The 144179-nt window shown below is 43.9% G+C and overlaps 1 protein-coding gene across 1 annotated transcript; it reads right to left on the bottom strand.

Annotated features, from left to right (window-relative positions):
• Positions 1–44423: 44423 nt before the first annotated feature.
• On the bottom strand, positions 44424–126777 carry arid3c (AT rich interactive domain 3C (BRIGHT-like); the record flags this gene model as incomplete). The annotated part of the gene is given in 8 exon segments (XM_080004332.1): positions 44424–44608; positions 44611–44628; positions 45550–45639; positions 48325–48636; positions 50940–51184; positions 52069–52252; positions 79154–79226; positions 126133–126777. Coding segments are annotated over 8 exon segments (1746 nt in total). The 5' UTR covers positions 126772–126777.
• Between the last annotated feature and the right edge of the window lie 17402 nt (positions 126778–144179).

The following is a 144179-nucleotide window of genomic DNA, read 5'->3' as shown; positions in this document are numbered from 1 at the left end:
AGGACCACTAAGAGGACGAGTCCGGCCTCAGCTAGAATTGCTCCCCATATGCTGAGATTCATTTTGGTTAATATCGTAAGGAACAATGAGGTGCCTCGTGGTCCGCAAATCCTCCTGAAGGGGTGCCACAGTCTAGCTGTGCCGTGTGGAGCCGATATCCTAATGCAGAGTGTGGGTGCAAACTACTTAGCTTTGGCTGATGATGGTTCGGGTTCGCTGTCTGGTTCAGTTCCTGGGGTGGTCTCATCAAGGGTGGACACTTGGGCCACATGCTGGTGCCTTGACCTATGGTGGCTCCTGCGTCTTCGATGAGAGAGGGCGGTTAGAAGTCGGTGGGGTTGGCTCATCTTCTGCTTCGGGAACATCGTCGAGCTGAAGGGTGAACTGCATTTTTCCTGACAGCGGGGGTATGTTTACCGGGGCTTGGAATGCAGGCTGAGCCAGACGAGATAGTTTTTCTGCATATGGCGGGGGGAGCCATGGGTGTGGAGGCGCCTTCCTCGTCTATCAATGGGGCCATGGTTCTTCTTGTTTCAGTAGATTCACAAACATTTGGAGCACTGAGCGATGCTGGGTGAAGTACTTCTGCATTTTGGGGTTCTTGGCTTTCTCAGTTTGCTTGGCGTTAATTGCCTAGCTCAGGGCCTTCATCATGGTGGGGTTTGCTGAGCCATGGATCGGCCAGGTCATCTCTGGGGAGCGACGGGCCATTTGGTCCACTTACCGGTGGTGGTTTTGATGTCCTTCGTCAACTTGAAGTGACATCTTAACACTGTCTGCACAGGGGTTTCTTGTGTGTATGTGGAGGAAAGTAAATCAGTCATGGTCGGGTCGTGTGGTCGTCGAGTTCGGGTGTCGTGAGGCAGAGCTAAGCGGTTAACCTCGGCTAGGTTTTACCAATGTGTGTGGGTGGGGTTCGCTATCTCTTACAGCGGCCCTTGTGTATTCAATGTGTTGGGTGATGTGTAAAGACAAAGTGTCTGTATCCAGCTAAATGGGTATTAGTATCAGGTCACAGCTTCCGCATTCCTTCTCACTCTGCTTCAGCTCTCTGAAGGTGATACTCCCTAATTCTCATTCCTTCACAGTGCTCGCGGCGGAGCAGACCAACACAGCGATATTTAAAACTCTTTTATTGCTCTAGTTCACAAACTTCTGTCTACCGTTGCCCTTTCACCACAACTGTACATTTTACTCAAACTATAATTCTCCAATTAGCACGACAATTTTGTGGGGCCCCCACTATCCAATGTCCTTTATATTTCTTAATTCTCTTTAACAACAACAGACACAATCAATCAGAGTTTGGTACCATACACATTCCTTAACGACAGCTGTTTCCACACATTTTACTGATCGGCCTTCTATCACCGACTCCGGGGGGACACAGACTAAGGCCTCCTAGCCTTTGACTTACATGGATGGCAACGTGGCCCCACGGTTCCTTTTGTACATCCATTATACCAATAGCAGTAGCAATTCTATCTTCAACACTATCGTCCTTTATAATTGTTGGCCTCTCATGACCAGAGTTGGATCACAATCCTTTGATGCTAATGTGCCCAATTTCTATTAATTACGCAATTACTCTTTTTTAATTCAATCCACAGTCGTTTTATTGAGAACCCTTTGTCTTGTCATCAATTATGAATTACAAATTTGGCAATCTGACTGAATTCAGAATTTAGGTTCATACAGGAGGCAGGCAATCCCCAAGACACACACAGTCAACAGCTCCTGATAGTCCAACGTTTCTAAAACAGATTTTTATGAAAATGGCTCTGCTTACCGATTTTTCCTAGTTTTGTCGTTGGCTGACTGGGCCGCAGAACAATGCGTGTCCGTGGACGGCGGCACCTCCTGGCTAGCTTACCAGATGACGGCCTGTGTTACTGCCTATACCTCTGAGGAAAGAACAAACAAAGTCATTAAGGTTCGTACAGTACTTACATAGTTTTATTATAACAGGTACAACAATGGTGTACTCTGGTCTGATACCATTGTATGAACAATGAGACAGGGTTCTGTCTCCTCTTATAGCCCCCCCCAGTGGAAAACTACTGGAAGGGCAGCACACAGAGTCAAGTGGAAAAGTACTGGAAGGGCGGCACATAGAATGAGTGAAAATGTACAGAGTTGTACAATATGGAAACCGGAAGTTACTGGGTTATGGAAAGAGAGAGAGAGAGAGAAAGCCACATTTAGACTTTGGTGGCCAATAGACAATAATGATTAAAATCGGAGCACTGCTCGTCGCCAGGGTCCAAGGCTCTGGGGTGGAGCAGGCCTAGGACTTGGGCCATGGCTCCTCTATTACAGCCGGCGGGGCGTCAGATGGACCCGACTCACCCACAGTGAGAATGGATCCGGGCCAAGAGAGAGTGGAGTCAAAGTCTGGTCCGATCACGGACGAGGACATGGAGCAGGAGATGTGCTTTGCCTTAGCACTGGCGATGTAGGTCAGATGCACAAACAGTTCATCCTTTTTCTCCACATCCTCACACGGGCTGTGGATGTCTTTAAAGACCGACTTCTCAAGAGCGCTGAGTCCGTCCGACCAGGCGCAAACAATTCTCACAGTCTGAGAAGGTAGGCATCGATGCCGGCATAGTTAGCAATATGCTAAGCTAAGAGGCTAACTAGCACTCGCTGAGTGCTAGCCAAGACAAAGTCCACATTCCAAAATCCAAAAAACATGTCAGGCGAGGGTCAAAGCCAGAAAATCGTAGGGATATCACAGTGCGAACAATCCGAAATCCTGTAATCCGAAATCAGGTAAGGTTGTCAGGTAAAGTTGGGAGTGATTCAACGAAGTAATGCACTGATGTGAAAATCAGGAGGTGACGTTCTCAGGGGGGCCTTTTCCGCTGCTTGGAGGTGCTACGATATATTACCAACCTTATACACTAGAACCAATTGGAACAAGTCCTGTACACTCACCGCCGGGCACTTCACACGCACACACACATACAGGCGGTCTCATCACAGGCACACACACATCACGAGCACCTGCTTTGAACACACCCCCTACCTTCCTGACTACATCCCTCTCCTTTTCTTCCTCATTGACTGGCCTAACTATGACAGGAAGAGGCCAGGTGCCAAATGGCTGTTCAGTTTTCCTGGACTTAATTAACTCTGTTTTCTCAATAGATGTTTGTGGCGGACCAATGGGCATGGTCAAGCACCGGCTGTGGACGACAGCACGGTTCCCTTTCCTGCGGCCTCCAAGCTGCCTCGAATCGGTCTAATCAGCGCCCGCGCCGTGCTGATTGGTGCAACTTGAGGCAGGGAGCTTTCTTAATGTTTGTCTGTCTTGCAGAGGGGAACGGTGCACTGGCTCGTCAGCCGACCAGGTGCAAGCTCGGAATGCCGTTCCTCAATGCAATTCCCCAAAACATGGTAAGATAATTCTCCAAAGAGGGGGATAGGTGGTGGTTCTGTGTAACAAAAAACTGTGCTCCTGTCATCCTACAGGTCCACAGGACAGAGTTATTGCAGCAGTTCTTGACGATTAAAGCATTAATAAAGAGTTGCATTGCAGGTTGAGAACTTTAAATCCACTTGCAGACTAACTCTGTCCTAGATGCAATGGCATACAAATTCCATGGCACAAAAAAGGAAAGAAAGAAACCGAAGGACCACACACTTCAGATACAAGATTGATTCATTATAATTCAAAGTTTGATTTACTTTAATTAAACACATTAGTGTCTCGCAACTAAACGAGAGTGGTGCCTGAACGAGAAGATACCAAATCGTCTTGGTAACGCTACATTCATATTCGTAATTGCAATTATCCTTATATATGTCTGTCATAATTTATATATTTATATAATATATATATACAGTATATATTTAAAATTCAATCAGCTTGTGCAATTATATGTTTATGCATCCCGTGCAATTCCTGCTTGTATCCTGTGCAATCCAATCTCTGTGCCATTATTGACTTTATGAATTAATTTGTTTAATTGTTGAATTAAACTGTTGAGGTGTCTGGGAATGAGTAGCGTCCCAAGACAGTGCCCATTGTATAAAATAATAATTATTAACAGACGGTGCCAGGGGTCTCAAGAGAGAGAGACAGAGCCCATTGTCAGGGGTCCCGGTGTTAAGGGAGGTGAAAACATGAACGGTGACCTATGTAGGGGAATCAGATGGTCAACATTGTATCTGGCTTAGCATAAAAGCACCTGCCTGAGTCTCATTCTCCCAGACCGGATCGGTCCACCGTGAAAATCTATCCACAACGACTAACATGCAAGTCTGATCTGAGCTTTGCATATCTCTCTACTTCCTGAACACAATCATGTGGTTCCCCATCTTCTGGTGTTGGAAAGTTCTCAGCTGGATTTACCGTGACGCACCTCACTAAGGTGACATCTTCCTGCTCTTAGAGCCTATGATAGTCTCTTAGCCTAGATATGATCAATGTACATTTACCAAAATTCAAAAGATTTGTGAGACTATGATGGGTAAGAACTGTCACTGGGTAACCCCAATTTACTGATGATGCTTCATCATACATTAGATAAACTCCCACCATTGCTCTGTAGCACCATGGTAGCCCCAATTCTACTTCTGAATAGGCAGTAGAATAATACGAAACAGGTTGAGGACTTGTCCCTGTGGGCTGACAAAGAACTGCACATGCATATTTGCCCCCAGTGGACATAGCCACATACAGCAAAAAGTTCTTAGAGTAGTCTGGCAGTGCTAGCGCTGGAGCTTCATGTATTAGCTTCTTGCTTCTTCTTGTCTATTTGATCGTCTCAAATGCCATATGACCTTCCTGCGTCCAGGTGAGGTTACAATTGAGTTGAGCATTCCCAGTCTCTTTTATCATGGCTCTCAAAGGTCCTGTTAGGCAGGCATAATCTTCTACCCAGGCTGAAGAATATCCCGCAATGCCAAGAAATGTCATCATCTCTCTGACTGTTCTAGGCTTTGGTGCCATTCGAATGGCTTCCAAATGACTCTCAGAGATGCTTCTGTGTCCATGGGTTATTGTTTGACCCAACTAAAGTATTTTTTCTTCACAATACTGCAGCTTCTTCCATCATTTCTCCTATATGCTTCTACTCAAATCCTTCAAGATTCAAGATTCAAGATTCAAGATGTTTGTTCGTCACATACATATACATACTTTCATACATATATGCAGTGAAATGTAATGCAACGCACCCAGTGATAACACACAATATGTCCTAAAAAATTTCTTTCTACTAGACCAATTAAGTGATTCCTAAAACGTAATACAGGAAGTTGAATACTTATAGAATAAAATAAAAATATATAGAATAAAATAAAATAAAATAGAATAAAATAAAATGGAATAGATAAAGGGAATATGCTCATGTATATGGGATAGGCAATTATGTATATACAGATACAGTGGGGCAAAAAAGTATTTAGTCAGCCACCAATTGTGCAAGTTCTCCCACTTAAAAAGATGAGAGAGGCCTGTAATTTTCATCAAAGGTACACTTCGACTATGAGAGACAGAATGGGGGGAAAGAATCCAGGATATCACATTGTAGGATTTTTAATGAATTCATTGGTGAATTCCTCGGTTAAATAAGTATTTGGTCACCTACAAACAAGCAAGATTTCTGGCTTTCACAGACCTGTAACTTTTTCTTTAAGAGGCTCCTCTGTCCTCCACTCGTTACCTGTATTAATGGCACCTGTTTGAACTCGTTATCAGTATAAAAGACACCTGTCCACAACCTCAAACAGTCACACTCCAAACTCCACTATGGCCAAGACCAAAGAGCTATTTAAGGACACCAGAAGAAAAATTGTAGACCTGCACCAGGCTGGGAAGACTGAATCTGCAATAGGTAAGCAGCTTGTTGTGAAGAAATCAACTGTGGGAGCAATTATTAGAAAATGGAAGACATACAAGACCACTGATAATCTCCCTCGATCTGGGGCTCCACGCAAGATCTCACCCCGTGGGGTCAAAATGATCACAAGAACGGTGAGCAAACATCCCAGAACCACACGGGGGGACCTAGTGAATGACCTGCAGAGAGCTGAGACCAAAGTAACAAAGGCTACCATCAGTAATACACTACGCCGCCAGGGACTCAAATCCTGCAGTGCCAGACTTGTCCCCCTGCTTAAGCCAGTACATGTCCAGGCCCGTGTGAAGTTTGCTAGAGAGCATTTGGATGATCCAGAAGAGGATTGGAAGAATGTCAGATGAAAACAAAATAGAACTTTTTGGTAAAAACTCAACTTGTCGTGTTTGGAGGAGAAAGATAGCTGAGTTGCATCCAAAGAACACCATACCTACTGTGAAGCATGGGGGTGAAAACATCATGCTTTGGGGCTGTTTTTCTGCAAAGGGACCAGGACGACTGATCCGTGTAAAGGAAAGAATGAATGGAGCCATTTATCGTGAGATTTTGAGTGAAAACCTCCTTCCATCAGCAAGGGCACTGAAGATGAAACGTGGCTGGGTCTTTCAGCATGACAATGATCCCAAACACACCGCCCGGGCAACGAAGGAGTGGCTTCGTAAGAAGCATTTCAAGGTCCTGGAGTGGCCTAGCCAGTCTCCAGATCTCAACCCCATAGAAAATCTTTGGAGGGAGTTGAAAGTCCGTGTTGCCCAGCGACAGCCCCAAAACATCACTGCTCTAGAGGAGATCTGCATGGAGGAATGGGTCAAAATACCAGCAACAGTGTGTGAAAACCTTGTGAAGACTTACAGAAAACGTTTGACCTCTGTCATTGCAAACAAAGGGTGGTGGATGCTCTCCACCGCTCCACAGTAGAAGGACTTGAGGATCCTCACCGAGATCCGGAATTTCTTCAGCTACCTGAGGTGGTAAAAACGCTGCCTCACCTTTCTCACCAGAGTGTCTGTTTGTACAGTGCATTTTAAGTCCTGTGTGATGTGGACTCCCAGGTACTTGAAGCTGCTCACCCTGTCAACAGAAGTCCTATTGATCACCAAGGGCGTGTGCGTCCTCGGTTGTAATCCTCGCCTAAAGTCCACAATCATCTCCTTAGTTTTGCTGACGTTCAGGTGTAAGCTGTTGTCCTGGCACTAGAGTGACAGGTCAGCCGCCTCCTCGCAGTAGGCCTTCTCGTCGCAGTCGGTGATCAGGCCCATGACAACGGTGTCGTCAGCAAACTTGGTGTGGTGTTGGAGCTGGGCCTGGCCACACAGTCATGTGTGTACAGGGAGTACAGTAGGGGGCTGAGGACGCAGCCCTGGGGGGATCCTGTATTCTGGGTTAGGGAGCTGGACATGTGCTTCCCCGCCCTAACCACCTGGGGCCGGGCTGTGAGTCCAGGATCCAAGCACACAGTGGAGTATTCAGTCCGAGCTCCTTCAGCTTGACAGCCAGTCTGGTGGGGACTATGGTGTTGAAAGCTGAACTGTAATCGATGAACAGCATTCTCACATAGGCCCCCTTCCGGCCATCCAGGTGTGTGAGCGTGGTGTGCAGTACCTGGGAGACTGCGTAATCTGTGGATCTGTTCTGCTGGTATGTGAACTGCAACAGGTCCAAGGTGCGGGGGAGGGAGGTGCAGATATAATTCTTAATCAGCCTCTCGAAACACTTCATGACCACCGAGGTGAGGGCCACTGGACTGTAGTCGTTCAACTTCAGCCACCATTAAAGTCATATGTGGCACACTTTTCTCAATGTCATGCTCTTTCTCAAGATACTCATCAGTGTTTATCTTCATAGCTACTCCTTTACTTCCTCATTCCACCACCAAGAATCCTTTTCTTTCGGCTGCTCCCCTTACGGGCACCGCAGTGCATTATCTACCTACAATACCTTCTGTTCTGCGCATCTATAAACCTTCTCTTTGGCCTTCTTCTCCTCATTCTTCTTATCCACCAACTGTATTTGGTTGAGTTTTCTGAGAGTCTCCTGGTCCTGTTCCTTCAGGTCATGTTCCTTTTTCCTCCGCTTTAGCCAGCATCCGTCTGACTGCTGGGTCGTATCCTCCAATAGCTTCGTCCGAGTCACTTACAGTCTCTTCTCCTATTTCCAGACTTCTGACTCGTTGTCTGCTTCCCAAACGGTTCCTTCTCTTGGTACTGTTGGAGCTCGGGTACATCTTTATGGTTGTTTTAGCAATGCCCATCTCTATTATTTGCTCATCCTCATCTTTGAAGAGATAGTTGCCCTCCTGTGTTATCACTGGGAGCTGGGGATAAACATCAGTGAACTTCACCTCCTTCTCATAAGGCGGGGGCTTCTTTACAGATGCTGTATGTGAGAAGGGTGCGGTAATCTTCTCCATCAATTTTTCTGTTTCCTTTTCATTTTTCTTTAGTTCTTGTCTACTTTGTTCTCTTTTTCTTTTGCAGCTTCGAACCATTTCTGTCCCTCCTTTTCAAACAGCTGCAGAATGCCAAGTTCTGATGTCTTTTCTCTGTGCGTGTCTTTCCTTTTTTACCTTTGTTTTGATTTACTTTATATGTGGACACAAGCACCTGCATTGAATCAGCTTTTCCACATATGATCAATCTAATCAATAATACTCCATTAATCAGGCAAATGCCTTTATTAGTCAGTCCGTTGCACGCAATATAAGAAAAATAACTACTGTAAGCATATATGTGAAAACAAGCTACACATGTATCAATTATGTCGGTTATAACTAAATGTATCCACATATAGGTAAATGCAGGTGTCTATTGAAAAGAGTTTGTGGATAAAACGCACTGGCCTGATTCACGGGATTCAGAATTTCTATGCGCTTCGCAAGCTCCCAGTGTCTGTGTCTTGTCATCTAGTAAGTAGGTAAGTAAGTAAAAATGTATTTATATTGCACCTTTCCAACATTAAATGCAACTCAAAGTGCTGTACAACAGCACATTAGAAAGTAAAAGATTTAACCAATAATGAAACTCAAAAACATTAATCAGAGAATAAAAGATTAAAGTTAAAAATAAGCCAAAGCACAGTTTCTAATTTACAGTTTCTAGTCTACTAATTTAGACACCTAAAGATTTGTGGCCTATACATATTTTTTAAAACAACAAACTGTCCCTCAGTCTGTGTCTAGTCTCCTTCATTGGAATGTCAGCTGACCTCGGCCCTGTCTCTCCACAGCTGCGACACAAGCTAGCTTCAGGAAGTTATTGCTCATCCACTTATTTATCGCTAGAAGACAGTTTGTGATGGACTGTATGGCTACAGTGTCATTTGGTTATGCCGAGATGTATAGCTGTGTGTCATCGGCATAGCTATGGAAGTATACATTGTGCTCTCTAATGGTGTGCCCAAGTGGGAGCATGTATAGTGAGAAAAGCAAAGGGCCAAGGCAACTTCCTTGCGCCACTCTGAAGCTGCTGTCATGTTTCTCTGATACATGATCTCCCAGCTTAACGTAGAACTTTCTCCCTATAATGTATGTTCTGAACCAATTGAGCACGTTGCCGGAGAGACCAACCAGCCTTTCAAGGCGATTGATTAAGATGTCATGGTCAATTGTATCAAATGCTTCGCTCAGGTCTAGCAGGACAAGGATTGAGACCTTATTTGCATCAGCGTTCAGCCTGAGATCACTAACTATTTTAGTGAGGGCAGTTTCTGTGCTGTGATTTGTTCTAAAGCCTGACTGTAATTCTTCCATAATGTTATTTTCTTTCAGAAAAAAGTTTATTTGCACTGAAACTACCTTCTCGAGTACCTTACTGATGAAGGGAAGATTGGATATTGGCCTATAGTTTTTCAATTCGTTCACATCTAGATTGGCCTTCTTTAGTAGCGGTTTCACCACAGGTTTTTTGAAGGCGTCTGGAAAGATGCCAGTTTGAAGTGACATGTTTATGATCATCAGGTCGCTGCTCGCGACACTATCAAATACCCGCTTTAAGAATGCCGTTGGTCTATGTTCAAGGCAGGAGGTGGCTGAGCTACATTCGTCAACAGTCTTGCAGAGGTCTGACAGTGTAATGCAGGCGAAATCCTTCATGGTTACTTCTTTTCTGTGAGATTGACTGATCTCGTTTAAGTATACGTCAGGGGTGATGCTCGCTCTGATCATGGTTATTTTATCCTCAAAGAAGAGCGAAAAACTCCTCACATTTCCTGGCTGACTGCTGTGGTGGAAATGGGGGGGGGCGCATTTATCAGCAGATCGATAGTGGAGAAAAGCACTCTGTGGTTACCTGTATTTTCTGAAATTATTTTGGAGAAATAATCTTTTCGTGCAAGTTGTATTGCTGTATTGTAAGTAGTCAAGGAGTCTTTGTAAATGCTACAGTGAACTGTGAGCTTGAATATCCTCCAGTTTCGCTCAGCTGTCCTAAACCTTAATTTTTGGTCTTTGACATCGGTGTTATTCAGCCAGGGGGAAACTCCTTTAGGGGGGCGACTGTGTCTAGCACTGTTGACAGAATGCAATGGAAATTTTGGACTATCTGATTCAGGGGGGGGGGTCATGGCACGGCCTGATTGATTGCACAATATTAGAAAATTTGGTCTCACGCTGTCGTCTAAGACCCTTCTGTGGACTAGGAGTTTGCTTCTGGACGTTTTCATGATTAGTTTTGTCTCATAGAACACGCAATAATGGTCGGAAATGGGCATTTGTTGCACCGACACATTCCCAATATCTAACCCTGCTGTTATTAGTAGGTCTAATGTGTTCCCATATCGGTGGGTGGGTTCGTGTATATGCTGCGTCAGCCCAAAACCGTCGAGTGTGTTCTGAAGCTCACAACCTTTGGGGTCGTTCTCCTTGTTAATATGAATATTCAGGTCTCCATTTAAGATTATTTTATCATATCTAATAAGGCAGATTGAGATCATTTCTGAGAATTCCTGTATAAACACTGATACTGAGTATTTTGGTGAGCGGTACAGTATCACACTGATTAATGGAAAGTGTGTTCTAATTTCTATAGCAAGATACTCGCATGATGGATATGTGCCCAAATCAACGTTATTTGATGTAACCTGCAGTGCCATGATGGCGGCAATTTCTCCTCCTCCCTTTCCCCTCGGTCTGGTTGATTGATAAGATTTAAAATTGGGGGGACACGCTTCATTCAATATCCCAGGACCAATTTGGATGAAAATTAAACCCTCACATGGCCACATTTAGAAATTGTACAGAAATTGGCTGAGAAGGGGTTAGAACTGTCAGGTATTAACTGTAGTGGACTTCTCCTCCTGAAACCCTCAAAATGTTTCGACTAAAAATTTATAAACAGTAATTTGCAATGAACTTACTGGATTTTTCTGTGGTCATTTCCATTTGGGAGCTTAATTTGCTCTGTTATGTACTCACTCACTGGCTCAATCATTCTAAATAAGACGGGACTTTGGAACTCTGTTACTCATTAAAAGAATCGATGCCAAGGGCCATCTTGTTCATTTTTGGCCTTATGGGATATTCAATTCTACCATAGTAACAACCTGATGTTGTTGGTGGCGCAGTGCATTGCACTGCTGCCTCACAGCAAGAAGGTCCTGTGTTCGATTCCCACCTGGGGCGCTGTTGGCACCGTGCTCCGGCGGGTTATCTCCCAAAATAGGAGCTTTTCTGTGTGGAGTTTGCATGTTCTCCCTGTGCTCACATGGGGTTTCCTCCACCTCACGTCAGTAAGGACCCCCACCAAAAACATGCACCCATCATTGTCTGACCAGCAATGGACATTTATCACCTGGTCCCCGGGCGCGTCCACGTATGCTGCCCACTGCTCCTGGCTGTGCCCCCGGAGGAAGGACAACCCAGGATGGGTCAAAAGCAGAGGATCCATTTCACCGGCCACCATCAAAGCATGTGCATGTGTGTGTGTGTGTGTGCAAGCATGTGTTATAGTGTGGTGTGTTGCGTGATGAATAAAGACTGTTTCTTCTTCTTTCTGTCCTTGTCCAGCCAGGTCTCCACTAAAAACATACAGTGTAGATCATTTTCAGTTATTAGCTCATTGATTAAAAAGGTTTTTTGTTTCAAAGGCCAGACATTAAGCAGCGCTAATTTCAGCTGAAATGAGTCTGCGGGGGAACAAGAGTCTGTTGAGGGACAGGGGGCGCTCTGATTTGGTTTAATACAGATCAGGTTTGACTTACATACAGAGCGTGCTGAGTAATGATTGTTCTTTCTAACCGTGATCAAAGTTGAAATGGAATCTGGTGTGTGATCAGTTATTTGGCCTTGAGTGATGGTTCTTCTCTGTCTTTTCTGCACTGTGGGCATGGGGAACGGGGGGGGCAGACGACGGGGCCTTTTCTGGGCGCTGGGTGTGTGGGGGGCTTTCAGGGTAATTGGCGCTTGTTCCCGGGAGCTGGGTGTGTGGGTGAGGCTTTCTGCAGGGTGGATACTCGTTTTCGAGGGCTGGGTGTGGAGATGGGTGCGGGGTTGGGCGCACATTTCTGAAGTGGAGGGCTGGGCGTGGGGGAAGGGGGTCGCTGAGGGCTGGGCGTGGGGAAGGGGGGTCGCTTGGGGCGGGCGGGTTGAGGGGGAATTGCGGAGGGTCGGGCGAGGGGTTTTGGGCTGAGTGAGGGGGAGGGGGGTCGTGAAAGGCGGGCAGGTCAAGGGGGAGTTTCAGATAGCCGGTGGGGGCTGGTCGAGGGGCTGGGTATGTTGCGGGCAGCTCGAGGGGGAGTTTCGGATAGCCGGTGGGGGCTGGCCGAGGGGCTGGGTATCTTGAGTGGTTTCAGGGGGAGGGTAGAAGGTTTGGTCGTTGGGGGGATGATGGACAATGATGGGGGTGGGGGGGTGGGCGGGAAGGGCCTGTCGAGGAAGGCAAGGCCAGCAAATTTCGATAAAAATCCTGATGATGGCGAGGTGGTCTCCGCAAGGGGCGAGGCAGGTCGAGGGGGAGTTTCGAATAGTCGGTGGGGGCTGGCCGAGGGGCTGGGTATGTTCAGGGGTTTCAGGGGGAGGGTAGAAGGTTTGGTCGTGGGGGGGATGATGGACAATGATGGGGGCGGGGGGATGGGCGAGAAGGGCCTGTCCAGGAAGGCGAGGCCAGCAAATTTCGTTTAAAATTCCGATGATGGCGAGGTGGTCTCCGCAAGGGGTGAGGCACCTGGCAGCGCGGTGGTCCCATTTGCTGTGGTGTCTTGTGTGCTGTGGAGGGCAGACAGTGGGCAGGTAGTCTTGTTGCCAGCTGCAGCGTCCTGTGGCGAGATGGTCTGGCCACTATCTGTTTTCTCTGGCCTCGGGGTGGTCTGTCCGCTAGCTGTGACCTTCAGCGGGGTGATCTGGTCACCAGCTGTGGCGTCCGGGTGCGAGGTGATCTGGTCACCAGCCTTGGCGTCCAGCTGCGGGATGGTCTGGTCACCAGCTTTGGCATCCAGCTGCGGGGTGGTCTGGTAATCAGCTGTGATGTCCGGCTGCGGGGTGGTCTGGTCACCAGCTGTGGCGTCCAGCTGCGGGGTGGTCTGGTAACCAGCTGTGGCGTCTGGCTGTGGGGTAATCTGGTCACCAGCTGTGGCGTCCGGCGGCAGGGTGGTCTGGTCACCAGCTGTGGCCTCCAGAGGGGTGGTCTGGTCACCAGCTGTGGCGTCCGGCGGCAGGGTGGTCTGTCCACTAGCTGTGACCTTCAGGGGGGTGATCTGGTCACCAGCTGTGGCGTCCAGCTGCGGGGTGGTCTGGTAACCAGCTGGGGTGTCTGGCTGTGGGGTAATCTGGTCACCAGCTGTGGCGTCCGGCAGCAGGGTGGTCTGGTCACCAGCTGTGGCCTCCAGCGGGGGTGGTCTGGTCACCAGCTGTGGCGTCCGGCGGCAGGGTGGTCTGGTCACCAGCTGTGGCCTCCAGCGGGGTGGTCTGGTCACCAGCTGGGGCGTCCAGCTGCGGGGTGGTCTGGTCACCAGCTGTGGCCTCCAGCGGGGTGGTCTGGTCACCAGCTGTGGCGTCCAGGTGCGGGGTGGTCTGGTCACCAGCTGTGGCGTCTGGCTGCGGGGTGGTCTGGTAACCAGCTGTGGCGTCTGGCTGCGGGGTAATCTGGTCACCAGCTGTGGCGTCCGGCGTCAGGGTGGTCTGGTCACCAGCTGCACCACCCAGCGGCGATGTAGTCTGGGCGCTAGCTGTGGCATCGGGTGGTGAGATGCTCTCCTCCTGTGTCAGGGCCTTGCACTTATTGCTGACTATCCTTGGGCTGTTCCCATGCTTGGCTACTGTCGGCTGGATAATAGCGAAGGCTAGATTGTTTATTAGCAAAGCCTGGCCAGTTTGGTTTTAAGTGCCAGCGCGGTTGTAGACGCCCGATCGTAGCCAGAACAGATTAAAGTTGTCGACAAAGTTCAGCTTGTGTAGGTAGCACACATTTGTTAGCCATGTGTTGATTCCAAGCAGTCTGCTAAATAGTTCAGATCTCTGGGGGGCAGGGGGCCACTAACATAGACATGCTCTCTCTGTGTGTAGCAGGGGTAGCAGTGTGGGGTAGCAGTGTCCATACACCACAATGTCGTTGGTGCTGGTAATAATCCTTTATAAAATAAGTGTCCAGCTGTAAGATAGAGCCACTGTTTCTTCTTTAAGTGTTGCAGTAGGAAAAAAGGTGCTGAGATCGGTGAAAATAGAAGCAAAGCACAGAGCAAAGCAGAGAGCGGAGAGCAGAGTAAAACACATCTGCTCTGCATGAAGGACACAGCAATGTCTGCCCTTAGGATGATCCAATTCAGACACATTCCATCTTCTCTGTGTTTCCCCCAGCTCTCACTTAGCAAAGTAAAAGATAGGAAGAAAGAAAAAACCTTTACAACACAAGAGTTTAGTGTCTTAGGCTCACTCCAAATTCTTATACACACTGTAATAATAACAGTAATAATTCAGTGAGACATACATTATCAGCTTTTTTATTTCTCGTGCAATGTTCACTTTTATTCATACGACGCATTTAAAATCTAAAGAGTATATTAGTCAATCTAATATCACCTCTAATTAATTATTTTTTATTCTATTTTCCTATTTAATTCAATTAAAAAAAAATTTTTTTTTATTTTATTTTATTTTAATATTAATTTATTTATTTATTTTCTTCTATCATACTGAGAAAGAAGAGAGAGAGGAGGGGGCTTCTTCTCAGCCCCTCTTGTCAGGGGGAGTCGACCAAGTTCCACTCTGTATGAAGCACCACCCCTTGCCCACCTCTTAAATTTAGCCAACACTTCCAGTTTGGAGTGTCCGTCAGCGAGTGAACATCCTGTCTTGGCTCCCCGAACAGCCCAGCCCAATGCAGTTAAGCACAGAGTCATAAATCAGAGCTGTTTCCTCTCACTCAGCAGCTGAAACACAAAACCTCCTCTCCTGCATCAAAAACCAGCATTTCCTTCTATTTCAACAAGACTATGTGCTCCTTCAACCAGACAGGACCCACAGCAGGCACCGTCACATCCACACCAAGCATAAAAAGACAAAGAAAAAAAAACCACACACTAATCAAACAATCCACAAATCCTACTTATAATTCAGAGCAGGGGATTTTTCTTTCTTTTTCTGAATGCGTACATGCATGTGTAGGCAGACTGTTTCTGGTTGGCTCTACTCCTTCTCATCAGGCTCATTTTGTTATCAAATATAAAAAGTCCTGTAAAGGCTCATTCTTTTTATCAAATGTACAAACGTCCTTGAAAAAAGGACGTTATACATTTATCAAACGTCCTAAAAGAAAAAGGCTCATATATATTTATCAAACGTCCTTAAAGAAAAAGGCTCATATATATTTATCAAACGTCCTTAAAGAAAAAGACTCATATATTTATCAACTTTACAAAGTCTGTAAACAGGCTCATATTTATTTATCACTAAAGGGGCAAGAAATGTTTCTCTTTATGTATTATTCAACTGCTCACCACATATGTATAGCTATTTAATAACACATATATTCTATATATCACTTACACATACACAAAACATTACACAAAGCTCTTCACACATCTGTAGCCGCGGCACTTACACACTCACACACACAAAAAGGAAAAAAGAAAGAGAGAGACATGTCTGATCAGGAGCATGTCTGATCCTCCAAAAACTTCAACAGCGCTTAACTTTCTATTTTAACGTTGACTCATTTATACTTTTCTAATTTCATCAAAATTTTCACTCTGGCCAAACTTTTAACAAATTATCTTTTTAATCAGATTCTCTCGTCATTCGTCATGCATGTTCACTAGTTCTCCTGGGCAGGTTCAGCCCTGTTTTTCCCACTTTTCTCAAACTTTATTCTTCATCTTATTTCCTCTTTTAGGCCTTTAACTTTTAACTCTTTTTCACTTTACTTTCATCTCATTTCCTCTTTTAAGCTTATTTCCTCTTTCAAGCTTTTAACTTTTAACTATTTTTTAACTTTACTGTCATCTTTTTCAACTTATTTAATTTTATTTCATATATAGCCAATTCCCCTGGCCAGGGTTATTTCCTCTTTGTTTTTCTGACACAGATTTGACTATTACTATATTATCATACAGCCAACTTTCACTTAATCTACACATGTCTTACCGTTAAAGAGATACGGGCCCTGTCTTCATTTAATCTTGCATGGTTATTTAACTGCGTTTGAGTTACTAATTCTGCCTTCTAATATTACTCTTTACTTCAACTTTTATTTCTCTCGTCTCTATTCTCTATTTCAAGTTAATTCTCTTTTTCTTCATTTATTATTCTCTTATTCCCCTTATTTACATCTTTTACAACTTAATAAACCCCAATTTAGACGGAAACTCACTTCACACATCAACACATCACCTCCATCTCTGCAAAATCTGCTCTTGTCAGTGCAGCCTATCTGCACAAAACACTACTGCTTCAAAAACCACACACAGCTCAATTTGTGAGAGAACACTCACCCTGAGGTATTAAAGTGGTAATTCACTGGAGCAGGCAGCATCAGCAGGTGAGGCCCAACAGATCCTATTAGTGACGCCAATTTGAAGTTTCTTGATGATTTTGATGTGTTGATGAAGAAGGAGTGACCGCTGACGCTGACTTGATTAAAATATTAGGTTTATTACAAAAGAACAGCATCAGACCAGACTTGCCATGGTTCGCCCGGGAGAGAACAAAGCCGGAAGTATTCTCTGCCGAATGGAACTTTGGAGTGTCTCTTTATGCTTGTCCAGAGCCAACGTTGCCCATCTGATTCCAATCTATGGGTCACGGTTCACATTCCACCTCCCTTATCACCAGGATCCCTGGCAATGTGCTCTCTCTCGAGATCCCTGGCACCATCTGTTAGTAATTATCTTATACTATGGGTACTTTCTTGGGATGCCAACCATTCCAGACACTTCAAAACAAACAACATTTACACAAAACACACAAGGGGGAGGCCCGCTCCACTGCAGCCGACCAGACGCCCCGCCCGGCATGAGTGCCAAGTGCCCATACACGTAGCAGCGAGTGCCCAGCACGGGGCACCCCCCTCCCCTGGTGATGCTGGCAGGCCGCCAGGTATACAGGCCCTCGGCCACCCCTAGCACCCGGGGCGCCCGCTAGGCCAGGAGGGGGACCAACCCGACCTGCCAGCGACCGGCCACCCCAGAAAAAAAACAAAAAAAACCCCAGTGCTCAATGTGTGCTGTTGGTAATTGCAGTTAAAATTGTGGGGTCGGGGTGCGAGTCCTTCAGGCAAGTCAAACCCAGATCACTCGCACCCCTCCTGTCCCGCAGACCCTGGTCCAATGGAGTGTTGTCTGAACACACTTTTATTGGCCCCTCCTGGCCATTGGTTATGTTTGACCTGGACCTAATGAATGAATGAATGAATGAAAATAATGGACCTACCTTGTATATTAAACTGATCACAGCCCTTTCCAGTTCTGTATCCGAAATATGTTGTTTCCACCCGAGGTTGTGTTGGATACAGAAACGTCTCACACTCATTGCAGAGCATCGCTGGACACCTATCTGCTGCAACATGACTGTATGGGTCTTACCAGCTTTGAACAATTCTTCAATAAAATTGGCGTATTGTTCTAGTGCGGCCATGGTGGCCTATTTATCTGTTGGTAACAGGGCTTCCAAGATCCACGTCGAAAAAGACCTTCCGTGAGTGACCTCCTCAAAGGGTATGCAGGAAAAAAAGTCATTAACTTCATGGTTCAATGAATCGGAAATGTTAAATGACAAAACCCAAGACAACAAATATCCCATTTTCTCGCTCCCATGTTCTATTTTGGATTTGTAAACGAACAATGAAATATGAAATGATCGCAGTGGTGGGCCATCAGGGCCAGCAAGGCCTTCTCTGCCGCCCTAGAGATGATCAGAATCAGAGAATAATATTTTTATAAATTAAATTTGAAAAATATAATTATCTGATTCTGACAAAATAATATATATATATATTTTTTTTTTATATATATATTTTCAATTAATGCTATATGCATTTTACAAAGTTCGTTCCCACACACCCCCATCCATATCAATGGGATGGAGGTCGAGCGTGTCACCAGCTTCAGGTTTCTGAGTGTCCACATCTACCTCGACCACCGTCAAGAAGGCTCACCAGCGGCTTTCCTTCCTGAGGAGACTGAAGAAAATCCACTTGTCTCCACATCAACAGCATCTTCACCAACTGCCTCTCAGTTTGGTACGGCAACTGTACTGCTGTGGACCGGAAAGCACTGCAGAAGATGGTGAAAACTGGTCAACGCATCCCCGGCACTACACTCCCTCCGGGAGGTGCTACAGGAACCTCTGTTCCAGGACCAGCAAGTTCAGGAACAACTTCTTCCCCTCAGCTGTCATCCTGCTGAACTCTACACCACGGTGACAGCACCCACATATCTAGACCTTTACTGCTGCTTTTGCACTTCTGGTTAGATGCGAGACTGCATTTCGTTGTCCCAGTACTTGTATTTTGACCAATGCCAATAAAGTTGAATCTAATCTAATCAAATTCTTTAACCAATCAGATTTCGAGTTTGCCATGTTGGGCATACTCTTAGACATGCCGGAGCCTTCTCGCTGGTCTAGTCGCCTACGTCAGCATTTTTCGTGTGCCGTGATAGGAGGCTGGAAAAGTCCAGTTGGTGGCGGTAATGCACCTCTAAGCAGAATCGTATTTTGTTTATTTTATTATTGATTTAAGTTCACTCCTTAAATCTCTGTTTAATCAACGGAATTTAGAGATAAGTCATATCTTTAGAGATTCCGATTTTTATTCTTATTTTGCCACTATTGTAAATTAAAAAAATAAAACCAGTTTGTTATGTATGTTATTGGTCACCTTTGACACATTCCATTTTATATTGAGTTGTGTATTATGTGCCTTGCCTATTTTCAATACAATCTTTGCAATTTAATAAAATAAAATAAAATACAAATAACGTTTTTAAAACGTCCAGCTCGAGCCAGCTCACAGCTCGGGCTGGGCTCGCAGCATGTGCCTGCTATTAGTTAAAAGAAAATGTACACTTCGACTCAATAATATATGCTATATTTAACAGAGCAGAACAGAGTTCCGGCAACTTGTGAAAAGTGCCAGTATGCACAGGTACACAAGAAAAAAGTCCCGGTACGCCAAAGAGTAAAACGTAGAAGGGCCGGTACTGCGTACCGGTGAATACCAGCCCGCTTCAAGCACTGTATATACTGTATATACTGTATATATTAATGCGGTATCGCCCTTTTTCGTACTCACAGTCAAGAAAATGTATCTATTGAATCTTGTCCTGGAGCATGATTGTCCAGCTTTTTTTGTGTGACATAGATCAAAATTTAAACCAATACATTTCAATTGGGAGATTTTCTCTAACTTTTTCGTGATCAGATATATATATCGGTATATATATATAAGACACTTAACCCCTAATTGCTCCAGAAGGCTGCGTCCATTGGTGTATGAATAATTGTAAGGCTCTAGGTCGTCCTCAGACGAGCCTTCCATCGTTGTTTCCAGTCATCCCGGTTCTCCATACATCTGGCCAGCTCGTTGGTGCTTTGTGCTCCGGCATCATTCTTGAGTATATCCACATATGTTAAAGTGGGACGTGCTCGTGACCGGTGCCCATGTGTTGGCTCCCACAGTACCAGTTTGCTGGCTGGCAGCTCCTGGTGTCTTTGGCAGTGTCCTGCTAGTCTCATTCTCCTTACAGCAATCTTCTCGCCCACCCTTGGTATTCCCTCGTACAGAATTCTGTTGGTTACATGTGTACTCTTGCTGATGTTAAGCACTACATGCAACATCCTGGTGTAGGACCCGTCCAGGGACTTCTCTAGGGTTGGCTTCAGGGACCAGCATTCACTGCCATAGAGGAGAACGGACTCTACTGTCGCATAGAAGAAGCTGAGTTTGATTTGGCGGGGGAGGTTGGAGTTCCATACACTGGACATGCCGTTCAGGGCCCTCCATGCATGTGCCTTCCTCACTTTCAGATCTTGCTCAGTTGAGTTGACCCATGAACCCAGGTACTTGAAGTCATCGACTTCTTTCAGCACAGTTCCTCCTGCTGTAGTCAGAGGTTGATGTTCTGGTGGAACGTTATAGGTGATGACCTCAGTTTTCTTGGCGTTTAGCCTCAGGCCTACTTTGCGCACTCCAGCTCTACCCTTTTCAGTAGTTCTTGTGCTTGTTCCACATTATTGGAGAGCAGACTGATGTCATCCGCATAATTAAGGTCTGTGGGGACCACTGCGGGATGTCGTCTTGACCTCCTTGGTGTTAGCGTGAAGCCAAGTTCCTGCTCTCGCCCGCTGATTGCCATCCTGAGTGCGTAATCGAGGACTATGATGAAGAGGAAGGGGGCTAGTGTGTCCCCTTGCATAACGCCAGCCAGGATGTCAAACTCCTTGCTGTTGCCATCTGGGGTCATCACCTTGGCCCTTGTTCCTGCGTACATGGTCTCTATTGCTCGGAGTAGGTTGGGAGGAATTCCATACGCCCTAAGGATTTTCACTATCATGCCTCTGTGGATCGAGTCAAAAGCCTTTTTGAAATCAATGAAGCACAGAACTGCAGTCAGGTTATCCTTCCTCACCTCAATTATTCTCCTGAGTGCCAAGATCTGGGCTGTTGTTGTTCTCCCCTCCCGAAAGCCGGTCTGGTTCTCCCTCAAATGAGGGTCGATGGCAGGTCTTATCCTGTTCAGTATCATGCGATTGTAGATCTTTGCAGGGATACATGTCAGGCTAATGCCTCGGTAGTTGTCCGGTTTCGAGAGATCTCCAGCTTTGGGCACTGGGATGATGTTCGATAGAGACCACATATCAGGCTGCCGATTGTGCAGCATAGCAAGGTTGCAGAAATCTAGAAAGATGTCGTCGAGATCACATTTCTTCAGGACCTCTGGGGGTAGACCATCTGGACCGGCACTTTTCCCCACTTTCATGGTGGTTTTTGCCCTGGCGACCTCCCCAGCCGTGAAGGGACCATCATCAATTCCCAGGTCTTGGAGGACTGTTGGCACATCTTCCTCCACTGCTTCCGCAGTTTCTCCCAGCAGCCTCTGGAAGTGCCTGGCCCAGGTTGTCACCCTCTCCTCAGGGCTGTGTCTGTCGACCTGTCCCTCCTTGGTCCTTTTTCTCCCGGTCATTTCATTGATTACCCTCCAGGCCTCCCCATATCTCTGTCCACCTTGCGCTGCCTTCACTCTCTGCACTTTCTCCATCAGCTCCTCCCCTTTGATGGTGTCATAGGTGTTGAAGAGAAGCTGTTTGGCTTCGTTCAGCTCCCTACGTCTCTCCACTGTTGGTACCCGCTCATAGTTGAGGCGGGCTTCCTCCACATACCCTCGCGCCGTTACTACCTCAGGGTGTTTCGATCGCCGGGAGGATCTGACTCTCTCCATCATGGGCACACATAGTTTGGTCGCCGCCTCGTTCGCAGCAATGAAACGCGTGTATTCGTTGCTGGACTCCACTCCTTTGTCCAGCTGCTGGAAATGCTTCCTCACCTCCTCCGTGTACCTGGTTTGAAGGCCAGGGTCGTTTGAGAACGCTTTCCAGTCCCGCCAGATCTTAGGACTTGGTTTAGGGACCCTGAGGCTCAGTCTCACCCGCATGGAGACCACGCTGTGGTCTGAGCCCACAGAACTGAATGTGGAGTATGGTTCGGCATTCATGATGGAGTTCCTCCACCTCTTCCTCACTAGGATGTAATCCAACTGTCTAAGCGTACCCGTGGCTCGATCTCGGAAGGTCCATCTCTTGCCTGTTCTCTTCTGGAAGATCGTGTTTTCCGCCAGCAGCTCTTGTTCCATGAGGAAGACAGTGAGGTAGGCGCCATTGTGGTTGGTAGAGTCGTAGTAAGGGAAGGGTGCGTCCTCTGGTCCAAGCCTTGCGTTGAAGTCCCCAAGGATTGCCAGGAAGTTGTGTGCTGGGACGTCTCGGACCGCTGTTACTAGGTCCTCAAAGAACTCCACCACCACGTCAGATGGTGCCACGTTGGTGGGTGAGTACACGACTATGACTGTTGTTACTGGGTTGCCCGAAAACTCTGCGATGAGGATCCTGTCTGTGTGGTGGTAAACACGACAAAGAGCCTTTCGTGCTCGAGAACTCAGCATTAACCCGACGCCGCCTGTTGCGGCCTGGGCCTCGTTTCGACACGCTGATGCAGAGATAAGCGTGCATCTCTCCACTCTGTGGTACACGATCGGGTCATCAGTGTGCACTCTTCTGTGTTCTTGGATCCCCAGGATCTCCACTCCCCATTCCTCAGCACAGTGTGCTAGCTCAATCAACCTCGCTTCTTTTCTCGCTGTGCATGCGTTGAAGGTTCCCATAACGAATGGTCTCCGACAGCGCATGAGTGCATTGGACGGGGTGCTGCGATCGGACAGGACCCTCCCTGGGACACTCCCAGGGTTTGAGGTCCTGTCGTCATGGTGCCCTCCAGAAGGAAGACCAGCACCACCGATGTTCCTGCGGACTCCCGCCGCTGGAAGTATAGGATTTGGGATGACTTTGTACTCCATGGTTGGCTTTACTATGCTGATAGCGGACTGTGGGGCGCAACTCCTCGCAGTCCCGGTTTTAGTTCAGAGTGTCCTTCTCCTAGACGGGTTGCCGTCCAAGGCTATGAGCCCCAACTGCCCATGCTATTTAACCCATAGCTGGGACAGTGGTTGGCAGACGCCAGGGCTTGTCCACACACCGGTGGGCCTGCGCGCCTTGCCTCTGGGGCCCACTGCTGCTCCGAGATCTCCTACAGTTTGGCCTGGGACCTCGCGATACACAGTTACTGTGTGTGGCCACGCAGAGGCACTGCAGAAGTCTTGGCGATGAAGAGGCTATGTACTGATCTCGGAAGACTAAGGCACTCGGCTTCCTTTACCCAAGACTGGGTTGGTCAGCGGCAGGAACTAAGGGAGGGGAGTTACATGCATCTCTACAAGCAACATCTCTCTAGTATGCTGCACTAGACGCATCAATACACCCTACGAGCTCTCGCCCGCTCACACACAAACGACGGCGACTTCGGCACCTGCCGCACCTTCCTAGTGCAGTGCGCGGTGGTTTTCCAGCAGCAGCCATCGTCATACACGACGCCCGCATTGCATTCCTCATCTCCTGCCTGAGAAGGACAGCTCTCGGCTGGGGTTCCGTGGTTTGGGATCAGGGGGGCCCCGAGAGTCTCTCCTATGATCTGTTCACCCGCGAAATGAGGAGAATCTTCGATCACCCATCTGGCGGCAAGGAGGCCGCCAGAAGACTCCTCTCCCTCCGCCAGGGTCCCCGTAGCGTCGCCTCCCTCGTCATCGAGTTCCGGGCACTAGCCACGGGAAGCTGCTGGAACGACGGAGCCCTGCAGGACGTGTTTCAGTGCGCCCTGAATGACAAGTTGCGGGATGAGCCGACGGACCTGGACCAACTGGTAGATACCGTGATCCGCCTGGACAACCGGCTACAGGAGCGCCGGCGAGAGAGGGGGGTTGCGAGACTACAGCCCGTGCCTCCCGCCTGGGCGGCCTCCAGCGCCAATATTCTCGGGCGCCCTCGAAGCCCCGGATCTCCCCCGAAGAGCGAGCCCGCCGCATACAGACCGGCGCCTGTCTGTATTGAGGCCGTCCGGGACACCTCCGAGCCACCTGCCCGGTCCGGCCGGGAGAGGACGACTCCTCGGTAGGGTTACGTTCCGGCCGCTCTAGCTCCAACCCTCTCTCCTGTCCTCTTCTCCCGGCCACCCTCTCGTGGGGTTGGTATAGCACTCTCTTCCTCCGCTCCAATAGATTTCGGGGCGGATGAGAGTTTTCTCGACCTGTGACTAGCACGCCAGCTAGGGCTGACACCATCCCTCTCCACACACCGCTCGAGGTCAAGGGACTGACCGGGTCATGTCTGACCCGGATTACTCACCAGACGGCCCCCCTTGAGCTGCTACTCTCCGGAAACCACCGTGAGTCTATGGGGTTCTTCCTCATCCATTCCCCCCAGAATGCCCTAGTTCTGGGGTACCCCTGGCTCCGGACCCACAACCCCCAGATGGACTAGCGCTCGGGTAGAATGAGCGCCTGGAGCATGCACTGCCATGGCCACTGCCTTTGACCGGCCTCTACCGCGCCGCCAGTGGTCCCCGAGAGCCCTGACCTGTCCTCTGTTCCATTGCAATATCTGGACCTGGACCCGGTTTTCCCTACCAGCTCATCGCCCCTACGACTGCGCAATCAAGCTCCTGCCAGGCGCCCCCCCCCCCCCCCCCTGCAGTCGCCTGTATAACCTCTCCCGGCCCGAACAGGAGTCCATGGAGACCTACATCCGCAACTCCCTCGCCACCGGGATCATTCGACCCTTGTCACCTCAGCTGGGCGCGGGGTTCTTTTTTGTCCCCTGCATTGACTTCAGGGGACTCAATGACATCATGGTCAAGAACAAGTATCCCTTGCCTGTGATGGACTTAGTCTTCGTTCCCATCCGAGGTGCCACCCACTTCACCAAACTTGACCTCTGCAACGCCTACCACCAGATCCGCATCCGTGATGGGGACGAATGGAAGACTGCCTTCAACACCCCTCTCGGACACTTCGAATATCTGGTAATGCCTTTCGGCCTGTCAAATCCCCCAGCGGTCTTCCAGGCCCTGATTAGCTCAATTCGTTTGTCTTTGTGTACCTTGACGACATCCTAATCTTTTCCCAATACCTCTCTGACCACGAGAGACACGTACGCCTGGTGCTGCAGCGGCTCCTGGAGAACAGTCTGTTCGTCAAGGCCGAGAAATGTGTCTTTCATGTTCCATCCGTTTCCTTCCTAGGGTTCATCATTGGCCGAGGGAGGCTGGGGATGAACCCCAAAAAGGTGGTTGCCGGGACGGAGTGGCCAACTCCAAACAATAGGAAGCCACTCCAACGCTTCCTCAGTTTTGTAAACTTCTACTGGCGCTTCATCCGAAACTTCAGCCGTATCGCCATTCCCCTCTCAGCCCTTACCTCCACCGCAGTAGGTTTCAAATGGACCCCCGCGGCCGAGGCTGCATTCCTCAACCTCAAAAGATGCTTTTCTTGGCCCAGCCCGATGCCAACCTCCAGTTCATGGTAGAGGTGGACGCTTCGGACAGGGGGGTAGGAGCGGTACTGTCCCAGCGCTCTCCAACCGACGGTAAGCTCCACCCCTGTGCCTTTCTCTCCCGCAGCCTCACCCCACCCGAACGCAACTATGACGTGGGCAACCGAGAACGCCTGGCCATCAAACTGGAGGAGTGGCGGCCCTGGCTTGAGGGAGCAAACCACCCCTTCGTCATCTGGACAGATCATAAGAACCTGGCCTATATCCGGACAGCGAAGCGGCTCAACTCCCGGCAGGCTAGTTGGGCGTTGTTCTTCGGCCAGTTTAACTCCTCTCTATCCTACTGCCCAGGCACCAAGAACACCAAGCCTGATGCCCTGTCTGCATGTTCACGGCAAAGAATGCTGGTGATCCAGAACCCATCCTTCCACCCCCTGGACTTGCCGCCACGCTCACCTGGGAAATCGAGTCTCTTGTCACCCGAGCGCAGGAACACGAGCCCGACCCGGGTACCGGACCCCCTAACTGCCTGTTTGTCCCTGACACCACACGCTCCCAGGTTCTGCGGTGCGCCCATGCCTCCCGCCTCAGCTGCCATCCCGGGATCACCCGCACCCTAGCCATCATCCGACAGTGCTTTTGGTGGCCGACCCTGCTCCCGACCCGGTCCTTCGTCTCCGCCTGTCCCACCTGCGCCCGATCCAAGACCTCCATCCGACCCCGATCCGGCCTCCTCCGCCCCCTACCCATCCTGACTCATCCTTGGTCACCACATCGCCCTGGACTTTGTCACCGGTCACCCACCATCCCGAGGCAACACTACCATCCTCACGGTGGTGGACAGCCCTGCTCAAACTACCATCGGCAAGGGAGACCGCAGACCTTCTCGTGGCCGAGGTGTTCCGCCGCCACGGCATCCCGGCAGATGTGGTGTCAGACAGAGGTCCCCAATTCACCTCCCCGGTCTGGCGCGCCTTCTGCTCGGCCCTGGGGACACAGGTCAGTCTCTCCTCCGGTTTTCATCGACGATCACCCGGCCTACACAGTGCGACGCCTGCTGGACGTGCGGCGCCGGGGGGGGGGGGGCTTCTGCAGTATCTGCGTAACCCTAGAAACTACAATTCTGTGCAATTTTGTTATGTATCTTGATTCAATTGCCTCATTAGTAAGGTTGTTATATTATTACAAATCTGAAAAAGAAAAGAAAGTATGGGTGAAAAACAACATGCATGTGTTTATGGTTTGGTCATTTTAAGTGACGCCCCTGATTGACGCTACCACCCACCTAAAAATATGTGTCCAGAGCTGTCCAAAACAGTTGACCTTATTTTGGTAGCTCTTTTAATTACTGAGATATAGGGCTTCAAAAGTCAATATCTCAGTTTAGGGTCCTCTGAAATCTCTGTTAACCTACAAGATGTGCCCTACAAGATGTTGCCCAAAAATCTATTTGGTTTTTTTCTATGACAAAGTTAAAAAAAAAGTGGTTGTTTTTTTTATTCATTATATTCAATTTAGATTATGAATGGTCTTGGAATCCACACTTGGCATCCCACTGCAATGGCAGGATTGGAATTTCTTTTTTACTTTGTCATAGTATAAAACCAAACACATTTTTGGAACGGGCTAAGTAGGTTAACATATGGTTAACATATGTCAATTTGAGAGATTTCAGTGGACCTTAAACTGAGATATTGACCTTTGAACCCTGACCAAAAAAATCATGAGACCAGGTTGTTAGGGAACACCTCTGTGCATAAAGGCAGCTGACCAAAAAAAGCGTGAGACCAGGTTGTTAGGGAACAGGTCTGTGCATAAAGGCAGCTGAGTAGTCTATCAGCTGAAGTGTTTAGTTGTGGATGTACTGTAATTTCAGCCAAAATTTTTTTTTTATTTTCATGGTATTTTATCAAAAGTATTTACATGATCTGCTTAACTTCTATTAATGCAATACACATCATGTGTCCGACATGGAGATAAAATTGCTATACAAGTTTAATGGCGCCATCGGGGTGTGGGTCATGGTTTTCACCCTGTAGTTGTTCTTCAAGTGTAGCTGAAACAGGTGTCAAAACAAACTACACTTCTATACACTCTTCTATACATTGCTATTGTAGTCTATTCTATTCTATTCTATTCTATTATAGCATGCGGTTTGGAGAACTAAATGCTCCGTTCCTTTTCGGCCACAAGGTGACAGTACAAGACTAAATTATTTAGAGACAGACCCTCGGACAGAGAAAAGTACTGTATCTTAACAGTTATCACATACATTCCTGGCAGAGACCCAACAACCTCATCCCCCACAATAGTTTGAATTTGGTTAGTTTCATGTTTCTCTTTCACAAAACCATAAAATAACAAATTAATATTAACACCACGCATTTGAAAAAAAAAAAAAAGTGTTTTCATGAACTCAAGCTCTGGAACTGGAAAAAAAAACCTTTTAAAGATTGACGAAAACAGAACTTTAAAGTGGTTATCTGTACAATTATTGTGTTGTTGTTGTCGTTGTTGTTGCTGTCATTAATATTATTATTATTATTATTATTTGTTTGTTTTTTTATTATTATTATTATTATTATTGATACCAATTTATTATAAAAAAAATACCATATTTGATATTTAGCCTATATTTATTAAGCTTGCACTTTACAAGAAACAGCCATTCAATGTGTTTACATTATGTAAGCGCTCCTGTGAGAGCTGCGTGACCTGTCAAAAAAGACCCTGGCACGAAAAAAAAATTCCCACCACCACAAGTGAACAAAGAATAATAAATAAATAAATAAACTGACGGGAAGGCATACTTTCGAGAAAAAAGAATTTGGCTGAGCAAAGACGAGGGTGAAAAGGGAAAAGAAAGCTTTTTAAACGGAATTGTGGGACTTGTAGTGTGGTCCACCCAACAGAGACGGTTTTATGGATTTTCACTTTAACGGTGAACGGTTGTACCTAATCTCACCTGATTATGATGCTGGTATGCCCTGCGACAACACCTGCTGCTACCATTAGGATCCTCCAAAGGGGAGGTCAAAGGTCAATCTGTGATATTATGTGTTCTAGCTGTGTTTTTAGAGAAATGGGGTTTTGTAAAAAACAGACATGATTGGCCTCATGGTGAGTTCTGAACATGGACCCTGCTCATTCTGACTGAGTGCTAGAGTGTTTGACATTTTCAAATTAAATTGAGTCTGGCTAGGTTTAGACTAAACTAACCCAAGCATCGCTGGGATACATGTTCACTTGCAGCTCTAGTGAATTTAACGCTTGTGATTCTTAACCTCGTTGCATATCGAGGCCCCTCAATTTGAATGCGTTAGGCCAGATTTTGTCTCTCCGACCCCAATTAGAATTTTATCATTAGATATGATTTGTTCAAAATTCCATACCTGTCTATACAATAGTTAGAGAGATAACAGGGAAACAAGGTTCGAGACAGTCACTGTTGTACGTTCTCTAATGATGAAAATGTCTTAAATAAGACATCCCGGGATCACTATGGAACCTCTTGAGGGACCCCGCATTGAGAAAAACTGTCCTAAACTACCAAAAGGTCAATGAAGGCGAAAGTCATTGGAAAACACGTTGCAAAGGTCATTATGTAAATTAGGTATAGACGCAAGACTACCAAACTTTAACCTTTAACCACATTCCGCTGGGTTTAATCTTATGCCATTATTATTATTATTATTATAAGAATAAGAATAAGAATAAGAATAAGAATAAGAATAATAGAAGAATCAGTGCTCAGATGGTTATCTCTGATGTAGTAAGGCCACCAAACCGAAAAAACCTTTTTGGAACTTTGAAACAGTGACTAACCTGGAATTGGAATTGTCAAAGGCCACAAGGGCCAATTTATCATTGTACTTGTGCCCGTCAGGTTAGGCGACAGCCCTGCATACTGGGACAGCTGAAAACAGGATTGGGAAGTGTGTGTGTATATGTGTGTGTGTGGAAGGGAGGGTGGTGGTTGGCAGTGTAATTCAACGATCAGAGGTAGATTGAGTTACAGCCATTTTTCACAGACAGCTAATCTCTGGCATTTTCACCGAGGGCATTCAAATTTCAAGTTTCAGTTTCAGTCCTCCGGTCATCGCTTTCTCGCCTTCAAACCTCCAGCAAAACATCCTTGACTTTTTCATATTTATGGAACTTAAGTGTTTTTGTGTGAACCAAGCCTGGAGTTTTTATACAATCCAGTATCCCCAGTGACCAGCACCGCTGGAGCTCGGCAGATTTGCATTCTTCCAATTGAGTGGTTTTATTTGTTTTATAGGGCCAAGAGTCAAAGGCATACACTTGCTTATAATAGATTTGCTTTCAAGAAAACGTCTCCGCAATGCAATCCAAGTAAGAGCAAGGTGTTAGTACCATCGTTACATACCACAGTAAAATAGTACAGGCCCCCACACAAGGCAATGAAAAGAAATCGGGCTAAAGTTAATATGTGTGTATGCTGTCTCCTTCCCGGATCAACAACATTTTTAGGTGGCGATGATGGTGGTGACTGATTTATCACTGTGAGTGGCGGTCACTTCATTTGCTTGCATCAAAATCAGTTTCGGTCAACATAAATTTAGGATGAACGCAGGCCAAAACTGTTTCAATGTACCCCCCTAGTAGCAGGACCCCAGAAAGCCAGGTATTTCTATTAAGCGTCAACAAGCCTTTCATATTGTGCAAAACTATCAGGGAACAAAGCCTTACAGTGGATTAGAGAGGGTGTTGCCGAATAAGGTCCCCTTTAACCTGCATGTTAGTACACCTGCTGGCCTTATAGTGTTCGTAACAGTGACAGGTGAACCGGCATGCTCCAATGTTTTGGTCCTTGACGACCAGGGCAGTTGCCTCTAGGCCGTCCAGAAAATGGACGTTTACCCATTTAAAGCCCAACCAACACACACACACACACACACACACACACACACACACACACACACACACACACACACACACACACACACACACACGCACACACACGCAGCAGAGAGCTTCCTCTTGAGACAAACAAGCTCAAACAAGTTCAAGCCAATAAAAAGTTGCAAAGACACACACACACACACACACACACAGACACACACACACACACACACACACACACACACACACACACACACACACACACACACACACTAACAAAACTGTGCCATGGCCACGTATTGGCAGTTTGATGCCGGACAATAGCGAGATCCCAATTATTGCTGAAATCAACTGCCAGCTACTTTCCCAGTAAAGCGTGGGCCGATGGGAACAACGTGGTGAAGTGTTCTGAGGATGCTTGTTAGGCTGCTAAGCAGCTAACCTCTGCGCGGGAGGCTCCCTTTCAAATATCTGTCGGGTGGGCTCGTTACCTGTGTTGGTCCAAAGACGTCCGCCAAGCTTCCCGGTAACGTTGGTCTACCTCGGCCCCTTCTCCCGTCGTAAACAACCTTTGTATGCTTAAATCACCCACAAGTAAGAAATTCTTCATCTTCATTTAATTTAGTGTCAAGACCATGGGTGGGAAAACTACAGCCCGCGGGCCACATCCGGCCCGTTGGTCTTTTTAATCCGGCCTGCCGAAGATTGGTTCAGAATTCATAATTATGACTGCATTCATTTGACCTTGACCTGTAATGTCTGGCGTTTCACTAGGTGGCGCATTAGGCGCAGTGACTTGATTTTGCGGAGCCCGAGCTACTCTCTGTTATTACTCTGCTACTACTCTGAGCCCATCTGCAACAATGGCTGTATGTCAAAGGCTGTATGTCTTATTTGCCAAGAAACTATTGCGGTTTTAAAGGAATACAACATCAGCCGTCACTTTTCCACCAAGCATGCTAATTACGCTAACAACCAATCAACGCAAGAACGGACGGCTACCGCTCAGAGGTTGGCAGCTGGCTTGCAGGCTCAGCAAAACACCTTTATCCGACAAACTGCCATCCAAGAATCAAGCACGAAGGCAAGTTATTTGCTGGCATTCAAATTAGCAAAAGCCAGCAAGCCTTTCTCCGAAGGGGAGTTTCTCAAAGAGTGCATGGTAGAGACAGCAGGTATCTTGTGTCCTGAGAGCAAGAACACATTTGAAAAAATTAGCTTATCACGCAGGACAGTGACTCGCCGTGGTGAACTATTTGACGAAGACTTAGCTAGCAAGCTAAACAAAAAAGCGGAGTCATTTACATTATATTCTTTGGCACTGGATGAAAGAAATGACATAAAGGACACCGATCAGCTTTTAATTTTTATCAGAGGGATTAATGACAATTTTGAGATTACGGAGGAGTTTTCGGCCATGGAATCCCTAAAAGGGAAAACAGAACTTGTATGACAGTGTGTCGGCGGTCATCAAGAGGCACAAGCTACCTAGGAGTACGCTCGCCAACGTTACCACAGATGGATCGCCAAATCTGACGGGAAAAAACGTCGGACTGCTCAAAAGAATCCAGGAGCGGGTGAAAGAGGAAAACCCTGAGCAGGAGGTAATTTTCCTAGACTGCATAATTCACCAAGAAGCACTGTGTAAATCCGTATTGCAGCTTGACCACGTGGTGAAACCAGTTGTAAAACTCGTTAATTTTATTCGAGCGAAGGGGACTTCCCCATCGTCAGTTTATTACGTTTCTTGAAGAAACTGACGCTGATCACAGGGACTTGCTTTACCATTCTAATGTCCGCTGGTTTAGTTTGGGGAAAGTATGTCAACGAGTGTGGGAGCTCAAACAGGAGATGATCTCATTTTTGGAGCTACTTGAGAACGCTGACAAGTTTCCTGAGCTGAGTGACACAGAATGGTTTTGTGACTTAGCTTTTGCTGTGGACATACTGACACACATGAATGAGCTGAACGTGAAGCTACAAGGGAAAGACCAGTTTGTGCATGAAATGCATACAAACGTCAGAGCCTTCAAAACCAAGCTAGCTTTATTCTCAAAGCAAATGCCAAACAAGTCATTCGCTCATTTCCCCACACTGGTTACGTTGAAAGAGGCCCCGCAACATGTGAAAAAATACAGGAAATCACTGGATGACCTGCATGAGGAATTCTGCCGTCGGTTCTCTGATTTTGGAAAAATTGACAAGTCACTTCAGTTGGTGTCATGTCCCTTCTCACAAGACCCTGAAACGGTATAAGTATAAGTTAAGTATATTAACACTGTAATGCTTTTTTTCTGTTTATGTTTGATATGTATGCATCTTGTGCTGACCCAGCCCGCCTGTCAAATTTTAAAAGTCAATGTGGCCCCTGAGCAAAAATGTTTACCCACCCTTGGTCAAGACCGTACAAATGCCAAAGGTGTGTGCATACTTTCTCTGCTTTGGTTGATTAAATTAATATGGAAATGATTTTGATCTAAATGTTTAGATTTAAAGTTGAGAGGCGTCCGTTCCAGCACTGTGCGGCCCCCCGCAGGTCACCAGTTATATGCTCAAAGGTTTACTAATCTCAGTGAAAGCCTTTTCGTAAGACGGCTACACAGGTTGTGTTAGTCAACGGTTCACTCTCTCCTTGCAGTCACATTGCACTTTAAGGGTTACCCAATCCTGCTCGCTATTAAATGCCTGGCTCTCAGCAGGGCAGCTCCTTAATGGCATTTCCTGAATAAATTCTGTGCATTTTTTTTGCGTCAAGATCACGTCCCCACCCAACCGCACAACCACCCAGCCACCCAGACACCTAGCCCATGCACTCAGGATAAGCCCATGGGGATATTTAAAACACCATGGCCTCTGGGCCTAATTTGATAAATATTTAGACCAAAGGTCACACATTATAAAGTGGTCCATCCTTTCCCTCAGCAACATGTGACGCGACAAAAGCTTCAATCGGAGTTGGCCGGGTTGACTATGTTGTTGGTGGTGACCCTCCTGAGTCTTTCGTGTTACGGCTTGCAAGCTGAAGCCTGGTCCCTTCAAGTTGTGTTTGCAGAGATTTAAACGGCGTAGCTGCTGAAATTATAAGCAATCAGTGGCTGGAAGCTTATTTTTGTCTTTGAGTTGATTTTTTTCCGGCATTTACATACATCATCCCATGCCAGGTGGTACAGTAGTTGAGGGCATAAACAGTATATATAAAAAAACAAAAAAACAGACAAACAAACAAACAAACAAACAAACAAACAAACACACACACATTCACACACACAATTTTGAGTATTTTATTAGGAGCTGCAGCAGTGGAACTCACATTGCCTGCTGCCTACTCTCGATATCTTGATATACATACCTGGGCCATTCCAGTATTGGAGTACAATTTATGCATCAACAAATATGAAAAAATTACCCTTTATTTTATTATTTTCTGATATATATTTAAGAAAAACAGGTAATAACCCGTAAAATAATTTGATTTGTCCAGCTCAGGCATCAAACGTACACTTTTTATGAGATATTATTTGTTGTACTTGCTACACTGTATGCTTGGCACAACCCTGTTACCAACACCCAAGAACCTGAAAAAATGAATATTTCAAAAAATTGTTTTAATAAATCCTTGACCATTAAGTCAAGAAAGTCACATTTACATTAAATACTCACAATTCTCAGCTTACTCCTTGTGAGCTGAGAAAATCATTTAAGATTATTTTCATGAAAAATTATGTGGTAAGAGGGTTGAAAGTAACAGGGTGGCGCAAAGTAGCAGGGTCGAAAGGATACATTACTTTTGATTATAGATCTTGACATAAATGTGACAAATAAATACTCAGGACCACAGGAATGTTGTCTAATGATATTTTATAATTATTTTTGGTCAAATTCGATGAGATAACGCTAATTATAGTAACAGGGTTGCAAGAAACAGGGTTGCAAATCAATGCTAATGTTGCTAATGTTGCTAATTTTTCTCAGGAATAGATGCTAGCTGTGGAATGTAACGTTACTGTCGAGGTCAAGGACAAACTAAGTTTTATAAAGAAAGAAAAAAAACTTTGAAATTTGTCTTATTCTGATAATATGAGTAACAGGATTGTGCTGGTTAGACACTCAATTAAGGCTCAAAAGATTGGAAAAACATGAAAAATAGAAGAGAGGACTTGTTAGCAAATGGCTTGTTGCTGTACTATTTCAACTGTGTCGTGTGACTCACTGTTTTTTCTCTTTATCTGCCAGGCTAAATAGGTTTTGGTAACAGGGTTGCGCTCATGTTGTGGGACAACTTCAGTGCATAATTACTATTATTAAAAATATGTTTTTAAAATGACAAGAGACCTATATCAACAAAATCATACCAAAAAAAAGTAGATTCAAAACTTATTTTAAATGTTATATTTGATATGCAAGTTGGTCATCAAGAAGGTGGGACAAGACAAAACTGCCACCTTAGGGGGTGCTCGAGAGCTATTTTGTATTTTAAATAATGTTTTGGAACCATGTTTTCTACAACTATATTTACATTTTGTCTTAGGACAAGTATAATTTACACAACAAGTGCATGTTTTAGTATTTTGTGCACAGATTATTTGAAATTTCATGGGTGGGACAGAAAAGGTCTGTCATGATCTCCGCCTTCTTCTACCTTCCCCTCCCTCTCCTTACCTGTCCCATTAGCCCAACCCTATTCACCTGCACACACAGCTGTTCCAGATCGGCAATCTAACCACTATATATGCCTCTCTCACCAGTCACCCATTGCCAGATTGTCTTCGATGCGTGCACCAGACTCTCCAGCGTTCTCCGGACTGATTCCCCGCTACCGACTCTGCCTCGCTCCGACCACGTATCCTGCCTGCCCCCCCCGCCTACCATCTGGTCCGGGTTTGAGAGGGGGGCGAATGGAAGACGGCGTTCAACACTCCCTCCGGTCACTACGAATATCTGGTGATGCCCTTTGGCCTCACCAACGCCCCCGCCGTCTTCCAGGCCGTGGTCAATGACGTGCTCAGGGACATGCTCAACAAGTTCGTCTTCGTGTACCCGACGACATCCTGATCTTCTCCCGATCCCAAGCTGAGCACGTCCACCACGTCCAGACGGTCCTGCAGCGCCTCCTGGAGAACTCACTCTTTGTGAAGCCAGAGAAGTGTGAGTTTCACGTCTCATCCGGCTCCTTCCTGGGGTACGTCGTAGGGAGGGGGACTATCCAGATGGACTCCACCAAGGTCTCCGCCGTCACCACCTGGCCCACCCCGGACTCCCGCAAACAACTCCAGCGCTTCCTCGGTTTTGCCAACTTCTATCGGAGGTTCATCCGAGGCTACAGCACGGTGGCGGCCCCTCTCACAGCCCTAACCTCCTCCAAGGTGCCGTTCCTGTGGTCCGTCGCCGCCAACGACGCCTTCCTGGCCCTGAAGGCACGGTTCACTTCAGCCCCCATTCTGGTATTGCCGGAATCACCGGGTCACGCAATGTCAAACTCGACGCCATGTCCCGGCAGTTCCAGGAGGAGAAGGAAGACGCTGCTGACCCCGACACCATTCTACCGTCCTCCCGTCTAGTCGCCAAACACTCACTTGGGAGGAGGAGGAGAAAGTAAGAGCCGACGCCCAGGACCAACCCGGACCCAGCACATGTCCGCCCGCCCGACCGTCTGTTCGTTCTGCCTGACCTCCGAGGTTCTCCAGTGGGCCCACAACTCCCAACTCACCTGCCACCCAGGGATCCAGCAGATGAAGGAGGTCGTCCAGCGTCGCTTCTGGTGGCCCTCCCTGGGTCAGAACGTCCGAGGGTTCGTCAATGCCTGCGCCACCTGTAATCAGCACAAAGCCTCTCTTCTTGCTCCTGCCGGTCTTCTACACCCACTGCCGGTTCCTCATCGCCCCTGGTCTCACATCTCCGTGGACTTCGTCACCAGTCTGCCACCGTCTAGTGGCAACACTACCATCCTCATCGTGGTGGATAGGTTCAGCAAGATGGCTCACTTCGTTCCTCTACCGAAGCTCCCGTCGGCCAAGGGCACCGCCAAGCTACTGTTGTATCACGTCTTCCGCCTCCATGGCATCCCGGTAGATGTTGTATCCGACCGGGGTCCCCAGTTCGCCTCGGTCTTCTGGAGGGAGTTCTGTTCGCTCCTGGGGGCCACCGTCAGTCTATCCTCAGGGTACCACCCCCAGTCCCACGGCCAAATGGAGCGGAAGAACCAGGGGATGGAGACGGCACTTCGCTGCATGACGTCTCAACACCCGTCGTCCTGGTCTGAGCAGCTTTTGTGGGTGGATTATGCCCACAACACCCTGACCAGTTCGGCCACAGGCCTCTCCCCCTTCCAGTGCGCCTACGGCTTCCAACCGCCTCTGTTCCCATCCCTTGAGAGGGAGGCTTCCTGCCCGTCCGTCCAGGCTTTCATTCGCCGCTGTTGCAGGACCTGGACCCGGGCCCGGGCCGCCCTCCTCCGAGCCGCTGGCCGCAACGCCTCTGCCGCCAACCATCGCCGCTCCCAGGCCCCGGAGTACCAGCTGGGCCAGAAGGTCTGGCTCTCCACCCGGGACCTCCCCCTGAAGGTGGACTCTAAGAAGCTGGCTCCTCGGTTCATCGGCCCGTTCAAGATCGAGAAGGTCATCAACCTGGTGGCAGTGGGGCTCAAGCTCCCCAGGTCCATGCGTGTCCATCCCACCTTCCACATGTCCAAGGTCAAGCCAGTCCGGGAGAGTGCTCTGGTCCCCTTGGCGCCTCCTCCGCGCTTCATTGACCGGGGTCCTGCCTTTTCTGTCCACCTTCTCCTACGTTCCCGCCGGCGTGGGAGAGGCCTGCAGTACCTGGTGGATTGGGAGGGTTACGGCCTGGAGGGGAGGTCCTGGGTCCCTGCGAGACACATTCTGGACCACACCCTCATCAGGAGGTTCCATCAGCGCAATCCTGACCAGCCCTCCAGACCGGGTCAACCCTCCCGACCGCAGACCCCACCACCTCTCTTGTCTGCGTCCTCCAGTGATGTTTCAGAGGCGGAGGATGTCGACCCTGGGGGCCCCTCCTCCGATGAGGACGTGGCCCATTTAGCGGAGGACGAGGAGATGGACGGGGTCTCCGACTACTCCGATGAGGATCACGTGGCCCATTTAGCGGAGGACGTGGAGATGGACGGTGTCTTCGACGAGTACTAGCCCTCCTCTGGACCCGCTCCTCCCACCCTGCATGGACTTTTGGTGTTATTTTCTTTTATTTTCCTCGTTTTTTTGGGACGTCAGGAGCCGTCCCTTGAGGGGGGGGTTCTGTCATGATCTCCGCCTTCCCCTCCCTCTCCTTTCCTGTCCCATTAGCCCAACTCTATTCACCTGCGCACACAGCTGTTCCAGATCTGCAATCTAACCACTATATATGCCTCTCTCACCAGTCACCCATTGCCAGATTGTCTTCGATGCGTGCACCAGACTCTCCAGCGTTCTCTGGACTGATTCCCTGCTACTGACTCTGCCTCGCTCCGACCACGTATTATATTTGGGAATGGTAAGGCCACTTCCCATACTATTATTTAAAAAGTTTTTTTTTTTTTTTTTACCAAAATGAAAGTTATTGCACAAGCTACATTGAATTGCTCGATTGAGCATCTGTCAACAAAAAAATTGTTGCTAAATACTGATGAAGGGTCTCTGCATCTCCAAATGTCGAACAACTTGTTTGAACCAAGGTGTGTCATAAATAGTACGTGTTTGCGTCAGGAATAATGTTAATATGATGGCAGCTTGCATCAGGCGCAGGTTGATGTTCATGTAAAAATCTTAATTTGATCCAAAATGGCTGACGGCATGGCCCATGGTTATCACACAAGTAAAAAATGTCTCCAAAAATTCCAAGAAAGGCAGGATTATGTTGAGCAAGTCTCTGTTAAAGGATGATGAATGAGACTATCAGGTTGCTCTTTGAAGTGCCCCCCCCCCCCCCCGGACACACACACACACACACACACACACACACACACACACACACACAACTGGCACCCCCCTGCCATGACCCCCGCTCTGGGCTTTTAGGGTCACCCAATAAATTTCATTTAAGCTCAACACAGTCCACAGGGGCAGCTTTTAACGACAGATGAAAGAGAAGAAATTTGGTGGATTTTGGGGGTTGGGCGGGGGCAGCTATCCTTAAATATATAAGTATTATATTACTATTTAAACTATTAAAATTATTTTTAGTAGTTAAAGAATAGGTTCGCTATTTCAACCCAAACCAGGTCTTATTAAAATGTGGTTCCCATCGTTTATAACTGTTCAAAGCCCAACCTTGCTAAATGCTTTAACTATGCAGTCCAACGGGGCAAACGTTCAAACATAAAAAAAAATCAACATTTAAATCTCCTTTTTGAAAGCAGGTAACTTATATTATAGTATTTTTACCTGTCTTAAATAACAGTAATATCACATTTAATTTAGTTTATTGACTACTATTTACTACTTTTTGCAATTGTAAATAAAATTCCTTTTGGTCACAGTAGGTTGTCAGTAGGAAGCAGGGTAACTTCCTGTGTCTAGTCTCTTACATACAGTAGGTTGCCAGTTTAGGAAGCGGTGCAACAACAACAGTGTAGCTGTAGCCAAAAGAGCTGATGTGCGGAAGTGGAAGTGTAAATAAATGCCTGAAACATGATTAAATGCACAGTTTGACAGCTTTTTAGGTTTTTGTGTAAAAAAGTCTGAGACTATTGGGAGTTCACTGTTTCCGAAAAGGAGATGCACCAAAGCAGCATGGTGAATCTCTCAAACTGACCCTTTAATGTTACCCTTAAGCGACAGAGGGTTGAATTAACAAAAATATTGTGCGGCTTTTGTGGCCGTTGAACCTGCACAAATAACAAAAAAAACAACCATCTGATTCACAGAGTACCCCCAAAGGCTGAAAGGCTCCCCAAACTGAGCTGCCATACAAATAGCATCTCTGTGCGCAGGTGTTATTTGTGTGTATTAAAATTTGGCATTATACATCCATTGGGTGCAAAATTGGCCCCTTTATATGCAAATGAGCCTCATTTCAAAAGAAAAAAAACCACCAGCATTAATAGCCACACGTGGTTTGAGTGAGATCATTACCGTCTTCAGAGAGTTGGTGGTAACTGCGTGGGGGGAAAAAAAGGAAGCGGTGCCTAAAATAAATAAAAATGTCACAGCAAAAAGAACAGGATCTGTCAGGAATTCCATATTTGAAGATATAGGGGGTCGGAGCTGCTAATTGGTATTGACAGAGTTTGTGTGGCTGGTGTTCAGATCGCCGGTGCAAATCCCTCTCAACAGCCAGGAAGTGATTTTGGTCGGGGGGATTGAAGCAGTGAGGTGAGAGGTCACCATGGAAATCAATGGTGACTAAAAAAACCTTGTAGGAGAGACAACATATTTATGTTGTCATTATGTGTTGTGTGCATGTATATGGCGCATAATTAAGAAGAAGAAGAATCTTTCATTGTCACGCAACACACCACACTACAACACATGCATACACACATGCACATGCTTTTGGATGGTGGCCAGTGAAATGAGGCCTCTGCATTTGACCCATCCTGGCTTGTCCTTCCTCCGGAGGCACAGCCAGGAGCAGTGGGCAGCATTCGATGACGCGCCCTGGGACCTGGTACCAGGTGTCTGCTGGTGTCGCTGGTCAGACGATGATGTGTGCATGTATTTGGTGGGATGTTTTTACTGATGGTAGGTGGAGGAAACCCCATGTGAGCACCGTGATCCGTGATTACTTTATGTTGTGTCGATTAGATTGATGAGAAAAAGACAAAATTGAAACCATTTTAGACTTAACAAAACGTGGAAAAAGTGAAGGGTTTCTGAATACTTATTTACTGACTATATTTAAAAATATATTTGACCATGAATAATTATCTGATTATTATTATGAAGCTGTTATATAGCCGAGTTGTATATTATGTATGACAACAGCTTTGGTCACCACATGTCTGTTACGCATTCATATAGTATCAATTTAAATGTTTGCATTAACTAAATGTGATGTGGGAGCTGAGCCAATGAGCACAATTAAATTTAGGCATTTCCTTAAATATTTCATTGTATCGCGTTGTACAGATGAATGATGAGCAACTGTAATTTAATCAATTAGGGCCACATCACCCCTTCAGTACATCGGTGACACTGTGGAAGAGGTCAAAGGTCGACACTTCGGCGGTGGCCTCGGCCCAAGATTCACTGCTAATAAGTATCTGTCTGTCGGGCCAGAAACACTGTACTCTCAAACAGTCAACCATTTTGCGCTGACGACTCGTCACGCCTGGGCTTGGCCGGAGCTTGGGTGTACACAACCCGGAGTGGCTTAATTACGGACAGAGCCAATGTGTAAATTTCTCAAAAGGTCTTGACATTTCTATCTCTTTCTCTTTCCCTTTGCCTTTCTTCAAGCCAGATTGATGGCTCACCTTATTTTATAGTAGCGCTATTGATTACGACTGGTTTGTCAGTGGTGCATAAAATTAACACTGTGTTATAGGGGGCATGGATTTCTGTCAACCCCTGACAAGATAACCCATTATTGGGCGGCCGCTTCTAATTTGTTTTTGTTTATTCAGAAGTATAAAGTAACGCTCAACAAGCAACGATAATAACTCTATTACCTGCAAATCCCACTAAGCCCATCGATAGCCACTAATCTTGGCTTGCTCCTAATCACATTGGAGTTCTCCGCCTTAATTAACAAATCTTTAGCCCATTTTACTTGCTTAATGCTGTGCACAACGAAACATCATTAGTTCAATTGCTGGAATTAGCTGAACTGGACTGTAGCCCTTGCCCCACCGTTGCAGTGGTGACTTTGTAATAATAAGCCTCTCAATTATTTGGAATTCTCTGATAGATGGGCGCAGACAGACATAGACTAGAAGATGTTGTTCCACGTTTGACAAATAACTGATTTCAGTGACAAAATGTCTAGTTCTTGTGAAGAGTGATGCTTAGAGAAAGAGTATGATTATCAGGCTAGCACACCCACTCACCGTGGAACAAAACCACGTCTTCAGACTTGTTCTGCCTGTTCATCACTGAGTCTATTGAAGGAGTCAGATATCCATATAGAAAAATGACTCCACCTCAAAACTTCAGTTCGAGTGGTCGCTATGTTCACTTTCGCTCTCCATTATTGACACTAGCTAGAAGCCTGATGTTGGTAAGAATCTGCTTTTTTTTCCCCTGCTAAATCACACCAGTGTTTTCCATTGGAAGTGTGAGCGGAAAGTAGCTGGATGTGACATTTAATGCAGTCCTAGGGACAAATACCAATGAGAAATGGAAATTCAAGTGCAGTTACAGTAAAAGGAGGATTATTAGTTATTTATTTCTAAATATGCTACAAGTCAAATGGCAAAACAAAAAACAAGAAATCTCATTCACCTCTTTTCTTTTTTTCATGTTTTAACCCCTGAGCACCACAATCCAGCCTCGCCCCAATGAACTGGATTCATCCAAGATTTGAAATGAAAAGAAATATTTAAAGCTCCATACACAGCGATAAAATCCATTTAGGGTGCCTAAAAACTACCAGCATAGCATAGATTAAAATACAAAGTAACCGACAATGTTATTTTAAGAACATGAGTGGAAAAAAAAAAAAAATTCTGTCACTGCCTTCTCGATATAAAACAAATAGCAACTACGGTCACAGCTCTGAAAAAAAAACTATTTTGTTGAAGGCAAGGAAATTAAAGAAATAAATAAATAAAAAGACAGCATTGCATTTCAGAATTTCACAGTCACCAGAACTGTCCAATAATTGGCGTTTTTGTACACAGTAGGAAATATATGCGGGGAAAAATGCCAGTACTGTGCTTTACATAAAGACCACATCTCAGGTCTGTCTACCAAAAGAAAGAAAACATTTTATTGGAGTATAATACTAATACAATAATCTTTATTATTAATTATTAGTAATAACAATAATAATTATAATAACAACAATATTATTATTAATAATAATAATAATAATAATAATAATAAAACCTGCATTTTTTTTGTGCCCCATTTTGATTTTTTCCAGATATATTTTTTGTTCTTCTTCGGTGTTGCCAGGTCCACTTTACTGAGGTGGATCGGCAGATTTGGATGACGATGAACCTCCAGAGCGCTGGGCTCAATTAGCCTTTCCCTTCCCCATCACTTTCACCATGCCATGTCTTCTTCTAGACACAGGAAGACCAAGGTTCAGTGTGTACATTTTATAACTTTTTTTTTTTTTTTTTTTTAAACAAAAGATACATTTATGGTTTGATCTCTCCAATATCTTATACTGTGTGTATATATATATATATATATATATATATATATATATATATATATATATATATATATATATATATATATATATATATATATATATATACACACATACAGTATAACACCATATGACACAACATGCTGCCGGAAAAGTTCACAGAATTTTCTTCTGGACGCCCACTGAATCGCTTCATCAACAAGTAAACGCTGGGATGTTATAGACAACCATTTAGGACACGCCTTCAAATACCAGATCCGACGTCTGAGGAGACGTCTCAACAGCAACAAGCCTGTAGCCCCGTTGTGTGGATACAAGACTGTATTCATCAACACTGTGTATCTATCTATCAAACATTACTTTTCCTTTTCCTTTAATTAATTTATTTCTTTATTTATTGCCAGAAATGGCTTAGCTCAGAACTGGAGCTCAGAAAGATTGCGGAGATGTTCCTGTTGGCACAGTCTATCATAACAAATGAGGTAGATGTGTGTGTTAATAAAACATTCCCGTCTTTGGTTTCATACAAAATATGAAAAGAAAAAAATATATGAAAAAAGAAAATCCAGTGATCCATTGAAACAAAAGTATTAACGCTCAAGTGGCTTCCCGATAGAAATAAAATAAATGAAATTCATGAGGTATATCTTGTATACATACTCTACTATGTCTTTATACTGTATATATACATGTAGATTCAGGAGGTATTTTTCCGTATTGGCGATGATTTAAATTTTGTGAATTAGCATACTCAACCACGGTTTCCCATCTCCCTTCACAATAAATGTATGAAGCTTAAGCGAAGGGTGACAGAAATGAAAAAGGGGTTGGGGTCGCCCTTCATCAATAGACACAAGTGCATAACTATTCACATTATAAAAAACCAACCACGACGCTGACAACTGGATTTCATACGTGACGGAATGTGTCTCGATACGTCTTGCTGCATCCTCCTGTTGCCATTCATCCACTTTCTCAAGTGCTCAACAACAATACCTGTGGTGTGCGGTTGCTGTAGTTAGGCTATTGATAAAAAAAAAAAAAAAATCTAAACACCAACGGGAGGAATGTCTTCACCACCCACCATCCTAGTGAACAGCATTTTCACCACTTCCATCAGATCTGATTTGTGCTTCGATCCCAATTGCTTGGTGGAAATCCCCCCCCGACCCATATGTAGGTTTTGAAAATGTTTCTTCTCGGTCCTTGGTCTGTGATTTCTCTTCGATTTCCTTTGGCATTAGTAGTTGTGAGCAGCGAGGTCCGAGGGTCTGAGGTCTGTGGTAATGCCAACTGTGGTGTGGGGATGGTGTGGTTTGAGCAGCCACATCTGTCCTGGGTCTAGGTAAATGGGGCCAAGGATCAGTGTGGCTGATCAAACCACACTGTCGCCACACCAAACCAACGTACTCGATACAGATAAAAACTTAAATAAAAACAACAACAAAAAACCCCCGCCATATTCCTTCGCATGAGGTCGAAGGTTGATGCTACCGAGAGAGGGAGGGCCGTCCAGCTGTATTTGAGATTTGCACCCAGGTGAGGACGCCCCCCTCGCTCTCTGCAACGCACAGGCATCCATGATTTTGTTTGTTGCTTCACTCATACGCGAAGGCGTGCTGTGCTGCTTCGAGGCGATTAAAAAAAAACAGCCAATATTTATGTCTGACATCTACGGTTAAAACTTTAACGCATCTCGAAAAACCTCTCTCAGCTGAACTGTGAAATGACAGAAGAGGAATTCGCTTTTCGTGCTTCTTAACGCCTTTTTGGGAAGAATGGCGGACATATATGTATATATACAGTATATAACTGAAGGAGAGATGGGTGGGAGTGGGTGGGAGTTTTGAGGATCTAGGAGATGGGAGAGGTGGTGTCCCGGGGGGGGGGGGGGGGGGGGCTCAGGGGGAGCAATTCCCATGTCCATTGGACCGAGGATGTGGAGGAGGAGGAGAAAAGGTGGAGGCGGATGAAGAGCAGGGCGGCTGGATGTGCGCCAGCGGGCCAGGGCTTGTCTTTCCCTGAGACTGAGGACCGGAGCGGCGGTCGCCATGGTGGACTCCGCCTCCCATTGCCGTGGCAGCGGCTTTCGGGCGAACAGGACACCTTGGGAGGAAAGTGAAGGCCCCATGGATTTTTAGATGTGTCGCAAAATTGAGGTAAATGAACTACATCCCTGAATTTTAATGTTCAAACGTTCAAAGTCAATGCATGCGGTAGGTATTATGACACTATTATAAGCATATAATATATGCTTTATGCGGCATAAGATCAAGATAAGATCAGAACAAAAAAGGATTCAATTGAAGAAAATTCAACTGTTAACGACAATTATTCATATGGAAAATGAATTGTAATAATTGTCAATTAAGTTAAATGTATAGTGTATATTTATAATTGTAATATGTATATTTGACGAATATATGATTTGTGTAATATAAATGTTAAAATTTAATGGAGACGCAAATGTTAAAAACCTTAATTTTTCAACATGCCTGGCCAAAAACATCACTTAACATATACATAACATATACATAATACTTAACGTATTTACACTTAAAAATTTGAATGTGTTGAGTGGAGAATTTTGGCTGGTATCAACCCGCCCTCAGCGGTATTTGAACATCAGGTATGTAATTACTCATACAAACACACATCACCCCCTTAATGTGTCTCCCATGCTAAAACTTGTCACCCTACCAACCCCGTCCCCCACCCAACCCTCACTACACGCACACACGCACACACGCACACACACACACACACACACACACACACACACACACACAATCACTCAGCATGAGACAATAAGCCCCTATCGACCCTCAGTTCCGCATGCCCCAATTTTGAGATATTTAACTTTTTTTAACTCTATTGGACTGCCACTTCATTACAATGGATTTTATAGCAAAAGCATCAAATTGCAGCCGAGAACCAAGCGCCGGGTGCCCCCAATCCCCCACCCCCAGCTATAACTTATTGAATTTCCTGCCTGCAATTACAGCAGCAAACGGCCCCTCTATTTACCTGTGTAGACCACTCCATTTATTTCTATTGACATGTTGATGCTGCTAATGCCGCTGGTAGACAGGTTCAATGCTGTCTCTTGTCTATCATCTGTCGGGGGGGGGAGAAAAACTGGATATGAGCGTTTAGAAGAGGAACGGAAGAAACAAAACAAGAGCATGACCAGCAGAGTATTGGCGATCGCTCAGAGTGACAGGATAAGGAGCGGGTTTATAAAAGACTTCTGGGAGAGGGGAAGAAGAACTCTCAAAAGGGTGTCTCACGGGAAAGATTGGTGCCCGTGGTGGCCAAGGCACAAAGCGGGGGAGTTCGGGTGGACACCTAAGCTGAAACTAAAAACTAAAAGGGATCTGTTCAAAGGATACTCTTAAGTTAATTATTTTGGGAAATTTGCTTTTGTCTGTCTTGCCCAGATCCAGACGAGAAGGTCACCACACTAAATACATATGCAGCTACATTCCGAAGTATTTTATTTTATTATAATTCTTATTATCATTATTATTATTATTATTATTATTACTATTCTTTTTTTTTAACCTGCGCTGTCAGCATGCTGGGCATACGTTGTATGCCATTGCATTTAGGACAGAGTTAGTTTGCAAGTGGAGTTCAAGTTCTCAACCTGCAATGCAACTCTTTATTCATTCTTTAATTGTCAAGAACTGCTGCAACAGCTCTGTCCTGTGGATGACCTGTAGGATGACAAGAGCACAGATTTTTGTTACACAGAACCACCACCAATCCCCCTCTTTGGAGAACGATCTTAACATGTTTTGGTCTATAAACAACTAATCACTAGTCCAAGAGAAGGAAAAGCACCATGGGTGAAACAAATAAAGATAGAACCAAACAACGGCATGCACATGGAAAAAACATAAACACAGAAACAAACAACAACATGTATAGGGAAAAACATAAACAACAGATGACAACATGTATCAAAAAAACAGAGTTAAATAAGTCCAGGAAAACTGGAACTGCAGTTGGGCATGTGGCCTCTTCCTGTCATAGTTATGGCAGTAGATGAGGAAGAAAAGGGGAGGGATAAAAACCAGGAGGGTGTTGGGGTGTGTTCAAAGCAGGTGCTGTCGGTGTGTGTGTGCCTGTGATGAGACCGCCTGTATGTGTGTGTGATGTGTGTGCGTGTGAAGTGTCCACTGGTGAGTGTACAGGACTTGTCCCAATTGGTTCTGGTGGATAAGGTTGGTATTATATCGTAGCAAGCAGCACAAAATGCCCCGAAGCCACCCCTGAGTCCTGCAGACATACAGACACCCCAGGTACAGAACCTGCAGTCCATGCCTAGTGCCCGAGCCAGGTCCCGCGCCGACAGAGGGGCGGACGGTTCAGGCGAGGCGCGCCTGAACCGTCCGCCCCGCAGGCGAGCCAGCGGGGCCCCCATGCCGACCAACACTCCACATAAGGGCGAGGTCTTGCCCACCACAGCCGACCAGATGCCCCATCCTGCTGTGAGCCCTGATCACTCATCCACACAGCCGAGTGTGCTCAGAGCAGGGCAGCTGGTTGTCAGTCCCCCACCGCCGAGGCCAGCAGGCCGTCAGATGTATGGGCCCTCCACCATCCCTGGCACCTGAAGCACCCGCCACAGAGAAGCCGCGCAGCGGGCGCAAAGGCCAACAGCTACCTCCCGCTAAAAATCTTTTTTCTAAAGTGCAGCAAGACTGAAATTAATTTGTCTAACTGCAATGCTCTTAAAACGGACACGTCCGTTGTCTGTTGTCTTTTGTCTGACAGTCAGAATTTAATCCAGTCGACGGGAAATTGTGGTGAATAGTGTAAAGTGTACACGCATTGAACACGGAATTCAGCATTTTCAATCTCATTGTAACCATTGTTTTCCTTCGATACCGTCCGTTGATTGTTTAAGAACCGTCCGGATTTAAGAATGCGTTCTTAAATCTAAAATCATAAATTTTAAGGCCCAAAAACTAAACAGTGATAGGTTCCGAAAAAAAGGAAGGAATAAGCTAGGAAAATGTTATATTTATGCTTATGAAAATATGCCAAATCTGAAATGAAAAAATGAATTAACATCTTGAATAATTGTTTCAACTGAGACCCAGAAGAAATGTACCATGTTTTTAAAAGGCTTAAATGTTTGCCCCATTGGACTGCATTCGAGCACGGTGAAGCTGCAGCAGAGCGAGGAGTGGTCAGCGAGATTGTACTATAAATAGTTATCACTTGATGAGAGGGGTTGAAGAATGCTGTGATACTGAAAAGTTGGTAAACATAAATTTTATACTAACTGCGTCTGGGCGCCGACACCCATACACACACTGGTGTTTGTCTGTTTAGAAGTAAGCTTTAAATGACAGTGCTGAGGGCAAGAGCCAGACGACCAAGCCAAATTAACCAGGGAGAGATTCTCACTCATTTCACCATCACCTATAAACTGCAAAGCCCATTATTATAACTAATAGGAGAGGGGCAGCGATGCAGACAGAGATGATATCACACTTGAGCAGGTAGGCCCCTCATTTTCCCTTAACCCTCCATCATTAAGTAAGATGTGACTTATGGCTTGTTGTAAGCCAGGATAAAGCCACAGCAGACAGTGGTATTTTTATTCATCACATCCATCAAATTTTGGCCTCTGGTTAGTTGTTATAAAACTCAATTTTGTCACGGCATCTGCTAGGTTGGCTATGAATTGCAAACGGCATGTAAAAATGTGTTTTTGGAACAAATTGCATGCGATAACGTATGAATCCCATGTAACAAATCGGTAGCTTGCTTTGCTTCGCCTCTCACCTCTGCTGTTGAGCTTGATGTTCATCGGCAGCTGCGTGGCCATGGCCAGCAGGTTCTGATGCAGTGTGTGCTGAACCAGCCGCTGCTGCTCCTCTGCCACCGTCAGCATCTTTTTCTCCGGCGGCTCTCCCCTTTCTAGCTTCTCCCTCAGCTGCTCTAGGGCGGCGGCCTGCATGGCGGCGGCAGCGGCCTGTGCCACGGCAGTCTGGGCGGCCACAGCCTGGGCGGCTGCGGCGACGGCTACATGGTGCCCGCCAAGCGGCATGCTGGCGGGGATATGGCTGGACAGGCAGCTGGGCAACAACGGCTCTTCTGTGTGGATGGGGAGAGGAAGATCAGCTGTTTGCTGAGCGATCTGATCTGTGTCGGCCTATTTACATGTAATATTTAACAACAAAATATTTAACAACTATCGTTTAGTCAGACGCTGTGGTTGCAGGAAAAACTGATTTCCTCAAAAACAGCACTCCTACACATGTTCCCTCCGTGCAATGTTCAAGACAAGGGTTAAACTTAACACACAATCTGCTTTCAGATCCCCAAATAACAGCATTGATATATTTACGATCGGATGGGTGATGAACCGAATAAAAATAGTTTAGGAGAGATACATAGCTGGGAAAGTTGTGGTTTATTACCTTGTGGTTGATTGACTTCCCGTCTGCAACACAGCTGCAATACCGTGTTGCAATATAGAAAATGTGGAAAGACTGTATCATTACTATCAGGTATTGCTTTTGAAACTTTTAGTGGATTTGTAAAGGGAAGCCGAGCAAAAAGGCAAATATTTGAGAAGATCCCGATAAAGAGGATTATCAAGTGTATGTGAAATTGTATCTATCGAAGTTCTCCTGAAACTCTCAAACCTTGCTTATTACTATGGGTCTCTCAGAGAACAGTTGTGCAGAACAGGTTTTAGTGAGTTGATCACACCCAAGAGATAAAAAATACCTTCACAGCCTGCGCAGCAAAATTGCCCCATTTCAAAACAACATGTATCTACAGCACGCAATATGATACCACCCTTAGAGCTTCTGTCTGCCCTATTTTCTTTTTTTCCCACGAAGGCCCAAAGGATTGCCCCCTGCCCCCCCTCCGGATCTGGGTTGACAGGGAAATTGGCAGCGTTTGGTATGAGGAAGTCCTGCAAGATGTTTCCTCCCCATGAGCGCCAACCATGCAGCTCACATTTTATGTGAGAATGAATGTATGGAACTGTTGTGGCAGCTATTGCGAAATCCGTATTTTCTTCTCTATAATGAGAAGATGCAGACTTCTCCTTAAAGGACTGGCTCGCTATTTTTCGATCGCATCAAGAGGAAGGTTCCGCGTCATCGCTCGCAGCCAGGGCCAGATTAAAATAGATGGATGGACATTTCTATTTCTGGGTGCCATCAAAATTGTTGGGTATTTTTTTTGTGGTTAATATTCAAACTTCACATGTTTACTTTGGCATTTGACTAGTATGACTGTGTTCTTCTTACCATTGTTTTTATTATTATTTTATTTTACTTAATTTTTATTTAAATATTAACTATTTTATTTATAACTGATAATTTTGTTTTGTTTTCTCCCCTAATGTCTGCAAAGCACTTTGAGATGCAAATATTGAAAGAAAGGTGCTATACAAAAAAAGTTTATTATTATATTAATATAATAAAAATAATTATTCACTCATATACACATAACATTTACACATAACAGTGTAATACCTTTTCATCTTACCTTACCTTACTTTCTTTCTTACCTTTTTGCGTCTTATTTTTATTTTATTTTATTTATATTATTCTATTCACTAACTGCATTATGTTTTAGGAATCAGTTAGTTTCAGTTAGTTAGCCAGGCAGAAATTAGGTTAGCTATTTTGTTCGTTTTAGTAACTATTGTGCATAATTTCCGGGTGCGGTGCGAAGACATTTCACTGCATATATGTATGGAAGTATGTATATGTATGTGACAAATAAACCTCTTGAATCTTGAATCTTAACAACATTGTAGACATGTAATCATAAGTAATCATTAGTAATTACATAGTAATAGCTTAAACCCTGTATAACTATACCTACATTTGTATTGTACATAGAATTGTACTTTGTATATTCTGTTTATTTTATATATTTCAGTTTTTGTTTTGTATACTCTTTTTTGGATATTTTTTTATATTGAGCTATTTTTATGCTATTTGTATAGCAATGAACAAATCAAACGGCAAGTGACAAATAGATGCCATAATATTTTGAATATTTAAAACCATTGAATTTTATATATTGAAACTTTAACTACTTTTAATTCATAACATTGAAATAGTTCACCTTTAAAACAAGTAGGTATTTGAATATTTTTTTTGGAATTCAATTCTTTGAAATTCAAATATGACACAAAAACTCAATTTCAAATCTTTTTTTCTTGCACAAATAAGTTGCACTTATGCAAAAAACTAAATGAAGGTTGCTTGATTTTGAGAGGTGAAATTTGGATCAAAAGTAACCAAAAAGTATTTAGTTAATAAAAAAATTCTAATCCGTAATCCGTTTAACTAAGGATAGCCAGGTAGAAGCAATTGAGCCCGAATGCAATCGCTCATGCAAGAGAGACGGTCTACAATGGTCCTCACCTTTCTTTATGACAGCGGTGTGAGTCATGTGATCGCCGTTGTGGGCAACCATAGGCAGGTGGGCCATCTGCATCTTGGGGGAGGACAGTAGGGTGGGCGTGCCCACAGGGGAGTAGCCGAAGATGGCCGAGCCATAGCTCTGCCGGCGGCCCTCGCGCCTGTTGCTGTCGATGGCTGCTTGGAGCTCCCCGGGAGAGCTGAGCCCCCGCTTCTCACATTCATACGGGTAGAGGTACTTCATATACCTGTAGAGAGGGATAGAGAGGGCAAGAGAGAGAGAAGGAGAGAGGGACAGAGAAATGTGCCAGTTTGAGGCCAGTTCAACACGTTTCAATGGAATTGCATTATAATTTGATGAGGCCATGGCGGATGCTTCAATCACGCTGCTCCACACACATTCCTCAATAACGGCTTATTTTTTTTAATCATGGCTTTTTATCACAATCTATCAATTTTGAATGCAAAGGAAACCTTAGCATTATGTGTCTACACCCCAAAAATCTTGGCCCCTCCTACCTTGTGCAGGGTTCATTTATCGTATGATTTCCAATCAGACGTTTTACCTCCTGACTCAGAATCTCAAAACAGCTATGAACAGCTAACTTAGCCACATAGTGTACATTACTTCTGAATATTAAGAATCTTTTTAATGTTCTACAATCACACTTTTTTTAATGGGCTGTTGTGTTGCGTGCAAATAAGAAATCTATCAACTCTCTATGACGAAAATGGAATAAAATGTGTATGCATCTATAATGCCATAATTCTTGCCAGTGATAGGCAGGGACTTCAGCGATAGACGTCACCCTCATTAGAGGAGATGAATGTTATTATGTCAGAGCGCTGTCTGGGCAAGCGGCATCAAGCGCTAATCCCACTTCTCTCCGAGCGTTACATTATTTTGGGAGTGACAATCCCCCCCTCCGAGCGTTACGTAATTTTCGGAGTGAGAACCCCCCCTCCCCCAAAAAAAAGAAACACACAATCAGTGAAAGATTGCGTGCGTTATTATCGACAACACAGCATCAGAAATTGACGCCATCGAGTCCCGGCTCAAAGCTGTTTTTTTTTTTAAAGTGAGGTTATCAGCCAGGTTATCTGTCAGGTTATCGCTCCTGCCAATACTCACTGTGTTCGGAGAGTGAAAGCTGCGCTGGTGATAGAAGTAGGGAGGTTAAGGCCTTTGGTGATCTCGCGCCATATTTTCTTATTGATGACTTCCACTAAGCCGCCCTTTTCGGTGACAAGCTTGTAGAGCATGTACAGATCCAGCACCTGCTTGGCCATGATTGGAATCCGATTCACCGGGGTCCCTGCAGAAAGCAAACACAATATCCGCGATCAATTCCATTAACTTGGGTCCCTTGTATCGATGCCCGCCCCCCCCCCCCCCCATAAAGCCAATTTATCCAGCGCCGCTCAAATATCTGACAGCTCTCCTAGCAGTAGATAAATCTAACTTTACTTTAAAGTCTTTTTTTGGCTCCCACTCTCTCCCTCACTTGCAGTGTTGTTTCAATGTGTAATGTGTAATGTTGTTTATGTGATGTAAAACTGCATGTTCAATGTAGACAGTGAAAAAAAATGTAATTGTCCATTCCATCCCTTCACATCATCTCTATCAAAAACGTCTCTGTCAAACTTTGGCATTGATGCCACAGAACTTTGGGTTACTTGATACGACCAATGCAATCTATTTGACACCAAAAAAGTAGAAAATGTTCACCTTATTACAGAGATGTACGATATGTACAATATTATAGACACCAAAACAAAATGTAATACGGTGAAAATAATGAGGAAAAACAATGTTTCAACTGACATAGCACTCCTCGCCTTTTCTTTGTGCAACTTAAAAAAATGTACAAAACTCAATCAAAAGGCAAAATTGGAGGTAATTAACCCTGTTTAAAGACAGAGGCTCTTATTAACAGAATTGGAAGGGCCCAGATAATAATTTGTATTCGCAATTTAACACAAAGCAATAAAAGAGAGATGACCAGGCTTTTTGTTCAGGATTCCAGGGCGATTGACCCTGAGATAATTAACCTGCGTTTTGCTGATAGAGTTCCATTGTGCCTATCGGATTTACCATAATAGAGATCAATAGCCTCTGATATATAGTGCAAACAACAGAGGCGAAGGCCCATACAGTGAGGAGTGGTCGGGTGAATGGGGGTGGTGGTGAGGTCTGATGTATCGTCTAGGGAGGTGAGAACACATCAATTAAGTTCAGTAATTATAGCTTCATTTGGCCATCCTGGTGTGTGAGCGGAGAGACACTATTAAAACAAAAGATTTACCTGTTTCTCTGCTCTTTGGGAGACAGCGCAGAGCCTTATCTACAGTAACAAAAAAATTAAGAAAACATCTTCCCTCTTTGTTAACATTACAAAGAAGTCCTGAGGTATTAAAATTGTGCAAATCTTTGTACAAATACAGGCGCTATCTCCTTCCATGAATTCAATGGCATCTGGTTATTCTTGTAGACAGGCATAGATGGATCGTCGATCTTGAATTACCTGAAGCACACAGTGTGGAGTTCCAAAAATTGGAAGATGCAAGCACTCTCGCAAAATCGCTGCGCGGCGCTGTTCAGAGTGCGGCAATGACGTTACTTAATGCCACTGCGGCTGTGGCGACTGTAAATCAGGCTTTAACTATTTGCGATATACTGTATATCTTGGTCAATTGTGGCCAATGCCCTTTTAAATAAAGCAATTTAAAAAGAAAAATAAACAATTATTTTAAATTATTATGCAAAACTTCGTGCTCTGAGTGCTTGTGCACATACAGTACATTCGGGTCTCTGATGGGCCTACGAACACAGACTGAAATACGACTCAGTTAGTTTTTTTGTGAGCTGTCTATTTCAGAAAACGTGAAATAATAGTGCTGTGTATTTCTTAAAAAAAAAAAAATAATAATAATAATAAGTATGCGGTACATAGACTGTAAGCTGGGGCACGCGATCCGCTGTGTGTTTAAATTTTTTTTTTAATGTAGATATATTTATTTATTTCATTTGACAGCGTTTACATGAAACAAAAACTCCCTGCGTCTGAGAGTCCTGGTGCATCGCAGTGTGGTGTCCGTGTCCCCCACAAGCTTGGAAAACGGCAACGAAAGTCGGAACTAACTTTTAAAATAGGCCTTGTAGATCTAATATGAGTGAAGATTCAGCAACTGAATTACTTATTTCTCGCCTCAAATTTGTTCAGAAACAGATTTTGGTGGACTTATAAGGTGAAATCAGTGAAAGTTATGGAGTAAATACAACAAAACCCGGAACTTGTGCTCAAACCCAATTGGCTCAACAACTGTGGGCCTCGGGAGGTTGGCTCCTACCGGAAAAAAACAGCCTGTTTTGGATGGTATAGAGGTATGTTAGAATGGCTAGAATGTATAATCTAAGTGGTATTTTCAGCAAAATAATTTTCAAAAACATGTTTTGGGGATCTCAGAGACCGATATTAACTTGTGTAAAAAGGAACATCCCCTTTACAAAGACAGTAGAAACAGAACGGGAATTAGCTGCGCCCTTGTCTTTATCTATATTACCGGCATCAAAACTGTGCCACAGCTGTGATCCATAAAACAATTATTTCAGAAAAGCAACCCTCCCCCGGCCAAAAACAAGCATGCGGCCCCATAAACAAAAGACTGGGTCCGAAAGCCCTTTGTCTGGCGGAATCTCATGTGAGACAATCCCCTTAAAACGAGATTGATGTGCTTTCGATAGTGCTGGTGATGTATTTGTCCCTCTGATTCTCTGAAAGAGATATAAGGAATGAAAGAGTTTGGGGGAGAGGCCTTTTGTAAGCAGGAACCATACGATTGGGCCATGGATCATTATGACAATAACCAATGGTGGACAAAGTAGGGTAAAAAAAGAACAGACTCCTAACAGCCATCTTTTTGTGTAATTGCTATGCTGCTAAAAAAGAAAAAGAAGTGGAGAATTGGGGTGGGGGTGGGGGGTCTCCATCTGAAATCATCTCGATGCTCGGCTTCATTGCTGATGTGTTCGCTTTGCGCTTCCCGGACGATAATGGAATGGGAATTTCTCCTCCTCACTAACTTTGCTCTTTAAACCCATGAAATGAACGATTAATGCAGCATTGCTGGGGGGGCAACTGTTTATCTACTTCGGCTCAACTGTCAAATGGAAGAGGGTGAAGTCTAATTTATAATTGATGGCAATTTTCTACTGATGAAAGATACTTTTGCGGCCCAGAATCTAGCTTCAGTAAGCATACTGAAAAAGTAAGGGTGCCACCTGGAACTGTATTACGTTTACTGTATTACGTTTTAGGAGTCAGTTAGTCGGTCTATTAGAAAGGAATTTTCTACTTTTTATTTTATTTTATTTTTGTACTTTTTCCTAGGACTTATTGTGTGCTATCACCGGGTGCGTTGCATTACATTTCACTGCATATATGTATGGAAGTATGTATATGTATGTGACAAATAAAAATCTTGAATCTTGAATCTTGAATCTTGGAACGGAAAATGGTTCTTTGGAGGCATGCCAATTGAAGAATTATCTTTGGTTCCAAAAAAAACTTTCAGACTGAGGTTCTCTGAAGACATTTTTCTATTGGAGCCAACCCAACCCAACTATGGGATGAGAAAAATAGAAAACCAACCCCAAGCTCCAATCACATACCATCCAATAACTTGCCGAAAGAACTATATCAGGAACATGAAGGACAAATTAGGATCTGCTAAATGAATATGATCCGCCACAAAAGCCAGCCACCCATAAACATTAACTGAATAGAGACATGGATTTTCTGCTGATGGGTTTACAACGGAAACAAAAATGTGAGGAAGCCAGTTATAGCACAAGTCACGAAGTCAACCCCTGAGCCTTTTCTTCTGCGACTTCAAGCAATTAGTGAAGACTGGTGAGCAGCAAGAGAGAACAAAAGTTAAATTGTCAATTCGGGAAAAGTGCTGATGTCGGTTGTTGAGGGGGCCATAATTAATTAATAAACCACCATTGTGGGGCAACAGTAAATCATGGATATTTTGGATACTTTTTTTTTTAACCATTCCCACCTCCATAACTTACTCAATCACTTTTTCCCATGGCAGCAGAAATGATCACTTTTCAGCAGTTGGGCTCAATGTAACACCATGGATCGATATTTCTGTTCACAATAGAAACTGCAATAGGGCTGTCCAATGACAAAAGAACACACATTAACTTCCTCAACTTATGGATCCTTCCCTGCAGTGCCATTAACAATTCTAAATGTCACTTGTGCATTTAAAAAAATAAAATAAAATCACATGTATTTAGTCAAAATAGCAAGGCAACGGATGGCGTGTTTTCTAACAACACTGACAATCGTGACATTTTCAACTAAAGTTTTATATCTATATTTTCACAGAACATCTTTAACTCATGAACTCAGAAACGTGTTTTATTTTAACATATAAACTGACGGCATATCCAATGGGGATACCTCTTTAAGAAATTATGCCAATGTTTTAAAATCGAAGTTTGGTGACGCTATATAGTAGTATATCCTAACACTACCATAGTCTGTTACCATATCCATACTACTATAATTGAGCAACGGGTCGTGTGTGTGTTCGTGTATACCGATTTGCATCACATACCATTCCTCAGATCGCCTCCAAACTTTGCCAAAACACTGTTCAGGGGTCTGGCCTTTGCATAGGGTGGTTTTTATTTTAATTACATAAACATTCAATTCGTTTTTGTTAGCATCTGGCACCTTCTCCGTTGTGAGAAGGGGGCAGGTGAGAAAAAAATAGCAATTGGAGCAGGACGTAGTAGTACAAGATTTTTATATATTTTTTTAATCTACCAGCTGAGCAGGTGCAGGGACAGATTTATGCTCATTAAATCAAAAAAAGGTAAAAAATAAATAAATAAATAAAAAGAGATGCAGTGTGCTCCGTCCAGACTCTACAGGTGCCGCAGAGCGCACTGCCGACCAGGACAGAGCACCGGGTCTACCGGGGGACACGCGGAGGTTCAGTAAAAAAAGACTCTTGTTTAGTGAAGGATCAACCACGTACTCACATATTCTACCGTATATTGCCATTTAAAAGTCTAGACACCTAATATAAGACGACACCACTTTTTCAGACGTATTTCCAGGAAAAAAACAAAAACGTCTTCGATATATATATATATATATATATATTTATATAAAAAACCTGTACAAATGAATAACTATTAAATTAAAAAGTGAAATATATGAAATTTATAAAATGTATTTAAATTTACAAAATATTACATTTGTTTTCATATTGTTTGTGTGAGTACTTTGTTGATTCCTCACTTAACAAGAGTCTGTAATACCGTATCACAGTGTGAGACTCTCTGATCGAAAACAAATAATTCAATCAAAACATATTCTGAACATAACAGATGATAGAACAACTGTTAAACTGAAAGCTGAGGTTAGTTCTGTGAATATATATATATATATATATATATATATATATATATATATACACACACATACTGCATATATTATATTATATGTTTTAAGGTGGAATGGAAGATTCAAATAAGGAATAAGGAGCCAACTTCAGCCTCGAGCTACTTGCCCAAAGACGAGTCGTAAATATTCCTGTATGCGTGAACCAGCTCAGCGAGTCTTAACTTGAACTTTTCCATTTTGAAAATAAATTCAATTTAATGAATTGAGGCGAAACGCCCCTTGCTCCAAGTCACAAAATCTCTCAAGAACTGCACCAGGATGGTGGTGGTGAGAATGATGGACAAGCTGGTTGAGTGCGAGATTTCTGTAGGGACAAAATAGGGCCAAAGGATCTTCCTACCAAGGATTCCTCACCATGACAGAAATTATGAGCTTACTGTCACCTTTGTCAGGCGAGCTCTACACAGCCTTCTCCAGGGGAAAGTGAGCCAGCAGCGTGAAAGTATTTATTAAAGGTGATGAGGAGGGAATAACAGACAACATTGTCTATAAGAAGTTGCTATAATTCGATTGAAGGAGCTGCATTTCTGCATCCTACTCTATCCTATATAGATTAAACAATAATTATAACGATAACAAGTATGATTATTATCAGATTGCACATATAGGCACCTAGCCCTTTATGTGCCTATATTATTGCTAATTTATTTCTAGTTATTGTTAATTTAAGTTGCTGTGTGCTATGCTTCTGTGTCTACGTTCTATGTTCATTATTGTTGTTGTTCTGTTGTTGCCGTTATGTAACACCAAAACAAATTATTGGCCTCCATCTGCCTGGCAAAAGTTTGATGTTTCTGATTCTAAGGAAGGACAGTCAGGGTGAGGCTGGGGGGAAGAGCAATGGAGAGAGCTGGGGTGAGGGGCCAGAAGGATCAGGGATGAGTTAGGGGGAAATGGTCGTCGGGCACTTTGTTCTAGTGCATATAGACTAGAGAGGAGTTAAATATTACGTAATATTAAGGTATGGTTATTCCTCTAGTCAAACGTAACATGTAGGAAAGACTACTGTGGCAGATGAGGGGGGTGTGGTTAAGCCATGTCTGCAGTAGACGGGGCTGGCTTGGCCAAGGTGGCGCAACTTTTCCGGGTCTGCCCAATCAGCCCTTTAACGCTGATTGGTCGGACCCGGCTGGGAGAGTCTTCTTATATGTTGTTCTGTCTTTCAGTGGAGAGCCGGGGCACAGGACGTGGAAAAGCCTGCGGTCTGGAGCACAACCACTAAAAACAAACTCTGCTCGTGCCTTTTATGTTATGTTCCTGTGTTGCCAGTGAGCCTTTCTGGTACCCGTTTGAATAAACTCCTCACCATGTTGGTGCTCCACTGCCCGAACAACTCCCTCCTTAGACCTGTACATGTGGGTAGAGACTCCAACAAGTGGCCAGGATATGGGAGGGACAGGGTGCCGGAGGAAAGGTGCCCAGGAGCCGATCCCTTGTCTGCGGGAACGCCTCACAGACCTGGAGGACGAGCGGGACTTCCTTCACTGGCAACTAGAGCGCATCCTTGCCAGAGTGCATCCCCGGAGGGACGGAGTGGACCCGCTGCGAACGGGAACCTGGAGGCGCCGCCATCGCACCATCGACGCGTCCGGGAGACAAGAGCGCCACCGAGATGAGGAGTGGCGCGAGCACGCTGCAATGGAGAATGCCCGGGGGGCCCTGCATCCTCCTCCAGGACCCACGTGGTATCGGTTGGCTCCCCAGCCCGTCCCGGTGCCCAGTGGGAGGACCTCCAGAGTTGCCGGGACCCCAGCCCTGCACAAAAACCTGGAGGGGCCCTGCCGGGGCTCCGTCTCACTCTTTGGTGCCGCGGGATGCTGTCGCCCCTTCCCATGCTGTCCCCTCTCTGTCCCCCGTAACCTCACTGGGCCTGTGGTGACCTGACCACGTTCGGTGGGACTGCCCCATGATGGAGGTCAGACAGGTGGTTCGGGTTGCTGGTCCGCCGGGCTCCTCCCCCGGTTGGGGAGGGACCTACAATGTATCGGTAAGAATACAAGGGGGTAGACTCTTTGCTGGACTCTGGCTGTTCTCAGATGATGGTCCAGCAACGCCTGGTTTGACCCGGGGCTTTGTTGGAGGCATCACGGTGGAGATTCGGTGTGTGCATGGGGATATTCACATGTATCTGGTGGTGCGGCATGAAATTGTTACCAGGGGAAAAGTATAAGGTGAAGGCTGCAGTTAACACTCCCTGATCGCACTCCCGTTGCCTGTCGCACTTCCTGATTTTGGGTATCGATCAGGGGTTGACACGTTAATGAAGGAGGCTGGGGGAGTGCACTCAACAGTCGGTAGGAAAATATTAGTGTTGCGTGGCGCACGGTGGCGCTGAGGGATCGTTAGTGGTTGCTGCGGGGGCAGGAGCGGAGGAGTCCCCACTGGGGTCTGCCCCGGTCCCAGTGGTCAACTCCACGGATGAGCAGTCGCAGGATGATACTCTTCGTGGGGCCTTTGAGGGGGTAGTTAAAATCAATGGCGAGATACCGCGCTCACTCACCTGTATATTTCACTGATTAGGGACAGGTTCTATCGTCAGTCAGGAGAGGAAAATGGTGCCGAAAAGCGGCCGGGATATGCTCTTCCAGGCAGCTCACCATAATCCGATGGCGGGGCACCTCGGACATGATAAAACTTTGCAGCGGATAATGGCCCACTTCTATTGGCTGGGCATTTGGGCAGATGTGGTGCTGTGTGTCCCACGTTCCAATTAGTCAATCCTCCGGCTACACCAAGTGCCCCATTGAGGCCCCTTCCCCTAGTTGAGGCGCCGTTATAAAGATTCGGTATATATCTCATCGGGCCGTTAGACTGCAGTGCTCACGGGTTTCGTTTTGTGTTAGTCTTAGTGGATTATGCGCAATGCCTAGTGGATTATGTGCCCCTGCGCAATATTACAGTGTGTGTGTGGCGCAGGCACTGTTTCAGGTCATCTCTCGAGTTGAGATTCCAAAGGAAAGCCTGACCGACCAGGGCACTTCCTTTATGTCACGTACACTTCGGGAACTTTTCTTTATGAGTTATTGGGCATCTTCTCAATTTGGACCAGCGTTTACCATCCGCAGACCGACGGTATGGTGGAGCGCTTTAATAAAACTCTGAAAAACATGATTTTCGGAAATTCATTCACGATGATAGCCATAATTGGTATATGTGGTTGGACCCCATGTTGTTTGTGGTGCGGAAGGTTCCCCAGCGAGCCTTTCTGTTACCAGTTTGAATAAACTCGTCACCATGTCGGTGCTTCACTGCCTGAACGACTCCGTCTCCCTCCCTAGACCTGCCCATGTGGGTAGAGACTCCCACAACAACATTAACCAGTTTAAGTTATGATATTTGTTGTTAGGATAGCCAAAACAACCGTAACGTCTGATCGAAATTAGTGTAATACTGACTAACAAATTGTGACGTTATTTGATGCATCTACTTCAACGCAGGGAAAAAAAATTGGTTTTGGCTTCTTTAAAATAAATATGGACAGTAGTTCCCATAATGTCAACGCAATCACAAGACCCAGCGTTGACACAAGTGGCTCAGCAGGCAATAATTAATGGCCGCAAGGCCTGTTCGGGAACCTTGCAGCCTTGTGGTTTGCACACTACATGACACATAACATAACATCAGTGACAGGGGGACACACAATACAAGATCTTTCACCAAGAGGAATCCCGACGAGTCTGTTGGGTGTCCAAACTATGTTTTGTCATAAAAACACACACGAGATCTGACGGCGGAAATGACTTGGGACAGGATTATTTAATTTTATTATTAGACTCTTGATCACTGTAAAAAAAAAAAAAAAAGCAGAATTTAAATAAGAAATTTTAAATTTAAAACTAGAGAAGTGTAAAATATATATGAATTTTTTTTAAATCAAAATTTGTTTAAAATTAGTGTTCGATTTCAAACTTTGAAATCACAATTAGGTTCGCAATTTTCCTGGTATTTTTGTGGGTAATATTTTCCAACATAGTTGCCATATTGGGGGGGTCAAGATCCGGCGGTAAACAAATGCAGTGTGCGCTGATGGGTGTCGACTGCAGCTCGCCCGGCTCCAAACCGACTTTTATGACATTTGGTTCAGTGTTGCTGTGCTGTATCCCTCAACACACACTTCACCCGCCCACCTACATTCGGGCTGCAGAAACTAAATTTGAATAGAATTTGAATTAAAAAAATAAAAATAAAATAAAGTTCAATATAAGTTCATCAAGTTTGTTGCAGAGTGAACACATATTAGAGAGAAATATTTTGGTTAGTAACGGTTTGCGAAGTGGCTGCGCAAGGGTTAGTGTGCCTTTGACCAGAATGGCCAGTAATTCCACAATTGTGGTGATGAAAGTGGGAAATAAACCATTACCAACGGAATGTCCTCAAGTTCAGAGGTTCTCAAGTGCAGAGATTTGCAACCACCAGCTCGCCGACTGTGCCATTGCCACCGGACCGTGAGAACACGGGTGGGATTTTTTCAGGACCGATCTGTGATCTGCTCCACAGCAAAGAAGCAGCAGGAAACATTTTTGGCGTCCATTTTTCTGCACACACGCATTTTTCTAACTTAAAAATAGTGTAATAAGTAACTTATTGTTTATTATTCTAAAGTCTAGTTTTGCTAAAGCTCATAACTGTTTAGGTGTGTTGTTTAAATATTTTCATATTTTTGTTATTATTTATCATTTTTAATATTCAAATAAACATTACTTATTGAGAAACAAGTGTTTCTTCTACAAATCAAGACTCAATAGTCAAACAATGGCATAGCCGTCTGTGCTGAAAAAAAAACGTTTCTCCTTCTCGCTATGATTTTCCTCCAATCTGGGGCTTTGCTCGGCGATCTCCAAAGGACTGTTTCCGAGCCTAAAATCAGCGCACAATCACGTAGTATGAACTCTGCATTAGGGCTAAGTCTGAACTGGCTGAGGCCGAAACTGAAAACAAAAAACCTTTCTTGAAGGAAAATGAGAGTTTTCCAGATTCCTTTGTGTTTTTTTTTTTTAATCTCTGAACGTATTTTCAAAACCGAGTTTGATTTATAAATAGTAGAAAAATGTTAAACCGAGTTAAATATTCCCGTTAGATTACATGGGGAAACGCAGTTCACTTACTGAGACGCTGAATAGCGCTGAACAACGCCGATCGATCGTTTCCTTTAAAGCTACAGTCCAGGTGAAGATCATTCATTCATATAGCATGTGATGTGAAGTCACAATGTGAATCTGTTTTGATAGAGTTTAACCTTTAAATCATACTACTGTTACATACACACGGAGACATCGTTGTGGAGGGGTATATACTAACGTGTATCATCGAGTAAGAATTGCTGACGTCACTCCCGTCACTTCCGTATACAAGACGAGGATCCGGTTTCACTTGTCTGTGAAAACTTTCATTACCCTGTTTTATTATGGATGAGGAGAAGCGGGTGGAGGAAGATCTAAATAATATCGTGGACCTTAATCTGACCAGTGCGATAGATCCAAGTCAGTGTAAGCAGCACCTACTGGACTTCATTTTCCGCGATGATAGTCAGTTTTCTGACAGCAATGTGGAGAACGACAGCGATGCTGAATCTGATATTATCCCGTTCTTGGAGAACAATTTAAACAGCGTCAACCTGAATGTGACGATAAAACTGAATATTTTCAAATACCACCGGAGGAGACCAACAATACGCCCGTTGTTACAACGGAAGAAATTGTTGAGGTTGGTGTTGTTGACGCTGTTCAACGCTGTTCGTGATTGGCCCATTTAGCAGGATGTTAATTAGCCATGAGGCTTTGTTAGTCCGCCAACTCCATTTGCATTCTGGGAGCTGGCTGAATGAAGCCAAGTGTGGGTAAAACTTTGAAGGGTGATTATCTCAGAATCACAGTTTGCCACACCCTTGTCATTAACAAGTCATGGCTTTGATTTGCACAAGTGTTTGACTTGTTTGGAAGCTCCACTTTCAAATTATGCAAAAAATATAAAAAGTCGAAAGCCGCCAAATGACTCTAAAGTATGCGATGGGTCACAATTAGTGGTCGTCAAGATGGGCTTTTAATCTTTAAAAACAGCGTTTACCCTTGAACTTTTTAACAAAGGAAGATATGACAAATCTAAAGCAATGTTCAGGGAAAACTGAGACAGAATTTGTAGAACATTGTAGGGACCGTGTTATAGGCCAGTCCACTGCAGTCCGATGAAGACCAAAACACCAGACAAAGCAAATTAAAAATGTAACCAGTAAAATTAACTATTGCCCAAAAAAATTAAATAAGTAAGATTCTCAGAACTCATTAAAGACTGAAAACACCACTTGGCGCTGGTAAGTTCATAGTTAAGACAACACTGTGAAGTAAATATGAAATGTTTCTACATCGACGTCTACATCTACGTCCATTCCTCAACCACAGAATCATTCTGTTCTGCCCTGGAGAAAACCCTCCAGGTTCGACCGTTTCTTAAAGCTGAGATAAAATAGGGACAATTATTTTAATGGGAGATGCCTTTGTCTACCGCCAAGATGTTTAAATTCATTATGGGGCTCTGAATCGATGGATACATACAATGTAGGTGGATCTATAAAGAGTAGGCGTGATTACATGTTTGCATGAAAAGTACACATGATTACATGTATGTCAAATCCTCTTTTATTTCTCTGTGTCATTATGTTAGAGTGGGTTGTGTGTCTGTGTGTGTGTGTGTGTGTGTGTGTGTGTAATGTGGGCTCCTTCCCAGTAACTAAATCCTATGACTCTTAAAGGTTCCCACATAAATAGCGCATGTACATAAATATCTGTCCTGCCCCACCTCCACATCAAAAGCATGCAGACAGGATATAGTTTTTCATCCGTACATTCAATCATGCTTTCCAATCGTAACGCTGAGGCTGGCCGTCGGAGAGTGGAGGCGCGACGGGTATACATGTCTTACCTGAGGGCTGAAACTGGACCCTTCAGCACTCAAACGTTCCCATTCTGCATGTCTCTATTAAATGGTAGGTCAGCTATTTTTCAGATCAGGCCTTCCTGAATTGTTGATTCCCATCATTCATAACTGCTCATGGTACAACCTCGCTGAAGATTTGACTATTGAGAAACACTCACTGCTGCAGCTTCGGACTGTGCTTCAATGCTGTCCAACTGGGCAAACGTTGAAGGCCTGGATTGAAAAGTAGCGAAACTGTCCTTGTGCACTCTAGTTTATGTGGGAGTGCTCAAAAAGAGGGAAAATATAAGAAAGATTGCTGATATCTTGTTTCCAACAAATCACAAAAAACATTCAACACCCAAAATCAAACTTTATGACATTAACGGTTTTACTTCTCGTCAACGTTAACACAGGCACTTTGTGAATACGTATACATTTTCAAGTCTGTGGAGATGACAATCTAATGTTACACTACATGACATTAACTTCTCTTATTTCCTAGTAACTAACATTAACACAAGGGGATAAATGGAATTGAGTGTCAGGTCTGATACTACACTTGTGTAGTCATTCTTGCGAAATGATCTAACGCCATTACCTGATATCAATGGGGTTGCATTGCGTTGCGTGTTCGTGATGACAGTTTCATGATGTATCTAATTTTTGATTTGACAAAGCAGTGAATAAATCAGTCACTAAAAATAACAAGCACAGGGTCTTAAAAAGAATCAACAATCTCAATGATGGTAATTGAGTACGATCACTCAGTAATCATAACCAATACAGAAACACATGGTATGGGTGCTACCCTAGTTTATTCCCAATTTCTTTCAAAGCAAAACCTTCTCAAGATGCGGAACACATTTTTTTTCTACCCCATGTCCCGTTAGGGCAGAGGTGGGCAACTTTGGCGGTGGTTGGAGGCACAAAATGTAATCTGACATAGTCGTCTGACCAGTGATGGACATTTGTAACTGGTCTCTGGGTGCGTCGCTGTGTATGCTGTCCACTGCTCCTGGCTACCCCCAGAGGAAGGATAAGCCAGGATGGGTCAAAAGCAGAGATATAATTTCACTGGCCACCATTTGAAGCATGTGTGTGTGTGTGTGTGTGTGTGTGTGTGTGTGTGTGTGTGTGTGTGTGTGTGTGTGTGTGTGTGTGTGTGTGTGTGTGTGATTGTGTGTGTGTGTGTGTGTGTGTGTGTGTGTGTGTTGGTTGCAATCACTGCATGAGTGCATGTGTTGTGGTGTGTGTGCCATGCAACAAATAATGATTCTTCTTCTCCTTCTTCTTCTTCTTTTTCTTCTTCTATCTTTTTAACCATCTCTGTCTGAAAATGGCTTTTTTGATTTTGCCAATTCAAGAGACAGCATATCACTCCCTGAGACGAGACTCCTGTACTGTTGTTGCTCAGGCAAATAATCTCTGTTGTTTGTGTATTTTTGACTTAAAATCAGTGATTCTAGCATTGTTTTTTCTTCATTCATGGTGGTATAGGGTCAAATTTAAGTCCTCCATCACAGACACTGTCTGCAACAGATGAAACATTATGGTTTAGCCTTAGGCCCTATCAACATTTTTCTGAAAACGCGGTTTCCCCCCTTCGAGGAGGCAAAAACTATTTTAAACACTCATAAGTATTCCAGGCCAGTAGGGGGCGATAATATCTCATAAAACTTGATGTCAAACCCCACAGAAGAACATTAGGAACATGCATATTGGGCTTCCTCTTGAGCGCCAAGATCATAATATTCATACACAACATTTCCTAAAGTTTGTTTGAAAGACATTTAAACTGTTAATGGAGAAGCCGCGGACATCACAATGATTGTCGTCCGTTGGCTCGTAGCTTCCTGATGCATGTGCAAATGCAAAAGTTTAGGTGATAAAGTCAGAAGCTCCGTATTGCCTGTCCACACGAATACACGAAAACTGAGTTTTGAAAAATCTTCTCCCTGGAAGGCTATTTTCCAAGAGCTTTGTTTTCTGTGACCCAAAAGGCACTTTTTGTGGGGACGGGAGGCCAAGACACGTTTTCAAAAATATCCGCATACATGTGAACAGGGCCTTAAACTCGGTGAAGAAAAACTCCCACTTTGCTTGTAAACTGTGGTTTTCTTGCAAAAAAATTATTTTGCCGCTCATCTCATTGCGGAGGAAATTCTGCAGGTGATGTGACCAAACGCGCCTGCAGGGTACGGACTAGGGATGGAGAGTTGATTCCAAAAGAGTCAGTTCTCGATCTGATTGTGTTCATTCTAAAAAGTAAACTGAATTTTGCAATCAAAGAAACAATTTAATTTAGTGAGTTTGTGAGTCATTTATTTTTATTCAAGCCTACAGCATCTAACCCCCCCCTCCTTGTAGAGTGCACAAATTTGGTTGAAGATAGTGTAAGCCGTTGCATTCCCTAGTGGTCAAAGTATATAAGCGTGATATGAGGTGAACCTGATCCTTTAACACAGTCAGGAGATCAGGATAACGAACAAAATCCGCCCCCCCAAGACGAAAAAAATTCACTAATATAACATCAACCTTCAACATGAATATAGAGTTTTGGCTGGGGCCAGTGTTCATATTTCCTGCCATTGACATTTACACATTTAATTATTTTTACTGTACTGTACTATTTATATGATCCTATTATTTTTGTCATTATATATTAATATTTGCTTTCTCAGCACAATTTATTTCCTTACATAATTTCTTATTGAGGTGAATCAAGGGGTGGGATATACACCCATCAGCCACAACATTAAAACCCCCAAAACAGCTCCGATCCGTTGAGGCCTGGACTCCACAAGACCTCTGAAGGTGTCCTGTGGTATCTGGCACCAAGATGTTAGCAGCTGATCCTAAGTCCTGTAAGTTGCAAGGTGGGCCCCCATGGATCGGGCTTGTTCTTCCAGCACATCTCATAGATGCTAGATCGGATTGAGAGCTAGGGAATTTGGAAGCTAAGTCAACACCTTGAACTCTTCGTCATGTTCCTCAGTGTGGCGGACCAAGGGGCTTGGTCAAGCACTGGCTGCAGATGACAGCATGGTTTCCTTTCCCGCGACTGCCCAAGCTACCTCGAATCAGACCAATCAGTGGCCGTGCGGCGCTGACTGGTCCGACTCCAGGCAGGGAGCTTTCTTAATGTTTGTCTGTCTTGCAGGGGCGATCGGCGCATAGGGTCGTCAGGCGACCAGAAGATAGAGCGGAACGCCATTCCTCCTGCACCTGAAATGTTTATAATTATTATCATCATCATCATCATCATCATTATTATTTATTATTCATACTTCTGGCCAGCAAGCCTTTTTGTTCCTCTGTCCAATATAAACTGTCGTCATTTTAGCACACCACGGCAAGAAAGGTCCTAGCACCAGTTAGAACGAAAAAAAGTATGTTATGGACCTGAGAGCAAAGTTACACGCGCTGTTTTTTGGCCGTTATCACAGCTCCAAGCTCTGGAACGTCAGCGCCTCTGAGACCTCTCAGAGGCTCAGCTCAGATAATTTGCACCAGGAGACAAGGTGTTAGTGTTGCTCCCTACGTCCATCTCTTAAAAAGGCCCTTGCAAAAAATTGCAAGGGCCTTTTGTGGTGGGTTGGCGAGGTTGATTATGAGGTTGAACAGTCTGACAGGCAGGGAGCGACACAGATTTATCACCTAAACCCTTTTATAAGAACGGAGGGAGGGGATGTCCGTGGCTCTGGTCATGCCAGTCAAAGGAAGAGTTGGGGCATGAGGATCAAAAAGCGGCTGATCATACTGCGGCCCTGTTATGGGACCATCTCTCCTAGAGGGCAGATGTTGCTGCACTTCAGTGTTGCTTCTCTGATGTTTTATCTTCCTTGCCAGGCCTCACGTCCCTCATACACCACCGTGTGGAGACGACTGGGGGCGAAGGAACGCTCTCAACAGTAACACCCGCCTGAACACAAACGCAAGATTGTGCAGGCGGAATTAGAGGCCATGCTGGACATGGGCATAATAGAGGAGTCCACCAGTAACTATTGAGTAAGCCCAATGAGTCGGTCCGGTTCTGTGTAGACTACCGAAGGGTGAATACGGTGTCAAAGTGCGACGCCTACCCAATGCACCGGGTCGATGAACTTCTTGACCGGTTAGAAATGGCTTGTTTTTTCATGACACTGAATTTAACCAAGGGCTACTCGCAGATTCCCTGGTTTCGGGAGTCCAAGGAAAAATCGGCATTCCACTCTGTTTGGCTTGTACCACTTTCGTACACTTGGAGCGGAATATGCACCATGTGGGTGCAGTGCTTGAGTCCCTGAGGCGGGCTGGGCTCACCGTCAACCCAAAGTAGTGTGCCATGGGATGGAGGGAGGTACGATATCTGGGGTACCACTTGGGTGAAGGCCTGGTCTGACCCCAGCTTGATAAAACCGCTGTAGTCACAAACATGCCAAGACCCAAGACCAAGAAAGAGGTGAAGTAGTTCTTGGGGGGGAGTTGGCTGCCAGTCGGGCGGTGAGGGTTTGTGGCAAACCAAGGGGCTCAAGCACCGGCTGCAGACATCAGCACGTTTCCCTTTCCCGTGGTCGCCAAGCTGCCTCAAGTCAGATCAATCAGGGCGATGATTCTTCCAACTCGAGGCAGCTTTCTTAATGTAGCAGGGAGCTTTCTTAATGTTTGTCTGTCTTGCAGAGGGGATTGGCGCACAGGTTTGTCAGCCCACCAGGAGACAGCGGAACGCCATTCCTCCTGCGCCAGAAATTATTATTATTATTATTATTATTATTAATTATTCATAGTTCTAACCAGCAAGACTTTTTGTTCCTCTGTCCAATAAGTATATAACTCTCAATAACTCTCGTCAGGTTGGTGCACCACGGCAAGAAAGACTCCCTCGCTAAAACCCTACCTGTGGGCAGGTAGGGTGAGACTCCCATACTAAATTATTGCAGTGTCGCAGGGTGCATTATCCTGCTGAAAGAGGCTACTGCCAGTCGGGGAATACCTGTCATGATCTCAGCTTTCTTCTACCTTCCCCTCCCTCTCCTTACCTGTCCCATTAGCCCAACTCCATTCACCTGCGCACACAGCTGTTCCCGATCTGCAATCTAACCACTATATATGCCTCTCTCACCAGTCACCCATTGCCAGATTGTCTTCGATGCGTGCACCAGACTCTCCAGCGTTCTCCGGATCGACTCCCCGCTACCGACTCTGCCTCGCTCCGACCACGTATCCTGCCTGCCCCCCCGCCTGTCTTCTGTCTGCACTCCCCGTTATCGAACCTGCCTGTCCCCGACGACGTATCCTGCCTGCCCCCTGCCTGTCTTCCGTCCGCTCTACAAATAAAAGACATTACCAAATATCCCTGCCTGTCTTTGAGCTGCAATTGGGTCCTAACCACACCCGTTACAATACCGTATCCATGGAGGGGTGTACTTGGTCTGGAACAACATTTAGGTAGGTGGTACGTGTCAGAATCTCCTTTCCCACATGAAATCCGAAACATTGCTAGATAAAACATATCCGGCAAAGGCAGTAGGTAGTCATTTCCACATCGTCTCCTTTATGGAGAAATTCCATATAGAGTCTGTTCCCACATTAGTTGACTGTTACGGATACACTATGTCATGTTCCAGGGTTAGTATGTTATGTCCAGTATAGATGCCACTGTTTGGATAATCTGTCGGCAGCGGATGTAAAAATCTGAATTGGTTTGTTTTTTTCCTGGCTCTAAGAGACCAGTGCTTCGCTTACCATCTTCCCGCCCCTCCTGGACCAACTCAGTTCCCTCTGGGGCTCTGTAGCCAGATGCAACAACCCTAACCCAGTGTTATTAAATCCGTGTGATCCTCCGTGTGAAGCCCTCAGGCTTCTCTGGGGGCCCGGGGGTCTTCTGTGGCCGCAGGGCAGTGTACTCGGCGCTTTCCTGCAGCCGAAGGATGTCTACAAGGCTGCAGAGTTTGGGGGGCTTCGGGGCCCGTTCGGCTGCTTGAAGGCGCTGCGACATAATACCGACCTTCTACACCAGCACCAATGGGGATAAGTCATGTACACTCACCGGTGGACACACACACACACACACACACACACACACACACACACATACATATAGGTGGTCACATCACACACGTACACACCACCACACCTGCTTCGAGTGCACCCCAGCACCCTCCTGGTTGCATTTCTCTCCTTTCCTCCCTCATTTACTGCCATAACTATGACAGGAAGAGGCCACTTGACCAGTTGTAGTTCCAGTTTTCCTGAACCTAATTAACTGTTTTTCAATACATGTCATCCATGTTTATGTTTTTGTGTAAATCATGTTTATTTGTCTCACCCATGGTGATTCTCCCCCTCTTGGAGGAGTGATCAGTTGTTTATAGATCCATCAATCCATCCATCCATTTTCCTCCGCTGATCCGGGGCCGGGTCGCGGTGGCAGCAGGCTGAGCAAGGAGCATCAGGCCCCCTTCTCCCCGGCAACGTTTTCCTGGGGGACCTCGAGGCGTTCCCAGGCCAGCTGGGATATGTAATCCCTCCAGCGCGTTCTGGGTCTACCCTGTGGTCTCCTACCAGTTGGACATGCCCGGAAAACCTCCAAGGGAAGGCACCCAGGAGGCATCCTGATCAGATGCCCGAACCACCTCAACTGGCTCCTTTCGACGCGAAGGAGCAGCGGCTCTACTCCGAGCTCCCTCCGGATGTCCGAGCTCCTCACCCTATCTCTAAGGCTGAGCCCAGCCACCCTAAGGAAGAAACTCATTTTGGCCGCTTGTATTCGCAATCTCGTTCTTTCGGTCACTACCCAAAGCTCATGACCATAGGTGGTGGTTGGGATGTACATGGACTGGTAAATTGAGAGCTTTGCCTTCCGGCTCAGCTCCCTCTTCACCACAAAGGTCCGGTACAACGGGCGCATCACTGCTGACGCCGCACCGATCTGCCTGTCCATCTCAAGCTCCATTTTCCCCTCACTCGTGAACAAGATCCCAAGATACTTGAACTCATTCACTTGGGGCAGCAACTCGCTCCCGACCCGGAGGGTCCACCGCTTTCCGGCAGAGAACCATGGCCTCAGACTTGGAGGTGCTGACTCTCATCCAGACCGCTTCACAATCGGCTGAAAACCGCCCCAGTGCATGCTGGAGGTCATGGTCTGATGATGCCAACAAAACCACATAATCTGCAAAAAGCAGAGATGCAATTCTGAGGTTCCCAAACCAGATACCCTCCTCACCCTGGCTGCGCCTTGAGATCCTGTCCATGAATATCAGAAACAGAATCGGGGACAAGGGGCAACCTTGGCGGAGTCCAACACCCACTGAGAACGTGTTTGACCTTGTGCCGAGAATGCGAACACAGCTTTCACTTTGGTTGTACGAGGCCCAGATGGCTCGTACCAATGGCCCTGGTACCCCATACTCCCTCAGTACCCCCTACAGGATCCCCCGAGGGACACGGTTGAAAGCCTTCTACAGGTCCACAAAACACATGTAGACTGGATGGGCAAGCTCCCACAACCCCCTCCAGCAACCGTGCAGCTGGTCCACTGCAAGAGTAAAGAGCTGGTCCCCTTTCCACGTCCAGACCGGAATCCGCATTGCTCCTCCTGAATCTGAGGTTCGACAATCGGCTGGAGCCTCCTTTCCAGCACCCTGGAGTAAACTTTCCCAGGGAGGCTGAGCAGTGTGATACCCCTATAATTGGAGCACAACCTCCGGTCCCCCTTTTTAAAAATGGGAACCACCACCCCGGTCTGCCACTCCAGAGGTACTGTACCCGACATCCACGCAACACTGAAGAGGCGTGTCAGCCAAGACAGCCCAACAATGTCCAGAGCCTTCAGCATCTCAGGGCAAATCTCATCCACCCCCGGACACCTTGCCACCGAGGACCTTTTTGAATACCTCAGCGACCTCTGCCAGGCATGTGGACGAGACTTCCCCCGAGTCTTCAGACTCTGCCTCTTCCCCTGAGGATATATTGGGTTCAGGAGTTCTTCAAAGTGCTCTTTCCACTACCCGACAATATCCCCGGTCCGGGTCAGCAGTTCTCCTCCTCTCTGAACACAGTCTGAGCCAAAGCCTGCTTTCCCTTTCTGAGTCACTGAACAGTTTGCCAGAACTTCCTTGAGGTCAACCGAAAGTCCTTCTCCATAGCCTCCCCGAACTCCGCCCACACCCGGGTTTTTGCTTCAGTGACTGCCAAAGCCGCTGCCCTTCTAGCCTGCCGGTACCTGTCTGCTGCCTCGGGAGACCCATGGGCAAGCCAAGCCTGAAAGGCCTCCTTCTTCAGCTTGACGGCTTCCTTCACCGCTGGTGTCCACCACCGGGTTCTTGGGTTACCGCCGTGACAGGCACCGACTACCTTCCGACCACAGCTCCTAGCAGCCGCCTCTGCAATGGAGGTTTTGAACATGACCCACTCGGATTCCATGTCCCCAATCTCCCCCGGGATGCGCGAAAAATTCTTATGGAGGTGGGAGTTGAAGACCTCGCGGACAGGGGCATCCACCAAGCGTTCTAAGTTCACCCTCACAACATATTTGGGTTTACCAGCTCTGTCTGGCAGCCTCCCCTGCCATCTGATCCAACTCACCACCAGGTGGTGATCAGTTGACAACTCTGCTCCTCTCTTCACCCGAGTGTCCAAGACATACGGCCACAAAGTCGATCATCGATCTTTGACCTAAGGTGGTCTGATACCACGTACACTTATGAGCCACCTTATGCTCAAACATTGTGTTCGTTATGGCCAATCCATGACTAGCACAGAAGTCCAAAAACAAAGCACCACTCGGATTCAGATCAGGCAGGCTGTTCCTCCCAGTCACCCTTTTCCAGGTTTCTCCATCGTTGCCCACGTGAGCGTTGAAGTCTCCCGGTAGAACTATAGGGTCCCTAGATGGAACTCCTTCCAGGACGCCACCCAGAGACTCCAAGAAGGCCGAATACTCTGAACTGGTGTTCGGTGCATAAGCACACACAACAGTCAGTGCTTTCCCCTTAGCAACTTGTAGTCGCATAGATGCGACCCTCTCGTTCACTGGGGAGAACTCCAACACATTACATTACATTACATTTACATTTAGTCATTTAGCAGACGCTTTTATCCAAAGCGACTTACAATTGTTCAAACACTGACGGACGCAGCCATCAGGAGCAATTAGGGGTTAAGTGTCTTGCTCAAGGACACTACAGCATGCTAGCAGGAGGAGCCTGGGATCGAACCAGCGACCTTTAGATCACTAGAACACCAGCTCTACCTCCTGAGCCACCATCCCCCACATTGCATTGCAGGTTGAGAACTTGAACCCCACTTGCACTGGATGCAATGGCTTACAAATACTCTGTGTTGTATGCCCAGAATGCTGACAGCACAGGTTAAAAAATATATAAAATAAAAAAAATAAAATAAAAAATAAAATATATATATATATATATATATATATATATATATATATAATAATAATAAATAATAATAATAATAAATCTGTTTGATCAATTACAACCTGTCCTACACCTGTTCTACCAACCTGTTCTACCTCTCCCTGAAATTACAATGAATTTTTTTTGGTAATATTAGAGTATAGACTGGACGTGTTTCAGTTTCTTGTCTTTGCACTCGAGCTCCACGAATCTGATCAGACTTTTTTTCTTTCCGAAAACAAATAACTTTGTACGAAATAACTATTCATAAAAATCTGACGCTCCAACCTTACTTTATGGCAATGTTACTGCTTCCATTCACACAAACTTCCATTCACAGCTGTATCGGCATGAGAGTTGAGGAAATTTACGGAACAACTTTTATGGAAAATCGACACTGGCTCCTTTTCCCACAAGTCACCAATATTGCCAGTAGAAACGGGCTATTGTAAAATCCATATGAATGCCAGGACCCAAGGTTACCCAGAAGAACATTGCCCAGAGCATCATACTACCTCTGCCGGCTTCCTTCTTCCCATCGTGCATCTTGGTGCTATCTCTTCCCCAGGTAAATGATGTACACGCACCGGGCCATCCACATGATGTAAAAGAAAATATGATTCATCAGACCAGGCCAACTTCTTCCATTGTTCCATGGTCCAGTTCTGATGCTCACATGCTCATTGTAGCTTTCGGCAGTGAACAGTGGTCAGCATGGGCACTCTGACCGGTCTGCGGCTATGCAGCCCCGTACGCAGCAAGCTGCACTGTGTGTTCTGACACCTTTCTATCATTTACTTTTTCAGCAATTTGTGCTACAGTAGCTCTTCTGTGGAATCGGACCAGACGGGCTAGACTTCGCTCCACAGATATGCTCGCCCATTTTTCCTGCTTCCAACACATCAACTTCAAGAACTGACTTTTCACTTGCTGCCTCATATATACAATCATATTTTATAAACATTTCTTATTTCTTAGTTCTGTGATTATGTCGTTTTGATTTTTTTTGTGATCTTGTGCACTGAAATGAATTGCTGAATAAAATATTTTTTGTCATCGCAGACAATTATCATTTGTCCTTTGTCAAAATACAGCTGCTTTGTGGTAAAACATGCGCTGTGGGAGAAATTGTCACAAAAGTCACAAAAAATAGCAACTCAAAGTATGGTCAAGAGGAGTCTATGCTCAGTGAGGAGTGATGGTCAGACACACATGCACATCCCATACATCCCTTATTCAGACCAAAATGCAGACAGAAACTGTATATTACCTTAGAAATGTCTTCGACCCAAAAATATAATTGAGTAACATTTACGGCATTTATATTAAATGCCTTTAGAGGATTAAGACGGGATTAAGAATGAGTACATTAGAGGGACAGCGCAGGTTGGACAGTTTGGTGAAAAAGTGAGAGAGGCGAGATTGAGATGGTTTGGACACGTGTGTAGGAGAGATGAACGTTACATTGGGAGAAGGATGCTGAGGATGGAGCTGCCAGGCAAGAGGAAAAGAGGAAGGCCAAAGAGAAGGTTTATGGATGTGATGAGGGAGGACATGCAGGCGGTTGGTGTAATGGAGGAAGATGCACAGAACAGAAGGTGGAGGCAGATGATCTGCTGTGGCAACCCCTAACGGGAGCAGCCGAAAGAAGAAGATATTAAATGCCATTAATGTCTTGCCTGTCAAGCAGTTGTGGAGGTGTATGAAATGTGCTGCACAAATCAACTTGCCTCTCCTACCTGTCGTGTGGAACGCCTACCATTAATCCTGAATCTTTTGCGTTGACGCCATTACTTATTCTGGCAACGCAATGTAAAATGGCAACAATTTATATTACATATTACAATACATTATGTCATTTAGCAGACACTTTTGTCCAAAGTGACTTACAATAAGTATATTTGTCACAGTATCAAACCAACTGTATGTCACAGTCACAGCCAGCTAAACACTGTCTGCGAACAAGTAGTACTAGTCGAGTTAGAGAGAGGTTTCTTTTTTATGAAAGCATGTTAGACAGTAAAGGGAAAAGAGAGCTGACCTGGGTAGACATGGGGGGTAGACAGGTCAGTGCAATGTATAAATACAGTATATGTTACTGAAATATGCACCCGCCTCCCCTCTCACATACAGGTATGTTGCGTATCTATTCATTTCAGGTTTTGCGTTCCGCTGTAACCCAGGCCGGGGCCTGGAGTTATAAATAAAGTGTCTCTGATCAATGACCTTTCATCTGCTGGGCGTACAGCTGGATTTAGACACGGCCTGACTCCAGGCTCCAGTCTGCACTGCTCAACTGATTGAAGTTATGTTTAACAGCAAAGATGCATGTAAGCGGCGGTGAATAAGTGAGACATTGTGCCCTGCAAGTTGAAGTTTTAAGATTCTGAGCGCAGTATATAATGCAACATCTAACATAAATCCACATTCATTTTTCATTCAGTTTCATTGCAGACTGTTTTGTGAACTTTAAGACTTAAAGGCACAAGCCTGGAGACGTACCAAAGGCCATACATTCTGGGAACCGAGGATGGTTGCACTACGGTTCTCGATGCACAGTTGGCTAGCAGTTGATGTGTATGCCAAATCACACTGCCTGGACACAGGCAAATAGATCACGGCAACTTCAGCTGTCAAGATTATCACCAGACCATACCAGATCAGGTCAGCTGTAATTGAGTCAGGTAAGGGCCATTCTATTGCCGTACTGGTATATCATATACTGTATGTACATAACTGATATTTTACATAGACATATACTCTGTTTCTGCCAAGCCACAACACAACACAACACATGAACAATAAAAGAACCCTGGTCTCCTGTTGTCACGTCCGTGCAAGTTTGGCTGGAGGAATTTCAAATGATCTGTGCTTTGAAGTCCAAGATCACAGACCACGGACACCATTATCCCTCAAGTCACTTTCAGTGTGCCCCTTGACCAATTCGAAGATCCCCATGTTCAAAACACATACATCTTTTTGCGAATTCATAAAAAGCCCAAATTAAAGGGATTCTCCATGCATACGTGGGTTGCATTTATCAGTAATTTTACAAAATATCTTTAGGAAAAAATCCTGGCTAGCATCTGAGAGTGAACACAGCGTGATTAAGAATTTTAAATTCAGCTCCCCAGTGTTTCACCAACCACTACTATAAACTACTACTACTATTGACAACAAGGGTTTTGCAAGGTTTTGTTGAAATGTTTTTTATGCTAGGATAGGGTTAATTAGCCAGCTTATGTATAATTTTGTGTCAAACTGTCTGACATTTGGTTGGTGTTGCAATATGACAGTGATGGTTTGAGAAAGGAAATTGATCGGGGACAATTGGACCAGTCCACTCTGATTAGGGTTGTCAAAGACTGGTGGAGTGGAGATGTAGCTGCTGGGGATCTGCTATGTAGTGGCAATATCTTCCCCCACTAAGTCCAAAATCAATTGCTAATTGAACGTTTCAACAGAAATCTTTACTGTCTCTAATCCCAAGTGACTATCTCTAAACTATATCATCACCCCAAGAACCAAGAACCAGTCTTGTTTGATTATAAATGAAGGACTGGAAAGGAATGTAAAGGAAAACAGAAGAGAGAATGAAGCAGCTACACTACGACCCTTCTTCACCCTTGGCGAGTGGGTGTGTTGATGTGTTGTCTCTATAATGCAACTGGCGCATAGAGACATCATCAACACCCACTCACTCACTGTGAATTCTCCAGACAATCACCTGCTCTGTTTACACATACTGCTCAATCGGACATTACGCAGACTTTGTACAAGGGTGCTGGCTGGATAAAGTCTGGTTAATGTTCGGTCCAACTGATCCGGACATTTGCGTTCACACATACAGCTCCTTCAGGTATGTCCAGATAATTTCAGGGTTGCAGTGCATGTGTGAAAGTAGCTTATGAAACAAATCAATCTCAATCAATCTCAACAATTTTATATTAGCAGTTTTAGCTTCAGGAAATTGCGAACACAAATTTTAATTGTAAATGCAAATGTAATGATAAATAATTGGCTTCTCTGCTCGCAAATAATCTATAGTCTATTCATCACCTAACCTAACAATAGATTAATTATCTCTCAAAGCTTCGGCTGTACTACAGCTGTAACGTTAAACCAACAATTGTGTCACTCCAAGCCACTCAAACAGATCATTTACACGTGTCTTCACGTGTCACGTTGTTTACACTTCAACTGCTGTCATCTAATAAGACCTGTTAGGCAGTGCCCTTTAAAATCTGGATCCCACTAACCTGAATGGGATATAACAGATTAGTTATAACTAGTAACTAGTTTAAATTTAAGTTTTTTAGTTCAAATAATTCAAAGAGTGTCTTCCAAGAAATCCATTTAAGCTAAAGGTACAAAACAAAAAGATTTCTATTTTGAATGGCTCATCACTCGTCAAAGTAGTGGTTCAAGACTGGGGAAAAGCTCTGAGCCAATTTAAATACCAGGCTGAATTAAAATGGTTGTTCCCATCATTTAAAACTGTTCAAAGGACAATCTGGCAGAATGCTTTACTAATGAGAAACTTACTTCCCTGCTAAAGATTGAAAAAATAAAAAAATATTAAATTGTTAAATCTGAGCTGGAAGGCTCACACATTCACCACATGGTTACTCAAAACACTGTGTTTTTGTTTGCTTCTTTGTAGTTAATGTCTTATTTTTGCTGGAAAGGTTCTGTTGAGAGTACACTGGCACTTTCCAGATACGCAACACCCCACTGCGTGACCCAAAATGGATTTGTTTTCAGGATAGCCTAGTGATCAGACGGGACAGATGGGTCGAAAGTCCCTGAGCGTGGTTAACTGTCCTTTATGAGGCAAGGACCTGAACATAAACTAATTTCCCCAATAAAACCGGCTGCCAGAACACAACGCAAAGAGACAAACCCTCACCGCAGGAAAACACTTGAAGAGTATTTTGGTGGACCAATAAAACTGGGGAATTCATTGTGTCATGATGGTGCCTTGTGAATGCCAGGTTGTGCCCTCCATGCCCTCCACTCAGTTCTATCCCATTTAAACAGCTTTTGTATGTCAGTGTGGCTACAAACAGGGAGCTGTAAAACAGGCACGCAAGTCAGTGTTTAATTACCAAATGCATGACACTTAACGCTTAATCTCTAATTTAACTTTTAAAAAGCAGCAGGTAAATCTGTTGTTAGTTTCACTAAAGTACAGAAAGAGCGATACCAGCACCTTTACTCGTACTCATAGAAATGCTCTAATACCTAAACTCAACACCAACTCAGTACTCATATTCACCCCCACCCCCAAAATAAAGCTATCAGTGACTCCCTATTTTCATTACTCTTATAGTTCTGGTTCACTCCTCACTCTCATTGGACTGCCATTTATTTTGAACTACACTGTTCTGGCAAAACCGCAGATTTCCGCACTTACCTCGTTTCTGCATGAAGCTGAAGAGGTCGTCGAGAAACTCTTTGCGCTTTTCATCGTTGTCCAGTTCATATAGCTGCATGGCAACAGAAACAAGAGGTCGGTTCAATTAGCCATCGGCTTTCATGGCGGCAAATGGAAAACAACTCCGATAACAACCCACAACACGCCAGATCAATGGGAGATGGAAAATCTTTTCAGTGTTCGGTGCATGGAGGTATAGGTTGGTGGCGAAGTGAAAGAGTTCCTTCAAGCCCTTGCCAGAACAACCTTGGGGCTTTGTGCGTTGTTAGATTGCGCCCACTGATCCGAGATGTCCAGCACAAAGACGTGGAAGAGCACACTTAGTGCTAGAACAATCAGTGGGAAAAAGCAGTTTTTTGTTCACGAGGGGCACAAATAGCTTTTGTTACACCCGGGAGACTTTGAAAGGTAAGGCAACGTCAGCTATAAATAAATGGTCATTACTCTTTCAACACTTGGGATTGTCAAACTGTCTAAACTAAACAATAGCAAACTATCTTTGAGGTGACGCATTTTGCCAAAGGGAGGAATTATAGTCCATAAAGAAAATACTGTAATAACACGACCGAGACATTGGTGATGAAAACCAGGGACTCCCAAACTTAAAATGATAGAGACAGAAACCTGTATATCTATACACTAGATCAGCCATTCCCAAACTTAACAATGCCGTGGCCCAATATGAAATCTGAAAATATTCTGCAGCTCACCCAAACCTTAAATATATACAGGTACTCCTCACTTAACGACGTTCCTGTTTAACGACCGTTCAGACTTACAACCAGCTCTCTGACCAGTCTGTATTGTGCGCTGCGTAAAAAACCGCTGCGCGCGCGAGCGCACCGTCTCAGCATCAAGCATCTAACCGTGCATCACCGTTCTCAGTCTCAGTCTCGTTCCCGCAGTCTGTCAGTATTCACTACACTAGCGTTTGCATTCGCCACGCCCCCTTACCGTGAAATAACAGGGGTCCTCGCTTATCAACCAATTCGCTTAACGACCTGGTCCTAGGAATGGAACTCGGTCGTTAAGTGAGTTGTACCTGTATAAGATAATATATATATATATATATATATAAGATACAATCCGGATCAAAAATAAGCCAGAAAAATGAAGGAAAACAAATAATTAAATCCCATGGCTTTGATTTATATAGGGCTGCCCCCTGAAAGTCAACGAGTCGAATGATCAGTCAGAAACCGGTTTTTCTTTTTTTTTTTTTTCACTCAGTGTGCATTACAGGACAAAACAGATAGAAGCTTACGAAATGCACAGGGATAACATTTCAATGAGGAATTACAAATAAGGGAAATCATAAATATATTTTTATATGTGTGAATCGTTAGCATCCGGACACGTCTCTCTGTTGTCCCGTTCCTCCAAATAAAACTAAAAACAGTATGGGAAGTGGGGCACAACTCGTAGACTCCTTATTTTCTGTGTATTTTCATTATAAATATTTATGGTAATTTCAGACTTGCAAAATTCTATTACAAATGACAAAATTGAAAATTAAAAACGTTTTATTTATTTATTGTAAATTACCTCTGGCGGCCCACCTGCCCTTGAGGTACCTTCACGGTCCACCAGGGGAACACAGACCAGATTTTGGGGAACACTGCGTCTAGATAATATTTTCAGCAAGGTATCGTCTTTATGCCTGGAACCGCTGCCAAAGTTCCTTTACTGGCCATGTCCATTAATTCTGTTTGACCCTGGCTTATTCACAGAGGCTTTTAAATGCCCTGCACTTATCCAGACACAGATGATGGAAATGTGTCACTTTCAATAACGGCCAGAGCTGTGTTCAACAGCGCTGGCCCGATCAATGCCAGAATACAGAGGGATGACCTTTGGAATCAGTGGGGCACTGTGGACGAGAGGCCCCCTGACATAATAACATGATCATTTAGAAGTGTAGTTGCTGTCCCCAGCGTTAAAAGGCCCAGCGCAGGTCGGCACTCGCTAAAGAGCTGCAGGGGGTAAGAGGGAGTGGGTGGAAGTGGGGAGATGCGACGTGGTGTGTGTGTGTCTGGGGGGGGGGGGGTCCGAACTGGGAGTGGGTTATCTGGAAAGGTAAAAACGCAGCGGGGATGGATCGATCACGGGGGCGTATGGAGCACCACCAAATATGTCGACGTAGTGGTGAGCGTGCGTGACCACTAAACAAGCACACCGAAACAAAGGTGAGGAAGAGACCAAAATCAATTAAATATAAATGAACAGACGCACCCCTTTGACTTGAATGTGACAGCTAGCATAGTGTAGACCTCACACAGGTTCTGCGCAGATCTCCTGCTAATTGGACATTGGTAAAGAATTGCTATGGAGCAACGCCTTTTAAAGGAGTTACCCCCTGCTACTGCACTGGGTCTAGGTAGCAAGGGTACAGAGGCCTTCATGCCATAATGCCAACCGTTCATAGCACAACCTCGCTGAACGCGTTACTATCGACAGACTGAGAGACTCTCACTGTGCTTAAAGAAACTAGTTAAATCTCCATAGTCACACGTGTAACAGTAACATGACATTTTATTTAGAACTACTTTTTTTACAATCGCACAGTGCATCAAAAGCATAATGTTGGCTACAGTAGGTTGCCAGCAGGAAGCGGTAAAACCATTAATTGTTTGTGTTGTATTCCCTTTTGACTTGGATGGCAGCGGCAGAACTCACAGCGTCTGCTGTCATAGTACCTTTTGCTCTTGATGTTTGTGATGCGTAAAGAGCAAATCCAAATCCTCTCACTGTTTTAGGTCATGTTGACACATTCATTTCCACTTCCACTAAGGACAATTCCTGTACTGATGGCATATTTCAAGTTTAAACGTTTAATCACAGTAACTACCACATTTTACCACCAATCGTCATCCAAAAGATCACTAGCAGACTTTTCATGGGCTGAAACAGCAATATGTCGATTAAAACGACGCATGAGCGTGTGTGTGTGTATGGGTGGGCTGTAAGTGCATCTTTAGCCTCAAGTTTACTGCATTCTGCAAAGCCCCCCCCCCCGAAATGCCTTGACTTGACCTGCATTTGCAGGCAAGCTCGAGCACACCCCCAGCGTGCTTGTGCACGCGCGCGCACACACACACACACACACACACACACACACACACACACACACACACACACTTAACACACACACACACAATTAAATGTGCCATATTGTCTTATTATTAATCCCTCAGTAGGGGGAGCTGTTCGCAATGCCTGCACTTCCACATCATTAATCAATCACTTTTCCCAAGAGGATGGTTCATTGAAATACTCTCAACTCCCTTTAAAAGATGTGATTTAATCATTTCAACGCACAGCTTTGAGAGGCCAGGCAGCATTCCTGCTCTATCTGCGGGCTACTCTCGAAAGAACGTTTGTTTTGTTTTGGCTGTCAGGAGGAAAGATTTGGTTGAAGGGTCCGGGGAAGGTGCTGGGGGGCAGGGGCAGAGGTAGGGGGGTTACCCGATCCTACCTTTTACCTCACATCACCTTCCTCCCCAGCGAGTCTCCAACTTTAACTGTAAATTGAAAAACTTTGAAAACAATGTTTTTTTTTAATCTCTGGGTCATAATTTTATATCACTGGGTTATCATCACTGGCGTGGACAAATAAGATATTGCAATGCATGAAGCATTCTCTGATTACCTTGCATAGTCTTCTCTCATACTCGCACAGGCCTACGAGTGACGCTGCGTGAAAGTACGTTGATGTTTATTATAGTTTGAGGGCTGACTCAGTCAGACCACAAACTGTAGCTGTGATGTAACTTTGTGAAAATGTGCAGCGCCATACCGTCAGAATGTGTGAGCTACCGCTGCTGTGCTGTCATGCTGGCGCCCTTCCAGCTGAATCAGTGCCAGAACTTACACTGTCTTCTTTCCTTTTACACACACACACACACACACACACACACACACACACACAAAACTCAAATATACACAGGCGCAACAAAGCCCTTAAATAATGAGATGTGTAAATAATAATAAAAAGAAGTGCTTTCTCTCTCTCTCTCTCTCTCTCTCTCTCTCTCTCTCTGTTCGTGACCATTTGGTCATTTTTAAAATAATTTTCACACATACGGCCAAAAATGCAAGCAGTCATGACAACACACACACACCGACTAAAAAAGCCCTTTTTCTCATGGTCAGGGGGTGGGGGATGGACAGAGAAACAGGAAACATAAAAACTACAGCAAAAAAAAAGGATTGAAAAGGATTTGAAAAAGGATTTGAAAAAAAAAGAGACTCTGACCCGGAAGGTTCAGTTTCCTACAAGAGGAATTCATGATCATTCAATCATTCATGATTGAGTCTATGATGTGTGCTACCAGTAAGTACTTGCACCGAACATAATGACATAATTATGAATAAGAATCGATCATCTAAATCAGGGGTCTTTAACCTTTTACAGCACATTAACCCTTGGTGGATAGTGATGTCGAGCAGGGATTCTTTTTTTATAATATTTTGTGTTAAATTTTAAGCCTGGCCTATATCAGCATATATATAATGGCTGATTAACCTATGTATATACTCAGTTATATTGCCTATGGTTCCCGTTTGTTTTTATTTTTGATTTAAACTTACTTTTATATATAAAAGTTAATACTTCCTCCCTCTATCTCTCTCTTTTTCTATAACTCTCTCTCCCTCACTCTCTCTTACGCACAGACACAAACACATCCTAACAATTAAAAGGCATTTTATATAAAATGTCCAAAAAGTGTCCTGAAATGAATGGAAAGAATGTGAAATCTCCACAAATATTTCATTTTGCCTGAACTCCACTCTGGGGAAAAAAAAAAAACCTCCCCATGAGGAAACCAGCAAAAGCAGTAGAGCTGTGTAGACCTAGGAGGCAGACTTCTGGGAGGTGAAATTTGCCCATGTTATCAACGCGGCTGTTTTAAAGAGATGAGGTTCAGCTCCGTGTCACTGGGTCAAAGTGAAAATACACATATTCAATGTTTTGCTTGTGCCTCATGATAGCTTTAATTCAAATACACCACATATGTCAATACGCAATTTGCAACAGGTCATCTGAAAGATCAGGATCATGGGAGAAAATAGGTTTCGGACTGAATCGTATTTTCAACACCTTTTGTTTTGAAGATATGAGCAACGACACGCTGGTGAAGGTGCGCACTTCATTCAAATTGTCAGGCGTGCATTGACACGTTGCTGACTGTGCATGTTGACTGTTTTCCAGATTCCAAAGGAATCTAAATCCTTCTCTAGATGGTCTAGAATGTTTCTATAACAAAGCCACACACTCAGAAGACGAGCATGAAACCTTGGTTGTCGATACATTCAATCACCCCATAAAAGTGTGCTCTGCCTTAATTGGATTGGTTGTTAGTAGTTACAAAAGTGCTCTGGGTAAATAGAGACGTCTTATCCTCTGATTGAGACGTCCACCAATATGCACCAACACATCAAACAGCCGGACATTCGATTGATAAACAAAGATGAATTAGGTCTCCACCACTATGATAATGCTCATCAGGCTCAGGAATACCTGATTTTAGAGGACTAGGGGTGGACAAAATAGTGGAAAAATCATGAGAATAATTTCAACTTTGATCTTCCTAAATCATTTGCAGTTGCAACAATGCGTTGTCCTACTGCTGATTTGTCCCAACTATGAATATATCAGGAGGTGTGGTGGCTATTTTGTCTGTCTGTAACTACTGACATTCAATGCTCTGTGAATGCTAGCTGGGAACATTGAACTATTTCATGTTTTCACATGTTTTCAATCCCTACAATACACAGATCTAATTACATATATGACGTACATTACAGTACATTTCAGACAAATGACTGAACCGATCTTTCATGTATCCATGAGACCGTAATAAACAGACAAATATTGATAGTTCAGTCATATCTGGCTATAACTGGAAAAAGGAAAAATTGCGACGCCAAATTGATTTAATGCCAGAAATATCGGACATGGTGGAGACATTTAAAATATCTTAATTTGTAGTTGAAAGATCCTGCTCACAGGTCAAACAGAGCGAGAGGATATATATATTTTTATTTTATTTTTTATTTTTTTCAAAAGACTGCCAGGGTTGCCATTTTGGCCAGACTCCAGACAGGGTTTATGTTGGCTTTGTAGTAATTGTGTCACTCCTTATTAGAAGGTAATTCCGGGTGGATACGGGGTACCTAGACAAAAGGCCATACACCCATATGGCCTTTGGTCCTGGCTCAAGAGAGCTTTTTTTTACTTAAGTTATTCAGCAACAGCACTCAAGCTAAATCAGGGGTTTGCCATGATGTGCCATGATGCCGTCTTTATTTTGATGGGGATTTGTGAAACATGTGGAGCCGCATAATTGTGTCTGTGTGTGTGTGTGTGTGTGTGTGTGTGTGTGTGTGTAGGCAAAACATATTGTTTAATATAATGAACATGCACTGTGGTCATAGTAATTTACATTACATGGTGTACAGTAATACAGCTACATTGTGTACAGTAATACAAATGTAGCTCTAATATCAGTAAGGACATATTAGAATTATATTATATTTATGTTTATTATATTAATTATATAATATATTATAATATATTAGGCATAGCTCCACCAACACTATTTTAAACACCACTAAATGATGTGCACTGTTTGTTTTCTTCTTTTTTACTTTTTTTTGACTACTTAGAGTCTTATAGACAGACCAGAACACATCCAGCAAGAGCAAAACCAGACCGCCTGGTCAAAAGATCAAAATCTGTCCACCAATCGTGCCTGCATGTTGTCCGGGGGCTCGGGCGGCATTCGGCCATATTGTTGTGACTCACTGGGAGTTGCAAGATTTCAAAACACCATATTCTAGATAAATTTGGGTGCATGGATTATAAAAAAGAAAAAAAAAAAAGAAGTATTCTTAATTCTTAAGTCAATTATTGACGTTTCACAGTTAAGTTGTATTTTCCGGGATATGTGGCCAATCATTTCCAAATTGACTTAAATGGACCTGTTGATTACATTTACATTTCGGACAAAAGCAAAAAGACGTCTGGTTTCCGTCTACATCAAAAATTCACATCAGCAGCTGACGTGCTTGAGGCCAGACACAGGACCCGTGAGCCGCGCGCGTATGACGGGGGGGTGATATCTTCAACATGGATATCTAATCTTGCAAGATAAGCAGAGGGGTTAGACATCTAATCCTGACCAGGAGGAAAAAGGATCATGGCACTTGGCATTAATTTGATCTTGGGATTTCCTTCCCCTCATTTGAGAAGATGTGTGTGTTTCAAAGTTAGGTCTGGGCCTACCACAACCTCCATTGAACAACTAATGTGACATCAGGGATGGGCGTGGACAATAGCACCTGGGTATGCATAAATGTGGCCTCACGGTATTTGTGTTAAGCGATTAAACGGGAATTTTCATGTTAAAAAACAACAAGCAGGATATTTAAAACTATCCTGATTCAGCATAATTTATGTTATAAATAATAAATATGATAATATGAAAAAAAATTGAGAAGGGGAATACTTATTAATAACGAAACTATTATCTAACTATGTAATCCTGATTACATGTAATCAGTTAGTCTCTGACCACTTGTTTATATTGGTCATGTAAAATGCAAAATATACTGATCACTGTATTGCTAGATTAGATATTTTTTTACTTAAAATTGAAAAAGGCAAAAATAATTAGCAAAGAAATCGCACAATTACACAATACAACACTGGCCCAAATTTTTAATCATGCCAGCTGGTATGAATAAAATCCAGCAATATGGATTTAAGACCAGATCGATTAACAAGACTATTTCAAATTTGAGGTCTTGATACTGTATAGGTATTATGTGTAATTACAACTATAGTGATGATATACATTGCATTCGGTGCTTGGACCCGTTCACTCTTACTCGGAAACAAATTACAATGGTTAGAAATATATATATATATATATATATATATATATATATATATATATATATATACACACACACACACTCACTTACCACTTTATTAGGTACACTTGTTCAATTGCTTGTTATCATAAATAGCTAATCAGCCAATCACATGGCAGCAACTCATTGCATTTAGGCATGTAGACATGGTGAGGATGACTTGCTGAAGTTCAAACCGAGCATCAGAATGGGGAAGAAAGGGGATTTAAGTGACTTTGAACGTGGCGTGGTTGTTGGTGCCAGACGGGCTGGTCTGAGTATTTCAGAAACTGCTGACCTACTGAGATTTTCACACAATCATCTCTGGAGTTTACAGAGAATGGTCCGAAAAAAAGAAAATATCCAGTGAGCAGCAGTTGTGTGGATGAAAATGCCTTGTTGATGTCAGACGTCAGAGGAGAATGGGCAGACTGGTTTGAGACAATAGAAAGGCAACAGTAACTCAAATAACCACTCGTTACAGCCAAGGTATGCAGAATACCATCTCTGAATGCACAACACATCAAACTTTGAAGGAGATGGGCTACAGCAGCAGAATACCACACCAGGTGCCACTCCTGCCAGCTAAGAACAGGAAACTGAGGCTACAATTCGCACAGGCTCACCAAAAGTGGACAACAGAAGATTGGAAGATTGAAATGTTGCCTGGTCTGATGAGTCTCGATTTCAGCTGCGACATTCAGATGGTAGGGTCAGAATTTGGCGTAAACAACATGAAAGCATGGATCCATCCTGCCTTTTATCAAGGATTCGGGCTGGTGGTAGTGGTGTAATGGTGTGGGGGACATTTTCTTGACACACTTTTGGCTCCTTAGTACCAAGTGAGCATCGTTTAAACGCCACAGCATACCTGAGTATTGTTGCTGACCATGTCCATCCCTTAATGACCACAGTGTACCCATCTTCTGATGGCTATTTTCAGCAGGATAATGCACCATGTCACAAAGCTCAAATCATCTCAAACTGGTTTCTTGAACATGAAAATGGGTTCACGGAACTCCAATGGCCTCCACAGTCACCAGATCTCAATCCAATAGAGCCCCTTTGGGATGTGGTGGAACGGGAGATTCCCATCATGGATGTGCAGCCGACAAATCTGCAGCAACTGCGTGATGCTATCTTGTCAATACGAACCAAAATCTCTGAGGAATGTTTCCAACACCTTGTTGAATCTATGCCACGAAGAATTGAGGCAGTTCTGAAGGCAAAAGGGGGTCCAACCCAGTACTAGCAAGGTGTACCTTGCATCTCCGTTTTGGAGATGCTCTGACCCAGTCATCTAGCTATTACAATTTGGCCTTGGTCAAATTAGCTCAGATCCTTACACTTGCCTATTTTTCCTGCTTACAACACATCAACTTCAAGAACTGACTGTTCACTTGCTGCCTGATATATCCCACCCCTTGAACAGTGCCATTGGAACAAGATGAGCAATGTTATTCACTTCACCTGTCAGTGATGTTAATTCTGTGCCTTATCGGTGTTTATACTGTGTATACATATATATATATATATATATATATATATATATATATATATATATATATATATATATATATATGTAAACCGATCAGTAATATTTATTTTGTTTTATGTGCAAACATTTCTAAAAACCTCTTCCAACACTGATTTCAATACATGGAAATCATATTACCGTTATGTGAGGGAGAGTGTACTATCACAATTTATTTCGTATTATTGACCTTTTAGCCTGTATTTACCAACCAGGTGTTTGCCTTAGTGCGTGTGCGTGTGTGAACACGAGATATTCTATACCATCTTTTACTTCTCAATAGCAATTTCAATACCTGAAACCAGTGAGTTAACATTTTATATATACAGTGGTACCTCGACTTACGACTGTAATTCGTTCTATAAGAACGGTCGTATGTTGAAGCAATTTTTCCCATATAAATTATGAAATCATGAATGGTGAAAATAAACAAAATACACAGCACAAACACAGTAAATATAAAATAATATATAGATAAGCCACAAACTACGTGCACACACGTTGTAGGTCACCCGCTGACTGACTGCTGACTGGCCACTGATGCGCCAACTGCAAATTTCCACGGTCGTATCTTGGAGCAGTCCGTCGCAAGTCCATACAAATTTTCGCGACTATCGCTACTTGTATCTTGGATTAGTCGTAAGTAGATGCAGTCGTAAGTCGAGGTACCACTGTAAATATATATATATAATTTTATTTTTTTTAACATCCGTATACTACTAACCCTGTATGGATGTGATATGATTGCTGTGATTGTTGTATGGCCTGGCTCTGGTCAAACCCTTTGTAAAATATGAACACATACATAAAGAGAATTAATGCCATATAACTTTTTTTTATTATCTAGTTTGACAGTCAGTCATAACTGAAAAAGAACATAAATAAATCTAGGAATAAATAACAATTCCTTGAAAACTGTTAAAGTGCAGCCACAATTTAGTTTCATAAAATAAGGCAGTACAGTACGGTATTAATGAGCTATAATTTTTACATCTGGCACTGTTGCGACAGCGTAGTGTACTGCTTTACATTAATGTTTGCAACAGTGTAGTGTCTGGTTTACATGACTGTTTTTCTGTTTTCCGAACTGTGTTGAATAAATGAAGTAAGGTCCAGCTACAGTCTCCATTATTCAACATAACAATCATCATGTGATAAATGACGTGATATCGAATCGTTGCATGGACTCACATACTCAACGATACCCGATCCTGCATTTTAGGCTGTATCGCAACCATTTCCGATACTGGTAACGGAACAATTCTAGTGTGTACTGTATGACAAGACAGCAATTAGCCCCGACCTCGTACCCGTATGCCCCCTCTGTTAAATATTACATAATATGACATACATGACATGTAAAAATAACACCTTAGCTACGTCTAGAACTCTGGAATGCACCTTTACACTGCGTTGGGAGGAGGGAATTCGGGCCAGAACTCCCATGCACCCATTACTGTTGAGACTGGTATGTTATATGTTTTTTTTTGTTTTGTTTTTTCTTAGTTTTGATTCCTTTCATACTGCTGAACAAATAATTTGACTGACCGTTTGGAAGCCCCATGCACTAGCAGCCCACAGCTGTATATTGAGGGCAAAATTTGAGAAGGAACATCTACAGGTCTTTGTAAAAAAAAAAAAACCTGAAATTATCTGGAAAGCGACTTATAATTCACCATTTTCCAACGACGGAAACGTTCCGTGACTACTGTAAATTATGAGGTGTCATACTTTTCATCCACAAAAAACTGATTAATGAATGACTTCATTTGATACTGGAAAACAACATTCTCATGAGAACACGCTGGCTTAAGGTCATCAGCAGCTTGTTTTTCAAATTGTGTCGAAGTGCAGAATCTCCCTGTGATACTGTCACTTTTCTTGTCAGGTGATTGGACTGTCAGTCGCAGACATACGGGGTTAATGTTTCCCACCTCTGTCCCCGTCAATAGTGCCCCCCCCCCCAAACTAGAGGGTGAGCATGGTCCCACAGTTAACTGCTGTGATGTGTATCCTTGAGCTCTCAAGGCTAAACCGTGCCAATTATCCCCATGTGAAAACAAGAATGCCTTGTGCTGTCATTAAAAAATAAGAGTTAATTATTGCGTGAGCTGTAAAGTCCAAAAACAGGTGTGCTCCATTTCATTCAGTAAGTAGCTTTTTTGTTTTTTTACAACCGCAAATCCCTCACCACTGATCTTCCGACCCACCCCCTCGACCACCCCCACCTCCACCACCAAAACCATTTCCTTTTGTGTTTCACAGCTAAGTAACTAACCCCTTACTGGGGATCTAAACCCCTCTCACTTAGAATAAAATTCCCTCCTAATAACCCCCCCCTCCAAAAAAAAGTTATAATTGTGAGATTTTCGCCCTTAACGCCCTACCAGTCAGGATGTTGGCAGTTAAGCGATGAGGAGGGGGCTGTGTGTGTGTGCGCGTGTGTGTGTGTGTGTGTTAACAAAAATACAGAACAAATGCAGGCTCAGCTGAAATGCTCAATGGACGCCAGGCCTCAAGTACAACAATGTGGCGTGAGCCAGATGGAAGTTGCTCCATATCACAGCGTAGGTTTTTTTATTTATTTTTTGCTGACACACAAGGGTCACACTCTATACACTACAATTCTGACCTCTCACACACACACACACACACACACACACACACACACACACACACACACACGCACACACACACACAACAACCACTACCATTAGTACAGCAAATTCGAACAACCCCACTATCTCGTTCCCCTGTTACTTTTCCTCATTCCCCAAATGTTTTTAACAATAAACTGACATTTTGAATAAATCAAATAAAATAAAATCAGTTGTGGCAAATCAGTTATTTGCCATAGGAAAAAAAAAATACAACATCTAATAGCTCATGAAGTAACATACTGGAGTCCTTTACTAGCCTTGGGAACAACAACCTCTACAACCCCATTTTCCAAATACTTGTTGTAACAGAGCCAAGCAGACTTTAACACGGTTAAGCGTTAACCAGTGTCAGAGATCCAGCTAGCGGACATTTGATATAAAAATGCCAATTCAGGCCGCCATGCTCGCTTTAATACTCTACTCGAGGGGCTTGCAAGGGCATTTTCCATCATTGCATTTATTTACTCCTCATCCCTGAAGTTCACGTGCCTTAAAAAGGGAGTTAAAGCTGAACAAGGGGCATGTGGGGGCAGTTATTCACAGCCTGTTGGTTAACTTCGACTGACTAAGATTCAACAAGCAGCGACAGGGCACGGCGTTTGGGACGGACCATCGAGAGTTCCTCCGTATAGGATACGTTTGCTACTTTTCAAGGCTCCCACCTATTTTGAAACGTCATTTCCAGTTATTAATTTATAGTTGGAATGCCTTAAATTTGGCTCTTCAAATCAGCTTTTGTAGCCCCATCCGTAAGAGACTAGAAAGTTCCTGTTTCTAGACTTCAACAGTTTTTTGTTATTGTTACAGTAATGAACATTTTCTTTTTTAATTATATATTGTATTCATATTTATTTTGGGTTGAGTTAAAATAAAACTACTTGGAGTGAACGGTTTTCATGTATATTCAATTTTGTTTCGGTCACATTTTAGTCTCCCGGATGACAACATGGAGTTCTACTGACTGAAAAAATTCAGAGATTGTATTAAAAAAGATTTAAGAAAGAGTTTACAAATGTTTATCTTCTTACCTTTAATGCAGATCAAAATCCAAAGCAACATGACATAAAGAAGAAGAAAAAAAAGGAGAAATATTTAGAAATGAAAAAAATCTATTCTGCCCCAAAGTGTTTTATCAATATCCTGAGACGCTTTTTTGTGCAGAATGTTTGTCCTGTTAAAGAAACTCTATAATAGCTATCACAAGATGTGCTGTTTTTTTTATTTTTTTTTACAGTGATTGTGAAGCAAACTGTGAAGCAAATCAAAAAATCCCATACAAGGACATCCAAAAAATTATGCTGTAGTACAACTAAGGGTATCAATTATTGAGAAGAAGACTTCCTTTCACTCACTCAAAAATGAAATAGCTCTTAGATGATACTAGTTTGTTTATAGTCTCAGCGACACGTGGTTTGGGCCAATCTAATAACTTGTTGTTCTTTGGATCAATAGAAGTTTCTTATTACCAATACGATCATTTTAGTCAGTAGAATGGTTTGCTATTACCAATACAAATGTTAGGGCCACCAGAATAGCTTTTTATTACAAACACAATTGTTTGGAACAATTTAATTGTTTCTTACTGCCAGGTGAGTTAACTGCCAGGTAGGATCCTATTTGCACTCAAAGGGTCAAAAATGTTAATCTGTTCAAAGTTGAATAAAAAATTTTTGCTGAGGACATTTCAGAATTCGATATTCGAGACCAGGTTGGTGAAAGCGCATAGCTACTGTCCAAGGGGTGGGTGAGAGAGCTTGTAAATCTCCAGGAAACGGCGACGACAACCTTTGCCGTCTAATGCATCTAATGCACTATTTGTTTTCCCACATAGGGTCTAGAAAGGGTTCAGCCTGTCCGTACATGATGTTTTCTAAATGAGCTGTAGATTCATCATGCATGTTGTGTCAAGGACTTCTCAGTTCCGCTCAGGGTTGAAGGTAATTCGAACAGGTGTGTTTTCATGCCCCGGGCTTCATTGAGGACCGTACCCCTGATAGGCATATGCATTGCAGATACATTTGGCTTCATCACGCCTCTTTGCACAATTCTATAGGGTCGATCTCATCTCTCTGCACGCGGAAACTGTCCTGCTAGCTCCTTCAAGCTGCCCTCAACAAGGTGGGTGCTGTGTCTTTGCAACTTCCATTGGTAGAAGTCATGCATGGAATCTGTGTCTTGGTTAGAGATTAAGGAATCACTTTATATTTTCCATGTACACTTATATCTAACCCAGTAATTGGTTGTTTGAATCCATCCCAACCATTGGAATCAGTGGGCAGTCAAAGTCTCCTGGGGAACCCTCGCAGTAAGGCCCCCCATTGTCGGCATACTAAGCACCGATTGGATTTCGAGCCCAGGACCTGCTTGCTGTAAGACAACAGTGCTAGCCAGTGCTCGTCATTCTGAATCATGTGTGACCCTGCTGGCAGTCTTGACCTATGGTCTCCGTGGTGGATAAAAGATCTCCTAAGTTGGATGGCATCGTTGCCCAAATATGGACGTGGCTCCAAAGGAAGTTCTCACTTTCTCACACCATTTCAAACTTGGATGTTCTTACCCTCCCCCCTATAAAGACATTTCTTTGGAACTGAGTCCATAGCTGGGCAATCACGACATCCAACTTAGGAGGCCTGTTATATATAATAAAGAACTGTGTGGCGCATTCATCCAGAATGAAGCAGCCTGAACTATGGATCTTAGAAGCTAAAGGGATGACACTGTCCTCTGGTCCTCAAGGTTGTCAACCAGCGGTTGTCCTATAGAATAAAAAATATATATTACAATTTGATCACATTTTCCCCTAAAATATAAAAAGGATTGTTTGAGGAAATGCTTATAGTATATTAACCAATATACTATGCTTAGTACATGTCTGCAAGTAACAAATAGGCCTCAACTATTACACACACACACACACACACACACACACACACACACACACACACACACACACATATAGATACATACATACATACATACATACATACATACATACATACATACATACATACATACATACATACATACATACATACATACATATAGCAATAACCATTGTCTAGACAGCAAAGTATTAATGTTATAATATATTTAGCAAATGTTTGAAAGTTGTCCTCTTTGGGTTTGATAATTAGTCACTACTAATGCTACTTCAACACTTGAAACTCACTAATGCACCATGAAATGTTGCTCAACTGAATAGTTTTGAAATGGGGTCATATGTCTACATGAAGGACCTGCTATGTATTCAATAGCGTGTGGATACAAAAAAAGATTCATCATGTGAGGAGTCACTCCTCTAGACAACTTTATAAAACCGTGCTCCACCTTTAAATGCATTCCTTGAGGCTTTTGAGAGTTTGACTGATTAACTACCGTAGCAAAGTGGTGTTTACTGACATCTGTGTTTACTGGTATTTCAGGATAGCCAACTCTGTCTGATTAAGCTATGAGTTCAGACTATCTACCCAACAATAGGTGAAGACCTGGCCATGTTTATCAGTGGTGACCTTTATCAATTCATCATAATCTAGTTCCATTTCTGTGATCCAGTTGTTCGTTAACATGCAGAAAGAAACTATGACTCAACACAATTGCAATTGAAACATTTATGGAGAAATTATGGGAAATTTATATTGCTTTCTTTATATAGTATGCACACATCTATCTATCTATCTATCTATCTATCTATCCATCTATCACAAGATAACAGCCTAACAATGCATTTGTAATGATGATCATTTATGACTATGTGCTTAGCCTAAGAAACAGCCTAGCCAAGAATGGCCACATACAGTACAACACACTCGGAATTGTGCAAAAATGGCAAGCCAACAAAAAGAATGCAACATTAACCCACATTTTTTTTATTTTCATGGGATGTTTTCTCTTTTCATATCTGTCAGCTTTCAACATTAAACTGCTGTGCTTCAACTTAGATACTTCTATAATTTCTTCCAAGGTCCGACGTGCATTAAAATGACTTATTTCTTTCATATTGGCCTCGGAAGATAACTCGCACATACACATACGCAGGCCAACAAACCTTTCACATTTGTGACCCACCGCATACTTTAGGGTCATTTGGCGGCTTTCAACTTTTGTCACATCATTTGAAGGTGGAGAATCAGAGCTTCCAAACAAGGTGTCACTTGTGCAAATCAAGCAAATATTTTAAAAGCTATGACTTGTTAATGACAAGGGTGTGGCAAACTGTCTTTCTGAGATAATCACCTTGAAAGTTTCGCTGAGACTTGGCTTCATTCAGCTAGCTCCCAGAATGCAAATGGAGTAGCCAAAGCCACATGGCTACTTAACATACTGCTGAATGGGCCAATCACTGCTTTGTTCTTGTGTTTTGAGGGACCGTTGAACAGCGTCAATACACACTAGTTTTGTTTTTAAAATAACTTTTATGTAACAGTAAAAATATACATGTTTTATGAAAGTGGAATTATTTTATTCTATTTTTTATATCACCAACCTTGACGGACTTCTGTCTTGGTAAGTGAACTGCATTTGCCCATCTAATCTAACTCGACGGTTTAACATTTTTCTACTATTTATAAATCAAACTCAGTTTTGAAAATAGGTTGAGAGATGACAAAACACAAACTAACAGTAATCTAGTAAAATCACATTTTCCTTCAAGAAAGGTTTTTTCCAACTTATTTGACTGCTCCTGGCAATTTTAGAAATGCGCAAAATGACGGGTTCTGCTGCGGTGGGTCACATTTGCCTTAGGTTTTTCCGACTTATACATCTGTTCAAAAATAACCTGAGCTATTAATGGTATGGATGTAGCTGTGGTCCAGTATTTTTGATTGGCTTCAGTATTGCTCAACCAGGAAGTCAGAACTAGATCAGTCTACAGGGTCACCATCAGGTGAATGAAATCTCCCTTTTTGCATCGCAAATTAAAGCAATTACAGCTAATTTGTTAAGAGGTAGTACATCTGCAAATCGAGTTAGATCTGTGGTGGATTTGTGATTTGTGGAAGGTTTGAATCTTGTTAAACTGGGCTAGGTTAATGCTGCAATAAATATTAACAGAAAGCAGTTGGGACAAGATGTTGGCTTGTGGCTTATTAATCTGTTGTAACTGTTGAACAATTACAGTTCTTTGAATTATTAACAAAATTGAATTACTCATGGAGCGTTCGGCCTGAAAAAAACCCCCAAAACATGACATTGGATAACTGTTAGCCCTTCAGCTATTCAACAATGCACAGCAAATACCTGGTATTCAAAAATATGGACTTAGACATAAAGTGTGCTCAACCCCCCGCAAACACACACACACACACACACATACACACCCCTCCCCCTTTGTTCCCAGGCAGTTAATTAGCCAGGCCCCCCACCTCCACCCCTTGCTGTACTACTGTGTCCTCTAATCAAATTGATCACCCAGAATCTTTCAGGAGCATAATGACAGATTGGAGGAGGTCGACCAGGTGTCCATAGTGTTACAAGAAGGAGGAGCGTCGGATTTGCATTTTTACAAGATGGAGCCCAAATATCCAAACATGCAGCAGTTGTTGCCTTCAGACGCAATGGCGTTATCCTGTGAAGATTTACAACAACAACAACAAAACAACAGCTTCCTTAATTTGGGGTATTTGATCATTTTTATTTATTTATTCATTTAAGCTTAAAATAATAATAATAATAATTATATATATATATATATATATATATATATATATATATATATATATAAAAGAACATTTACAATTTTCATTGTATGTTGAGGGATTGTGAATTACATTTTTTTCTAAAGAAATTGGATAATACAACAAATAACAACAAAAGCATTTCATTTTGGAGATTACAAATCCGATTCCCATTCACTAAAAAAAGGTTGGGTTAACACCAGAGAGGTAAAACAATGTTTTGAATGGCAGGATTGGCCCGGAAGACAATATACCATTTTCACACCCCTTGGTTTGTGACGAACAGTTTGTGTAAAATCCATTTGCTCGACCTCCCAAAAATTTATAAACCTCCATCCTGCGTAGTTCACATTGACAAACCGCTGTGCTCAAGGTAAAAAAACCTAAGAATAGGCTAACCGGTCTATCTGCATGGCACTACGTGGACTGATTAATGTGTGTGTGTGTGTGTGTGTATTTGTGAGTCCTGTGTGTATGTTTCCAAGGTTGGGTGTATGAGTCTTTGTGAACACTTGAAACGATAGCTCCTTTGAATTCGTAGGGCCCAGCTGGACAGTTTCCCAGGGATTTCCGCCCAAAAACCTCCCCCCCAAAAGAAAATTACGTGAACGAGAATGGAGTGTAACAGAAATGTATAGACCACAGATAGAGGATTAATAGACTAGGGGTTAGGGGTAGATCGATAGACGGACGGACAGACAGACAGACAGACAGACAGACAGACAGACAGACAGACAGACAGACAGACAGACAGACAGACAGACAGACGGACAGACGGACGGACGGACGGACAGACGGACAGACGGACAGACTCGGCACTCTATATCAGTCTTAAAACTTTATCCGAGAATAGCTGGAACACTGAAATACCTTCTCGGGGCACAAGATAATGTATTCTACTGCTGTTGGAGGAGAATGGAAACCAGTCGATAGGCTTCTGTCAACGCTGGAATGTTGAGTCCCGGTAATTTACTCATAGCCGGAGACCGAGCCACACTAGAGGAAACGGTCAAATCAACCAGACAACTGGGAATTTCGGACAACATCTGCAAAACAAGGCCAAACCCTGCACATTATCCCAGTTTATTAACTTGGATTTGTTTTGTTTAAAATGTGTGATTATAGATTATGATCCAAAGTCTGTATCTATATATCACTATAGATAGGCAAACTAAGACCAAACTATTTGCTTCAATAAAGATGGAGGCATATTGTTACGGATGAAGTAGCGTTCCCAAAAACGACAAGACTTTTATTAAGATGTCTCCAGGTCCAAAGACACGGCAAGCAAAAGACTAAGAATCAATCTACTACGAAGAAGCAAACTGGAAGTTCACTTGGACCGATTCTCCCTCCGCCACCTTTAGATGTCAAGACCCAAGAAGATGGTTATGGGTGTAACATGAAAGGGTGTGGGACATCTGTGATCTTGGGGGAGAAGAGCTTCTCCAAGTGTTGTCTTCACTTCCCCAAATGGTGGTCCGGCAAAATTAAACGATGGGGAAATTGTGCAGCCGTAAACAGTCGGTGCTAATCTTAAGTTTGCCTGCCATTTAGGATGAGCCTTTTAACATCCAACCCCCACATAACGACACCTAGACACGGAGACAAAACAGCCTTTGAAAGCCAATTGGGAACCCGGTTTAATTTAAGCACAACCTTGACGTAGGTTAAGACACACACACCTTTGAACTAAAATAGGATGACCGACAGAGCCTTTAAAAAACAGAAATTTTGATTTGTGTATACACCACCTTGGGACAGTAGAACCTTTATTGATAACCTATTGTAACACAATGGCTAAGACCATGAATTAATTTTGTTATACCTTATACTCTGAACATTATCACAACTTGTACAAACTCTTTATTAAAAAAATAATAATAATAAAAATAACAGCCTTATTTTACATATTCTTAAATATTTGACATATTGTTTTCCTATTGTTCTATTTTACATTTATGTTTCCTGTATGCACCGTAACACCAAGACAAATTCCTTGTACGTGCAAACTTACTTGGCAATAAAGATGACTAATTCGAATTCAAATTTAAATCAAGTTTATTCCGCTTACTAGTCTGAAATATCTTCGCGATTTACACATAGAGTAGGGCTACACAATTTTGGGAATGGGCATTGATTGATTTTCCTTTAGAAGTTATGACGCTGATAAGGCTTAATTAATTTTTTAAAAAGTGCCCGTTTCTCTGCACAGGGCATTCAAATGCAAACACCTGAATAATCGTTGCCGTTTGAGGTTTAAATTGCAGCAAGACCCAAATCTAGATTGAGATCTGAATATGGCTCTATAATACAGCCCTTTCACAAAGTGTTAACTATGAAATAAATTAAAGAGACTGTTGGGACACTAATACGTTTTCTGGGCACTAAATACTGTCAATGAGATGGTTGTACTCATGCATACACTTCAAATACAAGTATAGCCATTCATTTTATACTACCATACAGTATCCTTACATACCGTCTCCTGAATATGGCCCACAAAAGAAAAGCTTTATGAATGTATTTGACCGAGTATACAAACAGAAAACGTTTCTCAGATTTATCTGAAATTAAACAAGAATTTTACTGTACATGTGAGTCAATGGCAATATTAAACAAGTTGTATTGTGTGCGCGACACACGTGAATACACAGTTGTTACTCAATCTATTTCAACAAACCCACCTCCATCAACTCCCTCCCCCACTGCCCAGTTACTCTCCTTGGCCCCCACCCACGGTCCCAGCAGCTATTTACACTGCTCGCACAAACACTCCGGCCTAACAAGCCACAGCATGTCTCCATGGTGTGACATTAAAGCACATTTAGGCACGTCAGTGGAATGAGACGGTGAGAAAAAAAAAACGTAAGGAATGCTCACTCCTTCATTGCTGGAAAATTAAATATCTTCTTAAATATTTTTCTTTTTAAAGAGGTAGACTTTTGACGCCCTCTGCTCTGAAAGACATTTTTAAGATGTATTTCCAGATTTTAAGAAAGGCGGTGTATTTCACTTTTATTTAAGACTAAGATAATTTCTATTTGAAGGCTTTTGTTACTTGTTTAAATACATTTTACCCAGAACATCCTTGTCCCACTGGCAGATAATTTGACGTTTTTTTCTAATTTATCGGGGGATGCTTGCGGGTGGTGGTGTTCATGGATCATGTTGAACCAATTTAGTATTGTAGACAAAATTATATAAATGTCAAGACAAAGGGTTCAAAAAGATGAGAGGTTGGCAAAAGACGGATTTTGGTGAGGTCACACTGTGGGTGTGTGTGCGCAGAACGTACCATATTTAGCTCACTCCTGAAGGTGGGTTTCTAATTAACAGCAATTTACATTTGCCTTGTGGAAATAACATGGTCTACCCTCCTGAGAAATGTCTCAGGCCATGAAAATGGGATGTCAGCGACAAGTGAAGCTCTCTAACTTCCATGTCAAACTGCACTTCTGAGCTCTTTCCATCCGTCACAACTTCCTGCAACCTCCATTTAAGGCCCCTTAAACTGAGGGTGGAGGGGCCTGTAAATGCTGCTTTATAATCAAGAAAATGTGCATGGCTCCGGCTTTTCCCATCCTCCCTTCCTCGATGTTTTGGGAAGACCATACAGACAAAGCGCCGATTTTAAGGTCATTACAACAGATTCAAAGACAAAGAGATCCCTAAAGATCTTCTGGCAGACTTGAAAGAGACTGAAAAACCTCCTGCAACAGCTGTCATTTCTGGGGAGACTGAATTGTATTGATACATGTGAAAACTGTTCCAGAATCAGTCCTGGTGCTTTGGTTTAAACAAAATGTGATGTCACTGTTATTTGAAACAACAAATGCGACCCACGCCTTCTAAACATAACCAGCCAAAAGTGTATGACACATGAGAATCTATTCTGCCTCACCTAACGCTACCTACAACACCTAGGGGTGTCACAATTCTGATTCGGCATCAAAATTCAATCTAATTGAACGTTTCCGACTTCAAAATCACAAACAGGTTCACCATTCTCCCAGTATTTTTTTGGGTAATATTATCCAACATGGATCTAGACCGCCCATACTGGGGTGGTATTGCTGAAGCTAAGCTTTTCCAACTGAGCTGCATGGGCATGTGGGGTGGGGCGGAGCTTGCAGCTTGTGCATTATAATAATTTAAAGAAAAAGTGTGCTTGATTCAATAAAATATGATATATTTTACAATATATCCACTTGATGGTAGGGTCACGCAATGGGGCTTTAGTGTGAAGCCAAGCAGCTCTTGTCGCCGTACGGTCACACGCCAGCGACAGTGCTTCTATGCCCCTGCCCTTTGTGGCAGTGTCAGCTCAAGATCAACAAGCTGTTGTGGGCGCGCAAAGAATTCAAAGCTCTCTCCTTTTCCATATTTAATATACATTATATAGATAGATGGTGTCGTGTGTATTGTTTTTCTATTAAAATGGCAGAGCTGTTTACTTAAATTACTCAATTACTAAATTATATCTTGGAAAAAACTATGTAAATAATCTTGGTATCTGTCCCTTAAAGTTAATAACTGCCTGTGGCAGACAAAGGGGCGAGGTCAAGGACCGTCTGCGAACGACAGCTGGTTCGACCTGGGACTTTGGTGGAGGCGTCACAGGTGGAGGTTCATTGTGTGCATGGGGATATTCACACGTATCCGATGGTCCGGCTCGAAATTCGTCACAAGGGAAAAAAGCATAGGGTACAGGCTGCGGTTAGTTCCCGCCGGTCGCACTCCCTGATTTTGGGCACGGATTGGCCAGGGTTTGACGCGTTGATGAGAGAGGCTGGGGGAGTACATTCACGGCCGGTAAGGAAATGTGAGTGTTGCATGGTGCACGGTGACGTGGAGGGGTCGTCGCCGAGTGCAACGGGTGCAGGAGCGGTGGGATCTCAAGTAGGGTCTCCCCCGGTCCCTGTAACCTTCCCTATCTACGATTTTCTGTTGGAGCAGTCGCGAGACACCACCCTACCTTTGAGGGGGTAGTTAAAAACGATGGCTATATTGATGCGCCCAGACACCGTGCTCACTCACCCATTTTTCGGTGATTAGGACAGGTTATATAGAGTGACCCATGACACAGGAGAGGAGATAACCCAGTTGGCGGCTCACCATAACCCGATGGCCGGTCACCTCGGTCACAAAAAAACACGACAGCTGATAATGGCCTGCTTCTATTGACCGGGCATTTGGGCATATGTGCGTAAATGGTGCACTGCGTGCCCTGAGTGCCAGTTAGTCAACCCTCCGGCCACGCCAAGAGCGCCGTTGAGGCCCCTCCCCCTAGAAGAGGCCCCGTTCGAAAGACTCTGTATGGACCTCATCGGGCTGTTAGACCACAGTGCCCGTGGGTATCGTTTTGTGTTAGTCCTAGTGGATTATGCAACCCGGTACCTAGAAGCAGTGCCCCGGCGTAGTATTACGGCAAAAAGTGTGGCGCAGGTGCTGTTTCAGGTCATCTCCCGAGTCGGGATTCCAAAGGAAATCCTGATCGACCAGGGCACGTCACGTACACTTCGGGAACTTTACGAGTTACTAGGCGTCCGCTCAATTTGGAACAGCGTTTACCATCCCCAGACTGACTGGTGGAGCGGTTGAATAAAACGCTGAAAAACATGATTCAAAAGTTTGTTCACCACGATCATAATCCCATACGTCCCATAATTGGGACAAGTGATTGGACCCCCTGTTGTGTGCGGTGCGGGAGGTTCCCCAGGCCTCCATGGGATTTTCTCCCTTTGAACTCCTCTTTGGTAGGAGACCCCGGGGGGTGCTAGACCTAATTAAAGAAAACTGGGAGGAAGGTCCTAGCACCAGTAAGAATGAAATACAGGACCTGAGAGCAAAGTTATCACGGGAAAATTTGCTCCAGGCTCAGGAACGTCAGCGCCTCTTATACAACCGGGGGGCTCGACTCAGACGATTTGCACCGGGAGACAAGGTTTTAGTGTTGCTCCCTACATCCAGCTCTAAATTGCTCGTTAAGCAATGGCAAGGGCCTGTGGTCACACGACGGGTTAGCGAGGTTGACTATGAGATCGAATGGTCTGACAGGCAGGGGGCGACACAGATTTATCACCTAAACCTCTTAAAAGAACGGAGTGAGGGGGCCTCCGTGGCTCTGGTTACAGCGGTCATTGAGCAGGATGAGTTGGGGCCGGAGAACCAAAAAGTGGCCGTCGTACCATACCGCGGCCCTGTTAAGTGACCCAGAGGGCGGACGTAGCTGCACTTCAGCGTTGCTTCTCTGATGTTTTTTCCCCCCTGCCCAGCCTCACGTCCCTCATACACCACCATGTGGAGACGGCCCCAGGGGTGAAGGTGCGCTCTCGGCCATATCGCCTGCCCGAACACAAACGCAAGATCGTGCAGGTGGAATTAGCGGCCATGCTGGACATGGGTGTAATAGAGTCCACGAGTGACTGGTTTAGTCCCATCGTGCTGGTGAGTAAGCCTGATGGGTCAGTCCGGTTCTGCATGGACTACCGAAGGGTGAAAGCGGTGTCGAAGTTTGACGCTTACCCGATGCCCCGGGTCAATGAACTTCTCAACCGGTTAGGTACAGCTTGTTTTTTCACAACACTGGATTTAACCAAGGGCTACTAGCAGATTCCCTTATCTCAGAAGTCAAAGGTAAAATCGGCCTCTTTCGCCACTTCCGTTCGAGTTGTTTGGTGCCCCAGCCACCTTTCAGAGACTCATGGACCACGTTTTGCGTCCGCATGTAGCATATGCTGCGGCCTACCTAGATGACATTATTATTCACAGCGACACCTGGAGCAGCATCTGCACATAGTGCAGATGCCGCTCCCAAAGAAATGTGCCGTGTGTCGGCGGGAGGTACAGTATCTGGGGTACCACTTGGGCGAAGGCCTGGTCCGACCCCAGCTTGATAAAACCGTGGCGGTCACAACCACACCAGTTCTTGGGGCTGGCTCGCTCCTACAGGAGGTTTGTCCCCAACTTTTCAGAGCTAACCAGCCCCTTGACTGACTTAACTCGAAAAGGTGCTCCAGATCTGATACAGTGGTCAGAGAAGTGCCAGCAGGCATTTGTGAGAGTAAAGTCAGCTCTCTGTGGGAAGCCAGTGCTCTATAACCCTAACTTCTCTCTCCCTTTCTATCTGCAGACCCATGCGTCGAACAGAGGACTGGGCGCAGTCCTGTCCCAGGAGGTTGAGGGGACAGAGCGTTCGGTGCTGTACCTCAACCGAAAGCTCTCAGAGCGGGAGTTGAGGTACAGCACGGTGGAGAAAGAGTGTCTTGGCATCAAATGGGCAGTCGGTTTCCTCCCCTACTACCTCCTGGGATGAGCTTTCACCCTCTGTTTGGACCATGCCCCGCTGCAGTGGCTCCACCGCATGAAGGACACAAATGCTCGGATCACCCGGTGGTACCTGGCTCTCCAGCCCTTTAACTTCCGGGTGGTCCACAGGCTGGCGGCGCAGATGGTCGTGGCTGACTATCTCTCCCGCTCTGGGGGGCGGGGTGGGTGGGAGGGTAGTCGGTTGTCGGCCGGACGGCTCCCCGGCCTAAGGCGGGCGGTGGGGGGGGTATGTGGCGGACAAAGGGGCGTGGTCACACAACGGCTGAGACGACAGCACGGTTCCCTTTTTCCGCGGCCACCAAGGTGCCTCGAATTGGCCCAATCGGCGCCCACATGGCGCCGATGGGTCCAAATCAAGGCAGGGAGCTTTCTTAATATTTTGTCTGCCTTACAGAGAGGATCGGTGCACGGGCTCGTGAGCAGCCCAAGAGCGGAACGCTATTCCTCCTGCACCTGAGAGGACTATGACCAACCATTTTATAAATAGATCCTCAGATATATACTGTACATAATTGTGGTGCGCCATGTTGGCGCACCACGGCCAGAAAGTCTCCACCTTCCTCCCTGAACCCTTATCGGTGGGAAGAAACTCCCACACTGCCCTTGTCGAAGATAAAATGATGTGTTAAAGGGCATTTTTCATTTTAAAAAATTGCCTCATCATGAACAATACGTAGTGGTTTGAGCGTCCATTTTTCAAGGATCAACGCCATTGATCAGCGTTTCTTCCCTCCTATTGGATTCCGCCTGGCGCTCAGCGCTACTCATTTGCATAAAGTTGAAAGCTGCTCAACTTTCCTTGTCACCGTGAACTGTCAACACGTCGCCGGTTGTTGCTCCGTCCCCTGCAGGATGAAGCCGAGTTCCGCTTGAAATGCATTGCAGCCTGACACTTTACAGCGCCCCGTCACCGGCGGTGTAACAGTACCATAAGGGGCAGAACAGAGTACCGGCAGCTTGGGAGAAGTGCCGATACCCGAAGAATTCGGAAAAAAGTCAGATTAGAAAAGAACGTACAAAGTGGACACAGAAGTGGAGGGCAGAGAAGAAGAGATGCACTTGCAGTAGTGGTGAAAAGTTTGTCTCTTTACGTTAAAAGAGCTGGCTCTTATGGCTCCAAAGCATTTATTTTATCCATCAAATTGTATGAAAAAAATAACATTATTTATAATGATTTAATTTCACTTAAAGTTACTTATTGAGAAACAAGTGTTTTTCTTTACAAATCAAGACTTGATAGTCTAACAATGGCATAGCCATCAGTGCTGAAAAAAAATACATATCTTTAAGTCAAAAATCGAATCGAAACCTTAAAATCGAAAAGGGCTATAGGACAAGGTTCCGTGACTTGGAGCTCAGCCCAAAGGATTGGGAGCGGGCACCATAAGGCACAATGCCAACATGTGTGCACAGCTGTGGTTTGGGCTGACACACACACACACACACACACACACACACACACACACACACACACACACACACACACACACACACACACACACACACACACACACACACACACACACACACACACACACACACACACACACACACACACACACACACACACACAGAAACTTCTCTCTCTGGTTACAAAGCATATAATGTAAATCCTGGCTTCCCAGGCATCCAGGATTCCAGTCGGGTAATGCTGATGTTATTGCGACCGCAGTGGCAGCCAAAAATCGATGAAGGCCAAGACAAGCTTTGGCAGATGCGTCGTCGTTGTCTGAAAGGGGTTATACATTGTGCAAAGTGCTCTGTGTGGGGATGCCTGCTGTACACCATTGGGATGACTTCTGTCTGTCATCATTCAATCTCCTTGAATTTTACTGATTACAAAGACAAAGTGCACAGCGTAAGGCCCCAGTTACACTAGCACACACAGTATGCTACTACATGCCATCGTCACATACTATTTAGTACGGCAAATTAGTGTTTCGTATGTCCGTATGCAAAAGGACATACTCCATCCAGTGAAATATCATAGTATGCAAACAGTCTTACACTACAATTGCAAAGCCACAATGTATAATGAAGGCACGACACAGGTAAAAATGTATATGCAGTGTGCGTTGAGCGTTTGCTGACTTACTTGTGAGTCAATGAGTACGAAATGAGTATGAAAATGTAGTATGAAGCAAGTACCAAGTGCCATTTCAGTCACAGGGTAGAAATCGACAGTGCAGGTTCTCTGCGAAGAAGTTAGTACCAGTGCTAATGCGACATTGTTGGTTAGCATGCAAGCTATCTTGCCGACTATAAACAGTAAAACAAGGGAAGTTAAATGTACCATTTGCTCCTGCTTCCTGATGAAAATCACAATGCTTTTAGTTTCTCCTACAATGTAAATTCAGTGCATGTCATTTGGTAAACAAGACCGGCATTGGTTTTGCTAAGCTGGAACTCGCGACAAATTCACGCAAGGGCGAATCTGCCAACTACGATGGTTGTGTTGAAATTGAACCGAATTTTGTGTGGAGTATCCCTATCAAACCCAAGTAATGTGATTACTGAATTTAGGAACAGTGACAACTCAGTAATTACTCGCTATAGACAAATGTAACCGGATTACAGTAACGCGTTACTCCCAACACTGGTAAGGAGGCAAGCTTAACCTTGCCGACCAGTTGACTGCTTACTGGTCTATTTTGGAGGTGGTGGGGATGCAGTGTGGCAGCCACAAGTGGTCAACAGTCAACGCTACAAACTGTGGTTTGACAAGACGTTACCATATTATCGGTGAACAAAATATCAGCAAAAGGAGGCTATGTGTGTATGTGCTGTGTACACATTTAAATGTTAGTATGATGTAATTTGGAAGGGTGCGGCAGATAACCTATGCTTGGGAAGTGTAGGAAGTTGCAATGAAAACAAATACGACTCATTGAGAGTTGCTGGCTTCTACATGAAACGTAACGCGCCTCAAGAATCCTCAACACGATTCGGTGTCAGGCATACGAATCAATCTCCCACTGGCATACACACACTAAGTACATTTGCTCACGTTTGAATCTCACCTTTCCTGTTTTAAAAGACGAATCAAATGTGTGGACGCAAACACACAAGAGAGACTCCTGTCGATGCCAGCGTGTGTGTAAATAAATGATGGAGTAAATGCGGGTTGTCTAGGTCAAAATAATGAATTAAGATGAGTGGATGGAAAAGCAGGAGATCCTTACCACCCAACCACTTATTCTATTCCTTAAAACAGTCGGATGTGGACCTGGCAGAGTCAGTGCCTCATTAACTACTCCGGTCGAGAAAAAGGGGATGGTTTGCACCGGTGGGGGGGGTTTCTACATCACAACAATCCGTCTCTCTGTGAGCTGGCCGGCTTTTTATGGGGCCTGTCAGGCAGACTCAAAATGGCTGCCATTCCCATGATACCTTTGTCTTTATAGGGCAGCTAACAAACAGGCCCCCGTCAGCACACAGCATCGGAACTTTCCGCCAGCTGACAAGCCAACAAGCTTCCTCGGTCATTAAACTGTGGCTTGGTGGACATTTGCCACTTAATACCAACTAATTTGTTTTTATGCAGCCAGTCAACTTTCTTATTCCAACATATCCGTCAATAGCCAATTTGCACTCAGCCAATGTATTTGTTTATTAGAGTTGAGCAGCTGCTAGAGGCGCATTAAATACAACATGGTTAGTGCTGTAAGCACTGTAAGCGTTTTACCAACGCAAACATGTTGGGTAAGCGGGGCGCTCATGTTGCATAATGAAATAGCGGAGCCCTCGTATTGCAATGGAAAGAAAGATGCAATGCTATGTGACTGAATTACGCAACTGGGCCAGTGCAATGGATGAAATCTGAGAGGGTGTGCTTATTCACCAAATGAATAAGCACATCGGTCTGCCATAAGCAGACCGATGTCGACATTCGGCAGAAAAAGGCCCACACATCATTTGTTGTCGGTCAAATTAAGCTCCTACCCCTACTCGTCAGACAGCAGAAGTTTTCGATGCCCTAAATGCCATTCTGTGGGGTCATTAAACTCCAATTCGTAAAAGGAGGGAAGAATAATGTCTGCACTCAGTCCCAAAAGAGAGTTTTGAAAGATTTGTTAGTCTGAGATACACAGTACCAGAATTATTGTATTAGTACCCAAGAGTGGTGTAATCTTGTTTTCGACTTATTGGGACTTTGACAATGCTACACAGTCGCATTGTGTTGGACAGAATATCAAATATTCGTTGAGCTACAATTTATTCACTTGAAGAACAGTGAATTATTCTGCAGTTAAGTGAGCTTTCTGGACTTTTTCAACATTTGTTTTTGCATTTCATTGTGCTATTTTGATGAGTAGGCGGTCAGCCGAGTGATGACTATGGTATGGGTAAACACTTATAGAGTAATGCCATTATTTTGGACTGGAATGCCACCTCCTCTCTTCCACCTCCTTGCCATCTTACTGGTCCAATCTCAGATACTGTCCCATGTCCCACCATAAGAGCACCAGTTTTAGGCCTAACAACAAACACACTTAATGGATAAGTTTATCCTTTTTTAACCCAACCCATTAAAATGTTGACTCCCATCATAACTAACTGTTCATAGCACCAAAATTGCAAAAGGCTTAAACATACTATTTTCAAGGTTTTATAGACTCTATTGCACTCAAGCAAAACAGCTATTTTGGCTAGATCTGTACCAACAGAGCTAGAAACAGGAAGTTGCACCGCTTTCAACTGGCATCCTACTGTAGCCAATGTTACGCTTTGGATGTACTGCAGCAAAAAGAGGTTTTCATTTTCCAAAAAGAGATCCAATATGTTTTAAGGTTTAACTCCATTGTACTGCATTTAAGCACAGCTGCAGCTGAGGTTTACGTTTAATGAAGACCTCTATCCCCCGTATGAAATCAGGTCAAAGGTGAGATTCTTTGGCTAAATCGATTAAGCTGTAATTACCTCTGTGAATTAGTGTTTTTGCATTTTCGAACAGCAAATTATAATATATCAAATCACAGATCATGTAAAAATATTCTTAAAACATCAAATCAAGCTTTGTTATATCCTGATTGAATGCAACTGATTAAATGCACCATTCCCAAACAGAACACTGGTTTTCCCAACACCCAGCTATTTCTCGAGTTGTTCAGCACCAGTTCCTCAGCTGATGGGAAATTCAATTAGAATACCATAACATAATGGATCTAATAGATGGCCGAAAATCAGACCGTAAATCATATGACAAATTACATTTTAGGAATTAAGACTTGAGGCAAAATGGCAGGAAATCGCAGGGTCATTTGAAAATACTTTTGAGACAATTTTCCTGCCACAGCAACAGACTATCTAAAAACACACCTGGGGAAAACAACCCATAGGAAATACATAACAACTAATTGCTTACATTTCATGGCCACAAAAACATGAGGAGGAGTGAAACATTTCCGGGACTTTATGAGGAATTTGGAGAAGGCCGCTCATGACATGTATTAAAGCAAGATGGAGGACAGAGAATGGGGAAGGGTGATTGTGATTTAGCTGACCATGGTAGAGGGTAGGAGCATGGGGGAGCATGGGGGAGGATGGGTATGAAGGAGTGAAGGGGAAGGGGGGGGGGGGGGGGCGATGCCAAATTTATGGCTCAAGCTGCCACATCGTCACAGAGAGATGGTATTTCCTGTCAGGACTGGGGAGGCATACTGGTCAGGCCGCCGTGTAAGCAGATGTTCAAGATATTAGTGCAAACTCTGAAATGCTTGTCTATAAACTACTACTACTATTGCTACTACGAAACACACACACACACACACACACACACACTTACATACTGTATATGTATACAGTATATGCAGTTACATAAGGCATATTATAGACATATAATAATATAGACATACATACACACAGACAGACAGACATACACATAGTATATCCATACATAGTATATCCCTCATTTTGAATTACTGCTGTACAGTGATATGTAATACCTGAGCGTTTGAAAGAATTAACTAAAACAAAAGATGCCATTAGATTGCAATGATAAACCCTGATAAAAAGGAAGTTACCCTGAAATCCATTAGTGTTAAACATGCTAATAATTAATGGAAATTGAGTCCACAACTGTTACTGCACATGCACCGACTCGCCACCATACATATGCCTGTCTCTATAGTACATTTCACTTGATTCATGTTTGATATTTTGTATTGCTTCAGTGTTACTTGTTAATGAAATTGATGGCAATTGGATTGAATACATTGTTTATACATACATTGTTATATTCTGTATTTTGAAATGGTGCAATACAGATATTTCTAATAAATTTCCCTTGAATGTCTTCCACACGTAGTAGTTTGAGAAATAGGCCTGTTTTGGGGGGCATACGCGAGGGGGTACAAGGAGTCCTTGGCTGAAAAAAGTTTGAGAATCCCCGGTTTAGCGGGCCAAACCGAAACTGATTTCATGCAACCGGACAGCTGAGATCGGACGTGACTAACGAGAAAAGGTAACTATTGGCCTCCTGTATGACTTTTCTTAGCTTTAAGGCATCGCCTTTAACTTTTCACACCCAAGGCAAAACATCCTCTTGCCATTTATTCTCATTAGGATTTTGTCAAGAGCCTTGAAAGTAAAACATAATTACTTAAGATTCGATAGGCTTGTAAAAAATAAAAATAATTTAAAAAAAAGGTCAGTCGAAACAAAAACGATGGATTTTGAAGTAGCTGCATCAGCGTGTGGTGCCATAAATTATAGATTAGCTCATTGAAGACACGGTACGTCAATATCCAGTGCTCATATAATCATCCTATACCGCCTTGACCCATGCTGTCACTCCTGGCGCTGAAATGGGATGTAGGATTACTATGGCAGGCTGATAAGCTGCCATGAGGTGATAATAACCATATGGACCACAAACAGTTTTCAATGACCCTTCTCCAAGACCCTTTTTATACAGTGTACACTTTTACTAGTCCCTCCTCAACCGTTGGAGACTGATTTTAACATATGAATTTGTATTTTATTTTTGTATTTGTTTTTCGGGGGGGGGGGGCAGCCTCATGCGCATTATCACTAATCTGTTGTTGAAATCCGACACTTATCCCCTTGCTGATCTCTGACCAAGTAAGGTATCTAGAAACGCTAAACGGCCTTCCGTTGGGCGACAGATTGCAAGTAGGTCAGAGGCCGTCAAACTGTGCTTACGGCAAACAGAAACAAAGTGTCAGGGAGACCATGTTAGATTTCACAGGGGTACACGCCGATTAAAGAGGATCGCGTTACACGAGGGGGACGCATTCTTAAAGTGATAGCGCTCGCAGGACGTTGCGGTGACTTGACAGGGAGCAATTTGGAAATAGCACTTTTTCATTAAACATTAAAAGTGCCCAACGAGAGAGCTGTCTTCTTTTCGCCAAACGCTAAAGCGGAGGCTTGCACCTCAGGCCGCTTGTGTAAATGATGGGATATTATTTCTGCTCAATTGCAAAAGGGAGAAACAAAACTCGAACTTGATCACACTCGCAGACAGAAGCCACATTGAGACGGATAGCCGGTCAGATGCTAGCAGGTTCTGAGATCTGTTTGGTTATCTTGTAACTTCTTCCTCAGACTATCCAAGAAAGCAACAGGAATAGGTGCGCTTTTAGTATGTGCTGACTACCTGGAAATTTTATGGGCGTCTCTTGGGCTTTTTTTTTTGCAACGAGGTCAATATTGATTTTTCAACCCGCCCCCCCGCCCCCATGTGATCACAGCGGAATAATGTTTTTCACATCCATCCGTCGCTACACAATGGAACATTTGTCAGAAAACCTGATAGGGAGTGTAAACGATATTGGGTAAGGAAAACAAATCCATTTGCGTGTCAAAGTTATTTTTAACATTGTTAAGCATATCCGGGGTTAGGGGGCGGATGATGCCCTGCACTGAAACTGGCTGCCTTTCTATATTTTCTGGTTTATCGAGATTTGTGAGACTGGGTGTCTCACAAATCTCGATAAACCAGAAAATATAGAAATGAACAATGGATTATTAATTATTTCTTTGGATTCATCATAAAGATATAGGATATAGTTAGAGCTGTAGTTTGAAAAAAAAATGTCTTCATCAATCTTACTTGGGAAAAAAGGCTTATTCTAGAGATTTGTGAAAGAAGTAAAAGAAATACTTATGCACCCCACTCAAAAACGAAAGATATTTCAAGACAACTCACCTTATTTTAAGAATACAATGTTCTGTGGACTGTTTTAGGAGTCGACAGGATTTCTTAAGACAAGAAATTGTTCTAAATTTTGTAAAGTAAAACTACCTCACCCCATTGGCACATTATTTTTGCTGGTTTCAATGATTTTCTTTTTATCTCTAACTTCTATTGATATTGCAATTGCAGGCTTAGGATAAAATGGATGTGCCAAGCAAGCAATATACCTGAAACAAGAGGAGCACATATCAAGTTTGTCTGTTTACAATCCAGATCAAACTCAAGACATGTCACAAGAACCTCAATTTAGATTTTCTTTCCAGTCTGAGGGCAAATGACTTATTGGTCTCCCACCTCGATCCCTTGGCCTCCCCAACCACCCACCCACCCACCCACCAAAGCTTGCCATAAAATGAAAGCTCCCTCTCAGCTTATGGCCTTCCTCTGTTTGTGCAATGTGTTTTTTTAAGCAATCTCAACAAGGGGAAACAAAGGGAGGAAGTCTGACCGGTTCCCCCTTTCGCACCGCGGAATCCATAAGCGCATTAAGGTATTATATCTAGTTTGTATTGATTTGGGCAACACTTCAATCTGAATTCACTGATCGGCCTCTCTGACCCTGGGAAAACAAAGAGCAGACCTCTCAGAGATTCTGTGTGTCAGGTTAATAAATATGTTGTCTGGGGGGTTGGCTTTTTGGCCATTGCCATCACTGGGTTTCCAGGAGTCCAAAACTCACCATTAAGGCGTCCATAGCACAGATAAAAGTATGTCTGCCGGAGAGTCGGCTGATTTCTGAGTGCCAATAAGCTCTGGAATTCCTGTGGAATCCTTTCATAAACAGAAAGATAAGTTGATGAATAATCTGTCCTTCAGGGGGGTCACTGGGGTCACTGGGTTCTTTCTACAGGATCTTTGCCCCCCCCCTCTCCACTTTAAACGAATACGATTTTAGGAATTATCATAACAATTTTACAACTTTACACTGTTAAACATTTACGATATGTCACCGTCATTACGGTAGCTTTGACAGCTGACAAACAAAACTTTTATTAAAAGCTTAAGCTTCATACGTGGGAATATAATCACGGAACAAGAGAAATGACATTGCTCTATGGACACCCGTCTATGCACTGTTTGCTTAGGATCATCACAAAACACACTGTTGATTATTTTTTATTAGAAAAAAAGCACTCAAAACAAAGGAATTCCTATTGGTTATACTACAACTTTTTCTTTGGCAAATGTACTATTTGCCAAATTTTGGTGCTTATTGTCTATGTTCCAAACGATTGGAAATAAAGCCAAAAATGCTAATTTCCTTATTTTCCATAAAATATTTAATTTTTTATTCTGAGTTTCGTTTGTGAGTCATTGATCGGGAAGGTGCAGTACCTAGTGGGGGTGGTTTGGTGTGAGCATAACATTGCCCAAACCAATCACACTGGGTGAGAAACAAGTATAAAAAGGAGAAAGCGACCTCCCGAGCCGAGGACTGCTGCAGTACTGTTTGGAAACAGGCCGTGCTTTAATCAAAGGCTTTTCCAAAGAAAAAACACCCGCACTCAACGCCTAGTCATGCCATTGTTCATCGAGGGGTGATCGGCGACCTTGAGCCATAACTGTCCGCCGTAAGAGCTGTTTGGGGAAAATAGGCGAGACACAAAGATTCAATAAACACAATCAAACAATTCCATTTCTACTGACGGAATGCATTGCAAAATAAAATCGCCCTTTGATTGAGCCGTGTCAGGAAAAGAAAGCGCCACAAAACGTTTTTTCCAACCCATTGTTCTGTGAAGGTCGAGATAGATGCCCCCCCCCCCCCCAGACGGTGTGATGCTGCACGATACAATGCCTCCACGGAACTTCTCGGCTTCTCATCAATAACGCCTCTTTGAAAGGTATTTACGATTCCTTCATTTTGAACATTAGCAAGGCATTCAGGCTGAAGGCAAGTCATTGGGACTGTTCAGCTCAGCGTGACTGACGCTTACCTTCAAAGTATTGACTCGTATGAGAGAAGAGGTCTCGTAGCCATCTCAGAAACAACTTTTGTTTTTCTTACACTACACCCGGCGATGTTTATGGCATGCTGTTCTAACATTCAATCCATAGGATGAACTAAATCACTTTTCAAAAGTTACCAGTACTTATATATTTTAGTTACTAGTTGCTACTCCAACAGTCACTAGTAACTATTTTAGTTTTACTCGTCAAAATGTATTGGGTACTTATTTATTTTGTATTAGTAACTATTCCAGTTGTTATGGGTAACTACTTTAATGCTACTAGTTTCTAAAAATGTAATACTAGTACTTATTCATTAGGGACTAGTGCCTTTTTGCGTTTCCACTCAACTGCTGGTACAAACCTTGGTGATTTCCCGCCTCGACTACTGCAACGCTCTCTTAACAGGTTGCCGGCTTGTGTGGTGAAGCCACTGCAGATGATACAGAATGTGGCGGTGTGACTGGTCCTCAACCAGCCGAAGAGGGCACACGTTACTCCGCTGCTTATTGAGCTCCACTGGTTACCTGTAGCGGCTCGCATCAAATCTCTGATGCTTGCCTACAGAGTGATTGTTAGGAATGCTCCGACTTACTTAAATGCTCTTGTCAAATGAGCGTCGCCTGGCTCTGCCGCCTGCACAACCACGGCAATCCAGGTTATTCTCATTTGTAGTTCCACGTTGGTAGAACGAGCTGCCAAAAACCACCAGAGCAGGGGCCTCCCTCTCTGTCTTTAAGAAGCACCTGAAGACCCAGCTCTTCAGAGAGCAACTCCTCTCCTAACTTACAATTACTTACCACTACTTAGCAGTATTTATTTATTGTCACACTAACGTTTCTGTTGCAATGTAACTTGAATGTTATTCTCCCTTGTAAGTCGCTTTAGATAAAAGCATCTGCTAAATGACTAAATGTAATGCAATGTTACTAGCAACATTTTTATTTTTACCAGTAGCCTTTTAAAGTAAACTATCAACAAGCTGTTTTGAATAGTAATTTCTCATGAAGGGTAAAATAGATTGCTCCCAGTATAACTAAACATGGTTCTAGCAACAGAAAGAAAAGGCAGTTGCAATATATACTAGTAACAATGGGAATAGATACTAGTCTGACGCAAATATTTGATATATTTAACACATAATTTTAGTTCACAAAACTAAACATTTTTGGAGAAACACATGAAAAACAGATAGTAACACGCCCTGCACATACAACACAACTTGTATCAAATAAACAAAAATTAATTTAAGAACATAAATCTGAGGTGATTCGTGGCACTCCTGTATTTTAATTTTCAAAAGGTGGTACAGTCCAACATGCCAGTACTGGAGCCAAAGACCACATATGAAGACACTCTGTTTTATCTCTAAAAACCTCAATACATCAGTTGACTTGAGGCAAGTATATACATACAAGTATATACAAACATACATACATATATACATATATATATATAAATATGTTTTTTCAGTTTTTAATTACTGAACGCTATTTTTCACGATCTCAATACATAAATACCTGCCATACTTTTGGACATATAACCTCAACTTCACCTAAAACTCAAAGTTTTGCAGGAACTTATGATTATCCAAAACATTACTTTGTTTATCCCTGGTTGCCGTGGCGAAGGTTGACTGGTTGACTTTCAATTCCGACTCCCATTGTAAGTTGAATGGAGAAAAGGTAATCACATCGGACAATAATAAAGAGACCAATCCTCTACCTTCAAAATAAGAGGATGTCTTCTATTTTGTACGTCTCGTGTTGAGAAGTTTTAATTCGCCATGGTCACCGTTAATTAGTCCACAAAAAAATGTAATGGTGTTATGTTAATTTCACAGTGACAGAATAGATAAAGTGTGATAATGCCCTGTTATCGAACGCGCGGCAGCAAGTAAAACCCGCCAATCGATGTAACATGACAAGACCGCCACTCAATGTTTTAGATTGCTCTTTACTAGTGGACTGAATTTGGAAGCTCACATCTCCTCTATCAGCCAAAGGGGGAGAGGTGGATTGTCCTCGCGGAAAGCCACAGCCTGCTGCGATGGTGCAAGGCAACTGGAGGACGGAAGGGAAGGGAAGGAAAGGGAGGGGGGCAAGGGAAACATGAGCGCCAGCTATTGTTAGCTCCTCAGTCACTCACTCAGATTTGGGTAGTACATGTGTGTGTGTGTGTGTGTGTGTGTACGTGCGTGCATGCGTACATGCATGTGTTAATGAGGGGGGGGCGGTTATAGGAACTTTTGGGGGGTTTAGAGGCTGTTAAAAGAATAGGAATAGAATAGTATAAGAAGCTGTATATACTTTACGATCAGCTTTTTGTCCAGATGCTCTAATTGAAATAACGCTCCAATTGAAATCACTGGAGGATTAATTTCATATTTTAGTGGCTGCAAGGCAAAAGGATTGCGATATACTGTATAACATTACAATTACATAGACTTACTATCGTAAGGCTCAGAGGGACACCAGTTGCTAGTCCTAAACTTTTCAACCAAGTAATGATCCATTACTTCTACTCAACAATGCAGAAATCGACTAGTTCGTTTGAGGCTCATTCCAACACAGCGCATATTCCGGTTTTCCTTCGATATCGGTATCGGAATTTTGCATTGGCTACAATACATTGTAATACTACATTATAATACATGGTCATTCATTTCCGGTGCATTCCAAATTCGATTTTGGAGACATTGTGAGGAAACAATTTGTATGTATACGGCTCAGGTTGGGAGAAAAAATAAAGCCTGAACCTTTTACTGGTAAGTTTAGTAATAAAGGTTTCTAGCCAATAAGTGTGTGTGTGTGTGTGTGTGTGTGTGTGTGTGTGTGTGTGTGTGTGTGTGTGTGTGTGTGTGAGAGAGAGAGTGTGTGTGTGTGTGTGTGTGTGTGTGTGTGTGTGGGGGGGGGGGTACGGTGGTTGTGTTTACTGACCTCCTGTATGAGAGATGCGGAGCCCCCGCCGACACCTCCTGGCTTCCCCTCTCCCAAACCGCTGCCTCTGCCTGACTGAACACATTTCAGAAGGCATACGTGACAATCTTCCCCACCCCAGTTAAATTTTTGAACCGAGGCACCACTATTGCAGCTGAGGCCTGGGCAGCGAAGAAGCTCTTTCCTAAAAACGTTTGTTTGTTTAAACATTTCAAAAGAAACAACAAATACTACGGATGCAGCTTAAAAGGTTGTATGGCACAACATGAGACGCAAAAACGTCAAGGGGCAACTTCATGCAAAGGACATGCAAAGGACTAACATCATAGTCCTTTGATGTTAGTTTGCTCAAAATCGGGGGTCAGACAGGAACTCCTGACTGAACGACCTACCTGTTTAATGACCGTTCAGACTTATGACCAGCTCTCGAACCAGTCTGTATTGTGCGCTGCGCACAATGCAGGGGCGTGCGGGCTGCGTGTGCACTGCTTGTGTAGCGTCTCAGTGTCAAGCATCTCATCGCGCATCACCATTCTCAGTTTCAGTGTCGTTCCCACAGTATGTCAGTATTCACTACCCTCGCGGGTCCTCGCTTATCGACCAATTTACTTAACGACCTGGTCCTAAGAACGTAAATTGGTCGTTAAGTGAGGAGTACCTGTGTGACATTTGCATTTGGAGTCAGCCCCCACCCCCATTTTCATTTTCAAGTCCACACCTCCAGACCAGACGCTAACACGTTCAACCTTTAAGGGACCAGGTTGTCATTAATCTGGAGTTGGACCTGTGATGGCTTCACAAGGCAGCCATATTAACGTAATGATTAATTACTAATTAAGTAACACATCCACACTATACCAGTCAACTTCACCGTAACCAACCCAGGTCTTGAATGAACTTCCCCAATTTTACCATCTGCATCTACTGGGATTTTAAGACCATTTTCCATTTTCATTTCAGACACAGACAGACAGATTATTAATAATAATTTAAAAAATAATAATAATAATAATAGTAATAAAGCAATGTAATAAAAGTAAAATAATAAAATGGCAATATGTTGATATTGTGGAAACCATACCATAAAGATCATGACAGCATACACTAAATCTAGTGATAAGCATGCAAACATGCCTAAAAAAGTCACAAGATGCGTTATGCTTAGCAGGGCACAGCTTGCCAGTTGGAAGATTGGATGGTTGATTGACAAACACTATCGAATATTAGATGGGGGGAGGATGTGTGTGTTGGAGGGGTGGTGGTTGGTGGTGGTGCAATTTATTAGCTACATTGCCGAGGCTAATCCTAGCAACAAGAGCGCCTGCCAGCACAAGCAGAGACTTTGTTGCCTTCTGGCCCGAATGGGCGCCTGTACCTTCAACCCCTCCTCGCTCTCCTATGACCAAAATGCAGATTAAAAAATAAATTGTGAAAGAAAAAGGACAATCACTGGGATGGAATACATTTCAAACCTGGATGTGATTACTTTTTTTCTGTGGTAAAATAGTCACTTTTAGTACCACCAACATCCCACGATGCAGTGAGACACCTCTGCCGATTTGGAGTGTCTGTGTACTGTCACTGACAGGAACTCATATTGCAACACTGGAAGTGATGCGGTACATTCAAATAAGTTTTAGTGCTGCAGCTACTATGAAAAAAAGAAAGGTTCTGCTGGAAGTCAGAATGTCAAAAGGGAATGTAACAAGTGGATTTAAAAAACGCAGACAGTTACGGATGCCACATTTCACCAATGGATGGAGTTGAAAGAAGAGTTGTCAGGACTGTAAACCAAGCAGCAAGTAACACACTCCTTTTATTAATAACTGATAGACAACATTGTACTACAGTATTGCTTTTGTTATAACTAATTGATTGCCTTCAATCAGTATATAGCACTTAGAGTTGCATGTTGTGCTATACAAATAAAGGTTATCATTATTATTTTTATTATCATTATTTTTATAATAATTATTAACAGTTTAATCCCCACCATTGTGTGTGTAAGATGACGGCTGTAGAGGATACTACTGTTCGTAACAATGTCTTAGATTAAATTCGAATTCCCATTCTCCCATTCATCATCGTTTATTATGAAATATATGAAGGACAAAAGCAATGTCTAATGTGCCTTCTGAAGCCGGTTTCAATCTCAGCTTTCGGTGCTATCTTACTGATACAACCTTTTAAAAGAAACCTAGCTGTGTTGGGTGAATAACTGAAATTACGTGATCGTGTTGAAGCCAGGGGTCTTCAACCTATTTTTAGCCTTAAGACCCCTTAGTGGATAGAGAAACAGAGCAGGGGCCCCGTAGATAAAAGATTTTTCTTTTTTGCATTTTAAGCCTGGCCTATAATAACATATTTATAATGCCTTATAAACCTAGTTATATACTAGGTTTAACTATAATATAGTTATAATGCTTAGGGTTCTGTGTGTTCTTATTTTGGATTTAGATTTTCCACCTTCTTGTTTTCACAAATAGAATAAAGTAAAGGTAAAGGTTTAATAAAGGTTTCACAAATCTTAAATAAGGTTTTAAATGCTGTTTAGGGTTTTTATTATAACCTAGTCCAGGTCTGACTACCATAAACAGTCGTTTGTTTTTTTATCAGGTTTTAAATGGCCTGTATATAGAAAAACAGTGAAATTCACCTTTTCTCTGTTTTCACAAATAAAATAAAGTTTTCACAAATCTGAAATAGGGTTTTACATGCTGTATAATATCAATACAATAATCCATTTACAATGTGTTTTTATTGAAGTTCAGCCATGCACCAGTAATTTTGTACGTTGCTGAAAATTCTGAGGTTTCTGAACGTTCCTCAAAAATATGAGGTTTTTGAACGCACCATAACATCAGAAGCTGCGAATCTGCTCGCTTTCAGCTGATTACTGATATAAAATAAAAATAATAACTGATGTTCTAGTGTTCACTGTTGGAGTTTACTCCAGGTTCTTTTTCTGTCAAAGACCAGTTCCTCTTCAGTGGGCCTTAGCTCTGTTAGGGATTCTTACAAATACACAGTCACCAGCCACATCACATTTATTGGCCATCAACGTTATTGGCCAACATGTGGAACATTCAATGTGTACTTTCCAGTGACCTGAGCAACTTGACTGGAGGATTCAAAGTTCTTGGGCGAAAGTTCTGTGCAGGTATGATGAGCTTGTCCCATCGAAGTCGGGTACAGCAAATACCGACAGGCTGATTGTCATTTAAAATAATGTCAATTAGCAGAAATAGCCTGACTTCTGGTTCTTTGCTTTTGGGACCCCCACCCCCACAAAAAAAGTAGGCTTTTGATTGGAGATATTTTGTTGTATAGACTGAAGGAGACTGTTGTTTTTTCCTTCCTTCCTTCCTTCCTTCCTTGTCTGCTACTGGGCTCATGAAGAATGAGGTGACCCTTTACGTTACGGCACATTCAATAAAGGCTGTAGTCTTAAGTGTGTGTGGCCAACTTGAATAACTAACATGCGGCATAAGGACCGATCCCCCAGATGCCCCACCCTCCCAAAGAAAAAACGAAAAAAAACACATACAAATCAGAGGGTTATACTGTAGGCAGGCTTTGATGAGGATACCAGATGCCAAACCCGGACACCCAGTGCGATGAAAAAGGTAAGTCACAGATGCGGCGATGAGGCAATGTTTGCCGACCAGTCCAATCTCGTAAATAGGGTGGGTGGGTGCGTTTGTGTGCGTGGGACGGGGGGGGGGTGCTTTTGCGAGCAGCTGCAGAAATTCCAGGTGTGTACGATTACACACAAAAAAAGTAACACCCACATAGAATTGGGAGTTTGAACAAGCGGGCCATAGCTCCGTCCTAATGAAATAGGAGGGGGTGGAGGAGGGGCACTCCAATTTTGTTAACGAATGAATGCAAAAAATTACAGAATGGTTAAAGGACCCCACTCCCAAATACACACACACACACACACAGACCTTCAGGGCTTCTTGATTGAGCTTGAATTGGGAGGGCGAACGCAAACACTGTATTGCACAACTGATGTCTGAACACACCCCCCACCCCAGACACACAACACACACAAACAATTTATAGCCTCTACACCCACCCCCCCCTTTTCCTTTTACAGCCTAACCTCTCTCCATGTGGTGCCCCCCCCCCATATAAAAGTAATAGCCCATGGTGAAGGAATCTCAGACTGCCATTTACAGCCTTACCAGTGACGGAGCGCATTTTAAAGGGTGGGGGGAGTACAGCTGTCAGAGGCGAATGCAGAGCCTGTGCTTATGGTGGGAGGAGGGTCAAATCCAAACAAGTGGGGGCCGCCCCAGCACACACCACACACACACACACGCACACTCCTTTTTGCGTGTATATACCACTTGATGCCCCCAAAGAAATGAACCCCTTTGCCATATGGTGAATTTCCCTCGCGCGCGTGTGTGTGTGTGTGTGTGTGTAAGAAGTCGATTTCCAGCCGCGGCATCTCTTCACCCTGGTGACGGTGTGTTGACACAAGAGCTACAGCTTGACAGCATGTATCTCTATCGAAAAAGAGCCCCTCTCTCGGGTTTTATGAGCGTTCCTGTGTGAGTGTGAATGTGGGTGTGGATCGGTATTAAGTGGTTGGAGAGCTTCTCCAGTCAAACCCCATTTCGATAGTATGGGCCTCTGGGTGGGAAGTTTGAATAAACATTTGAAGACATGCTTGAATAAATATGAAATTAATAAATAGTAAGTGTGCATCTCGAAACACACTAAAGACAAAAATGCTCAAGTGTGGTGTGAAAAAAACAAACAGAAAACAAAATCAACTGTTGGAAAATGAACGATAGATCTCTTTTTTTAATTTTGAGATATACTGACTACGAGATGTGTAAGAAAATATATTGAATTGTCCTACTTTGAAAAGTTAGAAAACGTGACTAAATCCGGGGATTTTTCTCGAAGCTTTCTCTTTGATAGCAGCAGTCTTTTGCTAGGAGATATTTTGTTGTGTAGACTGAAGAAGCTCCCCTATCTCTGTCAATCGCCGTTAAGTAAAAATGTATTTATAAACCCTTATCAGTCCCATAATGGGGAAATTCACCATTTCTCTGCATTTACCCATCCTAGTATCTTACGTATCTAGGAGCAGTGGGCTGCCATGTAGAGGTGCCCGGGGAGCAGTTAGGGGTTAAGTGTCTTGCTCAAGGACACATCAGCATGCTACCAGGAGGAGCCTGGGATCAAACCAGCAACCTTCTACTTACTAGATAACCCGCTCTTCCTCCTACTACTGCCCCCCTAATGATGTACTTGATGTACTTTATGAATTTTTAATACTATACGTTTGGAGTTCACATCAAATGTTTGCAAATGAGCGCGTGGTCACAACAATCATGAATAAATTCCTCAAGCAGGTTTTTCAAACTTTTTTTTCTGGGGAAATTAACAATGGGCATTAGCTATAAGCCAGGAGCAGTATGTCAATTTGATTTGATGATCCAATTATAATCCGCTGGGCAAGAGATTTGAAAACCCTTTTGAAAAACACTGTTCTAAATTGTTACCATTATCACCGTAAGAATTGGAGCATTATTGGCCCTTGATGATTGACCTCCTGGTGGGCATTTTGCACACGGGGAGAATACATCGCGGAATACAATACACCATCCAAGTACGAACCCTGAGGTCTGAAAATTAATTCTTAAAGTCTAAAACATTTTACACTCTATGTCCAGGTTTTTGAATCACGCAATTTTGCACAAATACATTTCTTCCAGTCTAAATTCGTCAGGCAAAAACATTTGCTAACTCATGTGACTCGTGCCCCTACGCAGCTGTGTGTAAAGGCAGGGGTGATGCAAGCTCACAATTTTGTTTCTGTTTTGTAATAGTTTGGCGACGGGCCGACTCGCACACGAGCTGCTGGGAGAGGGAGATCCCAGCATTTTTGGGCGTGAGCCAACACGAAATGCCAGCAGCTCTCGTTTCCTGCATTTCCCTAAGCTCCTGCCAAAACAAGACGCAACCCCCCCCACACACACACACACATACACACACATACTCACTCAAACACACACTCCACTCTCTCCGGCACATTTTCCCTTTTTGATATTTGTCTTCTTTGCTCATGTGTTTGTCACACACAACAGGAAGCTTTTTTGTGAACACATTTTTTTTTTTTTACAATGTCACTTCTTTAGATTGGTGGTGACTCATTACTGTAAAAGCTCAAGCCACATTTTGTCCCCCTAAATTTAGTATCACACTTTAAAGCCTCAATTCAACATTAAGAAACTGAAAATCTAGTCCCCACTTCTTCCTCACTGTCATATTTCGGGGCCCCGTGCCTTGAGACGTGTCAGGTCACTTGCACGTTTCATCACCATCCATTTAGAACCACAAAAATGATGTATCACGATATGAGGATAATTAACTAAAATGACTAAAACAATGAAACCGACAGACATGATGAGATAAATCCAGATTTCTTGTGCCGCGTTGTGATTGGGTTAAAAGAAAAGGAAAATTCTCATCAACACACGATTTCAATGATTGATGTTTAGAAAGGTTCTCAGGTGGCTGACAGAGAAAGGGGCCTGTTCCTACCCGCAGGGAGGACTGTGTTGGAGGGCATGTATTCAGGCTGATTTAGGGGCTATTTGTAAATGTGTCGGGTGGAGAAATTGGATAAGAAATACTCAGTGGGGGCCTTTTTATATTTAGCCTACATCTTGTTCCTATTTCCAAAGATGCATTTACTGCAGTCAAATGTGGTTTTGTTTTGCAACTTTGAGTGTGCCTAGTAGGTTGGCTCCGCTCTGTCTGCCAAGAAGCCATAAGCGTCCCTTTATTGTCCCGTGACCATTACACTGAATGGGTACGTACAAATGACCATCACAATAACTGCACATCCTGGAAAATCTTTGAACTACACACACACACACACACACACACACAGTGCTCTTTTAGTGGTGTGTCCGGCTCAAATTGATCACAATACGGGGATGATTATTATAAGCAATTTATTTTCTTTTCCTTTATTTCTCATGCAGATTACCATCTAATGGTATTATTGGCTCTGCGGAGCCTGACACAGGACACACTGGGATTTTTTTGTTCCGTTCAATTAGGAAATGGAGAAAAATAAATATCTACAATAAAACACAATGTTTCTTTTGGGGTTTTTTTTGGAGAAACGGGGATGCACAGCAAGGCGGAGATTGCTCCCTCTCCATTATGCATTTACGCCACTGCTCTACACCTGCCTGATTTATGAATGATCAGTCTTAAATCAATTTTAAACTTAAAATAATTGTCAGATAGGGAGGGGAGGGGGGCGGGGGGGCTGCAGCTGTGCTATGCAAAATCCTGACCAGGCTATAGCACCGGAAAGCTCCGACGTAGCACCACCGCTGCAAAAGGGTTACCGTCAGGCGAAGCATAATTGGAGTGGTCACGGTGATCATGATAATCGGTGTCCACTGTGTGTGTGTGTGTGTGTGTGTGCGCATATATATATATATATATATACACACACACACACACACACACACACACACAGTATATACTGTATATGTGAGTGTGTGCGTGTGTGTGCATGTGTGGCTTCAGAGATCTGTTTTTACACATAGAACACATCGAAATACAACAGGAAACATGTCTTACCATTTTTTTTATCAGACGCTAAACTGTTGGAATGGAATTTGAATGATAACCTGGGGATACAAGTCTTTTTAAAACGGATTAGCTCAACGGTAACAGCTTCAGTACTATAAGTAAACTTAAACATCGGAATGAGTGAATATTTGACTGAAAACCTGCATTGCAAGAATTACATTAAGGACAGCATAAGCGCTATTTAAAAACAATTTGTTTCATCAGAAATGGTGGAAAGTATATACTGTTTATCTTCTTTTTTTTTGTCTACAATGCCCTGCGTCAATTTTCAATTGTGTTGTGTGTTGGCTACTGGTAATGACCCAATTTAAATTGCATTTCCATGCGTCAGGTGCGCAGCTCTAATGGTATCGGTAATGTACACATAACATTTAGGGAAGTCTCCGAACCCTTGACTGTTGTTCTAGCAGTTGTTTTTAATATGTGAAATGTGGTAGCAAAATGTGTTTCAAGACTGTGTAACGATTTCAGCCACATATTGTGATTCTTATTACAGGTTTTGACAAGGTTTACCGAGTAGATTTAGCATAGCTATGTTATGTGTTGGATTAGGGTTTGACTTAAAAAGACTAAGGTCACCTTGTTGTTATTGCAGTCTTGTCTCCAGCATGAAAAGTACTACTGCAATTATGTTAGAGGGAAAAAAAAAGTTGAAAGTCTAACAACAAAATGGGCTATCGTTTCATTTACAACCATCATTAATCGAAACTCATACATGTAAACTATGGCTGGGTAATGTAAAATAATTAATTGCCACAATTATTAGCAAGGAATCTCAGACAATATTGACAAATTGTGTTTGTGAATTAAAATCCATGTAAAAACTATATGTGAACAGCTAATCACACTGAACTATGCCTATGTGTGATACTGTGGGCATATACAATATATTGAACCAATACCTGCACTTTGGGACACATTTGGGGCTCACAGCTGATGTCAACACAAATCACGTTGAGGATATTATAGTCAGCCCTGGATTATAATGAACAATAAATCGAATATATTCGCCCAGCCATCATTTAAAGTATGATGGAGAAAGGTGTTATAGTAAGTCAAGAGTGCTAGACTACACCTTAAAGTTGTCTATACCTGTTTGAATTGTTCCTCGTACGTCCATTCGTGGTGCTGTGATGGAGCCTGCGAGAGCGCTGCTGCCGCCGCAGCTCCGGGCGACTCTGCCCGTCGCGGCGCCGCGAATGCCTGCGGAACTCTCGACATCAGATGCACCGGGACACTCTTTGGCGAGAGCCCGGCACTCTGGTGGACCGGGTGGCTGGGCTGGTAGTGGTTGAAGCCGCCCTCCGTCCGCGCGTCTGCGACCTCCTCGTCTTCATCATCATCACCGCCATCATCATTATCATCTTCACCCGCGACCGCAGGTTCTTCCATATCGTCCTCCTCGTCGCCCCGCTCCTTATCCTGGTTGGTCCGCGAGACGCAACCCTCTTCATAGTCCGCGTCCGAATCGCTCCCGCGAATGTCGGTGCGGGAGAGCGGCAGCCGCCGCTCCGCAGGGATCACCGACGCGGTGGAGCCGGCGACTCCCGCCGCGAACACGCCGCGCACTGCCGCCTGATAGTGGCGAAAAGCCATGGCTTGCTGGTGGATTTGGGACTCGACCAGGGAGCGGATGTCTTTCTCCTTCTCTGCTTGCCGGAGTTTCTCCTCCAGTGCCAGCCGCGCAGCCTGCTGCCGCTGGAGGTTCTCCATGACCGCCTCAAGCTTCATGCCGCCGCCCCCGCCGTGATGCGTCTGGGGGCCGGGAAAGTGGCCGTGGGTCGAGGCGGTGGGTGTCAGGAGGGGAAGGCTGCTCGCTGGGGAAAACGTAGCTTGCTGCGGTTGGGTAGTTGTGGGGGGGGGGGGGCAAGTAAGTAAGAAACAATATTACTATTTGCAATAAATAAAGTTTAAGCTCCGATACAAACAAGCGGTTTGGTCTGGTCATTTATACCTTAAATTCTGCTTTCAAAGAGTTGTTTTTTAGAGCGAGCGTTTTTCACTGATGTGAAACAACAGTCAGACACTTAACTAGTTTGTGTATAAGTGAAGAAATACCTGGCGCCTTACAATACATGTTCCTTAACACATTCACTCGAATATAAAAATCGGACCATTTGCTCAAGATGAATGACGAAATCAATTCGACTTGGTCGACTTTTGGGATTATTATTATTATTATTATTATTATTATTATTACTATTATACACCGAGTACTAGAATGACAAGAAAAGTGTTAGGACACTCACCAAAGCTGATTTAGTCGCAATACTCGCGTTATCGACCATGCTTTTTTCCGTCCGGTTCACTGAAATAAAACAAAATAAAATGAATCACAGGCGTCAGATCTGATGAAAGTTCCCAATCCAACATCGAGAGCTGCCCCTCGTTGAATTGCGCGGAGGATTTTTTATTTAATTTTATTCTTTATCTTTTTGTCGCGTTCCGAGGTTTGATCGTAAGCCCCGCAGCTTATTCCGCAACAAGTGTCGAGTGTCGACTGGAGGCAGAATGATCTCTTCAGGAGAGAGATCAGCCCTTCAGCTCCCATTTACTAACTACACGTCGATAGAGGAATGAATATGTGAAGGGGGGCAGGGTCGACTTGACTGGCAAAGTAAATATACAGTTTAAACAGCAGGCACAGCATGAATGTGGGCTATATAATATAGGACAGGATTTTAAATTCATTTTGAGCAGTTTACAACTACACACACTCTTTTCCAAATTTCAAGTCTTATCTCATAGTCTGTGTTTTTGTATGTGTTATCTATCATTAGTATACGTGAAAATCTGTATGATTATTAGGCCTATATTTGATTTTTTTTTTAGTTGTTGCTTTTTTCAGTAACAGCCAAATAATTTGTGTTATCCACGTGTGCAGCATTTAGATTATTGATGCCTTTTCCAAAAATAATGCAAAGATTGGGCACAAGAAATGTGACTGCTGTGAATTTGATATCTATAAACTGTCGACATTGATGACATTCCCCAAAAGAACAACACCCTCAGTGACCAAAAAATAAACACAAATCAATTAATCAGCAGAATATTTTCGATAAAAGAAAGTGATGAGTTTAGACGAGCAAACACTGATGTTGGGGGGGGGGGGGGAAACACCTGGGACATGCAGTGCAATCCGGTGGCTGGGCCCTCCCATCCATGCACAGTTTTGGGCCGTTGGGACCAGCGGTTCTGTCATTCAATCCACCCAACACAGTCGATTTTAGGGATTTGCACTTTAACTTGTGGGATGCATATCAATTTGTGGGAAGCATTTTGGCCCACTACCCGCTTTTTTTGGAGTTTTAAAATGTTTTATATGTCTTTCATTTTGTTGAGAATTTACTTTATATATATATATATATATATATATATATATATATATATATATATATATATATATATATATATATATATATATTGCCTCTTGAACAACATTGGAATAAAGTTGAAGACTGCCAATAGCCAATTGTAGAGAGTCAGCCCAACAATATAAGATAGTTTCATCTGTGTACAGATGGACACTACAGTTATTCAAAGACTGGACAATATCATTGATATAAATTAATGAAACTTTTATTATTGATATAAAAAAAATTAACTAATATAATTGTGACTGTGTATGTGTTGTGGGGGGTGCAGTGGTTAGTACCTACCAAAGGTGGTCCAAGGAAGGACAACTGGGTCATGGGCGCCCATGGCTCATTGATGCGCATGGGGAGCGAAGTCTAGCTCATCTGGTCCAATCTCACAGAAGAGCTACAGTAGAACAAATCTCTGAAAAGGTTCATTCTGGCTGCGATAGAAAGGTGTCAGAACACACAGTGCACCGCAGCTTGCTGCGTATGGGGCTGCGTAGCCACAAACCAGTCAGAGTGTCCAATGTTGACCCCTGTCCACTGCCGAGAGCACCTATAATGGACTGTGAGCATCAGAACTGGACCATGGAACAATGGATGAAGGTGGCCTAGTCTTATGAATCACGATTCTTTTACATCATGTGGATGGCCGGGGTTAGGGTCCAATCCAATCAAGCATCCGTGGGATGTGCTGGAACAACAAGCTGATCGATGGGGGCCCCAGCTCACAACTTACAGGACTTAAAGGATCAGGCTGCTAACATCTTGGTTCCAGGTACCACAGGACACCTTCAGAGGTCTTGTGGAGTCCATGCCTCGACTGGTCAGAGCTGTTTTGGCGGCACGAGGGGGAGCTACACATCAGTGTATATCAGGCGGCAGTAGCTCAGGAGGTAGAGCGGGTTGTCTAATGATCGGAAGATTGCTGTCCTTGAGCAAGCCACTTAACCCCCTAACTGGTCTTGTTGAACTGATGTGCGCCTTGCACAGATGCTGCTGCCATCAATGGGTGAATGTGAGGTATGCACTGTAAGTTTCATATGATGAGAAAAGCACTATATAAATTTGCCTCATTTATATATCAGATACACATGCTATCACAGTTGCTGTAAAATATCAGAAATGAAAGCTTTAACCAGTCTTCCCCAGTGCAGTTATGATAGTAGTAGTATGATAGTACAGTTTTATTTGGAGTCATGACTAAAGTTTTGGCAATTTATCAGCAACCGGGACCGTAATTCCTATGTGACTTAGACAGTATACACCGCGTTCCAAATTATTATGCAAATTGGATTTAAGTGTCATAAACATTAAATGTTTTGTTTTTCAATTAAACTCATGGATGGTATTGTGTCTCAGGGCTCTTTGGATCACTGAAATCACTCTTAGACAGCTGTGATAATTAGTTTGTCAGGTGAGCCCAATTCAAGGAAAACTACTTACGAAGGACGTTCCACATTATTAAGCAGGCCACAGGTTTCAAGCAATATGGGAAAGAAAAAGGATCTCTCTGCTGCCGAAAAGCATCAATTAGTGCAAGGCCTTGGACAAGGTATGAAAACATTAGATATTTCACGAAAACTTAAGCGTGATCATCGTACGGTGAAGAGATTTGTGACTGATTCAGAGCACAGACAGTTTTGTGCAGATAAAGGCATAATGAGGAAGGTTTCTGCCAGACAAATTCATGGGCTTAAGAGAGCAGCTGCCAAAATGCCATTACAAAGCAGCAAACAGGTATTTGAAGCTGCTGGTGCCTCTGGAGTCCCACGAACCTCAAGGTGTAGGATCCTCCAGAGGCTTGCAGTTGTGCATAAACCTACGATTCGGCCACCCCTAACCAATGCTCACAAGCAGAAACGGTTGCAATGGGCCCAGAAATACATGAAGACTAATTTTCAAATAGTCTTGTTTACTGATGAGTGCCGTGCAACCCTGGATGGTCCAGATGGATGGAGTAGTGGATAGTTGGTGGATGGCCAACATGTCCCAACAAGGTTGCGACGTCAGCAAGGAGGTGGCAGAGTCATGTTTTGGGCCGGAATCATGGGGAGAGAGCTGGTAGGCCCCCTTAAGGTGTGAAAATGACCTCGGCAAATTAATATAGAGTTTCTGACTGTCCACTTTCTTCCATGGTACAAAAAGAAGAACCGTGCCTTTCGTAGCAAAATCATCTTCATGCATGACAATGCACCATCTCATGCTGCAAAGAATACCTCTGTGTCATTGGCTGCTATGGGCATAAAAGGTGAGAAACTCATGGTGTGGCCCCCATCCTCCCCTGACCTCAACCCTTTTGAGAACCTTTGGAGCATCCTCAGGCAATGTCAATGGCAATCTATGAGGGTGGGAGGCAGTTGTATCAAAGCAGCAGCTCTGGGAGGCTATTCTGACATCCTGCAAAGAAATTCAAGCAGAAACTCTCCAAAGACTCACAAGTTCAATGGATGCAAGAATTGTGAAGGTGATATCAAAGAAGGGGTCCTATGTTAACATGTAACTTGGCCTGTTAAATTGTTTTTCATTGAAATAGCTTTTGATTTCAGTAAATATGACTTCATAATAATAATGCTGCAAATTCAACAAATGACCATTTTCAGTTCTTTACAAACTCTAAAATGTTTTGAAACACTTGTGCATAATAATTTGAAACAGTGCATTTTGAGTTTTTTGGAAAAAAATACTGTTATCATTGGGAGGTTTGTTCAATAACATTTGAATTATACACTAACGGTTGATGACTTGAAAATTATACTGACTGTAATTTGCATCGACTATTTAGGAAAATCAGAGAAAAATATACTTTGCATAATAATTTGGAACGCGGTGTATATACAAATGAGTGCACTGATTGTTAATACGTGTAATGGGCCCACCCGACATGCCAAGGGGCCGTGCAGTCAACTGGGACCAGTGATTCGGCAGCCCATAGTGGGGCGGCCCTTCTAGTATTTGCCCATTTGCCAGATGTCCAATCTGTCACTGACAGTGTGTTAAAGAATAGTGCTACCCAGTGATCAGTTACTGTTAGGAGGTGTGCTGAGTGAACCCAGGTGCAGAGAACAAGGCAGAGGCGAGGTGGCAAAAATAGAGGTTTACTCAAAACGAGTACAAAAACTGGGCAAAAACAAATAAGAAGTCTCGGGAGCTTAGAACAAGAGCGTTGTCATGAGGTTAGACAAACTCTAGACTGAGCGCCCGAGGACACAAACGACAGGGTCTAAATAGGGACGACCAAACGAGACACAGGTGAAACATATCACCTAATGAGGCAGGGTAATCAGGAACAGAAATAGGTGAAGCAGAGCAACCCTGAAAAGGCAGTACTGGCGGCATCTAGTGGTCGATGCCGGTAGGCCCCGGGCGAACCCTGACAGGACCCCCCCGTCCAGGAACGGCTCCCGACGTTCCTCCAGGGAGTGTCGGGCGGCGACGGCGGAAATCCTGGATCAGAGAGGGGTACAGGATATCCCGGGCCGGAACCCAGGAGCACTCCTCCGGCCCGTAACCCTCCCAGTCCACCAGGTATTGCAGGGCCCCGCGGACCCGGCGGGAGTCCGGGAGCCGGCGGACCGTGTAGGCGGGCTGACCGTCGATGATGCGAGGCGGCGGAGGAGGCCTCGTGGTGGGCGCCAAGGTGCTGGTGACCACCGGTCGGAGCCGCGACACGTGGAAGGTGGGGTTTATCCTCATGGACCTGGGGAGCAGAAGACGGCATGCGGCAGGAAAGAAAGAAGAAAGAAACAGTCTTTATTTATCACGCAACACACCACACTATAACACATGCTTGCACACACACATGCTTTTGATGGTGGCCGGTGAAATGGATTCTCTGCTTTTGACCCATCCTGGCTTGTCCTTCCTCCGGGGGCACAGCCAGGAGCAGTGGGCAGCATACGTAGATGCGCCCGGGGACTAGGTGATAAATGTCCATTGCTGGTCAGACAATGATGGGTGCATGTTTTTGGGTGGGGGTCCTTACTGACGTGGAGGAAACCCCATGTGAGCACGGGGAGAACATGCAAACTCCACACAGAAAGGCTCCTATTCGGGAGATAACCCGCCGGAGCACGGTGCCCACAGCGCCCCAGGCGGGAATCGAACCCAGGACCTTCTTGCTGTGAGGCAGCAGTGCAATGCACTGCGCCACCGTGCCACAGGATTGACCCGCCGATCTTGAAGGGCCCAACATACCGTGGCGCGAGCTTGCATGACTCCACCCGTAATGGAATGTCCCTGGTGGACAGCCAGACCCTCTGGCCCGGACGGAGCATAGGCGCTGGTCTGCGCCGTCGGTTGGCCTGGATCTGCTGCTGCCGGGATGTCCTCAGCAGGGCCTGACGAGCCCTCTGCCAGGTCCGTCGGCACTGCTGGACGAACCGCTGGGCTGACGGCACTCCCACCTCCGCCTCCTGCTCCTGAAACAGAGGAGGTACGTACCCGAACTGGCACTCAAACGGGGACATGCCAGTGGAAGAGCAGCGCAGAGTGTTGTGAGCGTATTCCGCTCGCACTAGATGGTCGCTCCAGGAGGCAGGGTTGGAGGACACGAGGCACCTCAGTGTTGTCTCCAGGTCCTGGTTGACCTTCTCCGTCTGGCCATTGGATTGAGGGTGGAAACCGGAGGACAGGCTGACGGAGGCGCCGAGGAGCTGGTGGAACGCTTTCCAGAACCGGGATGCAAACTGCGGGCCGCGGTCTGACACCACGTCCAGGGGCAGGCCGAACACCCTGAAAACGTGCTGCACCATGAGCTCAGCAGTCTCCAGAGCTGAGGGGAGCTTGGGCAGAGGAATAAAGCGGCAAGCCTTGGAGAACCGGTCCACAACGACGAAGATGACGGTGTGGCCCCGAGACGGTGGAAGGCCGGTGATGAAGTCCACTGAGAGGTGTGACCAGGGCCGACTGGGGATGGGAAGGGGATGCAGCAGCCCCATGGGACGTGACCGGGGGTTCTTGTTCTGTGTGCAGATGGTGCAGGCAGCGACGAAGGACCGGACGTCCTGCTCCATGGTAGGCCCCCAGAAACGCCTGCGGAGGAACTCGAGGGTCCTGGAGATCCCCGGGTGGCCAGTGAGGCGGGATGAATGCCCCCATTGCAGGACTTGTGATCGGACAGCCTTCGGGACAAACAGGTGACCCGGGGGCCCGTTGCCGGGATCCGCCTCCCTCCTTTGGGCCTGCCGGACCTGCGTCTCGATTCCCCAGCGGACCGGAGCCAAGATGCAGGAGCTCTGGAGAATGGGCTCGGGGAGTTCAACCAGCTCAGGAGGGTCAAACTGTCTGGAGAGAGCGTCGGGCTTGAGGTTCTTGGACCCGGGACGATATGACAGGATGAAGTTGAACCGATTGAAGAACAAGGCCCATCGGGCTTGACGGGAGTTGAGGCGTCTGGCATCCTGAATGTATGTCAGGTTCTTGTGGTCGGTCCAGACGACAAATGGGTGTTGGGCCCCCTCCAGCCAGTGCCGCCACTCTTCCAACGCCAGTTTGACTGCCAGTAGCTCCCGGTTCCCTATGTCATAGTTCCGTTCCGCTGGGGTGAGGCGACGGGAGAAGAAAGCACATGGATGGAGCTTCTTGTCGTGAGTCCTTTGGGACAAAACGGCCCCCACTCCCACATCGGAAGCATCCACCTCCACCACGAAGGGGAGGGTTAGGCTCTGGTGTGGCCAGGACAGGGGCAGCGGTGAACCGCGTCTTGAGAGCCCTGAATGCCCCCTCAGCCTCCGCAGTCCAGGCGAAGCGGGCTGTGGATGTCCTAGTGAGGGCGGTGAGGGGAGCCGCCACAGTGCTAAAACCCCGAATGAATCGCCTGTAAAAATTGGCAAACCTGAGGAAGCGCTGCACCTGTTTGACCGAGGTGGGAGGTGGCCAGTCCCGGACGGCTTCGGTCTTGGCAGGATCCATCTGGACGTGACCCTCGGTGATGACAAACCCCAGGAACTGAACGGTGGTGGCGTGGAACTCACTCTTCTACCTGCTGCAGGTAGTGGCACGGTGGCGCAGTGCATTGCACTGCTGCCTCACAGCAAGAAGGTCCTGGGTTCGATTCCCGCCTGGGGCGCTGTTGGCACCGTGTTCCGGCGGGTTATCTTCCAAAAACAGGAGCCTTTCTGTGTGGAGTTTGCATGTTCTCCCCGTGTTCACATGGGGTTTCCTCCACCTCATGTCAGTAAGGACCCCCACCAAAAACATGCACCTATCATCGTCTGACCAGCGATGGACACTTATCACCTGGTCCCCAGGCGCGTCCACGTATGCTGCCCACTGCTCCTGGCTGTGCCCCCAGAGGAAGGACAAGCCAGGATGGGTCAAAAGCAGAGGAGCCATTTCACCGGCCACCATCAAGCATGTGCATGTGTGTGTGTGTGCAAGCATGTGTTGTGGAGTGTCGTGTGACAATTAAAGACTGTTTCTTCTTCTTCTTTCTTCTTGTCCAGGACCTGTTGGAGAACCCGCTCATGACGGCCAATCGCAACCCCCTGGTTCGTCAAGGCCACCCGCAGGCTCTCCACCTCTGGAGGCTGGCTCTCTGCTGGGTCCATGTTGAGGCTCAGTCTTGCTGTTAGGAGGTGTGCTGAGTGAACCCAGGTGCAGAGAACAAGGCAGAGGCGAGGTGGCAAAAAAAGAGGTTTACTCAAAACGAGTACAAAAACTGGGCAAAAACAAATAAGAAGTCTCGGGAGCTTAGAACAAGAGCGTTGTCATGAGGTTAGACAAACTCTAGACTGAGCGTCCGAGGACACAAACGACAGGGTCTAAATAGGGACGACCAAACGAGACACAGGTGAAACATATCACCTAATGAGGCAGGGTAATCAGGAACAGAAATAGGTGAAGCAGAGCAACCCTGAAAAGGCAGTACTGGCGGCATCTAGTGGCCGATGCCGGTAGGCCCCGGGCGAACCCTGACAGTTACACTTCAAAACAGAACTGATGTGCTGTGTGCTTTTGTAAAGGCACTTGTAATTCTTGATAGTTGATTCAAGCGATCGAGTTGTGGTCAAAGGTTTTTTCCCTAAAATAAAACAATATACGTATCATATCACATAACATACATATTTATACTATGAAAAAAATATACATATATACAGTATACATCATTTATGACATGCTGTTATCGCAAAAATAAATTTGATCACGGTTCCAACTCTGCAGAATGCGGTGCAATATTTTGAAGTACATATCTAGCTCATTAATTAAAATAGATAGATAGATGTCCATTGGGGTCGACCATCCAAAGCAGCGGAGAGTGCGGCAGAGAGGTGAAGAAGAGAGTACAGGCAGGGTGGAGAAGAATGTCCGGAGTGATCGGTCAGAAGGGTTCCTGCAAGAGTAAAGGGGAAGGTCTACAGGACAGTGAGACCAGCTATGTTGTACGGTTTAAAGGCGGTGGCACTGACAAAAAGGCAATAAATCATAAAATTGAAATATGAAAAAGAAAGTGGCAATATGTGTGAAAAAGATGAAATATACAATTATAACTCATGGTTAACTGCGCAGTAAAAAAAAATTAACAATATGAAAATATGGCAGAATAATGGAAAAATAAACGTGAAAAATGAAGTCTATAAAGCTGAAGTTTTCAATAAATGTTAAAACTCAACAGTAAAAAAAAAAAATTGTTAAAAGTAAACATACACCTCTGTACACACTTCACACTTCTGGTTGTTGTACAAATAGTTTTAAGTTATATTTAGTAGATTGTAAGTCATGTATTCAAGACTTAATGTTGGGTCGTGTGACTCATGAAAACATACAATCATATACAGGATCTGATGTTAAACTGTTCCCCCAGCTGTATGTGTTTGAACTTTTTATGAAGGTTTTTTTTCACAAGTGCCACAAGTTCCGTGTAAAATACATATACATAATAGAATACTGTGTTTGTTTGTTTTTGTAGTTGTAGCAACATGGCCTTAACATTGAACTGGCAGGGTGGTATTCTGCGATTGATGGTCATACTTTCCTCTTTAACAACTTTGCCTTGGGTAAAAAATGTTTACAGTGTATATATCACTTTGACAACACTAAAAAACTAAAAAATCAAATCGGGCATTCACTTTTTCTGTGTAATGGATTTAGTGGCAAGGTGAGAGAGAGAGAGAGAGAATGCAGTGGAGGTCAGTAATGATCAGCGGTATTGACCAGCGCCTCAGAAAGGGAAGACTGAAAACAGACCAGCCCGAAGACATCTGGTTGGCATATACGAGGGCAGTCCGGCCCACTCTCTTTGTGTAATCATTAAATTGAGTGTCCTTCACAAAAACATGCATTTGGCTAGACGGTGAATGTAATAAAAACGTGTGTATTCTCAAGACATGGGGTTTGAGGCCTATGAATTAAAAAAATACCTTTAAAATATTAAAAGCAAGTTATTAAAAACATTAATTTCTGTAAAAATTGACTGGTCTAGATTTTAGTGTAGCTATACACGATTATTTAGCTGTATTTGTAACAATATTTTTGCAGTGCAATTTTGTCTGTGTTCGGTTATGGTCGCTATAAGTCGCAGAATGCTAGTTTGTGGTGCCAGTGGTGGAGGATATTTTTTCATCCAAGGGTGCTGTTAATTTTGGTGAATAGTTATTCATTCAACAGTTTACAGACCACGACTATCTAGGCACGAACAGCAGCTGCCATTCCCGCCGGGAAAGGCAGACCCCGCCGCCAACAATAGAAACAGCACATAGAGGAGCAAAAGCATAACGCAAATACATAAGACATTTCTTACAGTGCCGACAAGATCATCATGAAATATCAGATTTTTCAACAATATCATTACAAAATTGTTACCAATTTGTGAACACAACGGTTTTGGAACTCCAGTGATTTAGAAATCTGTACTGCCAACTTCTTATTTTGATCTGATGATCACATCACCACACATAGGCATATTATAATGTAGTTTATATTATAAACTTAAGCCCATACCAGCACTTAGGCCCATATCAGAGCCTTTAAGTTATTTTTGACATGCTTCAATCCTTAAAACGAGAACGTCAAATATAAATTAAATCAAATAAAATTGTTCACAAATCATTTCCGATCTGAAACCTAAAGTATAGGGAAACATCCTTTGATTAGTCGCATCATTCGGGGGAAAGATTTTTTTTTGGTGCGGCTCCATCAGAAAAATCTCAGTCTCCGACCCCCACCCATACCAAAGGATCACCGTTATATCCATCCTCTTACTTTTCATTTTCCACTGAAATGTATTTGTCTCGCAGGCTACTGCTGCACGCCATATCGGCCCACTGTTCAGTGGGGGCGTCGAATTGTGAGTGCGATTGCGATTGAATTTTTCGACGGCTCGTTGCTCGGCTCAGACGGACGTCCTCCAAGGCCATTCGCGTTTCTAATCCTTTCATAAAGTTGTAAGTATTGGCACTTCGCGGAGTGTCGGCTCTCGAGACAAATTCGTACCGAGTTCCAGATGAAGGGGCATCGACCGGACCCGGACGCTCGGAGCCGCGGAGAGCTTGACCCCTCCCGTCCTGTCGATGATTAACCCTCCAGGGACAGTCGACCAAATCGCCGGGTGCAATCAATCGCCGCGCAACTGTCACACACGGACCACTTCCACTAATGATGACAAGCTAATTAGTTGCGTCTCACTCCAAGGGCGCCGCAGCTTCAGTCATTTATTTACCCTTATTATAGACCCTTATCTCGAAGAGTCGGTCTATAATTACTTTGTCTCCCCTATGACAGCCCTACGCAAACTATAAGGCGCAAGAGCCGCTAAGTGGTACGCTGTGTCCCTCTAGTGGTGAATACGACGAATTGGGCTTTTATTTTCAAAAGAATAATACATTATACACATGTTTAAAAGGTAAAATACTACCAGGCCTACAAAAATACAATAATCGCAATAATGACATAACAATAATAATAATCGAATAGTAATAAAATAATAATTCAATTGTTTTTCGTACCCAAATCCCATAATGAAAATTCAATCTTTCGGCAATACTCAGGAATCAGAGTGAGTTACTTCATTACGCCGAGCACATTTTGGTGTGTGATTGATTGACATGATTGGTGTGTTTCTCTACAGAGAATGGGCGTTCAAAATAATAAAATTTAACAGTCTGAAAGAAAAAAATATATATAATGAAATATAAAATACAATTTTAAGTGTACACAAACAGCCCAAAGAATACAAAACAGAAATAGCGAATATATAAGATGATGGAGGATATACAAAAAGCGATTCTGGCCACACAGGATACATTTTGGTATTATAGGGACTACATTATAAATTATTACTGTGTGCTAATAAGACTTGAGTGTTGTTTAAAAAAGTTGATTCGATTTTCAAATTCAAGCCTTTATTGATTATTTGATATCTACTTCACGTGAGATTAACTTTAGGTTCAAAAATCAACAAATATTTACAAGTTAGAACAACTATGTTCTATATTGTGGGGAAAATAATCTTCCGCAATAATTTCAAAACCTTTGCTTCTTATTTTTATTATCGAAACTTGGTGGTGTGCAGGGTTGAAGTGAAGTAAAAGTCCCCTAAAATAAATAAATATGGAATTATGAAATTAAAAAAACCCAAAGTTAACAAAAGTAGTCTTTGAAAAACGTAATTTAAAAAATAAAAAACTATTTATTTATTTAACTATATTAAGTCATTTATATATTTTTATTTATATTTATATTTACATTTATTTATATATGTATTGCCAAAAAAAAATTCAGGATTTATTTCATAGGCGTATTTATTTATGTATTTAGTAATTTAATACAGTCTCAAATGGCATTCTGTAGGTAGGCTCAAGATGATGAAACGTCTGCATTGTTTCACAAATTACATTGTTATAGGCTACTGCTGTCAAGTAAGAAATCCCACTACCTGTTTTGCCTCATGCGAGATGTATTGATGGCATTTTTTATTTTAATATAATTATTTATTTTTTCCAAAACAAGAACAGAGATGTCCGCCATTTAGAAAAAAGAGAGCAATTTATTTTTTATTATTTTGAATTACAAATACAGTTTTGCATTCATTCCATTCACCAAAAGTTCATGTCTCAGAATACAATTATTCATAATACTTAGTTAACACTACATGCTCTCCAGTTGATTCATTTGTTCTAAAACACATTATAATTTTGGAATTAAAATAAAATGAGGCACTTTTTCAAACTAGAAACACCTCAAGTAAAAAGCAAAGCAAATCAACAGAGCAAAGATAAAGAATTACATGGCAATCCATAAGGCAATAACACAAAAAAATCCCAGAATTCCATTTGAAACTGTAATGACACCCAGGTGCCCTGCGCTGAGCACACTCAGGCTCAGGCTATGTGGATGGGCGCTCGGGAGTGGTGGGGCGGGCCTTGTCCTTGTGCGGGCGTGGGTGGGCATGGGGGACCCACTGGCTCGCCTGTGGGCAGTTCAGGCGGGATGTCGGCCATGGGACCTGGCTCTGAGCCTGCGATCAGTACCTGGCGTGGCTGAGATGAGACAGAACCCTGTCTCATCGCTCATCGCTGTTGTAATAAAACTACGTAAGTACTGTACGAACTTTACTGATTTTGCTTGTTCTTTAAAAAAAAACGTAATTAATAGAAAACGGGAACATTAGCATCCAAGGATTGTGATCCAACTGTGGTCAGGAGAGGCCAACAATTATAAAGGACGATAGTGATAAAGATAGAATTATTACTGCTATTGGTATAGTGGATGAACAAATGGAACCACGAGGCCACATTGCCATCCATGTAAGTCAAAGGCTTGGAGGCCTTAGTCTGTGTCCCCCTGGAATCGGTGATAGAAGGCCGAGCGGGAAAATGTGTGGAAACAGCTTTCATTAAGGAATGTGTATGGTACCAAACTCTGATTGATTGTGTATGTTGTTGTTAAAGAGAATTAAGAAATATAACGGACATTGGATTGTGGGGGCCCCAGAAAATTGTCATGCTAATTGGAGAATTATAGCTTGAGTAAAATATACAGTTGTGGTGAAAGCGCAAACGGTAGACGGAAGTTTGTGAACTAGAGCAATAAAAGAGTTTGAAATATTGCTGTGTTGGTCTGCTCCGCCGCGAGCACTGTGAGGGAAGGAGAATAGGGAGTATCACCTTCAGAGAGCTGAAGCAGAGTGAGAAGGAATGCGGAAGCATCTCCTCGGCTCAGCCTGCATTCCAAGCCCCGGTCACCATACCCTCGCTGTCAGGAAAAATGCAGTTCACCCTCCAGCGCCACGATGCTCCCGAACCAGAAGATGAGCCAGCCCTACCGACGACTGGTTCCCTAAAAATCCAGCAGAACATCTATCCACCCCCTCTCATCGAAGAAGAAGATGATGCAGGAGCCACCGTAGGTCAAGGCGCTAGCACCTGACCCAAGTGTCCACCATTGATGAGACCATCCCAGGAACTGACCAGACAGCGAACCCGAACCATCATCAGCCAAAGCTAAGTAGTTTGCACCCACACTCTGCATTAGGATGTTGGCTCCACACGGCACGGCTAGACTGTGGCACCCCTTCAGGAGGATTTGCGGACCACGAGGGACCTCGTTGTTTCTTACAGTATGTTGTTCCTAAAAGTCGGGGTAATTTTGTGGGCACATGTGCAGACCCCACTACAGTACACAAAATTAGCCAGCAATAACACCACCCCCCCAAAAACCCCCAATGTCGCCGCTGATCTTGTCCAGACCCTAATTCAAACTCGTTGCACTTTGTCTATTAACCAAAATGAAACTCCTGACACCCCATTCGAACTTGATCAAAATAGCTGGTTGCAGAAACAGACATATAATGACCAAACCCTAGGCAACTCCAAATCTTGCTACATGTGTTCCCGCCCCTGGCCTCACTTGACTGTAGCTCACCTGCCATATAATATGACCCTGTGCGGCAACAGTGGATATAGCAAAGCAGTTGTAGCCTCCACCGCTCCAGCCCTGCTCCCTAGAAATTCCAGCCCACGGATCACTTGCGCAGAAACTCTCGTAATGTATGTATATGTGCGCACATATGAAGCCCTATGAGGCCTGTCCAACCACTCCCACACCATACTTTGTAGATTATGATGCAGTCAGGGGAGAGTTTAATGTCACCTAAAATCCAGCCACTGCCTCGGTCATGATCCATGGCTCCACTCGAGATGTCCCAGCCCAGGGATGTTCGTCCCATCAGGGAGTGATGGTGACTCAAGGGTATAAGGTCACTAAAGTGGGACGGCGAGAGGGAGTGCGATGTGGTACGATGTTTGAGGAAAAGAATAGTGGAAGTGTTCAGATATATGAAGAACACGCACCTGTAACTCCCCAGTTGTTGCATGAAATGGGTTTCCATTCAGACTCTGCCCCATCCATTTACAATCCAGAGACGGGTCGCACAGAAAATGCTAGGGGCCCGTGTATGTGGGACTGTATGTTGCACGCATCCCAAGCCTCGAAACTTAACTTAGAGGGAAGTACCGTCTGTCAGCTCCCGAAGGCCACTGGACCGCCCTGCGCATCCACCTCTCGGAAATTAAAAATAGTTCGAAGAGGAAGTATTATTTCCTTCTCCACTCACAAGAAAAAGAAAGGACAAGAATGCCAAATTAAACTCGAACAGTGACTAAAGGAGTTGCATTCCCAACAAGGCCACTCATCTTCTGAGCAAATCCGAAATGAGATCAGGACAATTACATCTCAACTTGAAACTATCATCCATCAAAAGTATCATTTCCTTATGACACGGATAAGAGCAAATTATTTTGAATTCAATGACAAATCAGGTAAATTTCTGGCCAATCAATTGAAACGTGATAGAGAAAAATCACTTATTACAGCCATCAAAGATTCACAGGGTAGACTAACATACTCTCCACAAGACATCAATAACATATTTAGAGACTTTTATAAGAACCTATATCACTCGGATAATGAATCGAATATATCAAACATTCACTCATTCCTTGATGATATCGACCTTCCTAAACATTTGACAGAACAGGCCTTAGATCAACCACTTACTAGCTCTTCTCTATGCCCAACAATAAATCACCTGGATCAGATGGCTACCCAGTGGAATTTTATAAACACTTCTGGCCACTTCTCTCCATTATTCATCAGAATGTTTACAGAGGTCAAGTCAACCTCAACCATGCCTCCGCACATGAACACTGCTCTTATCTCGGTTTTGCTGAAACCCAAAAAGGACCCAACCCTCTCCTCCAGTTACAGACCCATAAGCCTTATTAATTGCGACCTTAAGATTATAAGTAAAACACTAACCAACAGAATTGAAAAAGTAATCCCATTAATAATTCACCCAGATCAAACAGGCTTTGTCAAAGGCAGACACTCATCCAGCAATATGCGTTGTATATTCAGTCTGATGAGCATATCTAAAAGGAACAACTTTAATACTATCATTGCCTCTTTGGATGCCGAAAAAGCATTTGATAGAGTGAATTGGACATATCTCTTTTCAATCCTCAACAATTTGGCTTAGGAGAGTCCCTCATTCAATGGATCAGAATCCTCTACAACTCTCCATCTGCTTCTGTCATCGCCAATGGTTACACCTCACAGCGTTTCGCTCTACAACGCGGCACAAGACAAGGATGTCCGCTCTCCCCTTTACCATTCGCCATCTTTATTGAACCCCTCGTGGCGGCTATCCATCAAAACAGTAATATTGGAGGCATACAAACAGGAAACTCTGTTCACAAAATCAGTTTGTATGCAGACGATATCCTGCTGTACATACAGAACCCAATATCATCCCTACCAGAGGTGTTCAATCTTATATCTAAATTCTCAGCTATCTCAGACTATTCAATAAATTGGACTAAAACCACAGTCTTACCACTCATTGGGGGGGACTGTAATGCTGCAACCCAGAAACTTGTCTTAACCATCACAACGGGCAATATTAGATACCTTGGTATTGATATCTCCCCCAATCTATCAGATTTGTTTACCCTTAACTTCACTCCATTGCTCAAATCCGTTGAAGAAGACCTCATTCGATGGAACAACCTACCCATCTCACAAATTGGTAGGATAGCAGCAGTGAAAATGAATATACTTCCAAAAATAAACTATGTATTTTCAATGACCCCAGTGCAACCAACAGTACATTGGTTTAATACTCTCGACTCAATAGTCAACAAATTTTATTGGAAATACAAGAAACCAAGAATTAAACTAGCAACACTACAGAAAAACAAAGACTGTGGAGGCCTAGCAGCCCCAAACTTTAGATACTACTATCTAGCAAACCATCTTCAATTTGTAATTAAATGGTTACAACCAGAGCAACAATTGGCCCATGGATGGCGAGACATTGAATAATCTGAACGTCAGGAGTTATCATTATCCGATCTCCCATTCCTTACTGAATCAATAAAGAAACATAATAAAAACCCACTTATCGCAACAACTCCGTCAGCCTGGTGGAAATTCCTCCAAACAAAATCACGCCAATCTGGCACAGTCCAGATTTCCTGGTTAAAAACAAAGACAAAGACAAAGAATTACTCATCTGGAACACATTTTTGAAAACAATTCGCTTATATCCTTCCCTACCTTAACCCAAAGGTATAATATTGGTGGCCACAGCTTCCTTCAATTCCTTCAATTACGGCAGTCTCTAAAAGTTAAAATCAAATTGACGAACAACATCCTACAACCACCTGAAATGATTGAACATCTCACTCATATCGGTCACTTGAAAAATCCCTTTTCCAGAATATACAAACTTTTACTAAAAATAGACGACACCTTATCTTTACCTTCAATGAAATGGGAAAG

Source organism: Zeus faber (assembly GCF_960531495.2).
Source record: "Zeus faber genome assembly, chromosome: 7".
NCBI classification, from domain to species: domain Eukaryota; kingdom Metazoa; phylum Chordata; class Actinopteri; order Zeiformes; family Zeidae; genus Zeus; species Zeus faber.
The sequence above is the reverse complement of the archived record's forward strand: the minus strand, read 5'-3'. Positions and strand labels throughout refer to the sequence as shown.